The 144,179-nt window shown below is 40.7% G+C and overlaps 1 protein-coding gene across 2 annotated transcripts; it reads right to left on the reverse strand.

Annotated features, from left to right (window-relative positions):
- Positions 1-12,915: 12,915 nt before the first annotated feature.
- On the reverse strand, positions 12,916-104,263 carry LOC115394293 (cadherin-18). 2 transcript variants are annotated; one of them, XM_030099579.1, is made up of 11 exons: positions 103,706-104,263; positions 85,961-86,255; positions 76,309-76,428; positions 58,410-58,577; positions 56,769-56,956; positions 55,347-55,600; positions 45,165-45,301; positions 39,817-39,938; positions 36,591-36,708; positions 22,441-22,692; positions 12,916-13,597 (listed from the first exon to the last, which is right to left on the reverse strand). In XM_030099579.1, exons 1-11 carry the CDS (start codon positions 103,934-103,936, stop codon positions 13,092-13,094), a joined length of 2,391 nt encoding a protein of 796 aa, XP_029955439.1. In that variant the 5' UTR covers positions 103,937-104,263; the 3' UTR covers positions 12,916-13,091. The 2 variants fall into 2 exon arrangements, with proteins under 2 accessions (XP_029955439.1, XP_029955438.1); XM_030099578.1 differs by having other exon boundaries at positions 55,347-55,603.
- Between the last annotated feature and the right edge of the window lie 39,916 nt (positions 104,264-144,179).

Here is a 144,179-nt window from a genome sequence, read left to right on the forward strand (position 1 = left end):
CTGTGTTTGTCCTGTGATGAACTGGTGATCTGTCAGCGGCGTATCTGCCTTCATCTACAGTCAGCTGGGATCAACTCTGACCCTGTGTGTATGGATGAATGCTCTTATTGCCAAGGTATAACAATGCATGGCACAACATGTTTAGTTAGGTCTGGGACTTCTAATCAGATCAGGTTGTAGCCACGATGTGCTTTCAGTGCACCGTCTACCATCCATCATCTATTCACACTGGGCTCACGGGGAGGCGGAGCCTCTCCGAGCTTAAACTGGATGATAGGAGGACCACACTGGACTGATAGTATGTTCATGACAGGGCTGACACAGAAAACCAAGCTGTTACTGCTGTGAGGCAACAGGGGAAACCACTGCAATCTCATGAAATCCACTTTACATCTCCGGGCTTGACCTGCTGGAGCTTTGCACGTGTAAAAACAAGCACAAACACAGACATTTTCCTATGAATGTAGAACATTGAGCACGTTCTGACCAGCCGACCAACAAACTTTACCATTCGGTGGTCACCTTTTGAGTTTGCCTGTTCAGATTTGATTTCACTGTTCTGACTTTTTACATCAATGGAAAAAAAATCCACTTGTTTTTTTGGAGAAAGGAACTGAAACTGTGTTACAGTTTATTTTCATTTCGTGTATTTGAGTGAAGGCAGTCATCTGGCCGAAGACTGAAGCACAAAAACAAACACAGCCGGGAAAGATTGTTCATGTTTCATCCCTGAATTGAGCCACAACAAAATGTTTCCTGACAGCAAGAAGATGACCGGTTTGAGGTTTTACATGCAAACTCTGTGTGGAGTTTGCATGTTCTTTTAGTTTGCACGTGCATAGAGAGCTTTCCTGGATTGATGGGCTTCAGCCCCCTGGAACCATAGGCTGGATGATTCATGGCAATAATCCAGTGTGGTTATCACACAAGCTCCATATGGTGCAATATTAATTGCAATGTTGCGCCATATGGAGCTTGTGTGGTTTGTGAATTTATAATTAGAATATAACTTGCAGGAGAATAAAATTAAATAATTATTCTGTTTACTAGAAAATCACAATTTGACATATAGACCAAATAAGATTCTAGTTCTTTGCCTTATAGACAATATGTTGCCAATGAATACCAGTTTATTGTGATAAATGTTCCTTGACAAGTGTTTACTCCACCACGCATCATTTTCTTTCGAAAATGTTGATTGTTAGTTGTAAGAAAAAACTGATTCTATTTTTTTTTTTTTTAAAGTGCATTTTAGTCTCCAGGAATCAATTTTAACAACCCTTGTTCTTTCAGCTCAGGCACTTTTAATACTGCTCTCTGAGAAAACGTGCCATTGTGCACTGTATTACTTGACAGTTTAGTAGCTGTTATCCCTTTTAATTGTTATCAGAAGTGAAATACTGCAGTGGCCTCCTTTCACAGGCGTCAGACTGAAAAATCTCGCAATTTTGTCTCTTATGAAGGCAAATCAAAGTGGTTTATATATTCTGTCCCTCATTCAGCTGAATGTCAGAAACACTCATCGCCGTCTCCCCAAAGACCTCATTATCCTCTTAATTTCCAATTATTTCAAAGACAAATGAGTACACCTGGCATCCCAAGCAATCCTGTCAATGATGAACACAAGAGACTGCGCCATCCTCGCCTCTCTCACCGGAGTTAAATGGGCTGATGATCAAACCTTTTTTTTTTTTCCTCTTGCCTTTTCTTTTTCCAACTAGGCTAAAATTCACGTCAGACTTCTTATGTACAACCGCGGTTTCCTTTCTTTTACATTCATGGGTGGGGTAATAAGATATCTGTGCCCCGCTGTGCTGTTTTCGGTGCAGTTGATTCAGTTGAAAGAGGATCTCTTCTGTGTTTCCTGACACGATACGGAGGCGTCCTGCGGCTCAGCTTTTTGGGGCTATTATAGAGCTTTTATCTGGGACTTCCCACCATCTACCTTCTCTTTAAACTCCTCACTCAACTCCATAATTTGGATTTATTTGTAACTATGCCAAATCAAAAGCATATTCTGAACCAGTTTACAATATTAAACTTCTGTACAAGAAAAACAAGACTTTTTATTTTTAATATTTATGTATTTACAGTATATAGCACTGTTCAGACACCAAGCACTATCACAGGTTCAGAGTTTTGCTCAATGACACTTTGAGAAAGAGTGATAGGGAATCAAACCTGCATCTTTCTGTGTTATGTTATGTAAAGCAGCATGTCATCTACAAAACGTATAGTCAGACATGTAATGATATCTCATGAGCTTAGCCTGATGAAGGATATATATTTTGAAGAGAATGGATTTCCGCCACATTTTATTTTTACACAGTCACAAGTGTGACACAGAGAAATTCTTGTTTTATAACTAAGATTTAAAGCAATTGAACGCAATGCCAGAAAGTGTCACGGTTTCTTACATCGTCACATCTAAAAATAAACTTGTTTTGGATTTTCTTAAATGTGGCTGGTTGTTGTAGTACCAACGTTCACTCATCCCTCATCTACCACTTGTATGGCAACTGTGCAATCCATTCATCATTCAGGCAAACCCAATTACCCAAAAATGATTAATTAGCTTTCGGAAATGAACATTTTAAGGCCAAACTGTAGCTTTCTCAAAATATGAAGTACGCTCACAGATTACTAACTTTGTCTGATTTCTTTTTTCTTCTTTTTTTAATGATTCATGTTTTGTGTATTAAGAATTAAAAATCTATATAATTAAAGATTTTCTTTGATGGCTGATGCTTTTAAAAGGATTCTAAAGAGCGTGTCAGAGCTGCCTTGTGTACTTGGGATCACAGTTGTTGAAATAACATGTTTAATTAAAGGCTTTGAACTCTGATTGCCTCTCAGTTCTCTCACACTGCTTCTGTCCATTCATCTTTTTGATATGTCTCCTTCAGGTCAGGATCAACGGATGCTCATAATAATCCCCATTGTCTTTTTGAAAAAGGCAGAACAAAAACAGATTGAGTTTGACTGAACCATACAAACACTCTGCTATTGTCTCATAGATTTAACACATCAGCTTTGACCGCCGCGTCAACCTGCACTGAATCACCGTTGACCGTTGGACATACGAGTCAATTGAAGTTGCATAATCAACCAAACAACAACAAAAATATTACTTAGAGGCAAGAAGATTCCTCATCATTACACAAAAATAACATTATCAATGCACGCCGCCATCTAGAGATGAATGAATGAAGCTATCCAACACTTGATCTGGAAATTAGCGATGAGGAGACAGAGATTGAGAAGATGGATTCGGTGAAGTCATCTGAAGCCATCATCATTTTTACTAAAACGCAGAGACAATCATTCATTCGTTGTAATCGAAGTTTCTCACGTTTTCATTTTTTCTGAAGATGGTGTCTTCCTGTGGCTCCAGCACCAGAAGACCATTGCATCTGTCTTCTACTGCTTCTGTATGGGTAGATAAGTTGGTATAGTTACAGATTTTACAGATAGAACAGGGAAACTCCACATTCAAACCTCCAACATGGTTTCAAACTCATGACTTTCAAGCAATGAAGTGAGCATACCGACCACTACTCTCCAAGTTGAAATCATAACATCACACCACCTCATTTTGGCTCATTTGAACAAAGTTTTACCCTGAACCTTATCAGTCGTTCGTGCGTGCAACATGTGTGTCTTGTTTAATACTTGATCATTAAGACTGTTGTGTTTTCAAACTGTGCTAACAATGGGGAGTGCCACAGCGCCATCGGTGAATTGTTAATTCCTGTAACACGTCACAGTAATCACCTGTTTGTTTATGGGGGCTGATGACAGCAGGGAAGACGTTGCCTCACTGTGATTAGTGAGGAGTCGTACAAATTGCTTGCAGCTGCCGTCACTCGTGCGCTCACAGGTTTGATATCCAGTGCGCTCTTGTGGAGCATGATGAACTCAGTGAGTAACTCAACCCTAATATTTCTACTTTAACTACAAGTTCCATTACACCGTAGATTTTCTGGTTAGCATTTTTAGCACCCCCATTTACATAGTAATGAGAAATGCCTCTATGCATGGAGCAGAAATTAAGACTTTGTAAGTTTTATAGCAGGATAAACAACAGGGAGCCGAAGTCTGAGTCTAAAATAAAACTACATTCAGGACGAAGGTGAACAAAGCACATCATATTCCAGCTAATAAAAAGACAATGTAATAGTTTCTCAAACTTCTTTACCGACAACTGAAAAGTGACCGCAGAAGACCCAGAGAGTCTGTTTTTCTGGAGATGAATCGACGTTTTCCTCATAAGCTTCCACTTTCAGCTTATGCAGGGAGACAATCACATCAGGGACTAATTAGTGCATGAAGCCTTAATGTTGAGGAAGAGACTCAGGTATGAGTCTCTTTGTCTGTTCAGTAGGTGCCCGACATTAGCTCCAAGCTCCGGAGAGGATTGTTTGTTGTGCTCGGCAGCAGGGCCACAGTCCCTCGTGGAGCAGAACGACTCATTCTCTATTGAGACAATGTCTGTAAACTTCAGCGAAAGTCATACAAAGTGTGTTAAGAGGCTTAACAGAATAAAAGGTGACTAACTTGTTCAGCTTTTTTCATCTTTGGGAACTTTCAGAAGGAAATGTGTCTAATATTAATGTCCAGGTGACGGAGTTGTAAACACTTCATGGCTTCAGTGATCTGGGTCTCTCTCTGAGTTATGGTCCTTCAGGAACTGGGTGGTGCACAGGTGAAAGTCGGGGCCTGTTTTTTGTTCAGGCCTAAAGGCTTTCGCACATTATTTCCCAAACTGTTATGCTTTCTTTCATCAATCTCATGTCTATAACACCAGAGCACATTTTTCAACTTTAGGGGCTGGTCTGCTGACCAAATGGCTGCAAACGGAGCAAACGTGATATTGGTGGCAGCTGTGGCTGACAGAGTGGTCATCCCTCAACTGGACGGTTGCATGTTTGATATCCCATCTCCACTGTGTCCTTGAGCAAGACGCTGAGCCCGTTGCTTCTCTTTTCTCTGTCAGGTGTCATCATCTGAATGAGCTGGCCTGGATTTATTCTGAACTCTAATTGAGCGTCTGCTGCAGACTTTCACCTCCAGCCGAATGAACAGTTTAAATATGAAAATACTGGATGATATTTTCCACCTCTTTTTATTTGGCGTGTCTAAAAACCTGTGAGAAATATCTCGATTGGCAGCACTCCAGTAAAAATGGAGGGATCGTAACTGAACGGGGTTTTTAGACGTGAACCTCAAGAGAGGCACACAGTGTTCTCCAGCCAAGTTTCACACTGTTATCAACCTGCAGAAATCTGGGAAACGAGTAAATGCCTCATGCACACAGGCTGACGCACAACAGAACAAAACAGGAACTTAACCGATTTTAACTTGAAGGCTTTTTGCATTCGCACTGAGAATAAACATGCAACACTTTTTTTTGGCAGTGCAAATAGATCTGAGTGAAAGATCTGAGAGGAAAGAAACGCTGTTTTTTTTTTCATTATCTTCTCTTTATGAAGCACATATAAAAATATTTGGAGAATGTCATCCCTCAAGTGCCGCTGAAGGGGATTTCAGGGTTGTTGTTTTTTCTCCATTTTCTGTGACTTTTCAAAAGCGTTCAGCACCAATATATGTCATTAACAAACAATGAAAACTGGATGGAAGTGTATGGAATGTTTTTTTTTAGAATTTACAGCTTCACAATGTTTCTAAATGAGGTGAATTTCTCACTAGATTATGTCAGTCTCTTGTGTTTTTCTTGATAACTACTTAGCACACTTTACTGAGGATAATAAATCCCTATAGTGTGTGTGAATACAAAATCAACAAACATGCTCATTTGTCACGATTGCATGCATCCTCTGCGTCCGGATTCTGCTCATGCTTTTGAATGTTCGGCATGCAAGCACCTAATTCAGTGTATAATTTATGTCGTGTGACTATAAAATTTAGGATTAAAGATGATTCATTACGATATAGAGCATAGATAGAAAGAAACATGATTTGTTACATTTTTTTTACATTAATTCCATCAAACTATGGCTCACATTTTAATTATTAATTGAAAAACCCATCCGTGTCTTTAACATGCACTGAAATGAACTGTAATGAAAATCTACTGCTTTGGTGCTTTCCTCTCGGTTTCATTTTCGAACAGTTGTGCATTAAGTGTATTAAGTTACACATATTCATCTTCGTATGAAGAGGTTTCATTTCAGAATTGAATAATAGAATAGAAATACTTTAATAATCCCTTCCCCATGTAACTTTACATTCGTCACAGACTGGTGAAGAGAGTGTGTCCCCGCTCCTTCTCGGCAGAACTTCTTTTTCAGGCTATGTGGGTCAGCTGTCTCAGTGACGGTGCTTTTCTGAACTGCTTTTTTTTTCCCTTTCTTTCTTCACCCTCCTCAGATCTTCATAGTTTATTCCATCATGTCAAAGAGGTGAAGCAGAGGAAGACACTTATTAGCACATTTACATGTTTATTTCCTTGAAAACAGTGAATGCGACGGGATTATCGCTGAGCATTTACTGATTTTTAAAGCTTGAATTCGAAGGTGTTCAGTCTCCCCCATTGTAGTCACTCACTGCCAGACGAAGATGCCACATTGACAAGTCACTTTGCATCTAGAGGTGGAAATCTCTACTTTTATAAAGTACTTAAAAAAAAGAAAAAAAGAAAACAAACCTCTGCCGCACAAACTTTGGGGTAAAACAACTTTAATGAATCATTAGCTTGAATTTGAAAGGATTTTTAGTCTCTTTGATCTTTTATTTCCAGTTCACCTTCACATACTCCAGAGTCATGAACATTTATAATATGCAAAGCCTTCCTCCATTAAACCACACTCGATGTGAAAGCTTCAAACCTTAGAAGCCTCTGACCTCAAACGCTATGAAAAGCAGTGCCAGCTGGCTCGACTGGCCCCGAGGTCTTACTTACACAACCTACTGGAAAAAAAAGATCGAAGTGGGGGAAAAAAAAAAAAAAAAAGAAAAAAAAACCCAACAGATATACACCTTACCTCTCAAACGCTCAGAGATATAAACATAAATCCACATCCATCCTTGACCTGATATGCAAAATGCAATTAAAGCTGCATAAACAAACTGCTGCAGGACGCGCGGCTGCTCATCCCGAAGATATAAGGGTGTTAAGGGTGAAGGAGGCAGTAAAACATCGGGAGAACCATCACTGCTCCAGTATTTTCTTTGATAATCCATTCTGCTGCTTTTGACAAAAGATAAAAACCTGGGGACCCATTTCCCCAACAAATATCCTCATAGGGGCCAGTGAGATATTACCCCCGGCCTTATCTCCCAAACATATGGGCAGAGCTTTGATAGATTGTGGCTCCATAAGAAAGAAATCTTTATTCACGGGTTGACGGTTTAATCCATGTTAACCTCCCTCACTGTCTCACACTTATCTCACCATTCATTTCTTTTTGTCCCTATAAAAGCAAAATTTGGCCCTCTTCTGGAAACTTCACGCCACTTTTTAATTAATCAACATTTGATTTCTTTTCTCTGCCGAGTCCCGCTCTGTAAAGTGTCATGTCTGCCTAATTTCCTATCAAGTAACTAATTGCTCTGAGATTGGTTTTTCCAGTCATGGATGAAAAATTCCTCTTCTCCAAATCCCCCCCTTTTTTTTTTCTTTTTTTCCTCCTCCTCCACAAGATTTATCTTCATCACAAATTGCACGGCTATGGACGCGATAAGAACATGGCGTGCACAATAGAACGACGCCGCATCAGTGGAGGATATCGTGTTGATTTTGTGTCATTAGCCTGGGAAGGAGGAACGGCGGCGCGGTGCACATGAGCGGCGTTATCCATTAGGGGTCAGATCCAGTGCCATCCAATCGAATGGGATCCTTAATTACACATAGGAAAATTGGTTAATTATGCAGCTAAATAATTTAGAGGAAGTGAATAATTTCTTGCCCTCGGGGCTGTTTATTGACTTGGACATCATCAGCTGTGCAAAAGTCTGTTTGTGTTTGTTGCAAACCTGATTATAAAAACACTGGATGTTTGCTGCCCAGCCAATATTTGTGCACTGGGGACTATGTGGGAAGTACAGGGCCTGAAAAAATGTTTCAACCCCCGGTGTTTGGTGGACTCTATTGTTCGTTTATCCATATTTAGCCCAGATATAGATAGCCTCTTTTTATGCAAACTTATTCCCACGGATTCAACCCATAATAGATCAATTATATTTGAGAGTTGTTTCGAAAAACAACAAAAAAAAATTTAATTTCCTCCCAAGAGTGTTTGGATTCATGACGCTAATCTGACTAGATCCATTCAAAACATGTGATGAAATTATCCATTAGGATTGTTTCCCTTCATGAATATGGGATATTGAGTGTCTGTTCTGGATCATGCAAATACTGGTAGAAGTTCATGTTTACTGATTAATGTCCAACATGCGATGTGAATTATTAATTCTGCAGATATTTTTCTTGTTAATGTCTCTGCTGGCGGGCAATCCCTTTTGTTTGTGCCCTTAATTGAATTTACATATTTTTTTTTTTTTGCCTGAACTTCTGACTCTTTGACATCTCCTACATTTCTTTTTTTCCTCTAAATTCAGACTTATTTGCTGTAGCGCTCACCGATACTTGACAACTTCCTCCGTAAGAACTCCACATTGTTTTGTCCTTGTGGGATCATTCTTGTATAAACAGGGTTTAAAGCATGCCGTTTGAATAGTACTGTCTGTGCACCATGTCACTTGTGGCGTTGGTCTGATAAGCGAATTGCTTGTATAAATGCATGCTAAGTGAAATATATGAGTGTGCAATTTAACATTTTTTATGCAGAATCTTTGTTAATCGGACCCTTAGTTTTTCTAAGCGAATCAGTCTTTTTGACACAAATTGATGCTCAATGTTTCCCACAGCGAGCTTTCTTAAAAAAAAAAAAAAAAAAAAAATGTCAAAAACAAGTTGAAAACAGCTTCACAACAAGAAAAAAACTCAGCTTCTTTTGAAGACATTTCAGTGCCCTTTCTTCAAATCCTTCCTGCCTGACAAATCCTAACATGCTTCAAACTTTGTACTTACAGGCAGTTTTACAGTTTCGGGTCATTCGGCTGCCACATGGAGGTAACCACACATCTTTCACAGCAGCTCCGGCTTTATCCACACTAGAAGTCCCACTTCTGACTTGTTTACAGAGACGGCCCTTTCGGGCAGGTGCTGGTTGATTCTGTTGCCTGAGGAAAGCAACGTTGACACTTTGGGAGACCGGGAGTCGTCAGAAAGTTGGAGTTTGTCTGTTTTCTCTTGGCAGCAGCACCAGGAGGGGGAAAGATTTTGTGAAGAATTAAGGGGAAAAGCACAAAACAAATAATAAAGACGGCTTCTGCGTTTGCCCGATAAATAATTTTCGATTCAAATCAAATAAAAATGCATGCAACGCAACCCTTCAAACGGGAACTGAGAGGAGCAGCCAGCCAATGTCGGCTGAAGGGAACCTCTGTGCTAGCTTGTGTGACCTTTGCCGCGGGCCAGCCTCAGGCTCACTCACACATGTTGAAAGGAAATTCCAAGCCCGTCTCCATTTTCCAGTCCGAAATAATAAAAAGAAAAGAAAAAAACCCCACGGTGATTCTGTGAGGAGAGAGAAAATTGGTGATTGTTAACGAAGAGTCGAGACGTTCATCAGCCTCTCCCCTCGTCTTTCTCATGTCTGAGGCAAACGGCGCCGAACGAGAGCGCGACGCTCAGGAGGAGTCGGATAACGGGCGATGACTGGCTTCACGTTGTCGTCACGCTCTGAAGATCTGAAGGGTTTCGCTGCGGACTGAGGAAAAAAATCACCTGTGACAGACTTGGCCCTGCTTTACAAAAAAAACCCTCCATTATCATGCATTCTGGATTCGACCCGGCAGCTTTGACCCCCTGCTGAAATAATGACACCACTTTGAAGTTGAAGTTTCTGAACTCCTCAGTGTTTTAAGCGATACCTGTGAGGTGATTCTTTGTTCTTTAATGGATGGAAAGTTCCTTCTATTTACAGTCGGGGTGACATGAAGATGCAACGTCTGGCAACTGAGGTGAGATTTCTCTCGTTCAGCGTGGCAGGGTGCTTGTTTGATAATGTTGTGTAATTGTTTCGAAACGGAATAAAATGGGCATAGCAGAAAAACAGAATTTTTTTGGTTTGATGGAAAACCGGTTTGAGTGTCTGTGTTCTTGCGACATTTGACATTTGACATGCAGAAGCGGTTCTAAAATAATAGCTGGCTAGAAAGTTCAAAAACTTCCCCCCTCTGTCACAGTTGTCCCTCTTCTGCATCTGTTGCCAGTTCTCCAGCCTTCTGTCTTCCTTCCTCCCTTTCACCCCTCTTCAAAACTCCCTTCCACTCCTTTAACGAGGCCTCTTAAGCGCCAACACCTGCCAGTCCCGTGGTGGCTTCTGGGAGCAGTAGTTTTGGAGGCTGACGGCCATCTTGAGAACTGAAAGCAACTTGCAAACTTACTTTAATACCAGAGTTGCCTTTGTTTTCGTGTTGTTGGAGCTTGAGCGTCACTTTCCGTGCTGCACTTTTTGTGGTTTCATTTAATCTTTTTGCCTCGTGGGATCATAATAAACATCAACAAACACACTTAAGAACTTCAAGTTTAAAGCGCCATTAAAATTTCTTAGTGTTATATAAAGGGCGTGTGCAGGAATTTCCCTAAGCAGCCCCGGCTTTGCAAATAAAGCGTCACGGCTGAACAAATAATGAGCCAACCCAGAAAGAGACGAGCTCCTATAGAGGTTCTCCCAGACACCCAATAAATTGGGAAGTTGGCCATGAAGGGACCCCAGAGAAACGAGCTGCAAGGTTGTAGTGTTTTTAAGGCAAATCTGTGCCTCTGCAGCGATGTGGAGAAACAAAAATATCTTCTACACTGATGCAATAAATGATTCAAGTTTTAGTGACAAGATTTCAGCTCATTAGTTTATTTGTTTTGGATTGCATTAACAACCTCACAACCTCAGAATTCACCTGCTCAGGCTCTGTTAGCACATGGACTAAATGTATTGTTTTTTTGTGACCAGGATAAAGCTGCATTTACGTGATGTTTGAAGTAAAAATTATGTTTGTTTGCATGAAAACAGCAAAAATGCTGAAAATTTTGGCCATCGTGGTTTGCGCTTGTGGAAGCACTCATGAAAAGTTCAACCTTGGGAAACATTTTCAAAAAGTTGTATTTTCATTTGCTCTGAGCATCAGTCATTTAACCAGACACCCACGATACATCAAAAGTCTTCTCTTTTCATTTGGAAATGTGTTTTCAACAGGGCCTCTGCTGTAGGCCCACTCAGTTTGGGAAACATGTCGGGACGCGTGTCAGTATGTGTCTTTGCATGTGATCCAAATAATTGTGTAGTGAATGTACATTTTATTGGAAAAGCGCCAAGTTGTTGATTTCCTCACACACCAGCTGAAACGCTATTGACCGCAAAGACAGTGTGCTTCATTGATCCCTTTGGGGAAATGACTTCTGTGCTTTTAATCCATCCTACGCATGCTTTCACATGTTTAGGAGCAGTGGACGACCGCAGCACAGCACAGAGAGGGTCAGGGGGTGTTGCTCAGGAGTCAGCAGTGGGATTCACACTGGCCAACCAATGATTCCCAAGTCTGCTTCTCAAACCTCCAGACCATGCTCAAGAAGATTTAACCGTTTTGTTTGCATGAAGATGGAGATCAGATAAATATTGTGCACTGTGAAAGCCTTATTGATTCCATCGGAAGTAGACTTCTTCTACTTCTGAAAACACTCACAGATGACCCAGTTTTCACTGCACCTCCTTCCAATGGCAGTTTTTAACACATTTTTTTTTTTTGTCAATTTAACTAAATTGAACCCGATAACTACATGGAAATGGCTAATTGTGTGAATTATGTGACGGCGTCATTGAACTTCTTTTACTGATGAGTTGATAACACTGGTGAGATGAGCAGGTTCCTTGAAATCAAGAGCCTGGATTAGTTAGGATACTTCAATAAATTCCAACATTTCCACATTTAGGACTGCATTTGTCAGAGTGTTATAAAATGGAATTTTTCTTCATATTCTGGCCCTAATTTTGAAGAAGCTATCAGCGCTTCTGGTACAATTCACAACAGCTACCAACACTTAAGCAGATTAAATTCATGTCTTTGTGATTTGTCAGTTGTTCTTCCAATTAAAAGTGCTCTTTCTGTCAGTTGATGACACAATTTTCCTCAATTAATCAAGATTCACCTCAATTTTAAATCGCAGAGCATGAATGCACAGTGCATGGAGACATTATTTATCACGATTCAGCCTTTTCCTCTGTTGCTATGGGGTCATCAAACACTCATTTTACTGCAATAATAACTCCACACATTATTTAGCATGCATATGAAAGCAGCTTGTAAAAAAAATAGTATTTATCTGAAAGAAATCTGATATATTAACAGAAGTGTTTAAAAAAAAAAAAAAAAAGAAAGGCTGAAACAGCCTCCAGGTTCCTCAATGCTCCTTGTCTGTTTTTTTGATTTGTTATAAGCTCCGGGTTGCACTCAGGCGCCTTCCTGAGAAGAAAAAAACATCAAAAAGTTAACAAAAGGGAAAGCGATACGGGGAGAACTGAGCGAGGTGTAGCGGTTGGGTGTGCGGCTGCCTCGGCTCCGTCCTCTGCCTGGTGATTCATAGCGGCTTTGGAGATGCCTCCCACCACCGTCACCACACGCTGCGCTCTGCACTCACTCTGGCAGGAAGCAGAGAAATGTACAGACCGCTCACCAATCCACTCATATGGATTTCAGGACTTTATTGAGCATTAAAAAATATACACCAAGGAAAATACCCATTTTCCTTTTTTCCCCCCCTCCAAATATTTATGTTCCTCCATCACAAAATCAGATTTTTTTAATACTTCCAGACAATCATCCAAAGTGACAAAATGAAAAAAAAAAACAAAATGGGGGAAAAAAAATTAAAAATAAGCAGTTTGTTTTTTAGTTCAACATCAGAAGTTGAAATCCACTGAAACAGTTTGAAAGCATTTCTGTTTGTTCGTGTCGTTTGTCCGCTGTAAAATCTGAGGAAACGAACAGATTTGGTTTTGATTCACAGACTAGGTCGTCACGTCTGACTCCACCTCCCCGTAGAGTTCTGCCAGTTTCTGGAACTCGGGCCCCCAGTCGTCCAGGTAGTTGTAATCCTGCTCCGACTGCGTGCCGGGAGAGTCTAGCGGGCTGATGGAGCCCGTGGGCGAGCCCTGGCCCTCGTACGCGTAGGTCTGCAGGGAGTCGTACGGCGGCACGCTGGTGTCCATGTCGGCCTCCACCAGTCTCTGCTTGATGAACTCGTGCACGTCCACCTCGTCCGGCTCCACCGACGGACTCCGGCGGCTGCGCGGCGGCCCGCAATGTTTCCTGGCCTCCGGCCGAATGTCCCGCCGGAACTTGAGCTCCTCGGCGGCGGCCGGGTTCCGCAGGGCGATGATGTCGAAGGCCTCGGTGTCCTCCTCGCCGCCGCCCTCGTCGTCGTACGTGACCACGTTCTCTCTGATGTCCTCCTCCGAGATGATGAGGGGCTCCTTTTTGCTCCGCCTCAACGTGATGAACAGAACCACGATGGCTGAAAGACAAAATTACTACGGTCACTGCTTATGGAAAAACAAGTACACTGTAGAGAAAAAAAAAAAAAAAACGCAACAACATAAGCAGCAAAAGAAGCTAAAAACACATTAAAAAAACAAACAAACATAAACTGCTAAATTTAAAATCCGTTAGACGGTAATGTGATAATTCATTGAATATGCAATAACTGACATAACTTTAAATAAAAAAAAAAACAATAGCTGAAATACACAAATGGCATATTTTGTACCACAGCATATAAATTATATATGAACAACATACAGAAGGAATAAATAATCTAAATACTTGATAAAGCCACTAATAAAAACTGATCAATTATCTTAAATAAATTAAGCCTGAAGACAATAAAAACTGAGCTATTATAAAAATTTAAAGTCAGTCAAACCAAGATATTAATAAAACAAACAAATTACAAATATTATTCATTAAAATTAACACTTTGCTGCAACTGTTTTGCCAAATATTGCAACTGTGTAATAGTTTGGATTTATAACACAACAGTTTCAAGTATATATTTTGTGTTTTTTTGGGTTTCACAGCACACAATGTTTCCAATTATCCAGTAATTCCCTTTTTCTAGGGGACTGTATTGATCACAACAGCACACTTAGCGAACGTGGAAACAGCTGAACTCAATTAAGGTTTCAATTATATTGAAGCGTTTCTGTGACTGTGGCAATAGTTAATGATTATTATTATTAAGCCTTTTCTCAGAATGTAATTGTGCCGAAGGTCCTCAGGCACTTTTAAAACATCTATGCATGTGCTTCTTAATCCAAAGCCCCTGACTCAGAGCTAAACAACAAAACAAACCAACACAAGGACATTTTATGGGCATATTTCACTCAATTTTCCACGACGACACTAAAACCGGCTGAGCGTCACGCGGTTGCGAGTCGATAACGCACATTAGCCGTCATTAGCATCGAGGAGTCCGACCATTGTGCGAGAGCAAAGCCATCGAGATGATGAGAGCGCAAACAACATAATAGTGTTTGGGAGCTAATTTAACCACACATTCCAGCAAAAAACGCAAAGCATCAAGCATATGGAGGTACGTCTCGTGCAATAATCTGCAGTTTTAGGTGAGCGGGGAGGAAAGCGCCAGCTGTGCCGCGTCGGAGGAGATGTGGGCCGGCGCTGCGAGACGTCTCCGCTGATAAGTGGCTCGGAGTGCTTCACACTGTTAATGAAGTCGTGGAGTCAAGTTGTATTTGATGACACGCTACTGCTCCAAAAACTTGTTCCAACAACTAATGAGAGTTCTGCTTCTTTGGGTTAATGATGACCTCTCACCGAGACGTTAGCGCTAACATCGATTTCATAAAACGGCTGCAGGGAGGATTTTTATATATAGTTTTTTACAGTGGTGAAATATGTTGAAGGAGTTTATTATGTGGCTATCAGCGGAGGTTGGTTATGAACCAGGGTTCATGCCTCGGCAACGTAGTATCATTTGAGTTACGCAAACATTGGGGTAAGCCGCGGTTTTGTCCCACAGCGAATGTGTGAAAAGCTTTTGGTCATCACAACAGTAAGTAACAATCACACACACATGCACCAGTTAGCTTCTATTCCTCGTTCATCACAATAATTTATCTGGCTAATTGGAACACAATGACCCAGAGACTGGAGTTACACCAATCCTTCCCTTAACAATAACCACTGCTGGCTGTTTCCTCACGACCTTCTTTGTGGAAACTTGATTTTTGTCCTCACACGGACAACAAGTCTCCATAAAAAATGTGTGTGAAAAGCTTTCTGTCCCCACAGCATGAAAAACGTGACACAAAGCAGCCTCAAGCGCCTCACGCACACCTTAGCCATCATGTTGAGGCCAAACCCTAGCCTGGCACGCCAGACTGTCTCTCCATGCTCAGGGATACACGGAGATACAGTCTGGTACCGCGCCAATTGAAGCTGACTTCTGCCCGGCAAACTTCTACCGGGCGAATCACAGCCCACGAGAGGCGGGCGTTAGCGATGCGTCATTCATAGTATACCCCCCCCCCCACCCAAAACAATCATGGTGGCGGCCGCAACACAACGAGGCTTTACCACGGCTCTGTTTGAAGTTTTGAACGAACTGAATTTGGCGCTGAAACCACAGCAGGAATCTGCTCTGAAGGCTTTTCTTTGACCCCAAATTCCACCGGACGCCAAAGCGTCGCGTCCCAGAAGTGCTGGTGTTACGACAGATCACCAGAATGGAGGCGCACGCCACGGCGCTGGTGATTCGCTTCAGGTCGCCGCTTCTAAACGGCGCGGCGCGGCGCTGCGCTCCCGGTGTGCATTGACTTCGGGAACAAGACGCCGGCGTGACGCGGCGCTTAAGCGTCCGGTGGAATTTGGGGGTAAAACGGACGTAAAACTCCATGCCATGATCCCATGTTTTGGACTACAAAACTACTACAACGGAGCGCTGTGTACGTCGCATTGTCGTTGCGTCACAGCCTCGTTTCTTGGATTGGTTCTCTCCGCTCAGTAGTCCCGCCTCTCGTCAGCCTGTTTGAAATGAAGCCCCAGTGGCGCGGTACCAGACTGTCTCTGTGTGTGACATATGAGGTCAGTCTGGCATGCCAGGCTAGCCAAACCCATCACTTCAGGTGAGTTCAAAATGTTGATGACTGCCTCATTAGGACTTCCTATATCTGTCCTCCAAACAATATCAGTGTTTGGAGACATTTCAGTTCATACAATGAAAGGTAAACATTAATTCAACGCTCATCTTTAAGCAGGTCAGTGTTAGTGACTGCATAGTCTTCAGACTGGGTGGAGGACAAGAGCTTATACTGGGGGTGTCAAACATAAGACCCTTGGGCCAAAATCGGTCTGCAAGAGGAAACATTTATTTATTAGAAAAAAATAAAAAATAAAAAATAAACATTTCTTAAGAGTAACGGAGACCCAAGCTAAGATACCGGTGATGCTGTGATTGAAATATTTGAAAAGCTGCCAATTAACCTTAACAAAACATGCATAATGCAACAGCAAAAGGAGAAGCTCTGCGGACATTTCACTGCATTTTGCACCAGAGGGTTTAATTACAATTGATTTCATGTTGAGGTTGCAACAATTTCCAGAGGTAATGGTTTGATTTTGTGAAATTTATGGGGGTTATTATCTGCTTCAAATAGGGCTGCATGTGGTCCCTAAACACCCCTGGGTTAAACCATGTCAAACTGGTCTGGTTAGCTAGACAAGGGTTAAACCACTTTAGTGGGTAGAAACTAACTGAAAATGCTCGAGCACTATTGGAATTAGTGTGCAATAAAACACTGCACCACCAACAGAGCATAAAGTTCCCCCTTTATGGTGTAATCATGGTCAGGATGGCCTACCAGGGGGTCTGCAGGGCTGCATGGAGTTCATGCTGGTCAAATAAATACATGCAAAAACCGATCATCAGACAGCTCATTTTATTTCCCAGCTGAGAAGAATACGTTTTGTCCAAATCCTGTTAAAGTCTTGTGTTTTTTGGATTCTGATCACACCTCAGACCTGTGACTCAAACTGACCTTCTGGAGCCAAATTTTATCACCCAAGCAGCTCCAGAGATAAAGTTAGCCCCGGGTATGAGCAGACAGACATCACCGGTGTGTTGTAGCCAGCAGGGATGCTCCCAGCCAAAACTAATAAACAGAATTATTATAGTCCGATTTCATTTTTACTGCTATTTCTTTATGTGCTCTTCTTTATGTTTTAACTGCAGGGCCTCGGATCTTAACGTTTCAATCTGGCAGGATAATGGATCAGTAAAACTGAAATACTCGTCAGGCCACGAGCAGCGATTGAAGTGAACGGTTAAATTCAGCAAACTTTTTCATTATAATCCTGATCTAAAAAAAAAAAAAGTCTGCGCCCAAAGACGGCACCTTATGACCAAAGCAATTACATACAGATCCATCTATTTATTTATATGATTTAGCATTAATGCTCGTGTGTGATTAATTTATGAAAAAAAAAATCACTTTACTACACATGTAGGGTTAGAAAAGGTGAAAAATGCAATTTGTCTGGGATCGTGCTTATCAATCTCAACCAATTAAGCGATGCAGGGATGTGTAAGTGTGCCAGGTGAGTTTAGTGAGTCACCGAGCAGACCGACGAGGAATTTATTTGGTTTTTCTTCAAATCTTGAATTATTAATCTGCTTGCACTTTTGAGTGGGTTTACTTTCCACCTGCAGTTCGCCACTTCGAATAACAAAACGCCAAACACCTTTATTACTTACTGGCATTTCATCCACCGGACTGCACTTTCCAACAGCTCATGATCTACTCGCACTCGCAGTATATCCCCACCCGCTGTACACACCATATAATGTAATACACTCCCCTACATTAATGGTCCATTCAGGCCCTTTCATGTGCCCAGCCAATAGCCGTGGAGCTCTAACTGCTGCTCAGAACACCACTTATGGCACCAGGGAGCATTACGCCAGTCAACGGTTATTTGTTTGTCGGAGCAGAAGTCATTGCGGAAGTCTAATTTATGTAGCACCTATATCCTCGTTGTGGAAGACTATACTCATAAGCTGGGGGGCTGTAATGAGGTGTCTAATCCAAATCAGAGTACGTTCCTTGTAATTCCTTCTGGTTCAAGAGGATGAAATGGAGCATATAGAAAAAGAAAAAAAAAAGATTGTGATCTTTTTACAGTACGACTCAACTTTTGATTATTATGCAATTTAATGTTTTAAAGCGCATTCATTCATCTTCGATCTTCTGGGGCAATAGAGCAAACATACGCATACACTTAGAAGGTGTGAAAGTTAGCTAGAAGGTGATAATTACTATACTTCATTAAAGTACCTGCGAGATGTTGAACTGTTTCAGTGAGATTAAAAGACGTAACAACACATAGGACCTGATCAGACATGAAAAATCTCCTAGAGGAAGGATGTGAAGCATAAGGCTCATGGGGTAACAATCAGCCGGCAAAAGTCTCCAATCCGGCCGGCCAAACAATTCAGACAGAAAGAACTGATTTTATAGAGCAAAGTTCTTAAAAGTAACAGACAATACTGAGACTCAAACTGAAACTACACATTACCCCATGTTCCCTTAATATCATACAGTCCTAGCTAATTCTAATGCTAACAGCTCCAAGCGTCCCTGTTTAAGCAATGTTTCATTCTATGCATCATTGTTGCTTCTACGTTTCATGCTTACACGGCAACTTTTCTGAAAATTTCTATTTGAATGAAAATTGCAAAATCAGTTAAAACAACGCAGTCAGTATGTTGGGCCACTAGTGGGTGCTGTTTGCTGTTGTAATGACAACACATACACATGTGCACAAAAAAATAATTAGACAATAAACACTAAAAATGACCAGCACAGGGACTTTCATATGGACAGACGACCACGCTGGATTGCTATTACGGGTGACTGTTCAACTAAAAAGCTACCAGGGCCTGAGTTCGACGAATAACAGCAGTTTGTCTTAAAAGTCAGTGTAACTTATTGCAGCGACACATGAATACCAATGAGCAGCTTACGAATGTTTTTCAAAAAACATTTTACTTTTTTTTTTCAATGAGTGTTAATACAATTTTGCATCAGTATTTGTTCAGTCTTGATAAACCAGCCAGACATGCTCATCCTGCATTAAATGAAAAAATATAATTACTGCAGTTTATCATGGTTTTAGCTTAATCCATTCCCTCGCTTAAAACAATTAGCAGTTGAATATCGTATCATTTTTATTTGAAACCAAATGAGTATTAGCATATGAAAACAGACCCAAACCCAAATGTAACTTTCAAATGGTTTGAAGTTATTCAAGTCATATGTAGAATGGAATTATTGGCTGAGTGAGCCCAGAGATAGCTTGCATCCCATTCCAGTTTCCCTCAGGCTTAATTAAGATGGCTTATTAGAGGACGCAGAGATAAAGCACGGCCTTTAATCGGACAAACGGGAAACAATCAGGCACAAACAAATTACGCTGACAGGCAACTCAGTGGCAAGAACTGAGTGTGAGCTGCGTTTGTGTAGGTGATACGACTATCTCAAGCAGCGAGTGTCACTCTGCGTCTCGAGAAACAACTTATATGCTATTTTATGTTATTTATTTTCATATCTCAGAGTTGGGATTCGCAGGAAATTTGATTTTAAAGTACATTACCTGAGATAGTTTTTTATTACGTTTTTTTAAAAAGTGAAAACAACAAAAACATGTGATCGTACTATGAGAATTCAACCAAATCATTTCTATCGTTAGTGCCATTTTTATGTACTGCACATGCTTTAACTCTCAATAATGTCAGACAAGCAGCAAAAAGTGCAATTAGTGCATGAAGATGGTCTTGTTGTCAGCGTGTGACATGATCCTCAGCAGGTTTAAACAAAGAAGTATCTTTTGCTCTCTTGAACTTGTGTCCTGCAGTCATGTCTAATTAATAGAGTTTATTCCATGGTTACAGCAATTCATTAAAATATGCTAAAAATATCATCATCAATGCTAGGTGTAAGGAAAGTAAACCGAATGATCAATATATCACCGTGTGATGCTTATATTTGCAGCATGTCAAGGACATCAGAGCATGATAGCAGGTGCAATTTGAGCTTCCGACCATTATGTCACCAGGACACCCACACTCAGCTATTTCTTCATTATACTTGAGAGAAGCACCGCGCAGAGATGGCGGATTATGAAAAATGGAGTGTGCACGACGCATTATGAAAAACGGCACGGGTAAGCCGAATGACGGCATGTTAATTGAACTGGAAGCTGATTTATGTTTTGACTGGGACGAAATCTAATATCTTCTGGGGTCAATTTCCATCTGACTGACATCGGGATGAGGGCAGAACCTGCAGCTGAAAACAACACAACCGGTTTCCCTTTTCTCATTCTCTGTCCATCCCAACTCAGAAGTGCCTTTTGCTGGATATTAGCGATTCAGCATGTGTCTCCCACTCAAGCATTTTGCACCGAGCGCTGGTGACGACGGCCTTTTGTTTGCCTCAGCCAGACGCTCTGGCAAGGAGGACGAAGAAAGCCAGTATGAATATGCATAACCTTCACGCCCTAATATCCACAGACAATCAAGAGTACCAGGAGAGGAAGGAAGAGGAGGAACAGCGAAGCGGTGATGTTTTCTACAGTTTTATCCAATTGTGTCCTACTGCGATTTTGTTGGCAGGGAAAGAAGAAACTGCAGGAAAACACTTCAGAGAGCTGATGGGAGATTGTTTACATCGGAAAATCTAAAAAGCTCCATTTGATCTTTTGCTTTGAATCCACGCCATATTCCACACACACACACACACACACACACACACACACACACACACACACACACACACACACACACACACACACACACACACACACACACACACACACACACACACTTCCAACTTATCTTTCTTTTCTTTTCTTTTTTTTGATGTGACCTATAATGCTGACTATTCACTTAAAGGATTCAGAGTGACGGGCTCACATTTGCAAGTTTATATTATTCGACGTAATGGTAAAGAATGGTTGCCATAGTGACAAGGCATGCATTTTCATTGACGGAGGACACGTTTGCTGTGTAGGAGTTGGTAACATTGAGGAAGCCCAATGCATTTTTATTTTTCCACCCTTACTTTTGTATTCATGCTGTGTGACACATCCTTCACACATGAGATCAACAAGAGTTGTATCTGTGTTGGCTGTCACCACATTTCTCCATGCTTGTGCTATGCTCTTGTAGTCACAACATGCAATGTCAAATATGAACTCGGGAGCGAGGTGATGGGGGAAAAAAAAGAGTACAGTTTTCACCCTTTTGCATATTATCGAGGGTAGTTTGACAATCCAGTATATCTGTATTTTTTTGGACTCAGAGAAGACTCACGACTGTGCACTCTTGTGCGGGACATGCTGGGAGTTTAGGAGGGATCTTTTTGCCAGTTAACCAGTCACTGTGTTTACAGTAAAAGCAATGTCTGTTCATATGACATTGTAACAAGTCAGAAGAGCATCATGTTATGCTTTTTGCAGATGATGCCATGCTTTTATCTCTACTGCAGGGCCTCCAGCATGCATATCAGCACCTCCAAGTCTGAGTCTTGTGTTTTTCTCAGGGTGAAAATGGCATATCCTCTTCGAGTGGGGAGAGAACTTTTACCCAGGCGGAGGAGCCTCGGGCAGAAGGATTGGTCACACATTCAGACAAGTTGAGAAGCAGGAGACAGCTCTCTGTACCAGGCATGTCGGACTCGGGGGGTCCCCGAATGGACTTGGAGACTGGAAGAAGTTGCTACAGAGAGGGACTCCTGACTTGTTTGCTTTCCACACTGCCACAACCCGATGCGGACCGGGCAGGGAAGGGAACAGTTGAGAAATCGTCCCAAATATCCAACGGTCAACTAATGTTATTCAGATTATCTAATTTTAAACTCAAAAAGTTTCCCCCTCAAAGTGCTGCAGGGTTGTCTCGATATTCCTTCAGCTGAATGCACTTTCTTCATGAATTAAATTGACCCTTCATCCACACTCTTTATTCCCTTCATCTGCTTTCTACTCATCTTTCCCCAAGTCTCCTCTCTCTGCCTCCTCCCTCTGCTCTCTCCTTTGTGTTTTCCTCCACACCTTCCCTTCTCCACTTCTCTCTACCCTCATTCCCAATTCCACCTGTGCCCTCACACGTCTATTCATCTCTCTCTCCTCCTCTGCCCTTGTCATAACCCTTTCAGACCCTTCCGCTCTCTCCCACTCCTCTATGGTCCATCTCCTCTGTCCACGGCCTCGGGACATGTGCCCCCAGGCAGCCGTCCGCCCCCTCCCTGTGCTGCATTCCCCACTGCGATTGTCCCAGCTTACCCAACAGGATGATGATGCACAGCAGGATGGCGATGAGAGCGCCCGTGCTGAGGCCCGCCGAGGAGAGGAACGCCTCGCTCTGGCACATGCGGATCCTGCCGTGGCGCTGGCACGGGCACACCCGCAGGGTCAAGGTGCTGGTGCCGCTCAGCGACGGCTCCCCGCCGTCCCACACCACAATGGGCAGCTCGTACAGCTCCTGAGTCAGGTGGTTGAATCGGCGCCGCCTGGCAATGATGCTGGCTGAGCTGTCTGTAACAAAAAAAAAAAAAACCCAAAAAAAACAGCACGTTTCAACAGGAAAACAGATTCTCTTGGCTTCAAAAAACAAACTGGTAAGAAACACTCATTAGCTAAGCGAAAAAAGTGAAGGGAAAAAAAAAAATCTTCACAACATGTGCCATTGTGAATCGGATTTTGAAGGATCTCGAGCCGGTAGATTTCTTCCTGTGCAGTTTCCCTGTGTGCCAAGGCTAATTAATTGCAAAGGTGTTCGTTTACTTTTTAATGTGCTGCAAAAGAGCAGTTCACCCTGGCCTCCATAGAAACTCTCCTGCTAATGGAGCATATACAAACAAGTGAAAAAGGCGGTTTGTAGAGGAATAAACAAGCGTGATGGAGGGAGGCTTTCTGACAAGACTCAACATGGAAAAAACACCATATTGACAGGAACCTTGATGATAATACTTGTCATCAGTTGGATTTCATAGGTCGATTCAGGTTTTCACATGGAAGCATGAGAGAAATATTGGTCCACCTGTTCACCAATCAGCCATGACTTTATGACCACGAGTCTTAAATTGTGCAAGTCCACCTTTTTTCATGCCAAAACAGCTGTGATCCACCAAAGCATGGACTCTCCTGGATATCTAAAACTATCCTGCGGTACCTGGCACAAAGACATTAGCAGAACCCTGGACTTTACAAAAAGGGGCCTCCATGGAGTCATGGGCATCAATAATCTTATCCATCTTGTTACCATTTCATGCTTTCGTGACCATTTTTGAAAGACAGTGACCGGTGCAGACTGGAAACAGCCCACAAGAGTTTTGGGGATTTAAGCAAGTTATTCAAATATCACACATTTGGTTCTTGTCAATCTCATTCAGGTCGTTATACTGGACATCTTTCTTGTTTCTACACCCACCAAGAGGCCCAATCTAGCACATCTAACACACATTTCTTGTGGAAGGAAATCCGGAGAACATGGGTCTGGATGAAAATGTTCTTCTTTTATTGCCTACATGTTGCCTTTTTCATTTTATTGTCCGTATTTCAGTTTGTGCCCATGAGCAGCAAAACTATGTTTTGTTGTTTTTTCGAAGCAATTAAAGTAAATACCCACTACATTATAATCAATTCTTTTCTAATCTATTCTGTGAAATCCACTTAACACTGACATGTATTATGCTGCTGACAGGAGGGTGGATTAGCCATCTGGAACTCAACCATCTCCAAAAAGGGAGAAAACACAAAGCAAAAACAAACCAGAGAATCTGTAACCTAAAATCTCTGCATGTGCATGAGTAACTTCAGAGCATGATGTCCAATATATTATTGGAGCTTGAATGTCATATTCAGAGTGATGTGGATTTTATTGTAGTTTTTATACCTCGACTTTTAGTATTTCCTTGCGTCGGTGCTGAAGATTACTGAGTGAATTTTCTCAATTTTAAATTATTCGAACAGCTTTATCAGAGCAAGCTTTAAAATATAATTTTATGTGGTTAGAAAGTTCGCACAGCTGCCAAATCCACCCATATAACAATGTTCTTGAGTTCACTGGGTCTCTTTCATTCTTAGCAGAACAGCCCCTATCTGCCGTGTGCTTTTTGCAACAGTACACATTGCACATTAAATTAGAAGTGTATGCTAAGAGGCTTACACCGAGACGTATACTTACACGCCACAACCTCACACAGCTTCCCATTAAGAACCTTAACATTAGAAGCCTCCTGATACACGAGAAAGTCTGTATGAATGCAAGAAAAGCCTCTTTATCGGAAGGAGGACAGATATAGAAAGCATAATGCACTGTTTTTCATAAACACACTGCAAGCTTAAATGGTTTTCTGCATTGATGCTTGTGTTGTTTGTACAGTTTGTTTGACTTCATTTTGGTTTTTATTCATCTGTCTTTTAAATTGAGTTGAGGGGTTACACCAAATGCGTCAAACATAAGGCCTGTGGGCCAAAACTGGCCAGCAAAAGACTCCACACCACCCAGTAAGCGGAATTGTAAAAATGTCAAAGGAAACATGGATCTCAGTAAAACAAATTTCTTAGTAGCGGACACAACACAGCTCTGAGATTCGAGACGAGACGTCGGCGATACTGCTGCTATCAAGCTCGCCTCAAAAACATTCTGTGAGGGTGAACTTTTAAGAACATGCATGCAGAAGGCTGCAAAATGCAACACTTAGCAATGATTTTTGGGACATTTCAATGTATTTTGCATGAAGAAAACTGGCTTTATGTTGAGATTGCAGTAATTTTTAGTTGCATTTGTTCAGGTTTGGAAAAAAAAGAGATTTTTTTTTAAAAAACATACACTGTCACCATAACAAAGAAAGACTTTGAAGTGTTATTATCTCTCTGGTCCAGACAAGATAAGAGTGGTCTTTATCTTGCTCATGGAAGGTAATTTTCAGGTCACCAATTTAACTCACTGCTTTTGGACATTGGGAGATTGTATGCATGCACAGGGAGAAAATAAAAACATGTCTGCACCACCATTCAACATCATGAAATGGCATTCTAAACAACAACAACAAAGAAAAAATATGTACTGTGTTTTTTTCAATGGACCCAAGGAACCTCAAATTCAGACTCAAACCTGGGATATGCTTACAATTAGAAGACCAGCATACTGTAATGCTGCTCTAAAGAAGCCAACAGTCTCTCAACTGGAATGTTGTATGTATGCAAATAGAAACGTGTTCTCTTCTCAACAAAAAGACTGCCACACAAAGACTCAAACTCGGGATCGGTACTTGTGTATTTATAATTAGAAGAAATGCATACAGGTTGCTGTTACATATGTGTTTGTGCTTGGCCCGTTTCCATGCTTTTGTTCTGCATTCATAATGCGATTGGCAGCAGCAGAGTTGACCTGAGAGTCTCTCAGTGAGGGAGGACCGTGACCTGCTCCTCAAAGGGGTCCGGGCTGCTTGTTTGTTGGACCACCAGAGTTCACTTGAAGACAACCTCAGAGAACTGACGGTGAAATCCGTAGGTGTATGACGGTTACATAAGTGAAATATCACAATAAATAAACCCAACTCTTCTTATAAAAGCAGCAGCTATTTGATTCTTTAACTGCAACCCGTGTTTCTCATCCTGCCACCTGCGTGAATTACTTTGCTCCTCACATGACTGAGTAGAAACTTGCCGATGACACATTGCGTGCCAGATATATATACTCGCGCGTTATTTTTAAGTTCTGAAAAACGCTGAATCGTGCACAAGGGCAACCTTCTCCCTTCCACCCAGTGAAAACACCTCCGCTGGTGCTGTACTATCGTGCTGCTGCTGTGAGACCTCTCCTCCCACTCCAATCTCTGCTCCATCTATGAATAATTATAATGATCGACAGTTGGAATGACAACACGTACTTCAAGCTTTATTAAGTCAGACTCTCGAACTATCACCGTATCAGCAAGCAGATGGGTGAACGAGCGGGGGGTATGGGGGAATGGAGTGCGAGAGAGATGCAAATAACAAGGAAGAGAGATGGGGGGGAAAGACGAGAGGCAAAGAGAGGGGAGTGGATAGAAGGAGGGGAAGTGTGTTTTTGTGTGTATGTGTGAGGAAGACAGTGCGGGGAGGACGAGTGAGGCGAGACAAACAAGCTCCGTTCGCCATCACGAGCCTCTTTACACTTTGAAGCACGCGGCAGCGCGGGCGTTCGTACACGCCGCGGCGAGGAGGTTCACATTAATTATGTCGTGCTAATTCCGCGTTTACCGTCCTCTCATCAGCAGGTCGGATGAGGGAGGCGGCGGGCTTGTCGGCGAACGACAGCCGCAGTCTGAGCAGCCATCTGCAGCTCCAACGCCCGAGTGAGCACGGCCGCAGGACGACTGTCTGGTGACGTCCAACACTTTGTCACATCTGTAGTTGGATTTCACAGATCACTTCTATTGATGCAAGTAAAGGATTTGCAGTGAAACTTTAAGAATTTTCTTAAAAAATCTTAAAGTTTCGCCTACTAGGTTATTATACCACTATTTTACTGGTCCATTCAACTATATTTTGCAAAAAAAAAACCCAAACAATTCCTGTAAAAAAATTACAACAATTTGAACAAAAAGCCAAGTTTAATGATATTTTCTGAAACACAGTGAAAATGTCCCCAAAAAATTGCATGGATGTTTTTACAAACCGGTGTTGAGGCTAATGATATGTTATTAATGGGGTAGATTTCATGGCAGCATACCCAGCATCTCAGCTCGGGTCTCAGTGAAGTGTTGTGTCTTCTACTCTTAAGAAATTTGTTCAAAAAAAACCAAAACAAAACAATGTCTTCTTTGACATTTTTACCATTTTCTTGCTTGTTTGGCAGATTGGAGCCTAATAATATGCTTGACAGCCCTAATTTAAACAAAGTTCATTGCAGTTTCGAAAAAAAATCAGTACAGTCCAATATAATCTCATAATCTTTACCAATGAATCCATGAATTGTGTCTTTTCTCAGAAATACCCAGCATGCATGTCTTTAAGGTTTGTTAAGTCAGAATCTGAATCACTAACTTGCAAATGGCCTCATTTTCCCCCAGTTTTCCAAAAGCATTAGCATGATGAGTCTCACTTACATAACTGTTGTATCATTTATGCATTCCATTGCCTCTGTTTCAAAATATAAGGCTGGGTTCATTTTCAGAAAGGCTGCATGGTGGTGAAGAGCCTAGAATTCGCTCTGCTCGGTGGGTTTTCAAATAAAAACAGAAAACTGCAATGAAAAATGCAACTTTTTGAAAATGCTCTGACAGGGTCTATATGGAAAAAGCAATTTTGTGAAACGCCTCTCAAGGTGGAACTTTTAAGAAACGCTCCAGTAAAATTGCAATTTTTGAAAATGCTACATCTACATGGAAAAGGGGCTAAAATATTTTTCTGAAACACTGCTACTGTGTGTACGTACCACCACCATCATAAATAACTGCTTTGCACATGCCCCAATAGATGGAGAACAATATTCAACTTTTTCCCCCATGATGGGGAGAATGTACATCGTCACGACAGACAGCGGACGGTAAATACATTAAAGAATAGCAAAAAAAAAAAAAAAAAAACAGTCAGAATTGTGAAAAAATATACAATGTTTACTTCTCCCTTAGTCAGTTTAGATTGATCTCAGGTTCTTGTTACCCTACTTTGGATAACGCAGGGTAGAAGATCATAGCAGTGTCTGGATTGTTGTTGACAGTATTAATCATTTTCTGTGCATTCAGTTTTTTACCAAGTACTCTATCTTCCTCCTTCAATCCACAGGCGAGCCAGTGTGTGGCGTGTGTGTGTGTGTGTGTGCATGTGTGGCTTTCTGTCTCTCTGTATTTGCCCGACGATAGACTGACGGCCTTCCCAGGGTGTACCTCACCTTTCATCCATTGTCAGCTGGTTTTGGCTTGAGCCCTTCGTGACCTTAAATCGGACAAAGCGGGTATTGAAAAAGAAAGGATCCGGGGGGCCTTTGGAGCTCAGCTGTGGTATCCGTGGTTGCTGTGACTCTGGCTAACACTCATCTGCTCATGAAAAATTCAACATCAGCCACAACTTTGCCGTTGAAGTGAATGACACGAATTATGTTTTTGGCAACTGGCACCTATGTGAAACTACGAATAACCATTTATTTGTCCAATCTGGATTGAGATACACCCCCAAGCAAATTGGAAGTTTCAAAGAAAATACTTCGGTCCAGATTTAAAGCTTATGAAGGGACTATTTTAAAGGTCCGGTCCGCTTAAGATGAAACTGGACCCTGAACTGAAATGTGTTTGACGTGCTCGACTTTGGTTGATCAACTTTCCACAGTTCTTAGCATACAGTAGCTTGACTCTGCAGAACAATGGAGCTTGGTCAAAAGAGCAAACCTAAAATAAACCAACAATAGACACATGCGACGCAACCGCATCTCTGCAGACTTCACACTTGCCTACACATGCACTTAGCTGGATTCCTTGTGAACTTTGGTGGGTGTGTGTGTAGGTGCCGCTGATGGGATTCAGCAAGGATCCGCTCTCCAGATGTCACTCTGTATGTAACATACAGTGCTGCGGTGCCAGTACTGTAAGAATACAGTATATATACTGTAAAAGCTATGTAGGGTCTCAAGAGAATCTGGCAGCCAATCGAGGAGCGGACCTAGGCCTTTCTTCTTCAAACTTCCAGATGGAAGTGTTTGTTTGTGAGTGTGGTGAAAATGAGTATTTTTAGCAACCTCTCATCTGTTCTCCAATATCACACAAGGCTTCATACCAGCAGTGTTGAACTCTGATCTCCAAGTAACACCCTCAGATCAAGGATTCACCATCTCAAGCATTCATCTCTAAACATTCTGCTCACATATCAAACATGATCTCGCACAGTTTTTGACAAATCCGGCTTTTATTGAAGCATGTCAGCGATATCAAAAGCACATGTTTGATAAAGGGAATCAAATTCTGAATGAACTCCATGTGCCAGATTTGATCAAACATGTTTGCAGAAGCACGGAATGAATAAACATATGCGGATGCTAAATATGTTTGAGGGCATATGATCAACACTCCAGACGGTGATAATAATTTGGTGAGGAGGTTTGCACAACATCTTGTGCAAACTCGAACACTGCTGTCAATGGAGTTTTTCTTTTTTTCAAAATTTCCCGTTTTTGCATCACTAGTGATTAGAAATGGAAATATATTTGGAGTAATCTCCTATTCATCAAAAATAATCCTCTGAAGACTGCAAATAACATCGCACATTTTTTTTTTCTGAAATATTTGGGAAAGTTAATTGTGTTTATCAATCTCAAATCCTCATCAGGCACAAGATCACATGAAAATTCTTCCAAATTAACAATGAAATGAAATGGTGAAATGACGGCAGTATGAATAGAAGTGCAGAATGACATGAAAAGGATTTTTTTTGGCACGGAAGGAGGCATTTTTTTTCAATGGATATCGTTGTATGGAAATAGCAGAAATGATGACAGGCTGTGCAACTACAAAATACTAATTCACACAAGTAAGAAATAAAATGAATATTCACAATAACAACAATGGCGGCCTCCAGAGTGGAATGAATCCCAGTCCATATTCTCCTGGGACTTGATAGTTCTATAGATGATCACCTGTCATAATAATAAAACTTGGTTTTCTACATTCATGAAGCACATGTAGAACATTTGTATGCTTTGTTCTATGTATCCTCCTTTCTGTTCAATTATTCTTATCACAGATTATCACTCATCACGGATCCTCCCTGCTTTGTGATGAAAGCTACTTTATCAGCACACAGGACCAAAAACATATGTATATTAAAAGATAACTGTAATAACATTAAACCCACAGCAAGTGGTGCATTTAGGTAGAACTGTACATCTTCTGTGTTTTCAAAATAATGTGTGTGTGTGTGTGTGTGTGTGTGTGTGTGTGTGTGTGTGTGTCCTGTAGGTGTGTTTTTGGGTTCTTGTCCCAGGATGCTGGTTTCATTCCATAAACTATTTTTATTATGATGTGTGTCTTGAATGAAATTTAATTGTTTTGGTGAGAGATCACACACCATGGACAGTTCACTGATGACATTATTAATTTTGACAAAAACATAATGCCAATCATGTTTGTGTCAGTTTTCAATTTATTGCTTTAGAAAAAAGTATCTGACATTTCATTTCTTACCTCTCTTCCCAGCATGAGACAATGTCGAAAAATACTACTCCAATGCGTGCAATTGCGAGGCAAAAAGTGGCGCTTAAACCGGTGATCAAATTGCTGTCATGAAAGGCGTGTGTGAAGATCGGACAGTGGAAAGTGAGGACAAGAGGGAGGAGGGTGAGGCAAGGGACATTGCACGCTACAGGGTCAGGAGGCGAGTGCTCGAGGAAGACCCGTGACAAGCCAGTAATGTGGGAAAATGGTTTGATCGCCTTCTAAACTCCAGTGTTAGATTGGTTTTCAGCTGCACATGACCGGCTTCTCTCTTCGCCTAAAACACACGTGCACGCACGCACACGCACAAAAGCTGCTGTTTCAGCAGACAATTGGTGTTTGTGAATCTCGACAGACAACTGCATGTGAAGAGTGTGTGACATAAAAGCTAATTAAACGTCCAACATATCAATGTCTCGATGGTGCTTCTTTCAATGCTGCTGATTAACTAATACTAAAAGGTCCTCTGCATGCACTGTAAGAAGATGCCTTCAGAAATCAATTGATCTATTTAAGTGTGAGGGTTATTTAGAGATCATAGGCTCCATTTAATTGCCTTTTAGAAGAAAATGTCAGCACAATGTGACAGATAACAAGATCAAAAAGGCATTCAATTTTCAGCCATTGTAACGCAGGCATCAGGAAGTTGCTTATATTTAAAAAGGCTTTTAACAGAACAGGTTTGCCGCAAAGTGCTTTCCCCGAGCTGCCGCGCAGAAGCACGCCCCTTGTTTATCAGCTTTAATGGTGCCTAATATGCTGCAGGAGCCTGACCCGCAGTTACTGTAGCTTCTTCTGACACTTCAATGGCGTCAACACGTGCGCGGCAGCTCGGTGCTGAAGACGTCCCGGCTTCATCTGCTCGCTTTGAATCTCAGTCTGTGTTTTTCCCGATTTCTTTTTGACTTGGCTGAAAATCAACAGTCAGCCACTGCAGCCCTGATTTGATTTTTGTGAAGCTGAGCTCCCGCAGTAACAGGTCTAGGCAGAAAAAAAGCACCAAAGGTAAGACAATAATGACTTTTATGACAAGTCTTAAATACTTTAGCACAGAAAATAGCTTAAAAAAAACACAATGCACATAAATCAATGATTCTTTTTCATAAACATCAATTTAATTTTGCACAGTTGGTCTTAATTGAGTATTTTTTTTATCTGTGATTTGTAATCTATTATCTCATGGATCAGTTAGGATTATGTTTCACCAAGGTTTGTTTTTGAGTTTCAAAAACTGGTCCACAGTCTCTTAGATGCAAGATGAAAGGGAGGCCAAACTAAAAAGGGTAGAAAAAGGTCAGTAAACACTCTTGGAAAGGTTTTTGCATTTACGTGGCAACGTTTTGAAAAAAGATGTCCTTTTACATGAAAACAGCAGAAACACTATAACCAGTGTAGTTGGCGTGTCAGGCCAAAAGTTGGCCTTCAAGTTCTGTCCATCTTTTGTGTTGATAATGTATATTTTAGTGTACAGAAGAAAGAAGCTGGTTATGATTCAAGAAATATGACAAAGAAAGGAATTGATAACTAAACAATAGCCCAGTGCTTCAAACTAAATATTTTGCTCAAAAGAGAAACTTGACAAAAAGTCAAAAGTTTCTGGAGGATCCACTGTGAGCAAACTGCAACTGAGAAGGAAAGGAGGTCATGAGAGAGTTAGTCGTGCGAGTGACTGAGAGGGATTTCCGTCACTCGCACAACAACAGAGGGGGGTATTAGGCCTTGGCACAGAGCCGCTACCAACTGTTGGTCTGCTACAACAGCAAAGAAAGAAGCTGCTTTGAGTGTGAAGAGCTTACTTCAATTATCAGACACAGGAGTCAACAGTCTGGCGCATTGTGCTGCATTTTCTATTTCTCTTAGTCACAGATCAGGTTTTAACACACAGTGGAAGTCTGAGGATATATGCTTTTTTACTTGACTGAAGCTACGTGAACTTCAGGTGAAGTGGCTCTTTATTCTGAGAAAATAAAGAATTAGGAGCAAGATTAAATGATGGAAATCTGTGAAGTAGGATCAGAACAGATGAGACATATGTAGAATATAATAGTTATTAGAACTGAATACTGTCTATGAATGCTCTATTGTGTGTTTTTGTGCCACTCGGAGAGGAAAATCTACTTCTTGTCTGAAAGGTGTCTTGACCATTTGCAAGTGAGTCAAATGTTTTAAAAAGATACTCTGACTGAAAACGATGTAGTTAGCATGCCAGACCACCAGTGGGTGCTGTTGGTTGTTATTGCAATGAAACCGCACACACGTGCACACAGAGAACAAACTGCTTTTGTGAAGATGTAACGAGGCCTTCAATGTACTGGAGGAAGCAACCCAGTAATGCCTTTTTTTTTTTTTTTTTGACAAAGCAGTGGCACCCAAGACTACTCTGTTAAGCGAAAATCATTCCATAGAATTTGATCATTGTCACACGATCTTGATATAATTTATTGGTGTTGCCTCACCATGACCTGCCCTACCCTGCATCTGATTGGCTTGTCAGCTCTCATCCCGCATGGTAAACATTGACTTTAACCAATCAAATCAACGAACCCGGTGATTAAGAACCAATTACAGACCGCGGAGACTTCATCATTCTTGGGTTAAAAAAGGTAATCTGGCTTGTAGATGCCGCTGAGTGGTGCATCATGGGGGATTTAGAAGGGAGTGTATGCAATGTTGACCGAACATAGGTGGGTGTATGTTAAACTACATCACTGCATATATGGCCTGCTGAAGTGATGCTGAGCAGAACAGATCAGAGACTGGTAGCAAAAGTTGATTCTTCACCACAATACTGTAAAGTAATAGTTAAACATTCTTGTGCAGTTTTGACAGAAAAGCCTTATTCTGAGGATGCTCTTGTGAAGGCATTAAACTGCTCCAGTGAAGCTGTGGTAAACAGAGCAGCCTGAAGGCTTTGCCGAGCAGCTGCTCCCTCTTTTATCTGGTCAACTAACCGTATACGTTGTTTCAGAAAACAACGCAGAGTCTCGAGCTGGTTGTGTGAAGAACTATAATGGTCCCTGTCATGGGGTTTCCTGAGGTTTCTTGTTCTGCTCTCCAGTTAGAGGCCCAGGGCCATTAAACCAGGCTGATGTATCTGTCCCTCAGTGACAGGGTCACTGAGCGTTCTCTCAGACCTAACAACAGCAGATAATAAAGCAAATGTACCAAAGTGATGGCCACAACTATTTGGGGGACGTGCCAAAGTAAGTTCTTGCAGATACATGACTGGACAAACAGAGCAGTCAAAGAATAGGTTGTGTTGGCTATATTTTCTTCTCTGAACATCGAATTGACTGTTTATCATTTCAGCTCGTCGGTTTTCTTCACAACTGTGTGAATCAAAACACAAACTGTATGTAATGACAATCTGTTTTCTTTCCTTCATATTACTAATTTCTCCCTGAGGAATTTCAGCACATAATGTCTCTTGAATAAAAACCTGTTTTCTCAGGTTCACCCTGACAAATGATTAAAGGACAAATAATTTTCTATTTACATGCCACAACACATAATCGTCCCTTTCCACAAGGGATTATATCACAGAGCAAGTCTGGAAAAAAACAAGAGCCTGTGGGACGAGACGCTGTGGAAGCTGAAGCTCAAACTGAAAAGCATCGTTAGTCAAACAGCAGGAGCCATAATAATACGATCAATCCTTCAAGAAAGAGGGGCTTCCTTCCGTCCTTCTGGGATGGCTCCGGAGATGATTCTGTTATCATGGATCCAACAACTTTACGGACAATGGTTTGAGAAATATTTTCAATTTGTAAGCATTTCTACTGCGGAAGCTATTGTATCAGGGCTTAAATTCCTCTCAAGCACTAAGCCCTCTGTCCCCGGTGGGGATGCTCATCCCCCCCTGAGGCAGATGTCCTCTCAGGACTGGCTCCAGGAGGACGCCCTGGAACGCTCTGACAGGAGCTTTCACTCCATTTAAAAAAAAAAAAAGATTACAGGGTTTCCTGATTGTCTGGTTGGCAATTTGTAAAGAAACCAAAAGGGGGTATTCACAGCATGACACCAGAAGTCATGATTAAAAACACAAAACAAAACAAAAAAAATAATTTTATTAAAAACACTACTTAAGAATGAAATGCCAATTCAATGAACAAATGACAGCTGCAGGAAGGAATCTGCAGAAACCTTTTTCCCAGTCATACCTTCATACCACAACATATCATTCTATAGTGGGATGCTACTAGTTTAATGTGTCTTGTTTGAGTTTTCTTTCATGTCCATGTTGTCATTGCTTCAAAACAGCATATGGCGAATATGCATGAGATGAAGGTGAAGAAATACCTCGTTTATTTCTCAATAATACCCCATGGGAACAATGTGACACTTACATTTAGCAAGTGTTTTTATTCACAATGTATACAGCATATTCACACCTATGGCAGCTTTGTCAGCTTATCAGGCGTCAGGGAGATGGTTAACTTCACGGGAACATCGGCAGCCTTGGACTTATCCGAGTTTCCTGCATTCTTTCTGACACAGGCAATGATGATGGTTTCATATTCATCAAGCTGATGTAACTCACTGCACACATATACGTTACCATACTGCACAAACACTTCTTTTTTTTTTTTCCTTTCAGATATTTTTTCGTCTTGATTTTGGAGGAGTCGCTTCTTGTTTGATGCATGACGTCCTTGGTGAGTGGGGCTGTGCAGGAGTTGAAGGATGATTCTGAGTGCCACTTACTCGACTGCAATACAACTTGCCTCTGTGCCTCCATGTAGCTGAAGCAGGAAAAGGGGAGGCTTGTGGTGAGAAGCAACTGGACCAAGGGCTAAACAGACTTACCTTCTATTTCCACATTGATTTTTATGATCTCTCCGGTGCTACCTTGCTGTCTTGTTTTTTTTTTTTTTTTTTTCTTTTTTACTGCTCTCTGGCTCCGAGATCTGTCTGAAGAGCCTGTGAACTCCTCTTCTCAGTGGGCAAACTGTGAGATCTTCTGGCTGAGAGCCTTTTAAAAAGCCCTGTGATTTCAGCCCAACCTAGAGCTGGGGGATTCACCTGGGGACAAAGTGGTTGCCACGGCAACCCGCTGTTGGCGCTGGGCCGGTGTCAAATAATGCACAGACGGGAGGCGGGAACGGGGAGCGCGCCGTGTTAATCTGTTTGACGTGTTGCGTAAACACGCCAAAACCTCTGTGACTCTTAAGTTTGATGCAGATCACACTCCACGCCACAGTGTGGATCTCAGCGTCGTCCGAGTCCTCAGATGTTTACCGTGCACAGCTGATCGGCAGTCCACACCAATCAGGCATAACACTGTGACCACTGACAGGTGATGTAAACAACACTGATTTCTATCTTTACCTGCAAGCGGGTAGGATATATCAGATGACAAGTGAATATTTTGAAATGAGATTTAGTTCGAAGCAGAGAAATAGGCGACTGACAAAACCCTCTAAAAGCAGAGCTCATGGGATGATCTCCAGTGGTCAGTGTCTATCAAAACCGGTGCAAGGAAGGAAAAGTAGTGAACCGCTGACAGGTCAACCCTCACTGATGGATGTGGAGAGTACACAGGCAGGCCAGGATAAACCGTGTGTCATATTGAGTTCCAGACTACTCAGGTGAACAACCCACAGCAGCAACAACACACAGAACATCATCTGCATGGCCAAGTGTACAAGGAAACATTTTGACAAGAAATCAAGTTGAGGAAAGGCAGGGGACAAAAACTTTGGGTTCTGTCATCCATGTCAATGTTTCCTAGACACTTAAGATCGACTAAAGCATTGTTGCTCACCAAAAACGAACATCCCTTCATGGAAACTGTATTCCCTGATGTCAGTGAGTTTTTACACCCTGAATTGAAGCAAAACTGGCTTAGTACTGCTGTGAAACACGCAAGAATGCGAGCTGCTGAGAGAACTGTCCAGATCTCAGTACAACTGAGCATTTGTGGGATGTATTGCACAAATAAATCCCTTTCATAGAGGCCCCGTATTTTATCTTAAATTGCTTTTAACACAGTCTGATGGGTACAATTAAGCCCATGTCTTAATGGTTTGAGAAGCACAATGGAGTGAGAATCTACACAATATTACATAGGTGATTATGATTTTATGGTAGATGGGTGTATTTTCATTACATCTCCACGGGTTGAAGAAATCAGAAAATCTTATTGGATCCTGGAATGTGTCGAATGAGAATATTTCTGCAGGCAAGGGGCAAAAAAACCTCATAAGAAACGCAAACAAACATATCGATCGCTTTAATTACCTTCATTGTCCTTCAGGGTGAAGTTGGGATTAACTGGTAGCTGGCTCGGCAATGCAAACGAAAACCGCTGTCCATTGGCAAAGTCATCCTTATCCACTGCGGTGACAGTCTGGATCAACTGTGGTCAACAAGACAAGGGATAAATTACTTTCCAGAGGCAACGCCTGCAACATCTGATTAGCGGTACAACATCCACAACGGCTCGCTTGTATCCCGGGCAGGACAAGAGGCTGATTTAGTTTCTGTTGCATGTCTCAGAGTTTGATCATGAAAGGTCAACAGTGTTTCACAGCTACAGCCACTGGCGAGGTAACAACCGCCTCTCCCCTCGTGTTCGGCGCCTGAAGGAGAGTGTCTTTTTCGTGACGAGTTCTTGGCTTGTGCCAAGGGGGGGAGGAAAATGGCATCTAACAATTACAGAGTGCTCTCAGGGCAACCTCACTGCCACAGTTTGTCAGATTGCAACCTTTAATTGGGAAAAGACACAGTGAGAGAGCAGGCCTTGAGAGAAAACATGTCCAGATCATCGATGTCACTGAGAAAAGTTCTTATCTTCGGAGTGAGACTTGGAGCGTCGTCACGCTCCTGGGTGTACTTCTTCAAAGCCTCCGTCTTTAAACGGGCAGCATTATTGCGTATACGCTCCATGTGACTGGGTTTCTCACTGAATTTGGATGCAACTGCTGAGACAATCAGGATTCTCTTTTTTTCTAAGGATTCCAAAGTCAATTTATAACCTTGTGTCAAGAAACCAAATGCCATTTGCTGGTTCTTAAAAGCCAGGATAATGGGATGTTTAGAGACCACAGGAAGGAAGATAATTTGCTGTTAGCTTGGAAATGTCTTTCTGCGGAAGCACCTTTTCAGACTGCGGTTGCAGTCTGAATGTGTTGAGGCCTGAATTGATTCAGTGATCTGTGAGCTTGTCAACAGAAAGTTGTTGATTCCAATGCTGCAAAACTTATTAAGCACAAAAAAAAAATAAAAAAAAAATCAATCTCCGACAAACATGAAATGATTTACTTTTAAAATCATAAACCAGTAGAGCATTGTGGCTATTGACTCTCACTACTGTAACACTGGAGTTCCTGCTTTATGAAAAATCCTTAATCAAGTCATTTTCTATTTATTGGGTGATATATTGAACAATTTCTAAGACTTGTTAAATGATTTAAGATTAATTAGCGCTGAAAGTGGTTCTTTCCGAATTCAGTCATTACTTCCCTAATAGACTGCAGCTTGATGTAGACCCACATTAGACCTCTGGGCTTTCAGAGGTTTTGTGTGGAGTTTTTTTAAAAATTTTTTGGTGACATGTTCTTCCAAGATCCAAAGACATGCGAGTGACATTAACTGTGACTCTAAACATGTGGTAATGCATTTGCCTATCTCTTTGCAAGCTCCATAACATGCTGCCTGCCTTGCTCCTGGACTGAGTTGGGATCAGTTTCACCTGTTCATAACCACTTTGTTACATTTCTGGTGTCCATTTACACAACAAGGGTACTCGAAGCCACTGAAAATGCCACTTTTTCAAAACGGCCTCCAAGTTAGAACCCTTTGAAAACGTTAACGCTCTGTGTAAATACTGCTACTGCACATGTGCACCAGGGCCAGAGTAAATAGTTCTTTTAAACATGCATGAATAGATCAACAACAATGGCGGCCTCCAGGGAGGCATGACTCCCACTTCTTATTCTCCAGGGATTTGGTCATTTTGAAGCTCAGAGTCTCTGCAACACTCTCTGTATACTCTCACTGTTAATGTTTGTAGTTGATAGTTCTCCACATGCATGTGTGCAGCACCTGCTATTGGCCCTACATTAAAGGACATTTTTTTCAGTGTTCCTGCCATCATTTTCAAAACATTGTCATGTAAACATCAAATTTTTCTGAAGCAAAAAATGCAAAAATGAAGCAGTTTTACCTGAATCGTAAACGGGGTCGAATCTAAATCCTAATTCTAAATCACACATTTGCAAAAGTAAATAACACTTTGAATGTGAACACATTAGTTTTGTCCCAATGAGACATATTTTTGAATAACTTAAATTCAATACATTCCAACACAATAATTGACACCAAATGTTGAAGAAGCACGTGAAACGCTGGCTTTTGTGTCCTCGTTCCACCTTAGTCTTTAGAGAATGGTGCCAAATTCTCAGCAATCTTTAACAATCTTTAGCAATCTTTTTTGATATTAGATCGATTTCTTTAGCACATTTAAAAACTGAGTGGGTCAGGACAAATGCTGTCATATTGTTTTTTGCCAAAGCATTACCAACTATCCATCCATGCATTTATCCATCCATCCATTCACGGGAGGAAACAGGAGAACACCGAAGGTCTGACCGGTATTTGAACCCATGACATTCTTGCTGTGAGGCATGAGCAATCCCCAGCACACCGTGAGAATAAGAACAAGAATAATGGTTAATTCCCAAGCTCAACTTTTTGCCTTTGGCACAAAAGGCAAAATGAAACAATATTAAAATGTTATTTTGTGTCTATTTTACCTTTGGTCATAATTTTAAAATGCTAGGTCAGAACTGGAAGAGTTATTGTAATCCGAATACACGCATTCTCAGCCAATTAGAAAATGTTCCTTCCCTCTTGAGTAAAAAGTGAAATGCAAACAGATTTTAATACATCAGAGAGCTGCTCGGCTCCCTCCCATACATTGTCTTATGAACGGTTGGCGCGCCACTGTCTCATTCGGAGCATTATCATTCTTCCCACTTAATCCCCACGGGCCAAGAACCTCCAGGCTAAAATAAAACCTTAATTCAAATTTAATACAAACTTTAATTCAAACTTTTCCTCATCCAGCTCTAAAGTATTAAAAAATGTATTTAGTTGTGTCTTCCCAGGTCTTACTGCATCACCGTTTGCCGAACCACCCCTTTCAGCCATTTCCATGCCGCTGATTGCTCTATAACTCAAAACCCTTCTTAATTCGAATGAATCAAAGACTACTGAGAGCAAATTGGGATGAGCTTCGATTTAGAGCTGTCATGGTTTGCTGCTGAGATACTGGCTCTGAATGGGCCGGGATGATTAAGCAGCTCTCGCGGTGCCGTCGCAGCCTCTCAGCCAGCAGGCCAAACTGCTGAGGGAAACAATCCTTCAGAGCAGTGGAGGGAATGAACGCGACTAATGGGCGCTTTCCTTCCGAGGCTTGTTGGAGGTGAGCGGGGGTCTCGAACCGGTGAAGACGGAGGCTCACCTGTCCCGGCCTGGAGCTCTCGCACACGATGACATCCTCTTCGGTGGATATTTCTGGAGGGTTGTCGTTGACGTCCAGGACCTGGACGGTGACGGGAACATGGTTGAGGAGGGTGGGATTGTCTGTGACAGAGAAAAAGGAGTGGGAGAGAATAAGTAACAAGAAGATGAAAGCCAAATGTGAGCCGTAATAGCGGAGTAAAACATTCAACACTGCAATTTCAAACTGGGACACACTGTGCTCTTTTGTTCAACTGTTTATGGGCTTTGTCTTGGGCTGTACCACGATAAAAGCACTGAGGGATTGCAGGAGGCAATTTTGTTTATTAAAGCTCATCTAAACATCTGTGTGTGGCTTTTTGTAGTCTCACTCGTGGCTGTGATGCATTATTTGCCCCTTGCACTGTGTGGAGAACCCAATAACAGTAGAAATGGCACCTTTATCATGTGAAATACACAGCAGCAACCTTTGGTTCAATGGGTGGGATTATAAGACTCCTCATTGTTCTTCGAATGTACAAAACACATGACTTAGCTCTCATTTACATGTTGTCAAATGAAAAATGAAAACTTTCATGTTTTGGGAGTTCATCTACTCGACAACAGTGCTCAGAGTTACTGAATGTTTTTGAAAACGGCTCCAAAGGTGGAAGTTTTTGAAAATGCTCTACAAGTGTACAGCACATGCACACCACGGCCGTAGTAAATAGTTTGTCTGTGCGTGTGCGAGTAGGTGGACAAAGCAACAATGACAGTCTTCAGAGCGTCCTGACTCCCTTTCCTTTTTTTCCCCGGGGATTTGGTAATTTATAGCTTAGCCTCACCGTAATAGCAATTCAAATTAGTCGTCTTCCATACAAATTACTTTATATTTAGCATCGTTAATGTTTGAAGAGTGTTATTTTCTGCCTCCGTGTGTGGTTTCATTCCAAAAACAACCAGCAGTGCCCAATGGTGGCCTGGCATGCTAACTACATCGTTTTCTGTGTTTTCGCTGCCTCTGTGCAAATGGATGCAATTTTCAAAATGTTGAAAATGTAAAGCTTTCCTCTACTAAAAACACACAAATGATGTGTTTGCACTTGAAACAGTGTTCAAACAGGGACTTTGTCATGTTGGATGCACTACTAGGTAGTTCAATGTATAATTGAAAAAAGGCTTAACATCGAGTTGTGCATATCTCTTGCTCCGCAACTGAACTGGACAGTTGAGCCTGTATCACTGAGGTAATCCCAGGGATTTTTGCCCAGGAAGCTTGCCCAGCAAAATCCTCTGCAAATAGAGCATCACCCCCCGCCAACTGATGTAACTTCAACTGAACTTAATGAGTGAATCAGCCAGTAATCTGACCCACACGGTGCCGATAGCACAGTCAGTCAGAAACTAAATCCACCTCTTCATAAAGAGGCTTCTCTTAACTGCAATGAACAAATAGGCATCCTTCAAAAGGTAGTGTCCGTCAGCTAAACTGGAACCCAGCAGGTGGTATGTCTATTGAAGTAATATCAATAACAATAATCAGCTCAAAAACCGACTCAAAAGCTGATTTAGTTTATGTTTTGATGCAGGGCACGGATGGATTAAGCTCGTCTCACAGAAACATTTAGGACGATGAACAATGCACGTGATGCTTCTGTAGCTGTACGACACAAAGTGCCCTTGAACCTGAAATTTAACTCGGTATCCCTGCAGTGACTATATAAGAAGCAGGAGAGTGGTTTCACCTGGTGCTATACAGGGGATATACATTTGAAGCAAAGCAGTTTTCCTGGCACAACTCCCAGGAGAGAAATAAGGCACTCAGGTGCACTCCACTTTCTGCTAAATTAATGCTTGTGGATTTTTCACTTTTTCATGTGCGCAAAGGATTCTGTAGACAATGTTCATCCTCATACATAGGGTGTGTTGTTGTGCGTGTTTGTCAGATGCGATCATCACTGCGTTCTTGCAATATATTAGCTTCCACTTGTGCAGTGTCACGTTTGTGTCCGTTTTTTTATATGTGCAAATCTTTAGCAGCTCAGTCACTGAGTGTCTTATTAGACAAATCGTCAAGCTTTTCGACGGGACACACCACGGCGAATCAAAACACATTGGAATTCAATCAAACACCTATTTTCTCTTGGATTGGACTGCTGCGAATGGTCTTGCAGCAAATATTAGGCTGCAGCCTAAAATCTCTGCAGGACGGTTCTGCTGCAAACTGCGTGTCGGGTGCTTTGTCTCTCCCTCCGACACTGTGTGTCCTTGCCCATTCAAAGAGGTAAAAATTTATCATTCTGCCTTTTGACAGTGTCTTGGCATGTATCTGTATCCTTGAATACTAAGGAGAGGTGGGGAGATAAAGAAACATTAGCATGCAGCCTCCCTGTCCTCTGGCAGGAGATTTGTAGAATTGTGATTACAAATTGCACACGTTACCTGATAGCAATTCTCCAAGTTAGCGGGGTCCTTTATTGATTTAATTAATTTGCAGTGCAGGAAAGGACAATGAAAAAAAATTGGGCCTAATTTGATTTTGTGGTTAATTAACAGGAAAAAAAAATATACTGCAGCCTATTTGAATATATTCCAATCAGTATGCTAATGATACAGTTCACCCTTGTTTTCTCCAGACTTTAATTGCTAATATCACAATTTAGTCAGAGAGCATGGCTCTATGCTCGAATGCAGCGAGGAATGGGTTTGAAGCATCATATGGTCAGAAATACAAGATGTAAAGGAAGTGAAGGTGAGGAGGTGTTTGGAGAAGATTACCATTTCTGAAGTTTTTACACCGTTTGGAATGAATGCAGTCAAAGAAATGAAGAAGAATTTTTCATTTATGCTCCCTGAATGCTATCAAGTGAGCTAAGACAAAACCAAACATCAGTTATGTGGTTGATCAGATATATGTCTCACAGTTTGCATCATCCAAATGGCTAAAGATAAGGAATGAAAGGTATTCCAAGACCTAAAACCAAGTCTAGTTAACCTAGTAATCACTTTGAGATGACGACAATGAGAACAAATGCACACACGTTCCTTTCCTGGACAACAACTCACAATTTTTTCTTGTTACCTGGCTCTCTCTGTGACTTATGTTAAGAACATACTTGAATGCCACAGTATACTAGTACTTACTATGTGGTACCACTGGATGCTCCAGCACCATTAAAAATAAGTCCTACAAGTCCATATTTGACTGACAGCAGTGTAAACAACACAGGGAAGTGACAGAATACAAAGGGTCGGGATCAGTTCAGCCCATTGCAGTGCTCAGTTGGGCAGAGTAGTATTGTATAAATTGCTGGATTGATTGTGACAATCACCCAATAGCGAGATCTGCATGCGCATTACCTAAAAACAAAGTTACAGTTCAAATTATAATTGCAAGACAACCAGTATGTACGTTTACTCAAACAAGAAGCCTAACATCTCCATGAAAGTGGCCAAAATGTGCCACTGAATTCATTCTGTGAGAGAGAAAAAGGACTGCAGTGCAGTTTCATGTACTTATTCCCTTTTCATGGAACTTTGCTTTAGTGGATATTGATTTTGACTCCAATTTTGCCCCTCTAAAAATTTGAACCTGGTCTGCTGTCAGACAATGTAATCTCCTCGGGTTGTCTTGTTATTTGTCGGGAGATCACCAAAAGGGGCGGAAAAAAGAAGGAGAAATGGAGCTATAGTTCGCAGTTTTCCCCCCATAATCTCTGTATTTTAAATCGTTCTTGTGTGACACAGGAGTCACCCATAATTCAAATGCAATTTAGATTTATAAGGCCTCCTGTTAGCTGGAGGCTGAGGCAAGTGGGTTACAAAAAAAAAAAAAAAAAAGTATTTTCTGAACCGTTTCTTTCAGGCAAATGGGTTTAATCTGTTTTTAACAGTTCAGTTCCGTATTGTGAGGTAGGGTCGAGTTTACATGTGGGTGTTGTCATCATCATACATCTGCGACTTATTAATGACTTTAGACTGTGTAAATGTCTGTCCGTGGAGTAAACTGCCTTCGCTCAAAGTCATCTAGCATTGCCTCTGGCCATCCACACAACCTTTAGTCCCGTAAAGAGTTGTAGAAGAAGGATGGATCGTTCAATATGAGCCGTGCATGCCTGTGCCTCTCTGTTTATCCAGCCATAAAAAAGCACCTCAGTCAATATTCATGGAAAAGGTTGTAACTGCTGAACTACACATAAAATCCAATTTCATTGTGGGGTTTCCACCTTTTTTTTTTATATCATTGTGAGACAAAATCATTTGATTCATTTGATGTTTTCCAGAGCTGTTACTTTTCTCACGAAAAACTCGATACATCACAACAGTTTTTACCATTTTATGTTGATGAACTTCATCTTAACCCCTTACAGCTCAATCAATGAAATATTAAACTGAGTGCTGTTCCCTTTCAATTTTCTTTTCAAAACTTAGCTCTGTAACATTTTGAATTCAGTGCAACCCAACACCAATACATGCAATTTATATATTCTGTCGGGAAGTGTGAAAGTGGATCAATTGATCAAATATTTCACAATTTACAGCGAAAGCCTCAAAAAATATGATTAAGTCATGAGAAATATCTGAAGGAAGCTCACCTGTATTGAACTGAATTAAATAAAATATATTACTGTTCTAAATACAAGGGGATTTCCAAGTGTCATTTGATCTGCGGGACATGCATAAAATCCACTAAAAGCACAGCAAAATGCACTAAAAGCACTGTAAAATCCACTAAAAGCACTATAAAATCTACGTAAGGACTATAAAAACCACTAAAGGCACTATGAGATCCACTAAAAACCCTAAACAAAAATAGGAAAAACACAAGCAGACACCCATCACTCACATACTAATGTCCTGCAGAAAAGAGCAATTTTCAGAAAAGAAAAAAAAGTTTTCAAGCTAATAAGGCCCAGTTAACGCTTCAAGGTTTCACCTGAAAGTGCACAACTTTTTCTATTTTTTGTGGCAGAATAGTTTGGCGTCTGTTTTCTACTGTTTGCTTCTGTAATGAAATCACACACTTGCGCACACAGAGAACAACACTCTATAAACAACACCGATGGTGAGTATACAGACAGCGAGCTGTGCATTGAAACAAAAGTCCCACCAGAGGGAATCCTCCTTTTACTTCCTGCGAAGCTGTTTTATAGGTCAGGTGACTCATTCGGCACTCAGCGGTGTTTCCTCATTCTGAATCCAACGGCTCTGTTGAGTTCCGAAGCTCCGACCCGATCACTGTGAACCGCGTACTGTTTCCATCCAGTATTAACTGGCAGCCCTTCTTCGGCGAAGTGCTTTTTCAGGCAATACAGACAATAAAGAGGATTCAAACATAACATGAGGAAGAATAAAACCATGGGTACCTACCAACCTCCGAGGCCATCACAGTGATGTTGTGCCAGGGCATGTCTTCCCTGTCCAGGGGCTGCGTTGTACGTATGACGCCGCTGCTGTCATCGATTTTGAAGTACCGCACTCCGTCTTCTTTACTGTCCATGAAATATCTGTTTGGACAGAGAGTCAGGATTTTATCAACACATCATCTTGTCATTTAGCAAACAGCCTGTTCAATATTAGCATGATTTATTAGTATGTGATAAAAGTGTCGGGCGGGTTGCGGACCATAAATAAAAGGCTCAACAGAAGGGCCATGGATTGCAACAGTTGGACGATATACAAAAAAAGACATGAGATGGGTGCTGGTTAAAATACACTGTGCTTCGATATGCATAATCAACCATCATGAGTGTTGAGACAAGAGTTTTCTGGAAGTGCTATTCTTTCCATGTTTCTGCTGAGTCAACACAAGCACAAACAAATGTGATACCATGGAGTTGGACCTTTTGGTGGAAGAAGGAAGATGTTGTCAAACATGTCAAAGTCTCAAAAAAAAAAAAAAAAAAATCTAAATACTGAAGATGATCTGTCACAAAAGGTTACCAAGAAAAATGAAGCAACAGTTGGGATTCAGACTTAAGAAGAGCAGAAACATCTTTAAATTCATGGGGGGCAGCTGAGGGAACACCATAACCACCAGAACAAGCATCTCTGCTTCAGTCTGAGACAGTCTGAACCAACATAGTCTTTATTAGAATACACATATCCAAGTATTGATCACAAACTCTGACAGATGCTTGATTTTCTATATTCAATAATGCAAAAGTGCTAAATGGATGCTTTGGGTTGTATCAAACCCAATCCTCCAATTGTCTGTTGCTGTAAATATAATTCACCATTTTAATTGCAATATGTCAATTATTTATGATTCACGTATCCTGTTGGCTTGGTTCTATCAGCTTCAGCGCCAGAGTGTCTCAGTTGGACAAAAAGAAGCCAACAGGCCTTCAAACATTCAAATATTATACTTCAAGAGTCAGAGGACGAATAAATGAAAGTATTTGAGCATAAATTGTTGGAAAGCTTGAAACTCAGAAGTTAAAAATAACTTCGCAGACGGGATGATACCTGGCTCGATACCGTGCTCAAACCCTGGCAAACGGCGCTCTGGACAACCATCACACACTGGTAAAAATGTCTGAAGACCAGAAAACACAACTGACTCATATTAATGAGACACGGTCGACCCAAGCCATGCAGAAGCAGCAGCACTTTAAAGAGGCTGGAGGCGCGACGAGCAGCATGAGCCAACGGGGACGTATTCATGCCTCTGTGATTCTCAAAGCCCGGCCCCACCTCTGAGGCAGAATAATCCCCGCTGCTTCTAAATGGACTGCAGGTCTTGACAGAACGTCCTTAAAATACATATTTCTAAGGGCAATTATCTTCAATATTTAATAATGACAAAAGGCGATGTTCTGCTGGCAGTGTTTACACTCTTGTAATGGCTCGCCAGCAACGCGGCGTTATCAAACTGGAAGGGGAGCAGTCTGAGGAATACAAAACACAAACGGGCTCAGCTGCTTCTCTCATGAGCACGAAATGAGCATTGACTGTGTGTTCCCTAATTTATCTCCTAATGACCTATTTACACCTTTAATCCCACATCCATTCTCCTGTGTAATATACCCAAAGTCGACAATTTCCAATTGACATGAGAAATTGGAATGGCACAGGAATATTAATGCCAGGGCTGCATCCATTAGCAATCATGAACTATTTTTTAAATTTTTTCTCTTGCTCAGTTTTTTTTTTTTTTTTTTGCCTTAACTGCTGGAGTACCCAGCACTCGCCTCGCCCACCCCCCCACCCTGCAATAGAAACGCTGTCATGATTTATTGAATGTTCAGGCTCAGACGAGCATGAAGGCTTTTCAGCTTTAAAAAAGTGAGTCTTTGTCAGCAGAAGAAAAGCATATTATTTTCTGGCTTGTAGGGAGAAATCCGCTGAAAAACACTTCAAACCTGTTAATTATGGCTCCTGGTGATAAATCGAGTGTGTTTTGCTGTTTTGGTGGTTGCGCTCTCATTTATGCAGATAATCGGTCACAAGTAAAAGCAGTTACGGCATGTAATGATTATTTGACAGGACATTTTGAAAGGAGAAAATCTTTTCTACAGTGACAATCCAGAGCTTGAATTATCATCTGGGGAGCAGGAATATTTGTGTTTGAATGCAAATTGCAAATTTTAAAAGGAATAATTTGCTTTATCCCTCTTCGGGGTACTTCTTGAAACACTTGCATATTAAGAATGTCGACTTTTGGGTGTCGTTGAACTATATATTCAAAATTTCGTATTTTTAAAATTCTGTTACTATTTGAAGAGGAAATTAACATTGTATATTTGGTGCAACAGAGTAGGATAAAGTTTCTGACCACTAGAAGTGGGGGATGTCTACTAGTATTTTCTAAATGAGTAATCCCTTCCTGAGGAACCATTTACATGATGTTTACAAAGGAATCTTGGAAGTTTCCTTTTTTCAACGAATGCTCTTAAAGAGAAATTCTTTGAAAACGCTCAGATTCTGTCTCTGTGGAAACGGAGGAAAAACACTCCGCAGAAAACACTCAAGAGTCCGTGGAAACAGGAGAAATGCTGTCATTAAATGGGGCCTCAGAATAACTCTAAGCATGAAAATCTGATATGTATTTAATGGAAACACTTTCCTTCATTGTAATGCAAACTAATCAAAATGCTTGAGAATAAGTTTGGGTGCAATAGGCCCATATTTAAGAACCAGTGTAGCTGACATTCACTCTAAAAAAAAAAAAACCTTTAACATGCAGGTAATTTTCTCAACGGACAGTACAATAGTATTAACAGGTTCTATTACACTGGGGATATTCAACCTGTTCATAAAAGAGGTAAATTATGTGAACCCTTTAAAAAGTACCCTAACAAAAGGAAAAAAAAAAAATCCTTCAATCACACTTTCCATTTTAGTATCCATTCTTTTGTTCTTCTGTGTGTGTTACATTCCTTGTTTTGTGCCATATAATCAGTTGGGAAGTGTTAAAGTGATTGAATCCTTACACCTTTCACTATTCATGGTTTGAAAAACATTCTCTAAGCAGAATAAATTTCTCACTGGACTTCTGTGAAACAGCCTTCAATTCTTCAGAGTGCTGAAAGGTACTATTCAACAATATCAGGACTGAATGCAATGCACATAGTGTCGTTCATGATGCACATGAAAAAGCAAGGCATCATGGTTTTTCGTATGTGTTTTCAGGTTGAAAACATCAATTAGTCACAGTCATAACAAATGCTTTGGGAAAATAAAACGTTACAACAATATACAAAAGGTGAATGCAACAGAATCGAATGTTAACTTTGCCAAATGTGGTCATTTAGGATGTTTTGGATCTGAACAAATTCTATGATCTTCTGCATGAATGGACTTTAAGACATTCACTCTGATATATTCTGCAACCCTAAAATATTATAGTCTATACCTTATGCACAACCTGGAACCTTGATGATGACAGAACTATGAAAAATTCTCAAAACCTGAAAAAGTCAGAACTGTGACATGTTCTGGGACTCTTACTGATTCAATAACAGAATAATTCAATGACTGTGAAATGTTCTAGAACTCTGATGAGTTCTTGAACTCTGTAATATTCAACTTTGACACCCTGTGGAACTGTGCCACTTTACAAAAATGTGGCACATTGAAATACTTAAATATATTCTAAAAATGTGGCACATTGAAATACTTAAATATATTCTATAAATCTGACACATTCAATGACTTATATGTTCTAGAATTCGAACAAGTTCTGTGACTGAAACATTCCAGAACAAAGATACATTCTTGAACCTGGACAAACTAAGTCTCTCTGGACCTCTCAGACATTCTGCAACACGGACACGTTCTAAAACTCTGATATTCTAGAATTATCAAATGTTCTCCAATTGAAAGATTCAATAACCCTGACCATGTTGCAATCTTTTTTTATGTAGAGCTCTGGCACTTTTATGAACTTTGACTATTTATAGCAATTTGAAACACTGTAAAATTCTGACAAGATCAACAGTTGTAACCATTCAGAGCTAAAAAAAAATTCTATTCCTCACATGCCCTCAAATTAAGGCTTATTTTGGAATGCTCACATATTTTAGAACATTTTATATATGCTGGAAAGCTGATGCTTTGAAGTGCATGAGTCCACTCATCAAGGCTTACAATTGAAATATAACCGTTCTTGGTTCTGTGTGCAGAGTGAATGTAATCAAATACGTTCTTGAACTCTTGACTGCAAGTGCAAGCTGATTGAACACAGAAAGAAACAGAACTGTAAAGGTTAAATATAAAGCACAACGAACAACAACATTAACATAATTTTGACAGCAGTAAGATTAAATCGTTGAATCTATTCATTCCATGTAGGTTTTGACAGTAAATCTTGACAAACACTTTTTGCCTGTTGTGACAGAGTTTCAACTGCTGAAAGCCCCAAAACACATCATCTACGAATACTGACTGAAGCCACGCCACGATGTAACCCGGCTGAGAAATTTCCCTCACTGTAATTATGATAATGTACAAGAGCAACCAGAGGGTAATGAATCACGAAAACCCTGTATGGTTATTTAGATGTCAATTTCACGCCATTTCTCACCATTTAAAATGTCACTTCAATGGTATGTTGATTTCATAGCACGCATGGGCAGACTTTTGATGATCAAAGAGCACCAAATTACAGATCCCTGCTGCATTTTATATTTACATTCTGACGCAACAGTGGCACAATTGTTTAGCTTTCTGGGTTCAAGAGGATGTCATTGAAAGACGCCCCGCTGCTTCTCTCCTGCACACGGGTGAACATTGGGAGGGATGTGGTGTAGGAACAGACCAGGTATCCCACAAGAAGACAAGGGAAAGTCTTTGATATGTAGATTTGCCTTCTTGTTTATGATAAAACCTTCACAATGTGTTAACATACTGACGTGAATCAGAAAATCAATCTTCACCCCACGTCTGTCTCACAATTCAAGCTCCACATCATTAATGACGAAGTGGAGAACGACTTCTCAAACTTCCAGCATGGGGTATGTGTGTCTCTGTAGAGACACTCATCTCAATCCTGGAATTAAACGGACTCGCTCCCTTTCGCGCTGCATGCACTCGTTACTCTCGGTGCGAGAAAGTAGCATGTTTGGACTGTTTTGAAAGGGGAACGTTGTACATACCAGTTGGGGTTAATTATATGCGAAGAAAGTGGCATAACCAGCGCACGGCCACATCGGTGTCTCTTTGTTTGAAACTACAGTGTTTTTGAAATGTGCCTCGGTCCAGCCAGAATATCTTTGTGCATCAAAGAGAGGGCACAGTGGCGGGAACAGTAGTGACATGTGTTCGTTATACTGCTCAACATTTCACTAATGAGGCCCAATTAGAATTCATCTCATTCATTCTGAACATGTTGTGAGTAGACTTCGTTCCACATGACACAAATCAAAAAGTAGCATCCTAACACTGACAGTCAGTTTTACCTGATTTTTAGTTAACATTGAGTTCTCTTTTGGTGTCAGTCATGAATGTTTTATCGACAAAAATCTTGTGTGTGTATTTATTTCATGCTTTATGTTAAAGCCATGAGCTGTAACATGAACCGGGTTATGAAAACTGCTGCCGGTGTTAGGTTGCTGTTTTGGGCCCAGTTTACATGTTTGTGAAACTGGAAACTTTTTGTTCTGGTGATCAGAGTCACTAACCTTTTTGAAAACAGCTTCTGAGGTGGAACTCTTCTGAAAATCTTTTGTTTCCATGTAAATGGAGAAAAAATGTGCTTTTCTGAAATGCTGCCATTGCACATGTGCTCTTAGTAAACTCTTGAATTTAACATGGATTTGCCAACAAAGTTTACATTTAGTTTCATTACAAAAACAACCAACCGCACCCACTAGTGGCCTTATGTAAGAACTACACTTTTTCATTGTTTTTGTTTCTGCTGTTTTCGTCTTTACACCATTTTCAAAATGTAGCTGTCTGATCGCAAAATTGTGTAAATGTGGTTTTGATGGCAAATTATCTAACATTGACACTTTTTTAAATGCTTTTTTACAGCTTTTTTCCTTTCTTTAAATCTGTGCCTCTAGCAAGATGATCCTAATCCTTCAAAAAAATCTTTTGCTTTGGGTTTCACTAACAACTTTATCTTTAGGGGAAACAGAGACCAGAAAAAGTTGTTAACATGGGTTAGTTAAAATGCTTCCAATTGCTTCAATGAGGAGTGACTCAGAATTCACTCTGAACAGTCCTTATTCCACATGTCAGAAAGCAGCATGCTGGGATTGAAACAGTTTTACAGGTAAAAGCCTTTTTCTGTCAGATTTATCGTGATGTTTTCAATCTGGACCTCCAGAGCAAAGCACACACCATTTGCTTTTAAACATTGCTGCAACCATCTACTTAGAAATACATTGGAAACGTATATTAGCAGCACAGCAGGTAAAATATACACCACTGTCTCCACTGACCCGACTGTATCCACAAACAGCTGCTTCAGGCACAATAGTAAACTCCAAATAAACAGCTTTTAAACACTCAGAAAACACAGGAACTGCAGCCAATAAAAACACATTTATAGGAGGAATACAGTGCTAATAATCCACGCTTGGTTACCCTGCCAGTGTCAACAGATAAGAGTAAATGCATACAGCTGGAACGCTCAGAGCGGAGACACGACTTCGCCACGATAAAGGAATCAATAATTTAAGCTGAGGTAAGATTTAGGGGAAACATAACTGCTGAATTGGAAGCTGAAAACTGAAAGCTAGTTCACGCAGCAACTGCAGAGGGTTAAAATGAGATTTCTGCCAGTTTATTTTATGGACTAGCTTTATTTCTTCTTATCGTTGTATTTCCTATTTGTTGGTCGAGTTTACGTGCTACCTCCAAGAAAGAGCCATACGCGGGGCTTAACGCTCGCATGCCTGCAGTCTGAAGTGACACTAAATTCAGGCTCCAGTAAATTCAATGCTGAACATCCAGCAGGATGACATTAGAAGACAGAGTTGGGATCCACACAAAGGACTTGACATGATGAAGGCTATTTGGAGGTGGGTGAAAGAGGGAGTGAGAGATCTCACTGATGTCTGAACGCCAAGACTTATTGCTTCCTTTAAATCTAACATATGTGATTTCAACAGTTAAAAACCAAACCAAAATCACCCATATTTCACTCTTCCTAGTTAGAAAATCCCAAATGTATACTGGGATTCAAAGTCATTTGAAACCTTTAATCACAATCTTCAGGAGTCTGACTCACGTTGTTCCGTGCAGCACTCTGGAGGTTAGGATTTAACATCCCCACACACTGCATTCAGAATATTCAATGAACTTCCTGCAGCCTTCAAACCTTCGGTGGAGCAACGTGGAGGAAGATAACTGTGGTGACGAGTCGTCTTTTTGTTCATGTTTACACGCTAGAATTCCAAGTGAAAACGCATAATTTCTGTTTTCCTTTCAGAAAAGTTTTGTGTTTACACAGCAACATGTTGAAAATTATTACGTTCACACAGAAATGGCAGACATGAAAAGGGAATGTGTCTCAACTTTGCTTTGAGTCTTTTCCACCTTCTCTGCAACCCTAGAGTCATAACATCGTCTTGTACGTCACTGCATGTGCCCTCAATACCATCAAGAAGCACGTCTAAAATGCCATTTTATTGGATCGTATGCAGTTGAAGCTGATGCGAAATCTCTGAAAATGTCAGTAAACTCGGGCTGTCGATGGACACGGGTGTCCTCAAACTCTCACCGAGGATCACAAACTTCACCCACAACCAGAGATATCACTACAGTTGTCCTTTTGCCGTAAACATGAACAAGATCACAGTGTGTTGCTGCTGCCAGGCCATCTTACTGACTCAACACCATTACATTTTTAGGAATGTCTCATGCAGAAAACTAGAAAAATATCAAAGAGCTCCCTTCTTATTCCTTGCTATACCCTCAGAAAAGTGTATTATATACCCCAAATACATATGAGTGTGGTGTAAGAAATGTATTGCCTCAGACGTGTGGGAGGTGTCTGACTGATCCATGTTTTTCCTTTCAGGGCTTATCGGAGCTGTTTTCTGCTCATTGCTCACTTCAGTTACACAAACTCGGACAAACTCGTATGGTTGATTCGACGCGGCTGACGCTCTTACCAGCTGTCACACATGAAAAGACTTCTGGGCAGCTTTAGGGTCCGACTCATTCACGTTACCACAGTCGGAGCCGACTCTTGCGCCTGTTAGCCTGTTAGCTTGCGCACACTGATGCTCGCTCCCGGCTCATTTGGAACAAGCATCTTGTTTGGTTAAGTGAAACGACTTCTTGAGTCTGTAGTCAAACAATGACTCAGTAGCTTAAGTTTGTTTGTTTTCCACATGTAAGTAATATTTCATCTCATGATTAGCGTTGTGTTTACAGCTACTCCATCACTTGCGCGGAGGCCAGAAGACAGAATTCACATTATTACAAGCAGTGCAGTTGCTTGGCTGTAATGTCATGAAACGAGGTACCTGTTCAGAACGAAAAACCCAGAGATTAGTCCACTGCCTCGGGCCAATATCAATCTTTTTTCAACGGTACACAAGCGCGTGTTTAGACTGCATACTAATGTGCTAAGCAGTTGTATCGCCTCGGGTTATTTCACAAGCTTGCAGACAAAGTAACCAGCTATTTGATGATGCCAAAAAATCTGAGTGATTCACGATGCGTCCTGCTGCTTTTTCTGAGGAGATGTGGAAGAGTCTGGAGCATGTGAAGTTTCAGAACAAACAAGTGGCTACTGAGCATATTACCCAGCATCTGCTGAACAATATGCTCTTTACACTGGTGGGACACAAGAGCAGGGGTGGCAAAAACACTCAAATTCACTCAAAAGCAGAGGTTCTGATCTAAACAGGGTGTAAGTATTGGCGGAGGGTCAAGGCTACATATTCGCATGAACGTACACATTTAATGTTACTGAAATACTAAATTGAATTGAAATAAATTAACCATGTAGCAACCTGGCTGGACTTAATACAAAACACTGCGAATTTCAGAATGGAAACAAGACCCCTGTCAGCATCCTTCAAGTCTCAGATATATGCCACTGTTCATCAGCGTCCAGCTCAGGCTGCTCCTCATTTTCCTTAATGGTTGCAAAACAAACCCGGCAATACTGTAGGTGTGCCGGTGATCAGCAGAGCGCAGTGGTCCTATCGGAATCACACCAAAATGAAGTTGCTACAAATATCTATCAGTGCTTATGAAATGTTAAAATTATGACGAAAAAACGGACTACATTTTAAAAACAAGATAAAACTGACCCCACAATACTGACCTGAAGTGATCGCCGATGTTCATCTCAGCAGAGAAACTAATGCTTGTCGACAATGCAAGTTCAGGTAAACTATATGAGCCTTATGAAACTATAACAAATGTTAAGCTGTGCTAGGGAAATATAGGAAGCCATAAGAAAACTGAGTGTAGAAAGGAAACTGTCAATCCACAAGAAGCCGGAGGACATTTATGTAAACCTTATCAAAACACCGGGGGGCCTCACACTGCCCCTGTTCGCAGTCTTTTAAGCATGAAAACACATTTCCAAGAATCAACAAAACATTGTTTTCTCAGTTTCTGCAAAGGTGTTGAATTATACCACATTTTAATAAGATATATGTGGAAATTACTCTATTTCTGAAAGCATTTCAAGGTGATACTGCCTTAAAATGCATGTCAATTTCATAAACGAGCTTTCTATAAACTTACTTCAAATTGGGAACCCTAATCCTAATGCCATGGTGGACAGGTTTAGTCACAACGATCAGGGAGAAACAGACACAAAACTGCTTTAGTGACTCTATCTGGCAAAGGCTGACATATTTCTAAGAAAATGCATTTTTGGGAACAGATTAGTAAACAATGTGGCGGAGATGCAATGGCTGACAGTAAAATGAATGCAAATCCTCTAAATAAACATAACATCGGCAACCTCCTCTTACTCCTTTCTTTGCTTTTGCATCACACATCTCATTTCATAACCCAACTGTATGCAATAATGCACAACTAATGAGTGTCTGCAGGGCTGCGCTTCCTTTCTGTAAATGTAATGACTTCTGGAGATTGCATTTTTATAGGTTTTAATGCAAAAGCGCATCTTACCTAACGGGACTGTTCCTGCTGTCGGGGTCTCGAGCTGTAACTGAGCCCACCTCAGTGCCACCTGGTGAGTTCTCATAAACATCCAAGATATAATAATCCATAGAAAAGACAGGCGCCTCGTCCACGTCCCCCACTGTGATCTTAAGGGTGGCGGTGTCTTTGAAAGAGCCGAGATAGGAGAAGCGGGGATCCACATGAGTGTTCACTCCCTCGATGTGGAGAGTGTAGGTCTTCTTCCTCTCGTAGTTCAAAGGCTGGTGGGAAAAGAGGAGACACCACAGGGCCATGAGATTACCATACTCCCAGCAGCACGCAGTCCCCCCCCCCCCCCCCCCCCCCCCCCCCCCCCCCCCCGATGAAAGGAGGGCTTAAGGAAGTGCACAAGGAGTGAATGTCAGTTAGACAAATAAGTAAAAGATTGAGGCCCTTTAAAGTATAATACCACCCTCTGCAGCGTCATGGGACCCCAGTGGAGTTATTTACAATTTGAGGGGGTAAAGTTTGGGAAAATTTCTACAGTGTTCATGTAAAAAATTGCAAACTTCTTTCTGAGTGAACATCTTTGTGAAAGATCGACCCTGAGCCAGAATCAAGAACTCATTCAATCTATGGAATCATTCCTGACCGAGTTCCTACAATCAGCACAAGTCTGTGATTGTCCCAGACTTCTTGCATTTCGGTAATATGATTGCAAATGGTCAAGTTGAGGAATCAGAGGCAGAGCAGGGTGAAAACAGCTGGTACTATAGCGGCAGCGACAGAGAGAGGAAAATATAAAAGGGCGAGAAAGCAGGCTATAATTGTGAGTTCATGTGTTTTTGTTTTTTTTTTTCAAGATAGCCAGATTTCACATAAAGGAAAACATCAGCTCTACATTTTATTTTAACATTGTGAATATGAAATGGGACTTTCCTAAGATATTTTACCAGGCAGTCTTAAAGTGTCACATTTACCTATTTATTCACAATCTCACACACCACAGGTGGCAGCTGCCATGCAAGGTGCTCACTAACACCAAGGACTCTTTAACACATGGTCAGGAGGAGATGGGGGATTGAACCACCTCCTCTGGGATTAGAAAATGATCCACTTCACCAACTGAGCCACATCCACTCCAAAGGGCCTGATTCACTAAGATCCTTCATCGAGCTAAAATATATTCACAGTCAGATAACACTGGGCTTGTGTGCATTTTGCAATCAACTAAGGCCCTGTTTACACAACGTTGTTGGGAGCCGTTTTCAGTGGCTTCAGGTATAGCTGTCACATAAACAACCAAAATCACAAGTTTTCTGCTGTCACTTGGAAACACTGTGGTTTAAACGTGGACTCAGTTTTGCTCTGAATGCACCCAACAGGGATCTGAACATTTTCTAGCCCAGCGTCTTCCCTGAACCCATCACGGAGTGGAAATGTGCCCACCTTCTTCAGGCTGATGATCCCCTCCCTCGTGTCTCTGTCTGTGGATATGGAGAACATGTTGGCCCCCTCCGAGTTAATGATGCTGTACTTGATGTCTGCGTTGACGCCGAGGTCCTCGTCGTTGGCTTTGATCTTCCCCACCGGCTTCCCGACTTGGGCTGATTCGGGGACGTAGAGCTGGTAATTTTCTGTGGATGAACACGGCCATGTACGCATAGAATAAAGAAGCCATTTGAAACACATTGCCAACCTCCTCCTTTGCCCTTCTCATTGTCTGGAGGAAAGAAAAAAAAAAGGGCTTAGCTCGGCATTTTGATTCTGCCACCATTTTGTTCCTGAGGGAATGTCATTAAAAATACTCTGCAGTGCTTCAATTGACATTAAATGCTAAACTGGGGTTGATAGCACTGCAATGAAGCGGATCAAACTCCGAGGCTGATGATTATTCACAAAATTCTCGATGGTTTTGAAGCAGTTTTTTTCGCTGCGGCACAAATGAAAAACTAAGAGCCCTGAGGGGATTATACTTGATGAGGCACTTTCAAAGACAAAGAGTCATAACTTTATCGTTACTTAAATTTATCATTAAAACGGAGAAAACTCAGACGGGCAAACAGAGCGACTTGATGAATGCGCGACTAATTTAACTAATAATGGAGATGATATATCACAGCATCACATGAGTGCATCAGTTCACAAAGACAACACATCACGGAGAGAGCAGCTTCCACACAGGGGGTGTTGAACATATGGCCAAGGGGCCCAAACAATAAAACTAATTACCATGAATAGTTTGTCCAGCGTGAGCCGCATTATCAAAGTGGAATTCACAGACACAAGATAACACCAAAGGCAGAAATCTCTGTGGGTGTTGGAGACACCAATATGAACGAAACGTCAAACATAATGGATGGATGGATGAATTAATGGATGGATGCAACAAAAGCGGTTCAAGAAAATAATATAAAAATAGTTCCAGTGCATGCATCATACGCCTCAATGTTTATTTTATAATTACTTCTTGACCTCTCATAGGTTGATAACAGACAGCAGAAAATGAGACAGCAAGATGCTTCAGTGAGGAAAAAAGATAGCCACGTTTTGCAAGAAATAGATGAATGTTGGCAATAAATTAAAAAAAAAAAGGCTGCCTTTCATGAAGATTGTGACAAAACCGATTTAAGTTAGTATATTCTTTCAAACAAATTCAATTGGTTTTGTTACAAAAAGCTTAAAAATGTGAATTTTTAAGAATACATTCATACTCTTTTGACCTTAAACAAAGTGTTGAGAGCAGGTTATTTATAGTTTATTATGTTGTAATGTTAATGGCCTGGTTTAAAATGAATCAAACTGGGCAGTATGAAGCATGAAGTGAGTGAAAAATACATCAAATATTGATCAATTATTCCGTGAATGTTATTTTTTTGTTTTCAGCGCTTAGATAATCAGTGAATGATATGTAATTGTTGGAAATCCATCACTCTACCTTGTAGTTACCTAAATACTTAACTCCAACACAAAAACGATTATAAGTTAATAAAGTATTTTTTACCCTTTTTTTAAGTTCAATCCTTTGTAAAATAATAAAAGAGATAAGACTGTCTGCATGTTATCAGGCCGCCTGAACTCTGTACGTACTTTGTGGAAACTTGGGCGGGTTGTCGTTGACGTCTGTCAGAGTGATGTTGATGGTGGTGGAACCGGAGAGGCCTCCAACCTGGCCTGCCATGTCTTTGGCTTGGATGACGACGGTGTAGTGTTCCCTGGCTTCCCGGTCCATGTTAGATAAGGCAGTCCTGATGATTCCTGCAGGGACGGGAGAAGAGAAACACAGAAGAAACATAAGAAATGTGACAATATATTTTCATTTTTTCCCAAAACACCATTTTACTTTCACTATATGACAACGGTAGTATCAATAATACCATTTTCCAAATAGCATATAATACAACAGATACAATATCACCAAATATATTACTTTGCACAGTAGAGCACTGACCATAACAATCAAGTGTACCTTAATGCACAGAGTTTCAGGGTACTGTCTAAAATACCAAGATCTTCCCACACAGCATCATCTGAGGTATTGTTTTTCAGCGCTAAAGCAGTTCCAAAAGAATTTAACACCGATAATCACATTCAGCCATTCACACACGCCCTCTCACAGCAATGGAGGCAAGCTGCCATGCAAGGTGCTCCATCTGTCGACTGGGAGAAGTTTGGTGTCACTGTCTTGCTTGAGGGCACTTCTGCATGGACGGGGTGAGTTGGGAAATCAAACTTGCAACCTTCACACTGAGAAATAAGCACTCTACTGAGTCACAGCCGCCCCCTTTTATACTATTGTTAACCACTAATGTGAAACACAGCATAATGAGCATATGATAATATATTATATATAACTGCACAAGATATTAAGATATTTTAGAGATTACACAGAAAAGCAAAACCACAACACTGCTTTTGTTGTTTTACTGTTGCTCTGGTATTTGCTCCTCGCCGTAACCTCCCTCAGTTATGGACAAACTGACGAATCACCGTATCAATCCTCCCTTGAAAGATTAACAGTGTGCCTCTTTCATCGTTGATTCTCCCGTTCTCTCATTGTCAAGGTTAGCCTTTCCTCACTTTTCATTGTACTGAAAATGACTATGCAACCTTGGATCAGGGCTGAATACAACTTTCTGTAGCAACCACTCTGTCACATTTATTACTCCAATAACACAGCAAATACAACCATGAACTTTCACAATGCAAACTCAGTGATATATGGCCACATCTTTGCACCACAGGGAAACTGTGCTCAGGTAAACTGCTACACGGTACCATCGGAAAAGACCCAATGAGCATTTTGTTTCCCGAGCTGCTGGGAAGGAGCTGATTTATCGACTGTAATAGGTTCATATTTTGCACATATATTATCTGTGTGTGGTCATAAGATGTCTGTTGGCCCATATTAGTTTTGGTGCGTGTCACCGCCGGAGGGCTAATTCCCCATTTTAGCTCCCGAAACCACATCTCCACATGGATCCTGATTTAATATGTCCGACCTGAAACATCACTGTTCGTTGTAAATTGTGCTTTTCCCCAGAGTCAAGACCCTCCGGCAGCCATTGAACTTGTGTTCTCCTGAACTTGTGAACCCGGCAATAATACAGAATGGCTTGTCCAGGAGCGCTGAGACCTGCGAGTAGATGCTGATCTTGAGGTAAAATGGACTTTTACCGCTGTTGACTCCTGTTGTGACCGGAAATCACGACAAGCAATGTTTGCAGAGATGACTTTGGCGAATGAATGAGAACGGATCTTTTTCTGAGGTGTTCTTTACGATCACTCCAGAAGGTGCTTATCACGTGTTTTTGGACGATACATATTTAAATCCCATTATTTTACCGTTTGTCTACATTTCAAGGTTTTCCGGGAAGATGCCTTGAACACCCGGGCTTACGGCGCATTAGCCCACTCCTACTGCCTGTATTGTGTGAAATGAATCCCATCAACTGCATTCACAAAACTAACTGATGCACATATGTCTGTATGTTTGCTTTGTGTGGTTAGCAGGAGATTATGGCCTCTGTTATTAATGTTGCATAGTGTAAAGTGTTTCTGTGTACTGTCATAAAATTGTGTGCAGGCCTGGGGGGTAAAAAGGAGCACCCTTGCATTGCATGTACAGCAGAGTTATAAACACAAACAGAAAACCTTATATAGGATTACTGGCCAAGTAAAACACATTTGTGGTTTGGAACAGGGATAGAAATCTGTGAATTGATTAATAATGTCAACACTCTGCCTACTTGGTGTGGAGTTACAGAGCCTCCGATTCCTTGATATGCACATCTCAGCTGACCTCATCTCAGCTGTCCCCGTCCTGGACTCCCTCAGGAAGTGAAAATAAACATGCCACACTTTACCAATGCTGATTGATTTCTACTGGTCAGCCTCCAGACGCTACACTGTACGGAAAAAAAACCGGAAAAAAACCCTCCACTGCACTCCCTTCAGACATACTAGTACCAAATGTATATAATGAAGGATTCCCTCTGAAACCTGGACATCAACTTTTCTTATTGCTACTCTGTAGGATTCTGGCACAGACTTTAACAACAACAGATGTTCTAAAAAAAAAAAAAAAAAAAAAAAACAGCCAAGAGGTCAACGTCTTCTCATCGGACAGGTTGAGGAGGTGGGGTTTTGTGTTAGGGTTGCTAATCTTTCGCAGCGATGGACATTGTTTGATGGATTTTTGAGATGGATGGATGGATGGACGGATGGACAGACGGACGGATGGATTCATGAGTGGATTATGAATGGATGGCCTACCCACTCCCAACCTGTCCACTGTATCAGACACTACATTAAGCACATTAAATGTGGTGTGCCACAAGGATGCATCTTATGGCCCCTTTCTCTTTTTATTTTTTTTGCAGACATCAGTTTTGTCTCATCAAACTCTTGACTATGCTTCTCTTAGAAACACCAACAACGCTAAAATGGATTCAGATGAACACACTGACTTTGAATCAGTAAATCTATCAATATAATATTCAAACACGAGAACAGAGAATTTCTGAAAATGGACCCAAAATTACTAATGAATTATGTTGAACAGGTTTCTTGCATAAAATGTAAAACAGAGCTCATTAATTCTTCTGAGATAGATTCTGAATCCTTTGGAAAAAAAAAAAAAAATCCCAAACATGGTCTGTTTTAACTTATTCCTTTTTTAGCCACATCAAACATGCTTTTCACAAAAAAAAAAAAAAAAAAAAGAAAAAAAAATCTGTCCTTCCCAAACATTTGACTGATTTTAGCTTACAGCGAAAAAAGGTTTTCTGAGTGAGAGCAAAAACAGTGCAGAAACAACAACAACAACGGTTTGCTGAAGTGAGCATACACCATGGGACCAAAACACCACTACAAATGTAACCTTTTCTGGATGCGCTAAATAAATAGTTAAAACTAAATGGTGAAAATATGCCCGCTTTGTATTTACAGCTTGGTTTTTATGTTTTCCTCCCCATGGAAATAAACAAACAAACAAACAAACAAATGTGATTGTGTGTTTACAAGTGGTGCTATTTTAAATACAGCATTAAACTTTAATTTCTATAAGAGACTTAGAAATCCTTAGATACATCCAGCTGCTTGTTTCTGCATACAAGTTTAAAATAAAAAAACAAACAAAACGAAAAACACTTCCTCATCTGGAATGAATGAGAAAAAAATTGAATGATTAAATAGAGGAAACAATAAATAAGAAGATAACTGAAGATGTGATCAAAAACACACTGACGTTTCGATTCAAGGTTTATGTGGCAGTTTGCTGATGTTGTGCAGATGTTTCGTCCCACGTTATGTTGCTTCACTGCTGCACAATTCTGGCTCCGTTCCTGGAGGAACTGATCTTAAATAGTTTAATTTATCAAAGATTTGTGCACATGCTGTGGTGTAGCCCCGGGTATACACGGTTATACGGTGTACATCCACTTCTTTTCTCAGTCCGCACTGTGTTCACGCATCATCGATATCTTGGATCAGGTCTTAGTTCAGACCAGTTTTGGTCCACAGACCCTATCTTTGACAAACCTGCTCCACAGTATTTTATTGATCAAATGATATCTTTTATGTCAACACAGTGTCTGCAGATGCTAGCATAAAGAATCTAAGGAGAAAAAAGAATAAATGTTTACTTCTGAACAAAGGGAGTAAAAATTCTTTAAAAAATACTCTAGTAAAATAACCGACACCTATTCTCTTTTGTCCAGTAAAAGGCTTCTCACTGCAAAGTGAATCAGATCAACTAACCAAAAGTACACTCACAAAGAGCACTTTTTTCAATAACATTTTTTAAAACATTGTTTTCCATGCAAACTGACCCTAAATTTCAGAAATTTTTTGTCAATTGTTGAGTATCGATCCAGTCCTGATCGAGTCAATTATTCTGAAAGCACTCGCAGAATTCACCAGCTTCTATTTCACAAAACTTAATTTTGGAGTTAATTAATGCAGCTTAATGATTTCTCTGAAAAATTCACAAAAGAGGCAGCCGGGGCTCGTGTTATGGAGCGGGTCATTTTTTTTTTTTTTTTTTCCCTCTCGTCTTTTGTCCGGGACTTTATAGACAGAAACTAATCCACTCGCCTCGGGCTGAATAATCATTAAAAGTGGGTCAAGGAGCAGGGCAGCCAACAGTATTGAGATCCAGGGGATCTTAGGTTACACATCATCTGTCACACGCAGCAGCGGCTCGTGTCCAGCAGGCTCCTCGTGCAAACAGATTTATCAGTGGTGAATCAACAACAACAACAAAAAGGCTAAATCTACTAAAAATGGCATGGAAGAGCACCATAGTAGCAGCTGAAAGTCGCAGAGAATAGCTACAACTTTTAATAAGGAACATTTTTTTGCATAGATTTTTTTTTTTTATTCAGTAATGACTGATAGCTGCATTCAATGTGTGACTCAATGTCAGATGTCAGTGTATCTTTAAAAAAAAAAAAAATCAAATGTAAGGTCGTTTTCACAAAGGGAACAAAAAAAGAAAAGAAATCTAAAGCTGTATTCACTGTGGTTTAAATGAACTGTAACCCATTGATTTCTCTTGTTCACGTTCCTCTCATGGCTTGCACTTGTGCACTCCCTTCATAAAAAAAAGGCCGTGATCTCTTAACTGGAGAGTAAAACAAAAGATTTCCGATATGAAATGTCACCTGCAAGCACACGAAAATCCAACTTTAAAGGGGGGAAAAATGATGCCTGATTTCACCGTTTTTTTTTTTTTTTACAGAGTGGTTTGAACCGTGCTGTTGTGGTCGAGTCTGTTTTGGGTCTGATAGTGTCTTCTGCTGCTATCATGTCTCTCTTTTGTCTATTAGTTCTGCTCGCAAAGGAACAACCGTTAAGTGGGGCAGCGAGCGGAGCGGGCTTTATTTCAAGGGATATCAAAGCAAATAAATTTACTTTGGCTCCCAGGTAAGTTCCTCACTGGCAGCGTATAAAAAGACTGTGAGGAAAAAAAAGACATTTGCTCTGTGTTCTGCAGAGGCCCATTTTATTGAATTGTTCAACATAAGGAACACGCCTCGATTAAAAAGTAATAATACTGGTTCTATCTTTTAACGGTCGATTCAGATGAATAATTAAATCCAAATTAAAGCCAGAGCCAACTGGCTTCACACTTGGCAGTGAGTCATGCTCGGGTACATTTTGTCTTCGAAATGCCAAGAAATCGATGACACACTGAGCTTTGTTTGAACTCGGGCTGAAATGACAGGACATAATAACTTCATGCTGCTCATATTATTAAGTCATACCAGAGCTGTGAAGGGGGCAAAAAACACTTCGTACCTTTTTTTTTTTTTTTTTTTAGGATGATTCATGTGGTAGAAAGCGAGCTTAACTGTGCAAACAGTTGAGTTAAATCAACAAGCACAAATTGAAATGTGATCACATGAGTAATCAAGCATGCTTAAATAAAAAAATAAAAAATTAAATTAAACAGTATTTGCATTGGTCACATAGAACATGAACCACAACACAGAAATTGATGAAGTTCATTAATAAAAGTCATGGGGGTCCAGCTGAAGAATGGCAACAGCTTTTCGAATGAAAATCTTTTTATCTTTTTCATTTCAGAAACTGACTGTCAACTATCAAACTACCAAGTCCTTGGTGAACATGGACACTCTGGAGGCAGCCATTGTTGTTACTGCCCATCGACTGATCCATGCAGATCATTTGTTGACTACAGCAGTTCAGCAAAGTTGTGCTTTCCTCTGTCTATATGATAACCCCACCCTTAAAAAAAGAGAAAAAAAAATCAAATAATGCTAAACACAATAACTCTTCTAGAAAGAAAATACAAATCTGTCTATAATGGACATAATACACCTTGCTGCTCCATCCAGTTAAATGAAATACATGAATAAAAGCTCCTCAAGAAAAAAATAAAACTTGAACGGTTTCATCAATTTATTAAGCCCTGAAAGTCACATGATTTCCTAAGATTTGATGCTTTTCTTTGCATGACTACATGAGTTCCAAGATATTCTGTGTTTTATTCATCTCAGTGATAACACAGAAATCCAAACAGGTCACTGCAATCACATGCATTCAACCATGTCAAGATATTCAACCAATCAGTTAAAGAGTTAGAGATTCTGTTGAGTAGGAATTGTCACACTATTATTTTAATCATACTTGTTGACAACAGGCTAGAAATCAGAAATATTAAGCTCAAGAAAGAAGAGAAAAAAAACCCATCTCCTACTCTTCAATAACTTTTCCAGTAAAAACCAACAACAAAAACAACAAAGTAGATTAATGTTCCCATGAGGACAGGATGTGAAAATACTGTTAGGCGCTGCATTAGTTAAAATTAAAGAATGTGTAATTGCCAAATGTTTGGTAATGGCACACAAAGTCAAGTCTTGACGTTGAGAGTGGGGCACCTGGATGTGAATCCTGTAGTGCTGTCAGTTTTAATCGCATTGATCGCAATTTAATCGCATTGATCGCAATTAATCGTGGTTAATTCATGGAGAACTGTCAACAATTAACTTTTTTAAAGTTGAGATTAATTGCAATGAAGAATCTAATCCTCATAAATCAGTCCCAATGTCAGGAAAAAACACTATTATCCTCTAGTTCTTTTCTTTGACCCAATTGGCAGACCTCAATGGATTAATCGCGATTAAAATTGACAGCACTAGAATCCTGATGACTAGCTGTGGCCACACCTGTGACACAGCGAGCAGCCGGACGAATGAACAGACGTGGGTTTTACATAAAAGACATTTTAGTGACTCATGAAGATTATGACCACTTTACTTCAAAGAAGCTTTTCGGAGTCAGAGGAAGAAAGTGCATTAGAAGGAAGTTCAGGGAAGTATTTCCGAAAATCACAGCGGGTCTTTTTTATTTTTTGTCACTGTGTTCTTCTCAAATGCCAGGTCTCAGCATGGATCTGCAGCTTTTCTTGGTTTCAGGACGAATCAAAGTGCTCGCTGCCATTTTGCGGCAATGATGAGAGAGCGGCAAACTCAATCCGAGGCTCTTTGTTATTAACTGGAGTCTTAGCATTACTTAACCTGGGGTCCTTGAGACACACAGACCTTGGCAAGTGGCCACACTTTCCATTAAAACCACACCAAGACAGACGATCTGACCTTTCAAGTCTCTTATTACCCCTTTACTCATGGCGGCGCATCGCTCCTGAGCAATATTTCACAGCAGTGGGTTCGCAACAATGAACACACTCGGAAAGTATGTTTTCTTTTTTTGGGCTATGGGAATTCAACTACGGCCCAGAACGGATCCGGTGAACGTCCGGCAGAACAAATGAGGAATGAATGGGGACGATCACCGAGCTGTGAATAAAATCCCGCGACAACACAGAGGAAAGGCCACGGCGTATTCTTTGGAAAGTGCAACCAGCTGAAAGGTATGTCAGCACTCGGACACCAAGATCACACCTCTGAACTTCCTTTCCTGACCGCTTCTCGGCTCTAACACCTTGGATAGTCTCCGCTAAATCTCCACGGAGCTCGTCAGTTAATTTAGAAAATAATTGAGAAAGAGCCGACTTCCCTGAACCTGGGCCCATTTGACACAGCGAGGTGGTTAGCCTTTTCCTCAACCTCCCCAGTCTATTAGAGTTGATACCATCACACTATCCACCTCTTTGTCTGGCTGGAAACTTCTAAAGGAGGACAATCTCCTGGGTGAACAAAAAGGATTAAAGGAGATTACTAAAGCGCTCTTCAATCTCCAGCTTCAGGAATCTTGGTTTCTGGCCCCTCCAGTACGATGTTATCCTTGTGTGTGCACTGTTACGGCTACTTCTTTGGATAAAGGTTGATAACATCAGGAAAAGCAGCCCAAAAGTGATCAAAATCATAACAGCACTCCTTAAAAGTCCTTCTATGTAATATATTATGAAAATCAAACACATTTAAGTTCAGGGGCCACATTCACCCAATTTAAAACCAAGTGCGCAAAACCAGTAAAATAATGGCACATTTGTTTCTACTTGTCTTACTGTAAAGTATATTCTTAGAATGTCTTCTTTAGATAATGGAAAAAACACTTTTCCATTTTCATAACCAATAATCTGTCACTCAAGCAACATTAATATCCAAGTTAATTTGAAAGAAAAACATCACAGAAATATTTTGCTAATATTTTTTTCCATTCAACTCAACAACAGAAGGTGCTTCGAAACACAATTAGAGGATTAAATACAACAAATGCTCAGAGAGGGGCCATATTTATGTGGATCTTGTCTGAATGTTAAAGCCAAGAAAGCTGTCTGATCAAAAATGCAGGTGACTTTATGAATGCATATATTTCCACAAAGTAATAGATAAATATTATTTCCACATAGTAAATGCCTCATAAGCAGGAGCTTTAATCGCTTCATGTAACAAAAAAACAGAGAGGCAAAAGCAACCGAAAATGGTCCACCGGTCCAGTGTGCAATTCTGTGACCTGCTGTGTCCTGCTGTCACCGAAAAATCTGTGTGAAAGTCTCCTAAGACAGATCTGAGAATATATACAATAAATACTTGTTTGAAACAATTCATATCTTTTCTGGCCAATTGGGAAATAGTCTCAAGTGTCACAGGGACTGAGTCTTGACATAAAACTGACGTTGTACTTGTTTCAAAGCTCCCATATTATGCTATTTTTCAGTCACGTCATATAGGTCACAGAAGCCTAAAAACATAGTATATAAGTTTGTTTGCCCCAAATTCATCCTATGTTCAGAGTTTGAGCGGTCTAAAAAGTGGCTCTGAGGAGCCCTCGTCAGAACAGGCTGTTTTTCACAGCCTACTTTCCGGGATGCACTTGAACGCATCTGGCCACGCCCACTCTCTCACACACGGTGGGGGCACAGTCAGAGGCATGTCCCCTCCACCGTTTCAGCGTAAGTTTCAGTTTCATTTTCAAAAATGTGGTGTAACGAGACAAGGAGGAAAAAGACAGTTTTCAAATTTGAACGTCTTAATGAGGCTACAACATATACTAGAAATTGGCACTCAGAGAGCGCAGACCTCCGCCACGGCTCAAATCAGTCACCAACAACAGTAAGAACACCATATATAATAAAACAACATTGTGATGGGGGGGGATGATCAGAGCAGAGCGCTTCGGCGGTGCCTCTCTCTCTCGCCCTCTCTCCCTGTGTGTGTGTGTGTGTTTATCTGAAAAAGAAAACCGAAAAGCAACATAATTAATGTTATTTTACTTCATTTTAATTGGAAAATTGACCAGATTCTCTCGTATTTTCCGTTCCAGACTTCCTGTGTGGTGCGATCTGCTCTGTCCAGCTTTTCAACTGGCGGTACACAGCGTGCGCGGCTCGCGGAGAAAATAGAGAGGAGCGGAGCGGCCGCAGTCCACGATGCGAGCCGCTACGCACGCGGCGCTGTCCCGCGCCTCCTGTATGAACCGTCAGATAGGGTAACAGGGGCGCCGATCTGAAACTCGGTGCGCGGCGCTTCTACTTCTGCGTTGGAAGCGGCGCGTCTTGTGTGAACCAGGCGTTTGTCCCCCCCTGTCGGCGGGCCTGCCCAACTATGTGAAAGACTGCCCTATCTCTCAATGATAAAGAATTCTTTTAAAAAATTCCTGGATCCAGACAGTGATCCGGATCATCACCAAAATTTAATGGACTGTAAGTTAGCCCAAGACCCACCTTTCCACAAAGTTTCACTGCAATCCGTCCATTACTTTTTCCGTAATCTTGCTAACAGACCAACCAACCAACCAACAAACCAACAGACGGACGTGATTACGTAACCTCCTGGCGGAGGTAATAAGAAACTCCTCACAAAGTGAAAAAGGCATCATATGTCCCTTAATCAGAGCAGCGTTTGCAAGCAGAAACACACACGGCATAAAATGAATTTTCCTGGGGCTGTGTGTCACTTGTCTGGGGCGGTGTCACTAAAGTGGAGGAGGCGCGATTTGGGTTATTGACGTCACAAACCAGAGAATTTCAAAACCGAGCGTTTGAGCACACGTTTGCTGAAAGGTGGAGCAAGCAAGAGAAGGAGAGAATAGACTTTTCCCATTTTTGGGGGGTTTGTGGACAGGCTCAGGACGCATATTTTTGTTACAAAACCATTGTAAAGTGAATTTTGCATAATATGGGACCTTCAAGGTCTACAATCTCCAGTAACCACATGCAAAATGAAAGTTACTTTTAATATTCTCACAGAGTATGTCTTTTCCTACACTTTGAAAAGTCAACCAGCAGGATGCGAACAGTCCGACGGGCTGTTCTGACCATATGTGTGACATTTATGCTCCACAGTCAAGTTCCCCAACCTTTATTCCCCCACTGACTGCCTCTGTGAAAGGTTGCTGTCCCCCTCTTTTATGTCTGATCAAAACATTACCGGGAACCCAACATACAAAAGCAGGAGCCTATAATAAAAGCATTTTATCACGTATTCTCTTGATGCTGGAAAGTCTCTTATTACGGTTTTCTTTGAAGCGTCGAAATATAACTATAATATAATGACCTTAGAGGAACCCTGTGATCTTTAATACCCCCACTTCGGGGGGGATCTGACACCTCTGATTGGGAACTGCTGTGCTTCATCACACGAGTGGCAAATTGACAGATTTTACTATTGATTAAACATGAGGTAACACCTCATCCATTCACGGCAACAAACGCCTCAGTGTGTGCCAGCCCTTTCAATAAACTCAGAAATCCCAGATCAGCAGAGAAATTAGCCTATTTAGTGTGCAAAGGGGGTCTGAAGTGTGTGTGCGTGTGTGTGTGTGTGCAAAAAGGTTTGAGGGGAGCACTCGGGTATGAGTCTCTGGGGGAACAGCCTTGATGTCTCGGTGGATCAGTGACAGATGCACAGCGGTGATGGGAAAGACAGGAATTATGACCCATATGTCAAAGGGATGAACGCAGCCGTAATCTCAGACGAAATTTAGCTAAGATCCAGAAATATCCCCTTAAATTTACTGACTTGCAGTTTTGAAATCCGAAAACCCTCCAATCGACTAAATCCATTTGCAGCGAGTGTTCTTGCACTAATGAGCACATCACGCTAGTTAAAGGTCCGGACCGCAACCTGACACAGTCTTCTCGGAAAAAAAAAAAAAAAAAAACACACAACATGTCATATCAACAAACTTGTCCACCAATTTGAAACATTTTCCAAAGAGTGACTTAAAATTCACAGAGCGGACTGTCTGTCTGTCGAAGGCTCTCTTGCCCTTGTGCTTCTGGTTTTGTTTTTGATGAAAAAAATCCCCAGACAGGTCACAACATACGCAGCAGGTAGAGCTTTCAAGGTCCTTGTGGAAGAACAGCTTGCGAGGATTTATGGCTGTTACACAAAACTCTGGACGAGCCCACTTCTGAGCGAGCCACCAAGAAACATTAAGGGCAGCGTGTATGTGTGTGTGTGTGTGTCTTTCAGCTCGGGGTAGCACCAAAGCCATTAGCGCGTTAGCTCAATTTAGCGTAATGGCTGGATATGGGGGGTAAAAAAATCTGAAGTCCCACTATAGGTCTCTCTGAAGTTTAATAATCTGAGTGTCTTGAAGAAGTGACTGTTTGCACAACAACATTCTCAACTTGAAAACATATGACCTACAACCTGTATTTTGTGGATCCATTTACTCAAAAACGGTGCTCGGAAATGTCAACTTTTTGACAACAGCTCCCAGGGAGGAACTTTATGAAAATGCTCCGACTCCATCTCCATGGAAACAGAGGAACCACCAGTTTAGAGTGTATTGTTTTCTGCACACATATGTGTATGGCTTTTTTCCAAAAACAAACTTCCACCTCTGGCCTGGCTTGCTAACTGCATTGTTTTCAGTGGATATCAATTTTAAAAACATTGCCATGTAAACACAAAACGTTTCTGAAACAAAAATGCAGAGGCGATGTGTTTTCACTTGAAACGCCGGGCAAACTGGGCCTAAAACTACCATTGTTCTGATGGGACTCCAGGCAACAAGTTCGACAGCACAAAATATAGTCATTGACGTAAAGATATTGTGACTTTAGTTTTCACTTAATAGTTTTTTCTTCAAAAAAATGAAGTCACACACTTCACCAATAAAATGTTCCACATCTTGTGGATAAATTGAGAAAATATCTTTAATACATTTCCACATCAGTCAGGGTTGAGACTGATGTTCTAATAGCTTGGAACAAAATGACAGCGTTCATACTGCTTAACTGAATAATTGACACAGAGGATGACATTAAGGGAGTTGCTTGCCTTCACTGGAAAAAAAAAAAGGAAAAAAAAAGGAAAAAAAAGGTTGGTTTAAAACTGGAGCTGGCATGTCTGCAATAGTTTTATACGTCACAGAAAAAAAAGATAAGAAGTTGGATTCGATTTACTCCGTTGAAGGAATTAGCAGACATACATTTATCTGATACAACTGATAATGATGGAAGGTCTGGAGGGAGAAATGTGTGGAAATTAAATTAAATTAAAAAAAAAAAGCAGATGTGGCAGCTTTCTGCACTGCATCTTGATCAGTTTTTAAAATATGTTCTGAAGCTGGGCAATTCTGTTTCATTTGTTCATTTTTCCCAGATCATATAATGATTAAGCCCATTGTATAACGGCCAACATCTGGATATGTTTTGGCTGAAGAGATTTCCAGTCTTGATTCTACAATTAGCCAAAATGTATTCCTGAACTGACGTGACTGTCACTGAGTGTAAGGAAAGTGAGATTATTCTCTTAGAGAACTAAATTATGGCACAACGGTCATATTTAATCACTTTACGGAGGTACTACAAAATCTATTTGATTTTATTGAATTTGACACATTTTGTTTGAACAGACGGTTCAAATAAAACAAAAGGTTAAAAGCATCTAATTCTCTATTTACACAATGCTTTCAAGTGAAACCAGTCAACTTTAATTGTATTTGTGGCGTCCTTTTACACACCAGTGGTGCTGAGAGTAACTGGAAAGGCAACTGTTTGACGATGCTCCATCTCTATGGAAATAGGAGGAAATGCAACCGTTGCTGTTGTGTCAACACAACATTTTTCAGAAATGAAAATGCAAAAAAATGTAATGTAAATGGGATAGGTGTCCTACTTGAAAATGGTTCTTATGTTAAAGGACTACTATGGCTGTTTGTTTGTTTGTTGTTTTTCTTAAAGGGGATAGTAAAAACGAGAAGCCAAGTGTGGCATTTAGATCAATTAACAGTATACTCCGTAATGATTTAATGAATGTTTACGAAGACACTGAGTCTTTGGAAGAAATGTCGCAGCTTGAAGGGAGAAATAATCACATTTAATTTGTTAAAACAAATGAGTCATTAAAAAACACGAGTCATAAATCGTACAAGTTATGCATAACCCTAAAGAAAATTAGACTTCAGCACCGCACTTCATTATCACTCGACTAAATCATGGAAATACAATCATTTAAATGTTTAAAAATGGGTACATTTGTAACACGTTTGTTGATTATTAACTTGAAATGTGTAAAAGAACAGATGAAAGAGGTATTTTTATATGATGGATCTCTGTCATTCATCATTTATAATGCACAATCAAACACACACACTGGAAATTGTGAGAAAAATAACGTGGACTTTCGAATAAAAAAAACAAAAACTGCTGGCAGAAATTAAAATATTTGGACTGTCTTACTGATATCATTCAATGGACAAAGTCGTATCTTTAAATTTAGTCGCAAAATGCATCTGCAAATACATAAACAAAAACACACCTGTATATTTAGAGTTCCAATCACGTTGCTGTAATTTAGCATACAGATTAGCAACACGGTCATTTTAAACTACAGGGAGATGTAAACTTAAACACGACATAGAAGCACATCAGCAGGTGCTCTTTGCTTTGATTAGGGACATTACTGTACTGTAATTTAATTAACCGCCTCGAAACAATAAAGAACCTAATGGGCTAAATAAGACAAACCACATTTCATGATTGCTTTGCTGAAGCGACCTGCTATATCCGAAGGTGGAATCACGCATTTATGCTAAGCATGATTCCATCTAAAGAAAGCCAGCCAGACAGGAGACGCAGGTAAAACTGCTCTCTTTGTGTCTTGCAGAGGATTTGGGTCAAGTCTGAGACAATCCTTCGGGTATTCCCTCAATGCCATATGTGCCGGCCAAATGCTATCATTACCCTCCTGTCCTGAAGTGATCTCTCCCTCTACCTCATGGGCCTTGTAAAATCTGTCACTGCTGCATCGGGGCACCTCACCAAGGTCAGGTGGGAGGAGGTGCGTGTGTGTGTGTGTGTGTGTGTGTGTGTGTGTGTGTGTGTGTGTGTGTGTGTGTGTGTATTCCCCCTGCGAGGAGCGTGTGCTCTTTTAATCCTGCTACTAATATGTCGATTTCCCATGACGGTGCCTCTGCAGTCGGGGCGGAGAGGGAAAACAGGTACACGTGGATATGAGGAGGTGGAAGCACACTAATACACTGGGAGGCAGATGCAGGAGAGGCTTCATCTCCCCGGTGCCGTGCTCAATTTGTGGCAGCGTGCCAACGCCACTGCTTTAAGATGTGGGCTTAGCATATCAAAGATCGCATGCGACTCCCTCCATGCGCACGCTTCCTCGCTGACCGCTGTCCTTGTCCTAATTTGTTGGGAGGGAGGGAGGGTGGAACACAACAGTCGACTTGTACAAAATGAAAACGGTTGGGGGGGGGGGGGGGGGGGGGGGGGGTTGGGGTGGAGGACTGCTGGGTGGAGAGTGTAACTGGATAGGCCTTCGATCAAACCGCGGCTCCTCTGCAAACCCAACGCTGAACAACAATGCAGACAAAAAGCCGAGTCAGCTCGAGCAAAGCAAAGCATCTGATGTGACACTGCAAATGCCAAAAACGGTTTAGAAAAACAGAGTGATACTGTATTGATCCCAACAAGAGATGTTTTCTTTTCCTGTGAGCAGGCCTGAAACGGTGGGGGTGTCTCAGGCCCCTTTTATATGAGCGAAAACGCCAGTTTTTCATTGAGTTTCGGGTGTCTGCTTACATGACAATGGTGTTCGGAGACACTGAACTTCTCTGGGAGATTCAGGTTCTGATATTCTCCTTTAGTGTTGGAACTCATCCGCAGACACTCGATTAAAAGTCAAGTATCTAATATGTGTCATCAGTGGTGGCTTCATGATTTTTCATGTGAATGACAAGCCAGATACCAGTGTATGGCATTATTGTATTCTGAAATGCGAACCAGTGGAAGGTTTGTCTCCTTGTAGGGTCACAAATGCCTGAGAGGTCAAAGGGTATGCGTCCTGACGAAGTACGGTACCTGGTCCTCCAGGTTGGTGGTTGGACACAGGACTAACAATCCAATTGCTTTAAAGATTCCTGTTGCAGAATCAGCAACAGAGGAAACTGACAATACGAAGCAACCATGGCGACTCAACCATTTGATCAGGCAGATTCCATGTTGCTGGTTTAAGTGAATTTAATTCTTCTAAAAGTTCATGTTCAAAGAAATTCACATTATTTAGAGTGTCTGGGCCAAAAAGTCCAGGTCTGGCTTACAGAATTTAATTGCGGAGGTCTGGGTTCAGTTTCAAGAGTTTAAACCTCCTTTAAAGAGCTCCGGTGCGGTTTAAAGAGGTCAAGTCATGTTCAAAGAGAACAGGTCTGTTTTCAAAGTTGTAGGTGATGTTTTATGAATTCAGGTAGTTTAAATGGTTCTTGTTGAAATAATCTGTGTCCATTTTTAAACAAAGCAGGTTAGACACTGGATGCTGTTCAGTTCATTAGAAATAATCTTTGTCTCTTTAAATGATGGCTTTGATACTCCAGGTGTTTATATTTTGAAGTGTAGTGTTGAAGTGTACAAAATCCAAGTGCAGATTACAGATTCAAAGTACATTTTAAACAGATGACATGTTGTTTAAAAGGTCTGAGACTCACTGCGTAGGTCCAGCTTGAGTCTGTGGTTACATTAGGAGAAACAAATTGAGGCTTAAAGACTAAAAAGACAATTTTGTGGCTCAGCTGAAGTTGAAGGTTTCAGTCACAAGGTTGCAAGTCTGATGTGTCAACTCTCCCTGTCCACATGCTGTAGTCGCCTTTAGGGAGACTATGAAGTGCAAACTGATTGAAATTAACATTCCATTTGTTTCCTTTGTCTGACATTATTTTAAAGGGGTTTAAAATAGAATTAGACTACTGTAGAAACATATGGTCATCCAAATGCAATATTCAATACCGCACGAGAACAACTAGTTTTCATTCAGAAATTGCCAACGCTTCTGCCTCAACACACCACTGCGAAATTGCTCCATCAATCCCCATTGCATTCCCCCCGCGAGGTGAAGCCAAAATATTCAGCAATTCATTTGTGTTGCTCATTCAGCAAAGAATTCATGTTTTACATGGGCGGTATAGTCTCAAAGGGACCAATAGTTGTTGCAGACAGCAATGAATCAATTCATACAAGTGGATTGTTGTTCATGTTAACTGACAGCAGCAGCAGCAGAGGAGGCGAGCCTGAAAAACTTATGCACGCACACACACTCACACACTCCTTTGTGAGGCAAAATGAAGAGCCCTAAATAAACAGATGTGCACACACCGACAACAACACATTTTTCACGTCATATAAAAGGTATATGTCGTGCACTTTAGAAGGTTTATTAACATTTTATGGACTCTCGTAGTGGCCCTCTCTCAGACAAAAGATGGAATCTGAAAGCGGTGAGTATCTCTCTGCCGTGGCTATCCATCCCTCTTACACAAGGTAGAAAACAATGGCTTTCTGAAGGCTTCTCCACAAACGTCTTCTTTGACCCCCGAGGAGTTAGTTATAGCTCACAAAGAGTGGATCGCGTGCTCGCAAAATATAGCAGCTGAATGAGTGGTCCATAACTCTACTGTGACTGCTGTAGCGTTTATGATGTCAGACGTGGTGCAATAAGAAAACACCGTGTTCCCAGCCAGAAAAGAAAGAAAGAAAGAAAAAAAAACATATTTCCACTAGAATTAATCAGTTCAGAACAGAGTGATCGCACGCACTTATAATTAGTTACTGTGCTTTTGCATGTGCACAAGTCCTCATATTGCCAAGTAAGTATCTGTATAAGGCCATTTTACTAATTATCCTGACATTTTTTGCATCCATCCATCCATCCATCCAAACCAGGAACATCCCAGCATAAAGGCTAGAAAGCTCTACCAGACTCTATCAGTCTGCAAAAGTAATGTTGGAATATTCATGTCTAACAGCATATGGGATAAAACACATCTGTGTAATCTCACTTGTCACTTTTAATATTATGACATTTGCTGAATAAAAATATGAAAATAAATGTTTAAACAGAACTTCTGCAAAAGCCTGTGCAGTTAAATATATAAATCAAGTGAGGCATGGATCCTCCTTCAATAAGATTAAAAAAAAAAAAGTAGGATTCTGGTCGGATGCATTTATACTGCAAACAGAAATAAAGTGTGAGATGTCCTTCAGGGACAGAATATTGTCGAAATGTGTGAAATCACATGTGTTTGGAAAAAGGTTATACAACACCTGTTTTGGGGTCAACAGAAAAATATGGCTGTCCTTGTAGAATGCTGTAGACTATCCTGGCACTGTTTCCATAGGTGGGGTCGTCGGCATCAGTCGCTGTGACTTGCAACACAGATGTGCCTGAAAACGAACACAGAGAAAACAAATTAGTCCAGATAGCCAGCGAGCCTTTAAAAGCTTGTCAAATGTGCATGCAAGTGTGCCGCATATTGAATCCAATCGAAACATTTCCTAGCAACCGTGTCTGGTGCCTTCGGATCCGGGGAGACTTAATGTGCACAAATACTCGATGTATGATAGAAGGCAAAGAGAGTCGTGCTTAAAATGCAGGACACAGACATGCAGCTTTATAAAGAGTCACTTTGTTTAATTCAAAGCAAGTCACACGTCCAAAAAAAACAACAAAAAAAAAAAAACGCCCAAATGAACTCTTGGCCATCGCACAGAAAATATCTTTAATGAATCAAAGAATGTTACTCACATAATACTGTGAGAATGAATAATAACCACACAATTAAACTGGAGCAGTTACAAAAGCACAGTCACACATGCAGGTCCTGTTGCACATTATGCATAAATGACACGGTACGTTACAAAGGTTTTGTATTATGTTAGTGTAACTGAATTGATGTTTTTCAGATACCTGTTTGTGTTTCATTCACTTTGCTTTCATTTCCTACAGCTGAATGCAAATATCTGCACTTTCTATTACACTCATATAATACTAATTTCTTACATTTGTTAATGTTCTCATATTCTCTTTATGTTAACGATGCTAAATCAATGACACACACACATTAACCACAGAGTTATATATAGTTTAGAAACTACTGAACAAGGTTAAAACTGGCTCTTTCACAGTAGAAGCAGCTGATAGTAGTGGTCGTCTTTCATGACGCTCTGGAAGGTAATCACATGAGGGCTCATGTTACATGAATCACGGTCGAGTCCCGAGATTTCCTGTTTTGTTTAAAAATGAAAGATTTAAAAGGGATTCCAATCCAGTTAGGTTTCAGTATAGTCTGGAATGCACAACATTAGTTCTTTTAGTATTTGACACCAGGAATAGTAGGCCTCATTTACATGACCGGTCCCAGCAGAACATGGACGGGAAATCGTGCCACTCTGGAGGCCGCCATTTTTGTCATCGTCCATCTAATCGCACATTCACAGAAGTACTCACTATGACAGTGGGGCGCATGTGCAGTTGCAGCGTCTTAAGAGTTACATTAGGTCTGTTTCAATGGAGTTGGACCATTTTCAAAAAGTCTCATCTTGGGAGTCATTTTCAAAAAGTTGCACAGTCGTCGTCTAAGCAGACACCAAAAGAGAAACGTGACTTTGTTTTGATTCACAGACCTGGCAGGTTAACTGTTGTGCAGCCACCGGCCCTAGTCAGGGCATGAGACCCATCACACAGAAGGCAGAAAGCAGCACAATTTGTTTGTAATTTAAATGAGAAATGGAAGCAAAGGCATGTAGGCAAAGTTAAAAAAAACAAAACAAAAAACCTTAACGCATCTTTTCTTTTTATCGATTAATTTACTTTTTACATGCTCAATGATGATCTGTGTCATTGCTAATAATGAAGCCGTATATTGTCACCGACACTACCAAAAGATACATTGAAAAAAGGCTCATATACCAAAGTTTCTGTACTTCTTCTTCTAAAAAAAAAAAAGTTAGAACTTTTGCGAACTCAGATGATTTTCCTCATGTTTGCACTCTCATGGTGGAGCATGTTCGACTTCCTTCATTGCAGTCGATGACAAAAACAAAGACAGACGACTTGAAAACTTTAAGTGAAGCTTGAAATTCAGTGGAAAAGCCTTTGTTGTTTAATTTAACACTTCACGTGTTGCTCAAACTGCATTACAGGCTTCATTAAACCACTGTAATTGCGTGATAAGTGCATTGTAATTGCACTACATGCTTGTATGATGCATTAGTATATGTAAGGACCAATGCATTAGAAGACACAGAGCAGCCTTGTGCATCTTTGGACACCCATTTTATTGTTTTCTTTGAAGAATTAAACTAAATCAAACAAGGAAAACTGACTCCACTGTGTCCTGTGGGGTATATGATTCTTTTAAATATATATTTTTTTCAAAGGAAATGTACAGAACGGGAGTGAAATGTCAGCCGTAATGAACCCTATACCTCTTGGTATGCCTGTGCTCTCTGAATCTCTGTCAGCCTCTGCGAGGAAAATTGCAGTGGGAATTATTTGGTTTTCATCATGTCTGAGATTGCTTTGGAAGGTGAGCTGGCTCCACATCATCTGTCCAATGAAATCTATTCAGGATTAAACTGAATTAACCTGTACAGTCCAGAGGTGTCTGTCTCCGATATATTAATAAATTATGTTTCTTTACAGTATCTGTATGTAAATCTGACAGTAAGTAAGTAAATTTGAAACATTTCATTGGATATTCTGACGAGTAATGATGTGCCCATTATGCATTCTAGGCTTTGCTCACAAAGCCCTTCAGTTCAAGTGCTTGAGTTAGCATATATGAACCATACATTTAGTCCTATCGAAGCGATAAGTGCAGGATTGAATGGGTTTGATGATACTTTTACAATCGGCAGTCAGCATGCATGCATTTGCTAAAGATTAGCATCAGATACCATTTCCACATGTGAAAACTACTTTTTTGAGAGCTTAATGTAGAATAATGACACTTATGAAGCCAGCAGGACACATCTGAACATTGATGGAGGTTGAAAACATTGCTGAACTTCTAACAGATGAATCTATTGAACTAGAAAACACATAATTCGTAATTTGAAGTAGACCTGAATAAAATTATATTTGCAGTCTATGTAAAGCAGCTTTTTCCACATATTTCAGTTTTCAATTCTTTTTACATAGCCACATGTGTGTTACTGTCAGTCTCTGTGAGATCCGTGTGATGGACGAACAAATACAGTCACGATCAGCTCCGGCTCCAAAGAGAGCCTGACCTGGATAAAGCGGTTTAAGGGGAAGGACAGATGGATGAATTTTTATTTGGGTGGGTCTGAGACAAAGAGAGGACGACAGTGTGGGGAAATCCGGCCATTAATCAGCTCGTCTAGCTTCCCTGTGGAATCGATGATGGCCGTTTGTGCCCCTTTTCACCCACATACAAACACTACGACAATGAAATGAGTTAATTTCTTGTGATCCATCACTGGCTGACTGAGCAGCCTCATAGAAATGTTTAAGCTGTTAATCTGGTGCCGTTAGGTCCTATTTTATGCGCAGTAGCAGCATTTTCAGAAAAGTTGCATTCACCCTTGTTTCCACAGAGACAGATTTAATGCATTTAAAAAAAGTTACACTTTGGGGGCTGTTTTCAACAAGTTGCATCATGGACGGAAAGCATAATGGTCTGTGCATTCATTGATCAGAGGTACATGGTGTATTAGTAAGACAAGGTACTTGTCAGGAAAACTATACTGTATATGGAGGAACGTTTCTTTGTTTGACCATTCGCCCAGAGTTTTGTCTGGAGTATAAATGCAACAGCAAAGTTCTCATTGAACTGCAATTTGGAGAGTTTAATCCCTTTGTTTGATGCAATGCATAACTCAACATTCAATGTTTTAAAGTACAGTGAAATCGTTCCAGGAACACCTGATGACACACCTGGTCTTCAGGCCCCATTTAATATCAGAGATCAACAGGAAAAGGCATCGACTGTGTGTTTTTGTTTCAGAAATGTTCAGTCAATAGGGTTTTCATCATGATCATCGTACACATCCCGTCCCCACACACACCAAGAGGGGATATGTTGAATCACAGTTTCCCAGATGAATATGTAGCATCAATAATAAATAACTGTTAGAACTGCACAGTGGTGTCGGTTTCAGCACTCTCTCATGGCGAGAATGTCCCCGGTTTGACTCCAAAGTGGGCTTGGGGGCTTTTCCTCCCACAATGCATCAGCAAGCATTTGACTAACTGATCACTGTAAGGGTGCTTTCACTTGAGGTCCAAGTTATAAATGAGCCTCAGTAGTTTGTTCAGGCTGCTACCACATTCTCAGACTTTTCATGCAAAACCAAACGCTGCGCTAACAAGGCGGAGTGACTTGTCCCCATAACTAGTGTTGTAGTCAAGACCACCTGAGACCAAGTCAAGACGAAAAACAGAGCATCACAAGACCAACTCGGGATGAGTGGAGACCAAAACCAAAGTATCCCAAAATCAAGACAACAGCAAGACATTAAAGGGCTGACACTGAGTCAAGTCCAAGCCGAGGGCATCTCAAGACCAAGACCTGAAGGTGGTCAGACTATGTCAAGACCAAGACCTTGGAAATATGGTCTTAGGACTGGTCTCCTACACATTATTGGAAAAGACGAGTTTCATAGTCATTTAGTGATGAGAAAATTCTGTGCCTTCATGTGGCACGATTCTACATAACAATTAAACACCTCCTACCTGAGGCATTAACTGTTCTTGAGTGCTGTGGACAGTCTTGCATTTATAATGTCATTGCTTATCAGTGTATGGGAGCTGTTTTAGCTCAAAGTGCAGCATATGAGGGGTAATGGGTCTGTGGTCTCCTGAGATTTCCTTCACACTGCATGCAGGGTGTACCAGAGCACCTGACCACCTACTAGCCTCAGGGTGTCTGCTTTCACACTGTCCAGAGTCTGTTTTTCTTCTCATACCGGCACAACTGTACTTCACTTGGGACCAAAAACTCAACCACGTCGACCTAAATCACCTATAGGAGGAAATGTGAACGTGTGTCTTGGTCTTTCTTGTGTGTTTTCCATACTCCAACCCCCTGAATCCTCAATTTGGATGAACCAAATAGGGACGGATGGAAATATGGTAGGTCCTTCATCTGCACTAATAACGGATGAAACATGTCAACAACTCAACGCCGTCGTCAGTGGAATTAATTTCATCTTAACTGATCATCTAAACAAGCCACAGCCTCCGCCTCCGGAAGCTTCCGCTAAACGCTAATTTTCCCCAGAAGTGAAGTGGCTGCTCGCCCATTTAGAGGCTCATCAGCCGGGGTACGTACAGTAGGAAATTGACATTGCAGTCAAAAATATGATTGCATCTTTGAATGGGAGGTACTAAAACTACCTGGCATGTGCCCAGCTAATCAATTTAGACAGGAAAAAGAACATCACAACCAATTAGCTGCCACACTCCAAGACAGCCCTTTCCTACACTTGGGAGCCCCAGTATTGACGAATGCATGGGGATTAAGGCTCTGGAGTGTGAGGACAGCTGATTGTTACAGCCGATTTGACGAAGCAGACGCCGAACCGAGGAGGAATTACTTTAATGGACATGAGCAAAAGAGTGGGCGGCAAAAAAAGGCTAATTATTTTCCCCTTCACAGTCCTCGAATCCTTCCCGTGGGTCATCAATTGTGATTGATTCTTTTTTTTTCCCCCCTTCCTCTTCGTGCAACCGATGATGAAGTTTGCAGGGAAACTTTGAAACAAGCACTCTTGTTAGATATGAACAAAAGACACCAATGTATAGATGAACACTGCAAATATGCAGTTGCTATGCATAATACGGTCGCACAAATGAATGCGACTGATATGATCCTGGACGGCACCTTTCCAGCTTGAACTACACTTAACTCTAAACATATTCATGGTCAACAGGTATTATTTAACAAAGAGTATCACTAACAAAGTCGATCCTTAGAATACAATAGAAATACATTATTAACACCAGATAGAAATGCTTATCCAGTAAAGTTAAATGTCAATTATTAGGCTATTCTAGGGTTTTAATAAACATATTACAAGAAAAATGCATTGTTTTCTAAATAAGATTATGCCTACACATAGTAAAGAAGAAAGTGTTATTCAACAAAGAACAGCTCCAAAAGGCATCTTACACATCAATTCAGCACAATATAGGTTTAAAGCTTCTTGCATGTGCTGCAGCTGCCGGCACTCTGGAACTCCATGGTGTTTAATTTTTGTGATGTGGCGCAGACTTAGAGACAGAGACAACAAATAGCACAAGCATGAAATGATGGCTCTCAATTTGAAATTGGGTTTAGGCAATGAGTTCCCCGAGTAAATAAAAATACATCCTCAGAACCAGCTTAATTTACATGACTCCGATTGGCTCTGGTGCTTGCCTAGAGTGATGTGACCAAACCAATATGGCGGCAACGCTGGATTACGCTCCAGCACGTAATGAGGCGCCTACGTACATTATGTCTATGGCCGTAAGCAGCGTTAGCAATCCAGCGGCTAACATGTCAGTGGTCTGGAAGAATGTGGATTTTCAAAATAAAATTTTTTTCTATACTTTTTTTCCCCATGATATTTTTACAGTAAAGGAATAATAATGTAAATGTCGGATTGAGAAAATATTGGGCCTACATTCAAAACTGTGACTGAGCCATCCCTAATGACAATATTTATGTCAAAATCGACTTTTTCTACTTTGAGCCACACATGGTTAAGACCATGATCCAATACATTTAAGATCTCTTATTTACTATAGGTTTTTCTAAGCAAAATGTCATATTACAACTGTAATGTAAAATTTTCTGGAATAAAATGACACATAAATCTAAACATATTAAATGAAAAAAACATTTAAAAACACATTATGAAGCAATGCATCAATTCAAGGGAATAAGGTGTTGCAATGGCTGCTGTTTCCAATATTAATACATGTTAACTTATTTATTTGAGAATTTATTATATATATACTGTTAATGTGGAAGTTGATACTTTTCCTACCTCGAGCTACACATAAGTCTAAAAATATTCATAATAAATGAGTATTATTCGAGCACTCAGAACATAATATCAAACCCTCTTATGCATGCATTCAAGACTGCCGTTTCTAATATTCATAAATGGTACAATATTTATTAGAGGGCTTATTATGAATATCTTTACACTACAATAAGAATCATACCTCTTTCTACCTGAGAATGAACCGAAATCTGAAATATTCATTTGAAATGCGTAACATTGGGCAATAAGACTGACAATTAATGGTGTTCCCAACAATAAAGCAGCATTTGTGGGATTTCATATAGTTTAACTGTGTCTACAAAAGTGAAATGGAACCCTCATCTACCTTAAGCTTCACGTAAATCCAAAAACATTCCTTATAAATGAGTATTACTTCACAAAAGAGCACCAAAAACAGAAAGCGCACTCCTCTTAGGGGAGATCAGGACGTGTACTTGACACACCCGAGCTAGAAACAAATATCCCAACAAGCAAAGTTGAGAGTGTGTGTGTGTGTGTGTGCGTGTGAGTGTGTATGTGTCAGTGTGTTCATGAATATTCACGAACGCAACCGGGGAGATATTGACTGTTTATAAAGAGGGCGCCTACAGGTCTATTGAGGTTTGCATATTTAAACGGTTTTTCACATTTCCATCTTCTTCCTGCACAGAGCTGATGAAGCTATTCATTTTCAGCTTCAGTTGTGTGTGTGTGTGTGTGTGTGTGTGTGTGTGTGTGTGTGTGTGTGTGTGTGTGCGTGCGTGTTTTCTTCTCTAAAAAAAAAATCTTTCGAGAATATTTTAGACCCTTCAACGCTGTGCAGTGTGTCAAACATCGCTCGGTGGAGCCAAAGACGGCCCAGCAGGAAGGGACAATTCAAAGTGTAGAAAGACATTAACTGTAATTTTCAACTAAAAGAAATTAGCAGTTCCTTTTTTTCCTAAATCAAGGACATAAACACATTAGAAAGACTCAAGTAAAGGGATCAGCAATGATAATAACTACTGAATTGAAAACCACAGCACCCTTCTTGTGAGGTGTGCTTGTTTAACCCCCTACACCCCTGAAAAACACTGTTAGAGGAATCTCTCCGAAAGTTGAGAGAGATTCTTGAACATTATGCTCCTACTACCCAAATCTTCAAGAAATCTGGGATTCAGCCTATTTTTGACATGACTTATCAGTGGAACATTGCTGTTATAAAGAATACGTATTTTTAACTTGTGATCAGCTGACTGTAATCTAACATGGTGAGACTCGCAGTTCTAGCCTCATCCAGGAGTGTCTGAACACAGGCAACATGTCAGCTTCATGCCATGACTTTGAAGTAAAAACAGAAAACTTGTTGCCATTTGGGTGTTCGTTCATCAGACAACTGTGCTACTGAAAACTTTTTGAGTACAGCTTCAAAAGACATTGTTTTCAAAATTATTGAAATGCAAATGCAAAACGGCCCTGAAAATTGTGGGTTTTTGCTTGAAACGTTGACGTGCTAAGGGCTCAGTTTAATTGTGATATGACATTTGCAGAAGGAGACCCTGTTAAAAAAAAGGCATGCTATTAAAATAGCACTGCTTTTGCTTTAAAAAAAATAAAAAAGCTTGTGAAAATATTGCACATCTAAGTCTTTGCAGTGACAGCAAATTTCTTTGAAGCTTTCATTATGTTCCAATGAGTGTGCAGTCTATCTAATCTATGATCAAATTGTGACCACTGGACTCCCAGTTTATCGTTTGTTTTAGCCCCTACCTCACTATCTTATAATTCATTAAAGAGGAAATCACACTGAAAGCATGTAACAACTATTGTACCAATGTATTAATGGCCTGTATGTTAATTATTCCTTGACAATGACAATAGCAATAGCAATGACTTGCCAATAATATCAATAATTCAGAACACACACACGCACACTTTAAAATCATATTTGAGAGAGAGCTGCACAGGATGTATCACAGTATGAATAAATGGGAAAACTAACTACTTTCGACACGCAAACTGCCCAAAAACTCATGAAAAAAAATGAAATAAAGATTTGATTTTTAGTCTTATTTATGCAATGTTGCATTACTGACTGCAGTAATGACAAAATAAAAATCTCTGAAATGGGCTTGATGGTTTCACAGGCGTGATGAGAGCCTCTTTGGCCCGCGTGCCGCATGTTTGACACTCTTTGCTTAGGCAGTGTTTGTACAGCCCACATATTTTTCGAGTGCTGCGAAATGCCACAGCATCATGTGTTGGAGCCATATAATGCACTGGACTGAGAGACGAGTGGCTTTTGTTGGAGCAGAAAAAAGGGACGGGAGAGTGAAAAGAGAAAAGCGGACATGTTTGCCACGGGACGCCCGGGAGAGCGAGGAGCGGCCGTCTCGGCGGAGGTGGATGGAGGCTTTGCTTTCGCCCCTCATGTGGAGGACTCGGCGGCCTGGATGGCGGGGATTGCTGCGGAGGCACTATTGAGTGCTTTATAAAGACTTTCCCACCCGGGAGGGAAACCATCACGGCTACAAGAAAACAAAGATGAAAAAGAGGACTCGACTGGCTTACAGAAGATCAAACATTGTGGAGAATGTTATCACAGGGAGGACAAACTAGGATGCTGCACAGTAATAGCATGTTTGATCACGGCTCTTCATACTAATACTGTCTTTTAGATCCATCTTACAGCGGAGTTCGTCCGTCTTGAAACGTACGCATGGTGTCACAGGTCTTTTTTTTTTTTTTTTTTTGTTCCCCCCCTTCGCTGCAGGGATAAAAAGGATTATACCCATGAAGAGTATCTAAAAAGCAGCAAATATAACACTCAAGTTCACACACTTTTTTCATCTCTCGAGCCATTCAAATGAAGGCTCAGTGCTGTTGACAGTAGCGGGCGATCATTTGAACGCTGGCTTTATTTGGCAGCACTACTCACCCACTTCAGACATCTCAGGCACCGTAGCTACAAAGGGTCCATCTGGAAATTTGGGTGCATTGTCATTGATGTCTTGTACTTTGATGATGAATTCCGACTTTGGTTCCAGGGCCTCCTCTGTGTTGCGGTCCAAGGCTTGTGCATGCAGGACGTAATGCGTTTTCCTCTCCCGATCCAGGCTCTTCGTGGCATGAATATCTCCCGTCACTTCATCGATGATAAATATAGTCCCGGCTCCTTCCCCGCTCAGAATGTACCTGACAGATCCGTCGCCTTTATCTGAGTTTGAGTGAAGCTGCAAAGCAGAGCAGACAGAAGGAGGTGTGTGAGTACAGAGGCACACAACAAGGACGCAATCACTTCTTAGGGTTGACTGAACTCTTTATGGGGCGGTCACTCAAGTACTTTGAAAGCATGTCGGGGATTTTTAATGACGGTACAAACACTTTCATAGCATTTTGAGATAATGAAGGTTTAGAATCACCATCCTCGAGTCTATCATTCCAAACACCGCTCAGTCGGGACATTTACACCTTCGCCACATCAACCGCCTTTATTCTTCCCTCACACCCAACAGCACCACATTCAGGAGTAAAACCAGCACGACACGTTACTGTAGAATAAACTGAACAGTTTGATTCAAGTAACCAGAGCAACAAGGAAACAGTCAACAGGCTTCTTAGAAAGAAAAACATGGTTAACCAGAAACAAAACAACAACGGGCTTGACACATTACTGGAGAACAAAATATGAGATATACTTTTTCATCACTGTAAATTTTACATGCTAAATGTTGTTTTGATCGATGTCCTCTGCAGTGGAAAAAAAATCCAACAATGATCACATATTTCAGAGATTTTTCTAAGTGTGCAAGACCTTCATAATTATGCTGAAATTGGTTTTAACCAATTTGTCGATTAAATTAAGACGTCAGCACGACCGGTAAATTGTTAAACGGCATCAACATAAACAACATGGTTCATGGTCAAACTAACAGTGGAAATGGCCCAACACTGTAGACTAAGCAGCAAAAGAAAATGTCAATTTTTTTTGTCACTGTGGTACTGATGATTGGACTGTAATTGGCTGTAATTGATTCCTTTGTTGGAACAAATCATCAGGACCACCATGGTTTTCTCATAGTTTAACAATGGTCATGGTGGATGAATTTCGAGTAAGAAAGAAGAGGAAATAACAGACTTTTATCATGTGACCTTTATAATTGTGCTAAAATTGCTTTTGACTGATACGTTGGTTTGAATAAGGACTACAAGAAAACAAAATGTTCCCATTGTCACTGTTGCGCTCAAACATAATTATATTGTCATTGGTTTTATTTGATTATTTGGTTGGTAAGAGTCATCAGAGGTCTGCACTACAGGCGCAGCATACCCGGGATATAACTCTGTTACCTGGGTCAACTTACCCAGACGTTCAGTTACCAACCACGAAAGAATGGCACACCAAATACCAACAAGAAAATGGAGATGGCTTAGACACACGCTGAGGAAAACCCAGGACTGTGTGACAAGACAAGTGCCATCTTGGAACCTGCAGTTGGCGGATTTCAAAACGGACATAAAAAAAAATCAGTAAAGATGTATTAATTTAATACAGAAAAAGGAACTATATAATTCTGATTATACTTTCAAAGCTGTGAGCTTCATAATTGTGCTGATACTGGTTTTCATTGATGTTGCTTGCAGCTTGCATCTTGCCAAGAAAACGGTTGACCACAAGACAACAAAAACAAACAAACAGAGATGAAAACTTGCGATATTGGAAACTGAAGGCTATTTAAATTTTACGAAGTACATATCCAAATACTGATAATGCAACGGATCAATATGGTTTCCATATGAAGGCATGGGTATTGCCATGTAGTTACCATGAATGGATGCCATCCTCCACAAAGACTATTAAAAACATTTGTCTTCTGTATATCTTTAAATAACCCCTTAGCAGTCTCGCAAAAAAACCCACTGTCGAACAAAGACATTACATTATTCAACATTCCTCTTTCAGGCTTGACTGTATCCGAGCATCGCTGAAGAAATGCATCTTCAGAGATTAAAGTTTCGGAGGAGGAGAATCCTTACAAGACTGAGAGAGATGGCAAAGCGCTGCCTCTTTCCCTCACCAGGAGACGGAGGAATGAGGGAGAGCCGAGCTACTTGTTCAGCCATAATTGATACCAAGAGGATTAAGACTTTCATGCCAATAGCTCAGCTGGGTTGCAGAGTTAAACTTTATAAATATATTTTACAATGCAACTGAACTTCAAAAGCGTGGTGTCACAGTAACGTCATCATTCAAGCCATTTTATTTTCAACTATGAATAAAACATGTCGAGAAATGCATATATATATATGAGAGAGACAGAGAGCGAGAGAGCGATCGTTGTGTTTGTAGATAAAGATGTGAGCTCTGAACAACTTTCTAATAGCAATGTGTCATCTCAATAAGATTCATATGAACCTTTAGAGAACCGCACATACATATTGTGCACGTTTCATACAGTGACTGAAGATACAAAATAAGTCCTCCCATATGGGCGTACCAACCTACCTACTGAGCAATCCCTCTATCCATACTTCGTTACTACAGAATGAGGTGAAAATTTAATACAGAGTTACCTAATGTGCCATTATTACATAGTACTAAAACAATTGAAAGACATTGCAGAAACATTAATTTATATCTGATATTTCTCCCAATCTGGTTTCACCACCCAATAACGTATTCATGGCTAATGACATAATAATTTCCAACAACAGAATAACTTCACCTATTTTGAATGCTATCAAGTCAATAACGTATTAACTTGCTGACAGTGTAATGAAATAGTACTTTTTTTTATTTTTTTTATACAAACCACAATTGCGAGTCCTACAACTCAATGAAAGAATATGACAACTATTCCATCCAGTGTACCTATTTCAGATAAGCAAAACATGCAACACAAAATCAAATTTCCGGCATATGAAAAGTCTTCATTATGTATTATTGAATTATTGGCTGAAGCTAAGAAGTGTGTAAATGAGTTTTTTTAAGCTACTTTGATGATGATCACTTAAGATTATTGGCAAAACGTCTTTCAATAATGGGTCACACAGTTGGTAAGCTATTATGCTGTAGGCTTCATTACACAGAAAAAGGCAAAAATAATTACATTATTGGCAGATATATCATTGACCATTATTATAGGATGTTACAATGCACTACATTATTGACATTTGTCAGCTGCTTAGCAGCAGGAACACTACTAGCTCTATTGCATTTGAAATGATTCAAATGAATACATTATCGGTTGCTCTACTGCATGTATGTACTTATACATCATATACTTTCAGAAATATGGAGATCCAAGTTTGAAATAAAAAAAATTACATGATTTCACTTGAAGCTTTAAGACACACTGCTGCAACAATGCTTATACTACAATAAAACTCTCCACGCTGTTCCTTTTGTTGAGGAAAAAAGCATAAATAATTGCAACTATAATTGTTGCCAGATAACAGCTTCCAGGCAGACATAGTCAAAGGGGTTCAGACCAGAAACCAACATCTATGACTCCCTCTGTAAACACTTTTAATAGATGCAGGCTCTGAATTGAGGGCACAGCTCCAGTGTTTCATGGAGGTGAAGACAAGACGGTCGACGTTCACAGCCGCCTAAATATAGACGCACTTTCTGCTTATACTGTTCAATTTATGGAGAGCATTAAAGCCTGCAACCCAGTATTGACTGAGGTTCATTAGAATATATGTATGTATTTTTTTTCCCCCCCGTCATTGTGTTATGTAATTAATTACTGTGTCGGCACCGTTAATCCTCCACCTCACCTCCAACAGACGGCTCAGCTGGGAGACATGACAAGGCCAGAAAGGCTTTGCACCTGCATCAGAAGAGCATTTGTCCAAATGCATGGTGGTGAAGCGGGAACATGAACTGTAGCTCAGATGAATATAGCATAGCTACGACAATCACCACGGTATGGTGAGTCCATCCATCTGCTGTTAAATTATGCTTGATAACAGTCTATGACTGGTTACACAAACTTATAATGTACTTTCATCTTGATGAGGCTAGACAGGTAAAATTGTGCCATATTATTCTAAAAATTCAAACTTCCCACATATATGACGGCAATCTCAATGTAAAGTCACTTTCAATGTTAAATTATTGAGCAAAACACAGTAAAATGTCTGAAAAACCTAGCTTAGAGCTGTTGCATTCTGCATGTTTTTACCAACTCATCCCAGCAGCATGGCTTTGAGGCGAGTTCAATAGCAACAAGGTAACTAGTTTTCATGGCAGCATCACAGGTATGTCAGCTTGGGGCTCAGAGTTGTTCTGTGTCCACTATTTTTGAGAAGTTGACTTCAAATAAGTTGATGTTTTCTCTGATTTTTGTACAATTTGCTTGTGGTTTGGTGGGCTAGTTTAGATTTTTTGCAGGCCCGTTCTGACCCATGGGCCTCACGCTTGACACCCTCGGCATAATCAATTTCATAAATTTGTATTCAAAATCCTCACAACTCACAGCCATTCAGTTAGCACTTTCTGTTAAACTTGCTCACCCATGATTTACAGCACAGAGTTGATCAACCATTCAACTGCTGCCGCTAGAAAGAACCTTCATGGGGATTATGAGGAGGACAAATATAGGTTTTTGATATTTACCAGTGTACAGCAGCTGAGAGACTTCCAATGGCTGCTCTACGAAGTGCTTGCACACCAATTGGACAAACCTGAGGTTCAGGGAACACTCCCATGCACATTCTGTCCCTAACGTGCACGAAAGGCAAATACTCGACGACCACTCGCCAAATTCAGGACAAAGTATTTAACATGTTGAGCAGAGAAGGTCCTCAGGCTGTGTCTAATCAAAACCTGGACTAGCAAACAAATTACTAATTACAAAGCAACAGTTGATTGCAGTCTGGGCTCTTGATGAGGGCCGACTGTCCTTTCCGTGGTAAATATCAAGCCTGTAATTACACAAAGAGTCAAAGATCCTGTTGAATCAGGTAGTTAATCAGTTGCTAGATTGTATTAATATGAAAGACAGCCTCTAAAGGGGGAGAAAAAAAATCGAGAAGTCAGACTGTGTTTACACATTAATCGTAGGGTTCATGAGGCCAATTACTTTGTTGACATGGTTTGTCCCATTTCGGTGTACTCTCCTCTAATTTAATGCCAGATAATTTAGAAAGAACAAAGCTTTCAGAACTCGACGCAGTTGGGTAATCAATTCCTTCCAATAAATTCCACCTTTTATTAGCAGGAAATTGGAGTTATTACTTGGCAATGATCCATTTCCACGTCTACAAGTCTATATCCAGCAGCACTCAACTTGAGTTCACGAAAGTAATTTTTGCTTGCAGTCAGACTGCTAATTTACCCATTGACTTCCTTCGCGGGAGTCAATAAATCATGCTCAGCAAAGTGTGAGCCAATGATGCATATGGTGACTATTACCTTCTGAAATCTATGGGTGATAAAAGTGTCAACAGGTTGCGGACCATTACACAAACATCGCAGGGTGAAAGTACAGCAGAGTTGAGCCAGCTGGGAGGGATACAATAAAAGACCCACAATCACTGGATCGGAAACAGCATTCGGACTATATATATTCGGTTGTCTTACCCTTATTATACCAATTTGTTAGAAATGAATAATAAAAAGGTATAATAACATTCATTATTATTATGGAACAGAGCTAGTCATTTCTGCAAAGAATTTGGCAAAAAAAAAAAAAAAAAAAAAGCTTTTAAAAGCACTCAAACTTCCTTTGTTGACCCTCATAGCTGCATCCTTTGCTTTTGAGCTCATAAAGCCAGAAAACGTGATTTCACAGCGGTGTAGTGGTAAACACTCTTGCCTCACAGTAAAACATTTAGTTTAATTCTTGGCTTGGTTGGTAAAGTGATCATCGGTAAAGGCTTGACTCCACATTTCCTACAGTTCACATGTCGAGGTGTCCTTGAGGAAGGCAGTGAACTCCAAACTGCTCCCATTGGAAGGATAGAGCGCCGTTGCATAGCAGCTATATCCATTGCTTTGGAGAGGTAGAGAGGAAAACTTTCACCTTCATGATCTGGGAACTTTCAGAAAGGAATCATGAAGCTTATGCCAAAAGTTCAGCTGGGAAAATGTGTTCCCTGCTGGGGGATTGCTCATTCCCACTTCACATTTATAGGTACAGTTGATTTTATTGAAATTTCTTCAACTACTCTTCTTCCTGATCATGTTTAACAAACCATGTAAGTCAGAGGTGGGCACACACCTGCATGTTTTCCATGTATTTCTGATCCAACACAGCTGAATTAATGTGGCATTGACTTCGGTAGAAATCACGTCGATTGAAGGAAACACATGCATGACTCCAGGAACAGGAGGACCCACCTCTGGTGCAAGAGATATAATGGATGACTAAACCATTGCATCGCTAATGTGAGTTACATCCCGCGATGGTGCAAAGCTCCTCTGACAGAAATTAGGTTGTCTATACAGGCAATCTAACACATTCAAACATCATTGCAGCTGCTGCCATCTTGATAAAAAGTCATGATGTGATCCACCTTGATTAATTCAGCTATAATTCATCAGATGATTAAATATTGAAATTCTCACTTGTTAGAGTTAACTCGTACGAGAAGGCATGATAACCAGTTTAACCCTAACGAGTACCTTGCCTGATCTGAGTTGCCCTGACTGTTGTCGTTCCTGTTACCCTGCTGTTACAGGAGCCTGGTTCATATTTCACATATTTTCCTCTGTGATTGTATAAAAACAGGCTTGAGGCCATTTCCTATCATGTCAAAAACAGAGCTCCATTTCTCGGCAGAGGGTGCCACGGTTGCGTTCGCTTCCACGGTGGAATATTTTATTTATACTTCATTAATTTTGATCAGAGGGAAACTTTCATGACGACCCGCCTTAACGCAATTAGTGTCAATTTTGTTAAACCACAGAGCGAGCATGATAGGAGCTCGACATACATCGGGACTATGTGTGGCAATGGAGAAGCGGGGGAGGAGGAAAACGACTGCGATGTCCAAGCCGTGCCATAAATAATGAATGGTAATGCACAGGAATCGTTCACCCATGCTGATCAGAGTTGCCCGAGGAGCTATGAGGAAGGTGAAATATGACCTCTGCGGTCCTGTTGTTTTGTCATCTACCCACAAAGACTTTGAGGAATCCTTTTCATCCACAGGGCATCAAAACAAGGGATTGTGTTTATCTCTCTGTCTCTACGGGCGACTTTATTAAAGACTAGTGGAATAGATGACTGGCATGCGGCTGGCAGCTGGCAGCTGGCAATGCATTTCTGAGGAGTTTAAAGAGATCAACAGAGTCTGGGGCTGGAAAGCTGCGTGTCAAAAAAAACAAAACAAAACAAAAAACACTGCAATCTCAAAAGACAAGCACATTTATAATTTCATCTTATACCCACCAGATAAAGTGTATCTTCACTTTCCTTTTGTCAACAAAGCTATGTGTTTTCAGTGTTTGGGCTCTGAGCTCGCAGCTGAGAATAGCCTTAAACTGTTTGTGTTCACAAGCTAATTGGTACTCACAGCCAAACAGTTTACCTTTGGTTCAGTCGAGCCACATGTCAGGTGTCTGAGTCAATTACACCAGAGGGAAGGAGAGGGTTGGAAGAAGGAAGCAATTTGCCACTCCCAACGTTTATTTCTGCAATATTAAACAATAATATTTACACCCTGTTGTAATGCACGGATAATGCATGGGAGATAATGGGTGAGACGTGATCAATCTGAAGCTGTGTGTCGTTATTACAGATGCAAAAAAAGTCATTACATCTGTCAGAATCACTGATAAATGGAGAAGTCGGGTTCCATTTGCAAAAAGTGTGAACTTTCCAACAATATTCAAGATTATTCATGACAATAAATATTCATGGAAACAGGGGGAAATACAACTTTTTAAAAACTACTAATATACATGCGCATCACAGCTGAGGTAAAGAGTTCTCCTACACATGTACGAGTAGATGGAAAATAAGAATGGTGACTTCCCGAATGTCATGCCTCCATATTCTCCTGGACTTGGATTTATATAGCCGAGCGTCACCCAAAATAGCAATCTAACTTGATTGTCTGTCCATATGTCTGTGTACTTTCCATGATAAATTTAAATTCATATCAGAAATATAAATTCATATTGTTGTCAAAACCAACCTACAGAGCCAACTAGAGAGGAAAAGTAGTGGGAAACTACATTGTTTTCAGCATTTTTGCCATTTCTGCAGAAACGGATATCATTTTTGAAACTTTACGGTGCCGGTGCAAAACTACCCATAAATGAAAAAACGCAAAAACGATCCATTTTTGATCCTTTGTGCAATGAAGCTGCTTCCAGTGTCAGTCCAAGAAAAAAGTCCATACTTTTATAATGACACTCAAGACTTTCTTCTTTGCTAAAATATACAGTCCTGGCTGACTCAGATCACAGTGAATGGTTTTATAGCTGAGCTGCTGCAGGTTTAGACCAGTGGTTTTACCTTTTGACTTGATTAAAAGAAGTTTACTGCCTTGTATCCATTTTCAGGTCCTGCAATCTTCTATTATGTTACTTTTTTCCCTCACAGCTCTGACTGTATGACAGATAATCTCCCAGATCATGTTTCTTTTTTTTTTTTTTTCCTTGTCAGATTTATTTGTTTGATCCAACTGGATGGTGGCCATGTTGCTCTTGTGGGAATGTAGCACTCCATTCAATCATTCCATGAAAAACACAAACAATATTCCAAAGGAAAAAAAAAGATCACTCGAAAACTCCCATTTGCACATGATATCAGCTCACAGTATTATTCTCCCTTGATCGTCAGCAAAACACAAGCAAACTGAAAGTGCAACCCGTTTGCATGAGCTTGCATTCCATGCTGGATCTTGGTAATTCACACCCCTATCTCTGCACGCATCCACTGAACTACACCAATTACTCTAATCCTGCCATGTTTTCCCTTCCTGCTGAACAACTACGGAGCAGAAGAGCTGCCCGGATCTGTGGTTATCGGTTAAAAAAAAAGCTTCCAAGTGGCTGCAGTTCAAACAGACATACCTCATGTCACATTCAGGTAGAGTCGAAGGGGGAAAATTACTTAAAGCCTGCCTGTAAACTTTAATGGAGCATGGGAAACATCAACTTTCCGGAGAAGAGGTACATGACATGTAACACGAGCTTTGCAATTACATAACACTAGGCGAGGATCCGCTCTGCTGAGTGCCATCCCGATACGTTATTAGTTGCTACGCAGCTTGACCTTCATCTATTTTGCCCCTCTGCTTTGTCTCTCTTCCTTTCCTTTGTCCCTTTTCACTGTACAGATCCTTATAATGTATGTGCTAGGTCGGATTGCATTATTGCTGAACGCCCTTTGTAATGGCTCGGTTGCATTCATCGTACAGATCCATATAATGTATGTGCCGTGCGCTCTTGTTTCCTCTCCTCTCTGCAAAGGGATGTTGCTTTTCTGCTGATAACGTCCTCTCATTATAAGCTGAGTGGAACTCGAAGCAAAAAGGCCATGCTCGAAAATACATCTTTTGTTCCAGGCAGTGGTAAATAAGTCATTAAATATATGGATATCACAATTAAAAAAAAAAAAAAAAAAATACTTTTTCAGAGAAAAATACAACATTGTTAGCAACATTTCTGCTCATTATTTTGGTTTGAGCTAAAACGTGACATGGTGGAGTGGTGAGCACCGTTTCTTCACAATGAGGAAACCCAAGCTTGATTCTGAGGCCTTTCGATGTGATGTTTACACGGTCTCCAATGGGGGCTGTTATGTCGCCAGTGTGGGAGCCTCAGGACACAGCACGATTCTCCCTCAACTTCCAAAACAAAAACATACAAGGAAACAGAAAGACCGTTATCTAACCTAAACTTCCTACCAGGAAAACAGAAGACAAGTGTGGCAGTGCTAGATAAAAAACAGGCCTTCACACTCGAATTTGCTGACAATGATCAAAAGGAAACAAAACTACTCCAAACTGAATGTTCTTTTTTTTCTCTCTCTCTCTAATTGAGACATTTAGCTACACCTATTACTTTCTGCAGGCAATCAGACACGGGAACCTTCTCTCTCTCTCACATACACACGCTGAACAGACACCGGCATTGTTGGCAGTGGTAAAGTGGAAGTGAGCAGGGAGACTGGCAGCTGACGGCCTTAAATCCCTCAGTCGTCCATGAACAACCAATCAGATGTCTCCTGCCAGCTCAAAGATCACTCCCCACCTGCCCTGCATCAGTTAATCAATCAATTAATCAATATTTCTATCTATTCACACTCAGGAAGACAGAATGCACCTTAGAAGACTGCAAGTTCATAACAATCATGGTCTGCTTATGCTTATAGTACATCCATAGTTGATTTTGTGATCCTGTGTTTCTCTACGATGGGCTCTTCAAAGACGCCCGACTCTTTACACAGCACTCATTAAAATCCCTGGAAATATCAACCCCACAGTCTGATTGAAGGCGATTTCAAGATTTACAGCCTCCAGTCAGTGTAGATAAATGCCCTAATGAGTAACTTTTATACAATGAAATCTATCAAACAGAAAGAAGCTGAACAAAAATTTAACTTTCAAAGGATTTCACAGAAGACCGGATGCACATTTTTGATTACTGCTATTTATTCTGACTCAATAGCAACGTTGGCACTTAAACTATTTCTATGTGCAACGTGCTTTTACAAGCACATTTTTAAACAGATTTTTTTTTTAAAGATAGCTATTAATCAAGTGATCTGACTTAAAGGATGAGACACTTTGCCAAAGCTAAGAAAGAAACAGTCCCTATGAGTTTAGCAGGACTCGTTAATTAACAGTTTTATGAGCCGTATTCATTTGTAAGAAATGCGGAGGTTATCAAAGACGGTCACTGTGAAAGGTTAATACAGTGAGGAGAAATAGACTGGAAAGGAATGAATGGTTGGATTGTAACGCTATACTTGAAGTGAAAAATACATCCACACACAGATACAAACGTGAACTGAGGGTACTTGGCGCAATATGTGAGTGGATAGATTCACTAATACCGTATGCAACCAATACAGTATATAAATCATACCTAAATTGATATGGCACATTTTCTGGATGATAAAACACACTTTTTTAGTTGTTAGGCTGGTCATGTGACTTCTATTAAGAAGCAACACTATTTTTTTTTTGTCTTACCTACCTAGGTTGTAAACTCCCCACTTTAGTTCTGTGTTTAAAACTGTAAAAAAAAAAAAAAAAAAAAATGACAAGGAGAATTGCAATTGTGATGTCCCCAAAAAAAAAAAAAAGAGTGAAAAGGTTTCTTTTTATTTCCTTTTGTGTATAATGTTGTTCTTTCCAAATAAAAAATTAAAAAAAGAAGCAACTTATATTTTACGTTGGCATGTAAATATGTTTTTTTTGGTTTGTTTTTATTTAGGAGTGCAGCTCCTTTTTTCCTTTTTAACACATATTTTATATAAATGATTTTTAGTTCTGAAAAAAATGACAATTTATGAATTTGTCATCTGACTGCAGACAAAAACACAATGAACAAAAATATTTTTTTTCTTATGAAACTGAAAATAAAGCCAACCAGTGCGGCCATGTTTGACCTTGTGGTATGTTAAACTCTTCCCTGACTACTCAGTCAGGAACAGACCAAACAATGGTGAATACTTGAATTCGCTTTCTATCTTAATGTACCTTGTCCTGGGTGAGCAACTCGTCCAATTTCTATGCAGCAAAAGACTGTCAAAGAAACCAAACTGCGACAGTTGATCAACTTGTTTTCCTAAATATCAACTTCCAGGCTGCAGAGTTCCTAAAATGTTTATACTGTATACTCTTTGACGCCATCCCGGCCCTAATTTGGATTTGCACTACAACAAAAGATGCAAGGGTGCATTGTGTTGTTGTATAAGCTAACTTCAGATCACATCTCTCTCTGGCCTTTGGGGCTTTTCTCAGACACATTTGCAGCAGCTTCACAAATAGCTTTGCATGCATCACTGCTGGCTCCACACCTTTTCTTTGCCTGTGTGTGTGTGTGTGTGTGTGTGTGTGTGTATGCTTTGTCGTGATTCCACACCTCTTGTAGTCAGAAGAAGTCCAGACAAACAGTAGTGACATTTACTGGCTGTTGTTTCAGCAAGATTTCATTAAAAAAGCTTTGATGCCGAGGCGTAAACGGGAGCTGAAGGTGAGCGTTTCGGGGGGGGGGGGGAGGAGGCTTTAACCCCCCCCCCCCCACCCCCACCCCAGCTCATGATCAGTGTCTTGGCTTCATATTTGCAATTAGTGAAGGGGGGTGGGTTGCTTTTTTGATTAAATCTCAGCGCTTCTACTTCACTGGAGAAGACTTAATCACTTTTTATGTGGGTGTGCTTGATTGTCTGATTATCACCGCATTTCGGCCACGCTCCCTCCCAATCAACTCCGCCCCTTCTTCTGCTTCCCACCCCCCCCCCCCCCCCCCCCCCCACGATTGATTCGCCACACTCACAGTAAACTCTGATGATGGAGCGCCCGCCTAATGACCATACATCAGGAGGAAGCGGTGAGGGGCGTGCTGCAGACGTGCACATCACACAGCACCGCCCTCGTCGTCGTCCTCTATTTTGACATCTGCGGGGGGAAACACAACGGGCCGTTGTCTTCCCAGCAGGTTGGTTGACTTCTTGATGTACAGTAATGAGATTATTAGAGTCCCCCGGAAGCAACTCTGACACTAATTTAATGGCTCGGCCTCTAACTGCTGCTAAAATGCGATATTTGAGCGAATGAAACTGTCAGCGAATCGGCTGTTGCAAAACTCAAGAGTTTGTGCTTCACGCCTGAGAAGGGAACGGGGTTTTAATCTCGAGTGTCTAAATGGTGCTAATATTTCCGAATGTTTCAGCCAAAGAACAGAGGAATGCACTTTGGAGATTATGCATGCCTGCACAGACGGCGCCGAGGTTATTTTCTGCAGCTGTTAAAATCAGTGACAGTTAAATGGAAAATTCGCCCGGCTTGGCCGATGTGGGTCTGTCATCCAAAAAAATATATGGAGAGAACACTTTTGAAACAGTTCAGATACACTGTTTGATCTCTTTTTGTCCTACGAGACAATCTCTGTAGCTTCATAAATTTAATTAGCTGTGACTATCATTAATTAATAAATATTCTGAAATATATTGTCATAATGGAATTAAACATTATATTTGGCAAATCACACATAATACCCAAAACTAAAATAAAACTCAGCATTCCATCTATCTATTAAGCAGTTTAAGACCTATTGAGATCATTTATGTGCACACCTCAAAGATTTTTGTTTATTCAATGTCTATATTGAATAATATGTAATATTTATGATAGTATACCCAACAATGTGGATTATTGCCCTTTTTTTAATGTAATAAGCTAAAAAATGAACAGCATTGAAAATAAAAGACAAAAAAAAAAAACCATGTGAAACAAAATAAATCTACTTCTGGAGTGAAGAGGAGAGAAATGAAATGGGAAAAGGAATAAAGACCCTCAACACAGGTAACACGTTCGATCCAATTCTCTTGGGGATGTTAATTCTCTGTATTCCCTCATTAACACATGCTGTTACACACTGCAGCTGCAACAGCATGTGTTGGCGATGAATAGTGTTAAATACTGCCAGTAATGTAAGAATGTTGGCCTTTTTTCAATGTAACAAAGCTGATAATATAACTATTTGCGGGGTGCTGAAGCCGATCCCAACTGACAACGGGTGAGCATTTGTTCAATATCATATGATAATATGACTGAAAAATCTCGCTGGTTTAATGCCGATTAAATATAGCAACCAACGACAATTAAGAAATGGACTCATGTGATGTCTGTTAACACTGACGAAAGCCCGCTCCAAGCTTTTCTCACGCAGGCACAAACGTTCACACTGGTGTTCTCGTCCGCCAGCGATTGACCTGCCATGTGTGTCTTTACATTAGCCTAAACACTAATGAAAAAAGTCCCATAATAATGAAATTTCAATGAGTGTTTCTCTTTCCAACAATGCAGATTAATAATGTAATGCTTGCTGTAAATGTTTTTTTTTTTTTCCCCCCCTGTTATTTCATTTAACACCTCAACGGCTCGACGCTGAAAACATTCCCATTTGCATAGTGATTTCGTGCTTTACAGAAATGTGGCTGAAAAAGCCATTTTTATGTAGCAACTTTTATTCTCATCCCACACTTGAGTTGTTACTATACATACAACAAGACAGTTGCCTGATTCTGTCACTGCATAATCTATTTTTAGACACATGAATAATACATTTAACCACCTTTTCTTAGAGGGTGCCATGTTGCTCCACAAATGAAGACAAGGGGTATTCCTCCTCGTGTGGACTGAAGCACCCATTCTGTCAAATATCACGTTTTCTTGGCGGCAGTGATCGTTCAAGTCAGGGTTTACTAAACCGAGAATCTAGCTCTGTACCGCAACCCTGCAACAAACTTCCAGCAGGCAGTTCATCGCAGTTCAAACTCATCCAGGGTTTTGGGGATTTGCAACGTCTCCCAAAAAAAAAAAAAAAAAAAATTACCATCCAATCTGTAACCTGCCGGAGTACTTCAAAGCGCCACGCTGAGCTGACTGACACCGAGACATTCACACCTCCCATCGGGAGGATGGGTTGTCTCCTGTCGAGCATCTGGACAAGCCCTGTCCCCCTACCGAGCATTTGCCTCTCACTCATGCACGAAGCTGTCATTTCCCAAATGCATCAGCCCCCAAGAAAGGTGTCACTGGGGATTATGGGATACCTCAGGGGGATTAAAATGTTCTTGACAGACTGGCCGCTTCACTTATTTTCAGAAGTCACTCTGTGTTGTCCTTTATGGGTGGAGGAGTGGCAAAACATTTCCAACTGCAGAAAACAAGTCCCGAGTTGCCGTGCTCGATTCTTTTCTGCTTCGCTATGTTACGTTATGGTATGTTATAGCATGTTATGTTAAATCAGTTTAACTCTGCTGAATCTATGTAGCACCAAATACAACACAGTTAGGCTACACTAAGGTACATTAAGCTTTGTTATTTTATGTGGCGTTAGGCTATGTGACGATATGATTTGTTTTCTCACTTTGTGCTGCGTTATGGTATGCAATGGTACGTCTCAGTATATTAGGATTTGTAAATTATTCAGTTACATGATGTTATGTTACACTAAGTTATGTTGTGGAAATGATAAAGTCTACTTTGCTATGTTATAAGATCGTACACAATGGAGTACATGTTATATGTTATGGTGTGATTTTCTAAGTTATGCAACACTTGCTTACAAAATAAAATGTATTCTTTATTTATTCTATTACAAAATTACTAAATGGTACATTAAATTATGTCACATTATTTCGCATCATTTCAAGTTATGTAATTATACTATGTTACGATGGTGTATTTTGTTCTGCAATGATTACAGTAGCTTCTTTTTTTTTTGTGCCTGTCGTGGCATCATTAATCTTTCTGCGTAATGTGTGTTTCCGCATCTTCTGATGCAGAATTTATCGGCAGCAGAGAAGCTCATTCACAGCTCACTAATGTCCAGAGTTTTTAATCAAGCAAAGGGAGCACAGGGAAAAAAAAAAACAACAACAAAAAAACAAAAACGACACAAAGCAATGCAGCATTAATCCCCCTCCTCCACCTCCTCGTCTTCCTCTCCTGTCTCCGTCTAATTAAGGGTCATTCTGTCTCCTGGCCACATTAGGACACTGCACACTGGTCCCAGCCCACATAATTAAATGTTTTTTTTTCCTGCTTACCATCTGGAGACCTCATCTCTTTAAACATGCATGTCAAATTGATTCCTTAATAATGTTTATGTTTCTTCTCAGTGCTTTATCATCATCCAGGATTAGCTGTTTATGTTTATTTTGTTTTCATCAGCAACGCCCGCCAACGACAACAACAACACACACGTGCGCAAACACACACACCAACACAACAGCACCCTTAAGGTAGCAACAGCGGCAGCCAGTGACAACCCAACAGTGGTGAACTTGAGAGCAGATTGGATGTAAAAGTAATGGCAGCTTTGAATACGCTGCAGACATCAGGCTCTGAACACAATCCCTCATCAATTCCAGGGATTGTTTTGTGGAACTGTGGGATTTTATGCTTCATTCATGCATCAAATGATATTACCAGAAAAACAAGTCTCACCAATAAATAACCTTTCTCTGCCGGCCTCTGGAGAGAACCGGCGATTAAAGCAGCAGGTGGATTCAAAAATACTACTTTTTTTTTTTTTCCCAGAATGGAACTGAACTTTTTAGAGGATTTATTTGAAGTTGGGGTCAGAGACATTTGACAAAAAATTAATCATGTTAACGGTTGCAACATCACAGGAGGTGGGCTGCCAGCTTTTTCATGTAGGATAATCACAGCAGACACTGCTGAGAGTGAATCATTTATTTATTAATTCTGGGTTATTGTAATTACTCAAATGAAAGGAATATTTCCCCAACAGAACCTCAGAAAGTTGTCACCTCTGACTCTGCTTCTCCGGATTTCTCCACTTCCAAGACTGGCTCTGCAGAAAGTCTGCAGTGTGATTTTTTTGATATGACGTAATTAACATTTAGCACACTCTGTTTTCATCCAGCCGGTGATCAATGTCCAGCTGGGCACCAATGAATGACTGGGCTTGCCCTGCTCCACATGCAGATTAACCACGTTCACACTAACCCCTTTAGGATTAACATGTTAAAACTGCTTCGGAGCAGGAAAAGTGATCCCTGAGCTGTTTATTCCTTTCTTTTCTCGCCCTTTTGTCCGAGCATGTCATCCCTCTTTGGCCGCTCTTTTCTTCCTCCCTCTTCAAACGGCGCCGTTGCTGAAATGCAGACATATGTGCAGTCGGAGAGGCGTTCTGTTTCCCTCATTCTCTTTCTCTCAGAGTGCAGTTGAGGATTAGTCTGTGCCTGAGTGCCTGGAATAATGATCACTGCAGCGGAGAAACACATTTTCACATTTCAGGAGATAAGGGCAGGCAATCTGCAAGCAGAGGACTTAACCAGCTCCCTAACAGAAAAGTCGCCGGTGCCCGGGCTGCACCGGAGCCGGCGCCGGCACAGAGAACACCCACCGCTATCTCCTCCCACCGCCGGGAAGCATCAGTCACTCCCAAATGGCGCTGGAATTGCATTCACCAAAATTTCCCAACCACGAGTTCGCCCGGGCTTACACCGTCCTTACAGCGCTGGTGTCCAATTTCTTCTGACGGCGGTTCATTTCCCACCCAGAGATCAAATCTGGGCCGATTCCCCACAGAAAGACCGAATCTAATATTTCAGTTCAAAGATAGCTGGATGTGGAAGGGCTAGTCTCACTTACACACTTAATCTACTCTCGCACAGAGTGGCAGGCATCCCGAGAGGCACTTCTTAATTACAGGGAATAAAACATTTTTTTTTGGGACATTATAATGAGGGGAATGGTCAAAATGTGAGGTGGAGGGAATGAGAAAAAAAAAGCACACACACCTTCACAAATGAGACTTGAATTTCCACATCAGAGGAAGAAGGGAAAAAAAGCATGCATAATGCAAACATGGCAATCTACCTCAGAAGAACAGCTTGCTCTTTTTTGTAACCCATTTCTCAATAAACAGGAGGCGAGAAGGAAAAACGCCACGTAAGCTGTTCAAAAGCAACTTCCCCAGGATCAAAAGAGATTTCAGAAAATAAACTCCTACCTTTCCCACATACTGCGCGTCTGGTCCCATGTGTTCTTCTAAAACAAAGAATTGGTTCCAGATCCAGCCGCGCTTGGGCCGGTGGTGCACCTCCGTCTCCCCGTTGGCGAGCCTGGTCTGGTTCTTGGAGGGCACTTTGGTGGGGACGTGGTGGGCGCCCCCGCAGCACCTCTGGACGAAGCAGAGGCAGACCAGGACGGGACAGAGACGAGAGGCGGCGGATATCCTCATGGCGGCGCCTGGTTTTGTAAAGTTATCCCCGTGTTCCCGGGTGGAGAGGTCCTCCCACCGCCGCCGCCGCTGCGCCCGCCACCAACAGCCACCGCTGCAGACCCGGGACAGGAGTCCAAGAAGGGAGCCTAAATCCAAAGCACGGGAATGCTGGTCCTGGGAGATCCTCTAAGGCTCATGGCCCAAAGCCTGGGGTTTCTCAAAAAAAAAGCGGCGAGATGCATTTACATTATGGAGTTTCCTCGGCTGTGATCGGCTCTGCAAACGGACGCAGACGGGTGTGTAGGTCTACCAAGAGAGGAAGTTAATCCTGGAGGCCATCGTGGATTTCCTAGAGGAGAGAGAAACAAAGAGATAAATGTCTCGTTTCACGTTTGCATGGCAAAGTTTTGAAAACGACGTCCGTTTCAACAGAAACACTGGAAACAATGTCGTTAGCATGTCATGTTAAATTGCACTGCTATCGCAGGTGACTGTTGCTCACCTGCAATCTCATCTGACATAAATAGCTCAAAAAGTCACAATATCATTTAAAAGTTAAATTCTATTTTTCACTTCTTCCATAAAAAAACTCTACATATTCAAGCATTTAAAACATTTTCATAGTGTTAATTTGGCTTTGCGTGGATAATCTAAGGAAAGTGTAAAAGCTTTTTTTTTATTGTACTGCATAAGTTTTAATGGATGCATAAAAATACTTCACATAAGCATTAAATACTTGTTTATTGAATTGAGCAAACTAGATGTCTTGAAATTAAGTTTAAGTTAAATCAATAGGAACACACTGAGTGATTTTCACTTTGAAACATATTCAGCGATAAAGAAGTTACAGAGGATTTACAACTGATATGACTAAATGGTAAAACTGAATGTGGCTTAATTGACATTTCTTTGCCTATTAGCAGCAAAAGCAATAATTTATTGAGCTTTTTAAAAAAGCTGGAGGGCCACGCAGAATATCAATAGGTGCAGCTAATAGCCCTGTCTCATTCCAGTGCTGATGTACATCTTTTTTTAGCTTCCTGGCTGAATGTTTTACACCTTAATTTTTGAACTTTTTATTACTTTTTTTTTTCTATTGTTTCTCTTAACTTCCGACAATTTCAGGGGCTGATCGAGCCAGCCTTCACTTCACACCTGCATCAATGAGACAAACTGCGTTTTGTTTTGACAGGAGCCAGATTGTCTCTTTGACGCATGAATGCAGGTCTAACACATCAAGTCGCAGCCTCATATCTCCCAACCAACTAATAATAAGACCAGGAAAATAAGTGGAGATGCAAAATTAAAAGCAAATTTGTCATCAGTGTGATAACGTCTAATACCCAGTGCATGCTGCAAAAGACTGACTGAACTATGACATCCTGAATGCATCCATGTCGGCATGTCTGGCCAATCAGTTCGGACCTACTGCTCTAACTGTCTGAAGTGAAGAACTTGTACGAAGCCCCAGTGGCCATCTTGTAAAAATAGCACATCACGTGAAATTTGAGGTGTGATTTCATTGGCATAAAATCCAACATAAATTTTTGGTGCTTGTGTATAAAATGCGTATGAAGTTTCTCATCTGTTGCGGCTCTGGCCGAGAGGCGGTGAGGAAGCCAGCATTCGTATTCCAGTCATCTGCGTCATTATTTGAGTGATAAAAATAAGTTTCGACTGGACGAGCTGCGTTGATATCAGAAAGGTCGGCCATGCCTGTGAGGTCGGAGCCCGGTGGACGATACCGCCCCGCGAGGTCTCAGTCATGTCTCTCCCCTCATGACACGACGCATGACTAGGCTTTATTAAAAAAATAACAAAAAGGTTTGATTTGGCTGTTTTAACAGAAGCGAGGCACACCGCGGGGCTCGGAGCGCGCTCTGACACACTGTGAATAATAAGCGTGGCACGGAGAAATACATTTAGCGCGATAAGGACGGGGCATCAAGCCACTCAGACGTAGAGCAGAAGGTGATTTTCAGAAGGCAGTGGAATGGAAAAGACAGAAGGAATGTGTTCTTCCTACGTCGAGAATTATGTATAGTATCAAAGTTAAAATTAATGTTGTAAAAAAATATCTGCAGGCGCTGTATGTGTGAGCTGCAGCACAATGTGCTGAACCTGTTCTGTGTCTACAGAGGCAGGATCACTAAGAATTTAAAGGTGTTTGTGTATAAAAAGAGGAAATTACACCTTTTGGTCATGTTGATTTGAAATGCCCTTCATTTTAATGCCACAAACCGGAGATTTTCTAAACATACATTTAATGGATCTTGAAGGATACAAGATTTGTGTTTGAAGCAAAACTGCCTGAATCACAAGTGGGAAAAAAAGCTTGAACAATTATCCTGAAATCCAACTTTATAAATGCCCAGCAACATATTTTTTCCAGAATTTCCCAGTTTGAGATTATTAAAGTAACTCTTTACTCTACTCTTACCTGGTGGGGCAAAGTTATTTCTTCTCTGTGTTTATCAGACACATTTATATTACACCATTCAGTCACAAAGGACTCTTAAATACAATGAATTAGAATGAGGAAGCAACGCTAAAATTATCTTTGAAATCATTAAAGCAAGGAATTTGCTAATCAGTATTACAGAAATCAAATATATTAAGCAAAATGATATAAAACTAAAGTTAACAATAAATAACTGCTACAATCATTCTTCTATGTGTCTCTCTGTTTATATTTGTTCCTAATTATGTGTTTATATGTGGTACTTCTATGTACTGCTGCTATTTTGTCTGTCTAGAATATGCATGAACATACAGGAACAATCCAACTATATATGACACAAAACAGGTGAAAATCTATAATATCATAAAATATTGCTCTGAGAAAACAACACACTGTTCTAAAAAAAAAAGAACCATAGAAATACAGAAATATAACAATAGCATGAATATTTTTGGGCATAAACCAAGATCAAATAAAGACCAATACCAGATCATCCCAAAACCACGACAAGACCAAGACTTTACAGGGCAGACACCAAGTCAAGACCAAGATCTTGAAAATGTGATCTGGAGACCAGTCTTGCTTATTATTACGAGCATTTGGAAAAATAAAATCTTATTTTCAGGTCATTGCCTCTTTCAAGCATAAAAAAAGTCATCTTCTTAAGACCATGTTTTTGGAGTATTTTGTCCACTAGGTGGTGATGTTGTGATCTGTCCTTGAACATTTTCTCCAATGAAGAAGCATGACAAGAAGTTAAGTAAGGCTTAGAAAGCTAAATCAGCCATCAGGCTGACCAGCAACCGGTGGTGAAGAATACTCAGCTATGAAGAAGAATCTATCTCTAAGAAAGAACATTTGTAACTGTTTTCAAGTAATTGGTACACTATTGTGAAAAAAACAACACTGTAATAATTTGATTTTTGTTCTTCGAGGCTTTGTGTCAAGACAAAGAAAAGCTAATAGACTTTTGTGAAACAATTTTTTTTCGCAATACATCAACTGTCTTTAAGTCAATATACAATGGATTCTTCTTTTTTGCTGACAATTATTTTATTTTTTATTTTTCTTTAGAAATTAAATAATAAAACTCATCTTCCTCACAGGGGAATTATTACCTCTTACATCGAATATCCGGTGGAAAACATTGAAGATTCAAGGATTCAAAAGTTCAAAATCATGTCAGTTCCTAATCTAGAGAAAATTATTAATGTCTAAAGCAGATAAATGCGATAAAGTACTTATGTGTGATGTTTGAATTTTATTCAATTATATTCCAAAGTTCAAAAGATCTGTCTCAAAGTTTTTTTGCCTTTAGATATTATGATAAAGTTGCTTTTCTAATGGGATGACTCTTCTTTGTGTTTTTCATTTTATTTCAACTGCACTTCAATAGCGCCTTTGTATAATATTTGTGTCATTTAATTGGTTTTGGCTGAAGATTTTGGATTTACTTGAAAATAAAAGCTTTAAAAAAAATAAGTCAACTGAGCCAAAGTGCAAAAAAAATATATAATAATAACAAATAAATAAATAAATAAATAAATAAATTGACTAAAGTTTCTGGTTACTTTACTTTCTAATGCCAAATATAGTTCACTTTACATTGAGGGATGGGGGCTCAAACCACCAATTCTGGGATTGAGCAACAGTGGCAACTGGTCATTATAATAAGATGAATAAGAAAAGGAATAAGGTCATCTAAACACTTCAGAAACAAATATCAAATTCCTACATATCGGGAAATAAGGTCTTGTTCTGCAACATTTCAGGGGAAAACAAATCATTTTTATCGTTTCGTTTCAGACAAGTGCTGCATTCACACAGCAAGTCTGTTTACACAGAAATGCCAGAAACACTCGAAACTACGTAGTTTTTCTATAAGGCCACGTGCAGGTTTGTTTTTTAGCCTGTCATGTAAACCGACACCCAAAACGCAACAAAAGTTCTGCATTTTCACTTGAAAATGTTGCGCATACAGGGCCCCAAAGTATTTGAAGGTGAAAGTTATAAAATTCTTGCACTTTGATGCAATGGACTTATTTCACAGCCATTCAGTTAGTTCTAACTCTCATACATTGTGAAATAATCTATTAAAGTTTTGCCTTCTGGAAGAGCGAATTACATTTTTTTTGTGGCCCTCGCCATGATCAAAGTTGCCCATCCCAGGCTTACAGCTCAGAGTTGGTCTACCGTTGAAGCTCTGCAGCTTTGTGTGGATTATGAGGCGGACAAATGCCTGTATTTGATATTTAACAGGATATATAAGAGCTGAGAGACTTCAAAGCCTTGCTGCTCTCTATCTCCCACAATGCATGTGACAACATGAGAGAGGAAACGCAACGCTAATACAACTTACGGCTGCCACATACTTTGAAGCGTAATCACTGGAGTTTTTTTTTTTTTTTTCATAAATATAAATATTTTCACCATATATACGGATTAAGACATGCTTAGACGCCCCTGACTAATCCCCGTGTTTCAGATATCTCCACATGCAAATGATGCCGCTCACACACATTTGTTGGTCATGTTTGCTTAAGTGCAGTGGTTGCAGTGGGTAAATCACACTGAAGGAAAAGTGTTGCTCCACATCGCCTCGGATTAAAGCGCTGTGGGATAAACACTCAGACGCACACTAAACATGTGTAATCTGGGAAGAGATGCTCATCTGCATAGGTAGAGCGACGCCCAAATCCAGCTTTCACAGGGGGGAGGAGTGAGAACTGAAGCCCTGCAGAGAATACTGACGGACTTCTCTAATAAGCTCTTTCATAGATTTTATGCTTCTAGCTTTATTTCTACACTACAGAGAAAATAGCTGAAGTTACAAGGTCAACTTTTCTTTTTGGACAGTCTGGTTGTAGAATCAGATTAACCAGTTTCCATGAACTCTAAATGAAGTGATCGGATTGACCTGTTAAATTACAAAGGTGCATTTTCATATGGTTGAAAACCTGTTCGTGTTTCAGGTTATTTCCATCACTCTCAGAGAAGATGGATAGATATGTTGAAGGAGGACATAGAGAAGGCCGGAGTTACGGTAGATAAAGACGGAATGAATTTCCAATTTCTGCACTCTGTTATGTAGACACATTGGTCCATGTCCTTCAGAAGCTGTCCCTTAGGTTGGAGCGGTTGTTAATTATTGCATCCATCAATTTAGCGTAATATCAGATCCTACTAACTGATTCTGCAACAGTTTTTTTCAAGATTCTTTCTCCCAATGTTGAGGTAGTGTCGTAGGTCTGCTCGTATCCACACACACATTTGAACATTTCCTGGAAGACATCTTGCATTATCTCCACATTTTTTGTTTTGTTTTGTTTTGTTTTCGTTGTCACTTTGATTGCACAGGCTCCAGTCCGGCCTGCCAAACCACCAAGCAAATTGTAAAAAAATTCTCAGGAAACAGACTTTTTAAAGACATTTCTTAAGAGGAGCAGCCGCAGCACAACACTGAGACCCGAGCTGAGATATCAATGATGATTTCAGGAAAGGGAGCTGGCTCACTGCTATCAAACTAACCTCAAAGCCTTGCTGTCAGGGTGAGTGTTTAAAAACATGCATAATGCTATAGAATTCTTGTTTTTACAATTCACTCTATTTTACAACAGGATGTTTCATTAAAATTGACTTCATGTTGGGATTTTAGCCATTTTGGGTAGACGTTTGGTTTTTACCAGTACAGAGACATTTTTATCACAAACTCTCTGAACCACTTTAAAGTATACATTCTAGATATTTTATTAATCCCAAGAGAAATTCAAGTTTTCAAATGGAGGCAAATGAATCACTTTGGCAACTCCTGAACAGAATATCAAAATACAAAGCATTTGAGGCAGTGAAGGTACATGAATGAGTCAGACTTTGTCAGAGTCAGAATATCATTTTTTCCCCCAGTGGCTTCACTCATAGCTGCCTCCCGTGGCTCTCTGAAATCAGTTCCTTAATTGTCTGATTATCATGCCGATTCCAGGCAGAAATGCATTTCAGGGGAGCCATGAAATCAACAGCATCTGGCTCCGTCAACGAAAATAATTTCCCCATTTTTATGATGATGATATTGTTTGGGAGCTGAATTCTCCTGCCCGTGGCCTGTTTGTTGTCTATGAGCAGCGTTTAACAGGATGGGTCATGCACAGCGTCAGCCTCCCAGATTCTGGCAGGAGGTGCACAGGAAAGGCTGCATTTCCATACACATGCAGGTCTGACATGGATTTGTTACTACTGTACTTTGATTGCAATGTCCTGGTTAAATACACAGTTTAATTATCAAAGGCTTAATTGTCCCAAGCTGAAATGATTTTATTTAGACATCAAACAAGCCAATAATAACGGAAGTAAATGTGTGGTTCATATAAAACAAGCCTTTTCAAATTTACATCTTACTAACATAACCTTCAGGTTTATTACATGACTCATGCAATATGAATTTTCATAAGTTTGGGTCCAGCAATAGCCTTAACTTGATGATAGAGTAGGAAACTTTAATCATTCAGAGGGCTGAACGAATTTCATACTTAGCGAGGTCAAATTGCAACCCAACACTTCCACTACTAAAGTTTATGAGAAATATGACATCATTTTCTAAAAAAGACTGATTACATGTTTCTAAATTTAAATCCAAACCTTTTTATTCAGAGAATTAAACCTTTTTATTCAGAGAATTAAATTTTTCCCATTGTAACTTCGGTGACAATTAGAAAAAAGGAGTTGATGGAACCACATAAATACACTTAAAGTGAAATACAATGTTTTTGCTCTACTAAATAATGATGACGTCCTCTTGTCTGAGGAGGAAATTTTTGGGTTTATGCAGCGTCTTGGGGTGTTTGGTGGACTGGTGCCATTTCAATTTACACAGTTTCAGAATTTCCCACACCAGTTTTTCACCAAGATGAAATCTTTCTCATCTTTAAATGTGTTCATTGCTTCTGAAGCCACATTCTATGGAACTCTGTTGGTGCACAGTTTTTTTTTTTTTTTTCCTTTTTGACGCGGTGCCATTTTGTTCTCATTGCTTACTTTGCAAGCTTACCTTTGTGCAAATTGTTTTATATATTTAAATAAATTCTGTACTTTTAATGCTTGAACTGAGTAGTTTTGTGACATAAGTGAAATAATGCTGAAGATTGCCCTACTTGGAAATTACTGCATTAGATAGTTTTGACCTTGAAAGAAACTCAGTGTTTTTGTGATTTGGAATAATTTCACTTTTGTATTATGATAATATAACCCTATTCCTACTATCATCAGATTTTATTCAGCAGCTTTAGTTTGGAGCATCAGTTGCATTATATGATGTCGCGAGAAGATGTTTATGAAATCTGAGAGGCGGTCGAGAGTAACTTTATAAACTCCACACCCAAAACTAAATAAATGAACGAATAAAGTCAAATAATACCTACAACCCAGAGAGAAGGGCCACATTTTGAGTTGTGTGATGTGAGTGGGAAGTTAGCTTTCTATTGACAATGCTACTGCCTGCAGCATGCATTTGTCTGCCGTTTGCCTCTGGAGTTCAGCACCATGGACAGTTCTAAAGACACTGTGATGCACTGTTTGCTAATATCAAAGTGTTCAGCACCACGGACAGTGACACCAACACTGGAGGAAGCTGTCATCTTCAGACAGAGTTGCTCTTGCTGTATGACATCAGGATAAATATTTCAAATTGAAAATAAACCAGTACCAGTACAATCAAAGATGGCCAAAATCACACAAGAGTGAACTTCACCTCCCACCCTTTAAGAATTGGATGGTTGGCTGGCTGGCTGGCTGGATGGATGGATCGATGGATCGATGGATCGATGAAAAAACAAGAAAAGCTTTCAATTATTTCATTTACCATGAAAAAAATAATCAAAAAATAATTTTAATAGGGGAAAAAAACAAACATCCTTTTTATTCTAATACTCTGAGAGGCACTTCTGCAAATAATATACAAGAAAAAAAATGATGCATTTGTAAATCTGTTTATTGCCCCCACTCAGCGATGCCATTGGATTTCCATCCCTTGCTTTTCCAACTTAATATGAGGTTCATTCATATCATTTCTTTATTTACTATTCATCTAACCAACTGGTGGCCACATCTCCATAGGCGCCAGGGCAAAAAAAAAAACGCCTCAATCTCTTGTTTTATTCATGGGAACTGGGAAACTCAATCGTGGAGACACAACTGGTCAAATAAACAACTTAAATTTAATAAGACCTCAGCCGGAGCAGAGCCGACGGTTCTCGCGCCGTAATCACAGCGGCTGATGACACCGCGGGAGCCTGAAACGATTTGAAAAGTTGAAGAAATAAAGGCAGATGACAGGCACGAGGAGGTGGAGATGCACCTGGAGTCGGACGGAGGGAGCAGCCGGCTCCCGTCGCCAGCCGCTAATGGCTAATGTTTTGGCCTCCCGCGGAGAGCTCACCCGCTGCATTCGATTTCACAGCATCAGCTCTCTGCCGATGTCAAACAGCAGACGGCAGAAGACCGGGACCGGGTCAAAACACATATCGCTGAACCGCTGTTCTGTCCTCCAGAACGGAGAGGCGGGAGACGCTTGACTCTCTGCCCTCCGCCAAAGGAGAAACAAACACAAACGTTTTTCCACCCGTTTATGTCGTCTGTTGTCTCGGGCGATGTTGAGCAAACAAGTAAGAACAGCGAACAAGTGGAGGAAGAAAAATTAAGGACACAGCGATGAGTGTTTGTGTGGATTCACACTGCCGTGAATTGTTCCTGAGGCCTGGACATGAATGCATTTTCTGTTCCTGCTGAATCAGATGACACTCTGTGTTAAATAATTGTATAGATGCTGGAATAGCAGGCTGCTTTAAAGCCACATTAAGGACAAACAGATGCTGTGTGCTCGAGCTGCAAGTCTAGAACGAATGAAAAGAGACAGACTGGAAGAGTAATGGGGGTTTAAGACAGAGTGCACATACCTGTAGTGTTTTAAAAAAAGAGAAATGAGAAAACAACATGTTTTCGAAACACAAATGTATAATTCATGCTACACTGACATTATGACACAGCCTTTCAGTGGAATCATCTAATGGTGATTTCCTCATCTAAACAAAAAAAAAAAAAATGCAGCTTTTCCAAAGCACTGCTACTGTACATGTGCACCACAGCCAAAGTAAATAGTTATTCTCCACATGTGTGGAGTGATGGACAATCACACCAATAGTGGCCTCCACCCAGTCCAGATTCTCCTGGGACTTGGTAGCTTTATCACTGAAAGGCATCAGTGACAGCAATCCAACTTGGCCGGAAATGATAAATGGATTTCAAGAATGTTTGTAGCGTTCTCTCCATGTACCCATGTGTGGTTTCACTGCAAAAACAAACAGCAGCACCCACTACTGGCCCATAATACTAACTACATTGTTTTCAGCATTTCTGTTTATGTTTTCAAGATGTTGCCATGTAAATGCAAAAATGATGCATTTTCACTTATAGTGTAAATAAGGCATTAATCTAACGTCTATTAAGTTAAAATACACATTTTTGAAGTACAAAAAGGCAAATTGCTCCCTGATTACAAGATTAAAGCATTTAGGGTTGTTTTTGAACAAACTGCATCTTGGTTTGGTTCTTTTCAATTAAACAATAAACATGATGCCCAGCTGTTTGGAATTTGCTCCATTTAATGTGATAATGTTAATCTTCTCAATCTTAATGAGCTGCAGCCAATCATTAGAATACTTTGCAGATAAATGCTGTATAACACCCAAATTGCCCCACTCACCAACAAATGATGACAATCACTTTTATCAGAAGTGAAAAACACACTGATGATTAAACTGTACCTGCTCTAAAAATACTCTCCGTGCCGCCCGGTGTCTACTGGGTGATCTGAACCGGCTTATTGTTGGTGAAAGAAAGCAGATTAGTCTGATCAGCTTCACAAGCGGGGCAATCCTCTAAATGTGTGGTTCACCCTCGAGGTTCCACAAAATTGGAGGAGACAAATAGGTTTCCAGAGCGATGCCAGCAATTCAGGGGGTTTATCCAGGCAGTCTCGTGTTCCTACAATGCCATCTTACTAGAAATCACAAGGAATCACGGCTGGGTGGACTGTTTCGGTGGTTAGCTCTTACACTGTCAATCCATTTCCGCTGTGGCCTAACTTAAGCGTTGTGAGGTACATCATCTGATTTGGTAAATCGGAATCATCCAGTCTTGAAGCATTTTGTCCGCAGAGCTGACATGAAAATGTTTCCGTGGATGAAAGCTGCATTGCTTTCCTCAAAGGCACCTTGAGAGATGCTGCTGAGCTCGAAAAGCTGCAACTACCAAAACAAATGCGCTAAAAATCCAAAGAAAATATGCACAAAATAAAAAAAAAAAAACCCAAAACAATGACTCTTTCCATCCATTCATCTTTTATACCGCTTTATCCAACTGAGGATGATGGGGCTTGAAGCCCATTGTATGTATGGGTCTATGGGTCACACTATGACCTTTATTATTATTATTATTTTGTTTCTTTGCATGTGTTAGAACCTCCTCACACGGAAACACCATCAACTTCATGTTGACTTGCTTGAGGTCACTCTGGAGTCACTGAAAGTGTGAACTGAATGGAGCCGAGTTTATCACAACATACCTTCCTTTAACTCTGCTGTACGTTTTCGTCACATCCGCTCCCGCCATGTGTACACAACAAACTCAGACAAAACAGAAATATGTAGTTGAAAAATGTCATTTAAGAGACACACTTTCACGTCTGCTTATACAGTTAAAGAATTGGAGGAATTTTCTTTTTTTCCCCCATAATAATCTAAGCTATGCAGACAACCATAAGTGTAACTAATATAATTGGAGCCTTTATATAAGAAAAGGCACCGCATGGTGGTGTGGTGGTGTTCTTTTTGAATCTGTGAACTTTTCCAAAGGCGGATGATGGACATTTTCTTCACCAACTTAACTGGAGCACATATTCCACCTCCTGCAAGAATATGACTTTGATCACGTTACGCAACCTCGAGGATGGTCGGCAGAAAACAACCTCAAGATCATCTAATAATCATGAGTCGGCTCTATAGAAAACACTTTCCCCCACTCTTGTCAAATCAAAGATCTGAAGATCTGAGAATCGGCTCTGTCTTGCCTAAAACGATGAGAGTAAGTCAGCTTTCTGGAAGCAGACAGTAGAGATCTGCTCAAATGACGGCGTAACCTGGGAAAGAGAGGGAAAGAAAATACTTTCCTGTCAAACACACTCGTGCTGTGGAGTGTGAGGACAGTCAGAGTCCTTTGTGTAAACTATCCTGCAAACAGACAGCCGTGGTGAAGCTACAATTAGGCATCTGAAGTTTGAAATTTGGCACGTTGTAAACATGCCTGCGAGTGTTACCCCCCCCTCCTTCTCCAAATGTAGAAAAACAACCAACAGAACGCTTCACCTTTGTATTTCAATCTTTTTCCCCCAACACTTGTGCGTAATTAAAAGCAATAAGCAGCAGGTTTTTAAACACAGATTAGCCCTGGAGGTAATTAGGCTCATTGCAGTAATGACTCCCACGGAGTCATGTGGGGAGGACCGTGTGTCAGTCACCTCCCCCTCCCACCATTTCTCCCAAAGTCAACAGCAACTTGTCCTTCCAGTACGCTACCCTCCAAACACCATCTGTCCTGACTCTCAGCTTTGATTACCTCCGACCCAGAAAGCAGCACTCCCCACATGGCTTGACAAGGCAAGGGTTGGTGTTGGGCTGGGCGATAAAAGGATAACGACATAGATCATGGAACAACTTTATCTCGATGGGCATACAGAAACATGGTCGATGGACTTCTCTATAGAATACATCCTTAACTGACAGACTTTTTTTGTCAATTTGAAGCAGTTGTACAGTGTTATATGTTATGTTCAACACTAATAAAAAATATTTACATAAAAATTAAAGGTCTAATACACGATTTTCTCGAAAAGATGAAGCCCCACGTCTGTTACTCACTTTTTGAACAACGCGCATGCGCCAGACCATCCGCCCGGCTCTCCTGCTTCTCCCAGGAAACACGGAAGTGTACGAGCGCGATCTCCTCTTCTCCGGCGTGCACGGCTCTGTTTACAGTTTCTGCGATCCGCCTCGCTCATAAATAAAGCTTTTTTTCCGAAACAGTTACAGTTTCATTATGTCAGACTCGCCATCGGTAAGTACTAGCTCAGAAGCTCACCGGCTACATAAACACTCTGAATGCGCATGCGCAAAAGGGAGAAGCTGATTGGGCGCAAGCACGTAGAACCGCCTTACGAAAGCAGCTCGTCAGAATGATTGACAAACAGACCAACCAATTATTTAGGTGATCCACCCGGAAATTAAAATGTTGTATTACACCTTTAACTCTTTGATTGCTTCAAATCTCACCTGAGAGTAACAAATGAAATTGATGAAAATAGTGATTTGTTTGAAATTGTTACATACATCGAAACTGAATGACTTCAAAAACTATCATGAGAGGACTTTTTCTCATTTCGTCCAGTCCCATGTGGCCGTTTCAAAATGCGTGACAGTTTGAGATTATCTGACGTTTGAGAATGTGTGACAGCCTCCGATGGTTTACATGCCGAGTTAAACTGACTCAATTACGTCTGTAAAGTAAGAGCTCTCCCCCTTTACTTTTTCATTCTCCTCCCGTCTTGGCGTGTCAAATTAGAAAGCATGCCTGCACTCGTCAACCCCGCTATATGTTGTTTGGCTGCTTAATGAGTGCTGGGTGGAAGATGGAAAATGCCCCATCTGTTGTGTGTTTAATGGTTGGATTCTTGAGCTCTCATCATACAGCGGGAGTGCCAGGATGGAGCAGACAGCACCCATCTGCTGGCCACTGCAGGGAGAAAAAAAAAACATAGTTTTTCAACTCGTATCATCATCATCCCTCCCTCCGCTCGGACTGCGGAGCTGCCGTGTGATATTCACTCGAGGGTCTGTCAAAATCACATGAGGAAGGCTGGCGAAAGCCAGGACGTTCGGCTATAAGGTAAATTACATTTACTGTCATCAATCAAGCCGGTCACGATTTCCTAAATGAGCCTATAATTGGCCAGAAGAAACATGTTTATCTAAAAAATGTCATCATCAATACAAAGAATTTAATTTATGGGAAAAAGCAACAAGTCGCGTTTGAGAGAGACATTTTGCTTCTGCTGAAGAATTTACTAATAATCAATAAAGAATGTTTTTTTATGTCTATTGAATCATCATTTCAATATGCCAGATTTTAATTGCATGGATATTTGAACAGTTTTGATAGTCTGCACCCTCGACAAACTCTAAAAATATACTTTCAGCTCCTGGCACCATGAGCTAGATCGCATGGAGATTTTCACAAAGAAAAATGCAAACGGGATACCGAGGAAGCTGATACACTAAAATCATTCAATTGTATTAACAATGTAATGTGGTATACTAGCAGTAATTGCAGAATAAATATACCTAGTTAAGTAGTAGGAAGATGTTGTTGAAGGGGTGTTAACATGCTAATAATGAAGTAGACGAGTGAAAAGGGTTTTCAGCTAAGAAAGATGCCGAATAATGTTGTGTTGTAGTAATAATATGGGTCAAGATTTGGTAATAAAATGTCTAATATTGTAGGATACGTGTTGCAGCAGTTATAATAATATTGCACTTTTCTGAACACCTCAAAGTCGCGTTACAATTGCATTATTCATACTAGTTTCAGAATTCTGTGAGTCCAACAATAGTAGTGTAGTAACAACATGTATCATAATGTAGCAGAAACATACGCCGCAATGAAGTAATAGCACGTCTGATGATGTAGTAGCAGTAGTGTGCACAAATAATAAAGTAGTAGAAGTCATTGAGGTACATGTCAGGTAAAAAAAAAATCCCATCCTAGTCAAGAAGCCGTGTGAAGGAATTATTTGCATAGCGAATTGACAAATGACTGTCTGATTCATCATCTGCAGACAACACTTCTCATCCATTGACTAATCAGTGGATGGACTCCTTCTCCCAGCGCTTCCCGAATGAGCGCCGCGCTGCTGCGAGTCAAGTCATCCAGCACCAAACAGAACACGAGACACGACTTCGGGATGGAAATGTATTCATATCACCTACAGCACTTCTGCATGTTGCGGGAATTCAGGCTGAGGCCGCTGCGGCTTGGCAGCCTTCGCAGCTTCACACATGCTTAAGCACACACAGACCAGGTGGGTTCTACAACACAGACAGGGGCCCGGGCTATTCGCATTAGCATTTCATACACAGATAACGCTGGCTCTCTGGCTGCCAGGTAGATTCCCTCATGAGTGGATGAAATGTGAGAGATTTTTTTCTTTTTTTTTTTTTTTTTTACTTTTTTGGTTGTGGGGGGGGGGGGGGTGAGTTCGGAGTTTGCAGATGCTCACCACGCTGCTTTTGAAGTGCCCCACGGAGACTCGCGGTTAGGTGGGTGGGCGGCTGGTAAGAGACAAATATGCCACCTCATCGTCCAAATAAAGAAAAAGCTGGTGATGCAGACGGGGGAGAACAGACTGGGTGAAGAATGGGGAGGTGTGCTGTGTGCGGCGTGTGGGCCAAACTGTTGTCACTTTCTCTCTCTCTCTCTCTCTCTCTCTCTCTCGCTCTCTTTTTTTTTTAACATATTTTACAGTGCTCCTAAAAGCTGCTGCAGCACCATGAAAAACAAAAAGACGATCATTTTCCTCCCCTAAATTACCAACGGGGCTTCCTTGACTCTGACTCATCGGTTTTTCCCTTTTTTGTTGTTGTTCCTCCAAGGATTCTTCTTTGGCTCTGTTATGTTGAGAGGATAAATTTGAAAGATATGTTTCATTTCCGTGTGTGTGTGTGTGTGTGTGTGTGTGTGTGTGTGTGTGTGTGTGTGTGTGTGTGTGTGTGTGTGTGTGTGTGTGTGTGTGTGTGTGTACGGAATATGGAGCAGTTTTTCATTTGCTGAAGGAACTTATCGATCTCCAGCAGTGGAAATCGAGTTTTTAGCCTGCTTACAGATCCTGCTAGTGTCTTCTTAACCATTTTAATCCTATCTTGTCACCGCCGAGGGGATTTGGCATGCACACTTCACGAAACAATAACTCCCGGACCGTTCTTGATATCTGAAATGTTCAAAAACCAGCAGAAAGCAGAGACATTCAGCTGTATTACGGTAGTGCAAAGGACATCTGCATTTTGTCCATCCAGTCATGTCCAAGTCACCACGGTGGAGTCATACAGTAGGAACTGCCTGAATCTGAAGTGGAAAAACATGAAGAAGGATGAATTTATGTTACATTTTTTTATAATAACGCCAATGTGGAAGAGCAAAACCACAGAATGGTTTCACTTTTGCCTCATGAACGCAAAATCAAACAACTCCAGGGCAATCGTGACATATTTTATGGAAAAGACTGTCAATTACGATTATCTTTCATACCCCCTGCTTCCAAGCCGACCCAGTTGGGTTTTTTGACGTTATACGATGCAGCAGGATGAGTCTGACGTCTCGGTATGTTTAACACGACCACTCCGGGGTGGCAAACGACTACCTTGAGTGCTCCATAAGTTTTAGCAGTAAAGACGCCCACAGTCAGATCTGTGGGTTGTTCATTAATCCGTAAGCTGCCTAAAACAAAAAAAACTGTATGGAATATACTGAAGTACAGTCAACTTCTGTCAGAAATCCCCCTTTTCCACTAATGACAATAAAAACTGAGGTATATCTTAACAGGGTTACTCCCATAACCATATTTAGAACAAAGTTTTATTCTCTATTTCAAAATTAAAGAAAATTTGCGAGTAAAACTTTTCTGTGTTCACTGTGATATACATGAGTAAAGTCTGATGTTAGCTTAAAACATCCCGTCACTGTTATCCATCTAATTTCAATAAAATTAAATAATGTTTTGCCTGATGATGATCTGCTGTGTTACATTTAGTCCTGTTTACAGGTACATTTTTTTCTCATGACACATTTTACATGTATAATTGTGATTTAATTAACTGAATCAGAGAATTTTGATTGAAAGTACAGTTTTTTTTAGAAGAAGCAATGTCTTTTTTTCATGTTTGTTATTGTCAGTCAGCATTTTCCACTTTAAATGTCTTGAAATCAAGATGTTTTCCGATGTAGAAAGTTGACATTTATTAAAGTAGTGTTTGTTTATGAATATTTTTAAAGGGCAAAACATGGGACATTTCAACTCAGAGGAAATAGAAATAGTGAAAAACCATCTTTAAACACTTACTAATAACAGGATGGGTAATTGGTCCAAATCTCCTTCAAATTAAAAGCTTAAAATCTTTCAATTTTTCGATTATGTTAATACAAATTTACATTGAGTAAAATTCAACCACTCAGGGTTAATCTGGAGTGATTTTACATCTATTTTCTTGAATATGTTTTAAACTTTTCCCTCCCGTGCAGAAGATGTTACACTAAGGGTTGTCAAACATAAGGCTTGTGGGCCAAAACAGCCCAACAAACCACCTCTGTAGGACTTCTTTGCTTCTCATTGGTTAGATTTCACAAATATTGCGACTTAATGTTGCATCACACACTATAAAAGTGCATATCTGTGAAGATATCTGACCTGAAAAACAACATCTGGATTGAACGCTTGATGATGTGCAGATTTGGAGTTTAATGGCAACTCCGATGGAAGTTGTGGAGAAATTAACGGCACCTGGTGGCATGCAACAGCACAATAGCTTAGCTTCAGCACGCTGATGGATCTAAAATAAATGCTGAGCTTTAAATTCTGGCTCCTGGCAGCGGCTCGTCGGCTCGCTGGGCACATCGAGCTTCATTCCCATACACGGGGAGCTGTTTGACACTTTGGCACGCGGTTCGACAGCCTTGGCGAAGAGCGGGCGGGCTCACGACCGCGGCGCTCGCTGTGAGGAAGCAGCTTGATGTTGTTAAAACGTGAACGGTCCAATCATGATTCCACGGACAGTCCGCAGGCCGATGATGTGATTTTCCCCAAAAACTTCTATTTTCCATTTCTGCCTCAGCCCATAGATATCCAAAACAATCAATTCACATTGAGAAATAGAGGAGATAAAAATAGAGTAATTTCACTTCTTGCAAGGTCGTCCTGCATCCTGGATGGAACCCTCTGGTGGGCTGCTGTTTGGCCTGTGGGCCTCAGGTTTGGCGCCCCTGCTTTAACCACTTTTTAATCACACTCTGGAGATGCAGATTTTAATTTAGCGTGATTTCAAACAGTTCTCATTTAAAATGGAGCTCCACTATTCTTTCCGAAACGATAAAATACAAAAGGTTTCAAGGTTTATTTGAATCCATTTGCACTGGAAGCTCATGCTGTTCTTTCGCAGGCCATCGAAGATTTTTCCTATTCATACGTTTATTGCACAGCATTAAGAGTGTTTCAAACCAAACCTTGGATTTTGACTCATTCTGTCTGCATGAATCTCAGTGCACATGAACCCAACCATGGGTGAGGTGAACGCTTACAATCATCAACTATCATGAAAACTATTAAAACAAGCACTTAAACAAACATTTTTTTATTTTTAATGATGAGAGTTGCAATCAGTACTAAAACATTAATGATATTAATGTATTTGTACTTTGAGATTTGTTCTAAAGTATTATTTGTGTATTTTTTTTTCTATAACCTCAGTTAAATCTGTGTTTGACACTCTAGGCTAAAAGTAAGGAAGACAGTCGAGAAACAAATTCACAGAAGGTTCTGGAAGAGCAGCTGCTAGATCAGGATTATCAATACTGCGGTTACATCTGGACATGGAAAAACAAGGCTCAGTCTACACAACAAAGCTGGAAGGGAAAATGGATCAGTTTTGCATTTCTGTTTCAGAAAACGTTTATGTTGACACGGAAATGTTTTGAAAATGACATCTGTTTACACAGAGAAAGCAGAAATTCGGAAAATGATGCCATTCTCATGTTTGACTCACTATGGGGTGAAGTTCATTGCTTTTCATAAAACAGAACACACACACACACACACACACACACACACACACACACACACACACACACACACACACTTACACAAAGACAACAGAGGGTAGCAAGGATCATTCAAGCTCTCATTGGTTAAAAAAGACTTAACAGCTGGAGAGCCCATTAAAAAACCATGGATGCAGAGAAAGAGCAACAAAAGAACATAACCACTGTGCAACTTCTCAACAGCATATTTGAACACAAGTTCAATTTCTGAAAATCTTCATCAGCTTTGACTTCAGTCTGAACTCAGCAGTACACCAAATGTTTTCCAGAGTGATTCAAATAATATTAAAATTCCATTTTCCATCTGGACTCTAGTGGACACTCAGATCTCTGAATCAGTATGGATGCCCTGTCCATCCTCTGCTTCTTCCTCTCCCTCCCGTGAAGCTCTGGCACGGTCCAATTAACATCTCTCTCACATCCCCGGTGATGCACGTGAAGGGTGAGCGGGTCTGACAGGCGCCGAGCACACTAATGTTTTATCAGTGCCACACATCAGGGTTTCTCTTTGCACTGTGACACCGACAACTAACTGACGTGACTCGCCTTTCCACTCTGTCGGGATACGACACGGCTTTTCAGTTAACAGCCCATATTCCACTGGAGGTAATATTGTGAAGGCTGGCTCAGCTAAAGTTTCCCAGCGAGAAGAGCAATTCCTCTCCGAGACTGAGAATTTTTATTTGTGGAAAAAATAAAAACTGGTGAAATTTTGAATTACACTCCAGTGGTGTATTCGTGAGTAAATAAAAAGTACTACTTTAAGTGAGGAAAAGTTCAAGTTAGTAGTGTGATATTGGGAAGTTCATTATTGCATCCACTTTTTTTTAGCTTATATGATTAATAATGAGTCTTTTAATGATTTATCTGTGAAAATCACCAGCTGCAAACTGGAAAACTTATAAGTTCTTTAAAAGAAATGTTTAAAAAGTGACTTTTTTTCAATGAGAAGAGTTCCCATCATTGGAAGTTCAATGTTAATATCGTCTACCGACACACTCACTCACACACACACACACACACACACACACACACACACACACACACACACACACACACACACAGTTGAACTCTGCTGAATGTGTATCACTTTATCCTGTTCAAGTACAAAACTGTAAGTGGAACGCCTCGAGCGTGGAATGTAAATCTAGAGGGGGATGAGTGCGATAAAGAACAAGCGTTGGCGAATCCTGAATATGACCGAAAGGCAAACCCCCCCCCCCAACAGGTTGGTATTTTTAAAAGCAGAGAACAAAATAAAATACTTGGAGGCAGCCCCAAGGAATCGCAGACAGGAAGACGCAGTGATTACATAACCATAGTTCATCTTTAAGAGCTATTTAAAAAAGGGGGGAAAGTCTGTGAGCAAACACTCACCAATGTGAGAGTGAAATCCAAAGCTCTCTAATAGTACATTAACTATTCATGCGGCATCTTGGCAATCAAATGGCTGCTTTCCTGGTTTGCAGAGTCATTCTTCAAACACTGACATGCATCCGACTGCCGCTTCATTTTTCACATTCACGTCACACTTTGAAGCCTTGAAAACATCGAAAAAAAAAGAAAAAAAAACATTTCAGGTGCTAATATTTTCACTATTTTCATCATTTTTCAATTTGTCTAGCCATGCTCAGGTGGCGCTGTTGGGATTTGGAGCTTGTTTTAGTATTTGTAGAGTTTTTAGCTCAACAGCATCTCTCAAGGTGCCTTTGAGCAAAGCAACAGTCGGGATGTTTTAGTTCAGCTTCCATTCAGTTAAAAAAGTTTATTTATTTATACTTTTTTTTAATGCGGCTGTGTGGACAAGATGTTCAAAAATGGATGGTTCTTATTTGCAGAAAATGTTTTCCACAAAGCTCCAGTTGGACAAGAGCAGCAAAAAGGACTGAAAAGCTGATGCATTCTGGGTAGAAAAACAGCTCAACAGTGCTGCACCCTTGAACAGGTCATATTAATATCCATCAATAAAACTTTATTTCAGGCAATTCGAGAAAAAAAAAAATAACACAGACACACATTAACACATGTGTTTGTGTGTAAGAGTGTACAAACCTAAATGCATGTGTAAAGAGCCAATCAAATGTGTATGTAGACAGACTGATACGAGGTCAACTCAGTGACTGAAACAAGTCAATTAATTTTGGTAACACAATTTATGGATGGCAAAAAAAAATCAATGGAAAACTAGAATAGATCGAGGAATAAAGTGAACAACAGAAAATAGATGGTAAAACATGACTAAATAAATGAAGAAAGAAAGAAATCATGCAAAGTTGAGTCTTCAGTAAAAAAAGTTACAAGATATGATACAATAATACGATACGGCAAGATGCAAAACTGTACGAAAGGATGTAAAATGATACAATAATATGATACAGAACATGATAATACAGTGTGGCATATTGCAATACATCATGGTGCAATACAGAAAGATAGAATATTCATGTGACACAGTGGCATATCGCATGATTCGGAGGAATAAATACAGTGTGTATGATATGATGCAATAAGATTCATACAATACAGTCAGACAAAATATCATATCCAAAGTATGATATGATTTGATATGATATGCTCTGACAGATGATTATGCTAAATAATATATGAAATTAGGCGCTATGTTATAAATTCACTATGTTACTGTACTATAACTGCTTGTTTCAAGTCAACATGTAAAAATATCAATTGCATCAGCCTGTCTCAGATACGTGTGAAGAGCGTCTGATTACAGTGAAGGTTTTTTGTTTTTGTATTTAATATGTTGCATGTGATTGGTGCAAAAATATAATCCTCAGCACTGAGCATAATCACAGATTGTATTCCGATTTTAACCAATTACTAGCCCAGTTTTAACATCGGCAGTGTGTTCCAGAGGTCAGAATCACAATGCGGCGATGCCATGGCCTAGATTCTTGCCCACAGTCTCACTACCTTTTTATAGAGCTGAGAGCTCTTTAAGGAAATGCTTTGCTGCCTATTCGTCACTGACAGTGAGAGAAGGAGATGAATCATTCCAACGTCGCTCTCATCCACACTGGAGAAACCCATAGTGCGATAATGCCAGCGTGCTCCAGACTGTAAACCACTGAACCTCTGAATCAAGAATAAAATACAATACAAAAACAGAGGCCAGACATGGTGAGCTTTACATAAAAGACCTGCCATTATTTAATGGTATCGATGAGTGTGCTTTTGTTTGGTTGATTGGCCTTGCTTCTCTTATAGGAGTCTAACTGCTCTGGGGTGTAATCATTCCTGCACTGATTACCATGTTTCCCTCCTCATCACCATGTAGCGCAGTTGATGAGGGAAACGAGGGGCACCTTGTATCACCTGAAAGGTCTTTACTGCTGCTATCACAGTCCACTTAAAGTCTGGAACGTGTTATTTGCAACAGAAAGCAATATTCTTGAGTTTTTAGTGTTGAGTGAAAAGCAAACCGAGCAAGAAAAAAAAGAGTTATTGTTTGGTATTTTAAGAGGTTCTTTGTAAAATGTATTTCATGACACTGTTCTATATTGGATTGTCTCACTGGCTTACACTTGAAATCTGTAGCCTTCAACAGTGACTCAACACACCACCTTGTGGTGCAAATCTGTATTGCAGGACACTACAGGTTGAATAACTTATTGAAACCGGAAGGTAAACCAGCAGAGCATCGCAAAACTGTTGCAGAGATTATCTGGGCTCATTTGGCTGACTGTTTTTGATTATCCATCCATGCGTCTGATACATCGCCTTTTCAGACTTACAGGGCACGTAAGCCACTCCCAGCTGTCTACAGGCAAAGACAATGTACGCCCTTCACATTTCGTCACTGTCACACTAATACTGACAGAAAAGGGCAATTTTAGAGTCACTAAACAACTGTGAACTAAAGGAATGCAACATTGCACAAGAAAACGTCATCAAGAAGCCTCTTGATAAACAAAAGTAATTTCTGTCAACAAAAACATAACTGAGACGAGTTACTTCAGTAATAATTGCAATAGAATGGTGATCAATGCCATTGGATCCTGAAGTCTTGATGGCGAGTCTTGGCAGTCCTCGCCTGTTTAAAGCATTCTATCAGAAAGCTGAATAATGTAACGGGTGAATAATATCTAATTCAGGACCACAGTGTTGGCTGCGTGTTACTGTGTGAAGCTGCTCAATTGGGAAGCAAACAAGGCTTTATAAACAATGAGTCCTCCATCCATCCATCCATCCATCCATCCATCCATCCATCCATCCATCAGCTATACAGCTATATCCACAGGGTTCTTGATCTCATCCCTGTCGACAGTGGGAAAAAGGCAAGGTACACTTTGGACAGGTCACCAGCTCAACACGGGACAAGAGCAGCTGCATTCACACCCATTTAGAATCACCAATTAACCTTTCTTTCTTTTGCAAATGTAGCAAGATTGTTCCTTTTGAAAAATGTATGACTTGACGTTCACGAGGTGAGGCCCTTGTTTTTCCCCTCCCCGTTCAGCTGTACTATCGGTTTCCTCTAATTCCAAATGAATTACTGCTGCTCCTGCCAAGAATTTACAGTGCATTGTTTAGTCGTGCACATTCACGGCTCAATAAGAGGACTCTTTTTTTGCTTGTTTTTTTCTTTCTTTCTTTCTTTGAGTGCATCCATATATCGGTGGAGCCACGTCTACACAATCTAAATGACGAACCGCCACACATCATTTGTCTCTGTGAGCTGCACAATAACATCACAGTGCTGCATTAGAAGCAGAGGATTATTTTACATTGTCGCATCTTGGATTTAGAAGGCGGTGGCAGCCCTGACAGGTCTCATCAACACTTCTTACTTGAATAAAACCCCCCATATTGTACGCTCCAGTGGGCAGATAGAGCCCTTTTTGTTTGGTATCTGGAAGGAGATTGTTAATGATTAGAGGAGAGCATAATTCATCTTTTAAACTGCGTTTTTATTGTGCTATTGGACCAGTAATCCACTATCCTTACCTCTGTCAAAGCCACTAGCGACATAAACTAAAATATTATGGGCCGAACTGTAGCCATCTGGGATGAGCCTATTCTGTATGGATCATGAATTCATGATACTTGCTTTTGGCCTGATCTACAAAGTTTACAAGCAAGATCTTTATGGATATTAATCTCAATGAAGGCAGAGTAGCCTTAATGCAAAAAGTAAGAACACTTGTGCTTGGCTGATTATTTACTGATTACAGTGTCTTCTGGGAATAACGTTCTTTCGGGAGGCTTGTCTATTTCTCTGTTTTATGGATTATGCATATGTGGCATGAGCACCGCAGTTTACATTTGGGATTAAAACAAAGGCTGAGACACTTTTTTTTTTTTTTTTTTTTTTTAACTTTCCTTCTCATTTCTCAAATTGATGTTCCTTAGATATGTGGAACAATTAAAAAGGGAAATATTCACAATTTCACTCAATTCCTAAAGGAGTTGTTTCAACTAAGAAATAACGTAATAAACCTGACATCTGATCGCAGGTTATTTAAACTTGCACATGAGACCCGGAACCTGGGTCCTGAGTAAAATCGCACAAAACAATAATAACAAACTCAAATTACCTACATTAATGTTTTGATATTCCACTGATCCATTCATTCCTTTCTATTCAACGTATGCTTGGAGAGAACATGCAAACGCTACACAGGGAGGTCCTGAAGCTGGGACGCCAAACTTGGGGTGATTTCCTTGATGGCTGAGTGTTTCAGCTTACTGTGGGATGACAAAAAGAAGCCGTGCTCCCCACAGAGCCACAGACAAAAACACACATTTCGGTTCATGTTAACTTGCATTATTGATGAACTGATGACTGACCCTTTTTTAAGCTGGTGGACTGCTGTGAAAAGCAGGTGGTCAAATTTGTCAACTATTGACAAGAACATCTTTCCATTTTTTTGGGCTCTGTTTTATTTTTGCTTTATTATTATTTTTTTTTTTTTTACAGTGTGATTGAATACCGCGCACAGTTTGATGCAATTAATGTTCTGGTGTTGCTACTTGCACAACATCACGAACGGCTTGTAAAACGGCGTCTGCCCCGCTGCGAGCGTGCTACAGCGAGTGACTTATACTTGCACAATTGTTCACACTTGAGTTGACGTGACACTTCCTTGGGCTAATGTTTGTGTAACTGGTGTCAAACAGGGATTCCAGTGATTAACATAGTTTGGCCTTTACACAGTCATCAGAGAGTCTACATTGCACTTGATGTGATATTCAAGCACTGCGGTTGGCTCATATTAAACACTGAAACGCTGGCTTATGTGACACGAACAGTGCTGCAGTCAGTTCTGGGTCTCGACCAGACACGCCTGAGCTGATTTTAAATTACTTCAGGTTGGTCATAACCTGAGTTTTCGGTTGAGAAAACTGACAAGTGAGCAATACAAGATGCAAATCCAAATTTCTTCTTTTCCATAAGCCTGATCTGGCTAAGTTTATTTATTTTATTTTTTTTTGAAAGGGAGGAGGTTGAACGGCACAGAAGTGGTTGACACTGTGAGCTAAGAGTGAGATAACACTGGTTCGAGTCCCCAGCATTTAAAGATTACATGTTCTCCTTGTTCAATCATGGGTTTTCTCCATCTGCTCCCACAAGTCATAACACATTCATTTTAGAATAATTTTTGACTCTAAATTTGACCATAGCTGTTCAGAATGCACCCTGTCTTCATCTGCAGTCAGCTGAGATTGGCTCCAACCGCCTCACTGTGTGAGGTTGGATAAAGCAGTACAGAGACCACATGTCCATCTTCAAGTTCTTCCAGGTGAGGGGTAATCTGTGTGTTATTGTCCTTTTATTAAATATCTGGAGCCTAAATTCCTGTGATAAATGAGCCTGGCGTGGTCATTTTTAGAGGTGAACTTGATAAAGTGCAGCAGGGGTGACACCTGATACCAGATATCTCATTGGTTTGATTTCAGGCCTTTGGGGTCTTTCTCGGTGGAGTCTGCACGGGTTCCCTTTTTCATGCTCTGATGACCCAAAGACATGCATGTTAGATTAATTAGTGACACTAAAATTGTCCGGTCTCCAGTTTCCACCTTAACTTAGACCGAGGGTGTCAAACACAAGGCCTGCGAGCCAAAACTGGCCCACAAAGGGCTCCGAGTTTAAATTTGAAGGTTACCATGGCACTACTTTACAGGTCTGGCACACTCGAGATAAAATTAGGCTGAACTAAAATGTGATTGACGCTCCGGTATAACCAGTTTGATTCCAGGTCTTTGGGGCTTTCTGTGCGGAGTTTGCAAGGGTTCTCTCTTTCATGCTCCAACGATCCAAAGACAAGCATGTTAGGTTAATTGGCAACTGTAAAATTGACCAGTCTCCAATTTCACTCCACCTTGGGTTAGACAGTATCACAGACAGATGTATGGACGGTCACGAGCCACCGCCATTTGCATCCCTTCAGGATTAAAGATGAAAATGAGAGAAAAAGCTAATTTTCCAACACATTCCAAACCATGATCACCGTTTACTTCCTTGCAGGAATAGCTTCTCATGAATATGACGTAAAAAAAAAAAAATAGGATGAATCTCAAAAAATTATTACATACTCCACAAGTTAAGCGTTTTTCAGTGATTTCTACAATAGCGTTCAAAATTAAAGATGTTTGAAGCACTGTCTAACTGTCTTCACTGCAATTTTATTAAATACTTTTTGAGATCGTGGGGATTTGGGCTCCTGACATGAAATGTTTCAGCTGATGTACTGTGCATGATAGTTTCTCCTCACATCTCCTAATTTATTGACTTGCCCATGTAAATGTGTATTTGTTGTTTGTGTGAGTGTGTACGTGTTGAAATTCATTGTAAAGCTTAAGCTCTAATGCAATTAACTGATTAATCTGAGAAAGAAATGAATCAACTGCTTTTCTTCGAGTGTAATCTGTTCAGCTTTACTATCAAACCAAATCAATTTGGAATTTCACACTTTGCAATGCATCATTGTGAAGTTAATACATTTGTATTTTGATATGTTTTCGTCCCAAGGGATGAAGCAACTTCAAGGCCTCTGTATTGCGTTTACAAGAACAATTGATGGGAGCATGTAATCAAAAAACAGATTAGATATGACAGCTTTTTGCAGTCCCTGCTCGGCCTTTTTTTCTCCTTTAATCACAGTGAGAGTGTTGTGTGTTTCTAATGTCTCTGTGCTTTCCAGACTGCTCCACTTGCCCAATTAAACAGAACAGTTGCCCAGTACATGTGAAACTCAAGCACCAACTCCTCAGGCTACTTCAGAACTCAGTCAGCTGCCTCATTCGGCTTTAACAACGTCCATGGGAGAGATGATAGCCGGGCCCCTGCTTTCAAAGCTAACACATACTGTGCTTTGGATTCCAATTTAACAATTTAGCAACCACTCCTGCAATGCTTTTGGGTGGCCGCGATGGTTAAATTCAAAGTTCAGGTCAGTAAAAAGGTGTTCTTGTGACGTCTTTGGACAGAAGTGGGCGATTGAGTGGTAAATGGCGAGAAAGAGGCGAGACTGACACAATGGACAGGTTGATGGTTTCAACGTGTGTCATTCGAGCCCACACTCTGCCACAAGGTGCTTTCCCACATTACTGAAGGTCAGTGTTCGTAATTACCATATTCCTTCATCAGGTAAGTCAAATGCTGAGGAAAAATGTCAAATAAAAGGCTTGAGGATGTAAAATAAATGGTCATTTTTTCCAATTGCACAGAATTATAAGCCATTTGTGATACCAATAATTGTTCCCCGAGTCCAGTTCACACCACTTCATGAGGTCATGGCTGTAATCCACTGGTTGAAGACTACAACAAATGCCCCCAGGCTGCAGTTCAGAGCTTCTCCTTCAAACCGCCGTTCTCTCAGACACACATGTAAACAAGTCTTGTTATCTACGTCAGTGTCAGTACCTTCAGCCGCCAAACAGTCCTGTAATAAAGCTTTTCACTTAGCTAGCAGAGGACATATCTTATTCGTTTTGTCTTCTTCTGTGCACCATGCAGGTGCATTTAATGATAACTTGAGAGACCTCTAAAAGATGCAATGCACAGGATTGGCAGCCGTGCAGTTCTCTCCCCTTTGCTCAGCAGAAGCCAATCAATGCAACATTAATAGGGACGGCTAAGCAACTGGCACTCCACTCACGCATCTCCACTGTCAGAGCATTTCGTGTGAGGGGGGGTTCGGATGACTGAGGCATTCACTCAACAAACGTGCCATTTATTCCATCCCCTCTTCTCCCCTGCTCTCTCTCTCTCTCTCTCTCTCTCTCTCTCTTTCCTTTCTTTCTACAGGGTTAGATTGGGTCCAGTGCGGAGAGAGGAATCTCTGATAGAAAAGCCTGCAGTCAATGAGTGGACTCCTGTTTCCTGCAGTGCGCGTAAATTCCAGCCTGGCTACACTAGTGCGACACACGCATCGGTGGAATCGGATAGCCTCCAACTCCCACTCTGTTACAGCAGTCTGTCTATCATTCACAACTCCAGCGAGGCTCCGTGCGCAACGACAGCCCGGGAGGAAAAGACTGAGGAGCCAAATTAACCTATTATAGCGAAAAGAGGGGCAAAGAAGAGGGAAAACACGACTGGTGCGCACTCTTCCGCTCTTTCCCTGCCACCTTGCGCGTTTCTTTGGCTTTAACTACCCGATTTTGTCTACAAATCCCAGGCGCAAGTGCAAATGCGCGCACGGTCCAACTCCTATTTATCAAACACGCAGCGTGCGCGCAGACAATCACGCCCGCCGCGCACGGCCAGACGCACAAACTTCACAGCACGAGAAGCAATTCTGCTTCTTCTTTTTTTTTCTTTTAAAGGAATTAAACTTATAAGTCGGTCTTACCTGTGCGCGTACACAAGCTCCAACACGCATGGCAGCTGATCGACGCGCGGATCGGAGTTTGTGCCACATTATTCCCCCTCCGCTTTCTCTCCAATTCCGTCTCTTTCAGTTTCTTCCAGCAGAGCGTGTCATCATCTCCGGGGCAAAGCTCCTCCACTGCGCGGAGAGCCCACACTCTCTCTCGCCGTGCATGTGTGTGCGTGTCGTGTGTGTGTGTGCGCGCAGGAGACTGGACGAGCGGGCAGAGCCTGTGCGTGTGTGCGCATCTCTCCGGCGCGCCGTCCTCCAATCGTGCCCGGTAACTGCGGCGGCTCTGGACGCAGACGGAGCCCGATTGGTGGGATTTCAGATCAATCTGCAGGCTCTCCGGCTCGGACCGGCCTCTCTCTCTCTCTCTCTCTCTCTCTCTCTCTCTCTCTCTCTCTCTCTCTCTCTCTCTCTCTCTCTCTCTCTCTCTAATTCCCTCCCCTCCACCTCTCCATTATCTCCCTCTCCTCCACTTCCTCCTGTCTTTCTCTGTTAACACGTGATTATATAAGATAGTGATCAGGAAGCGATACGTTATCCCATTCTCATTTTCTTACACACACACACACACACACACACACACACACACACACACAGTATCAGACAGAGTTACCAGCGGTGTCCCAGCAGAATATAGAGAAACAAGGTTAAAAAAAAAAAAAAAAAAAAAGAGCTTGCACAGTAAGAAAAAGAAAGATGTGCTTAGAAGCAGAAACACAGGGGAGTTTGACAATTTAATGGCTTAAAAAGAAGAAAAAAAAACTTTTTAAGGTAATTCATTTTCTGGATTTTCTTATTTCCTGCTGGAAATTGTTAAAAAAAAAAAAAAAAGGTTTCTCCTTGAACACAAATGACACATCAGACCAAAATGTATTTTTTTTTGTCTTGATTTGAGTTAATCTTCTGAAGGGTGAGATAATGCCCTGCTTATTTTTTCAGATTTTAAATGCATCAAAAGCAGTTTTGTAGCACGGTGAATCAGGGGTTTGCTCGCTAGCCACACAGTGATCTCATTTTCAAGTCCAGAACTCGGTGTGCAGAGTTTGCACGTTTTTCCTGTGAAATGCCTTGATTTTTTTAATTTATTTGGTTTTTTTTTACCCTAATTTACTCCAGTTTTCTCCCACAATTCTGTCTAAAACCATGTATTTGAGGCTATCTGGGTGTGAGACTATCCATGGTGTGTCCTGTGCAGAAAACGGATGGGTGTATGGAAATTGTATAATAAAGTGGATAAAGTGACTCATTCCACTAAAAGGCTGCATTTGAGGGTGCTGTTGAATTGAGCACGAAAGAGTATGGATCTCACTCTGATGCGGAGGTACAGACTGAATGCTGCACTTAGGTCTTCTGTTTTAAGGCATTTAATGAAGGGCTACCAAACTGAGAAGAGCTAAGAAACCACCGACATGCAGACTAGCAGTAGACATCTCTTCACATCACACCGCCAATGCTGAAGCTAACAGATGAGAGCAGGATGGATTGAGACAGCAGCTCTGCAACCTTTGTCTGATGCACCAATATGAAAATCTGAACCGAGACCGATATCCGATGGGAACAGTTATGACTGACTGCTGATATTGGTACAAAAACAAGTTTCTGTGATGATTTTGTAAACTGAAAACCATGTGAACACTGAATATAAAAAAAGTAATTCATTACTTTATTTTCCTAAACTTCAAATACAAAATACAATAACAGTGTTGGTGCTGATATCCTTCGCCCTCCTATAATACAGCTGACTAGGCCTTGTTTATACAATGTTGAAACCACCACTTGGTAGTTTAGCGGGTCGGATTGGAGCCTTTTGCAAATTGGTTTGGGTCCCCAGGCCTTATGTTTGACACCACTGATGTAGAGGCAGCCTTGCGCTCTTCGAATATATAGATGAAGTAATCAATAAGATGCACTGATAACTAAAGCATCTAACACTTGTAAGAACGTAAAAATGCAAATACAGTGGAAATGTATAAGTGTCACAAATAGGAGTTGATCAGACTCATGACCTCATATACTTTTTTACTTGTCGTTTCTGTGAAAACTGGAGCAAACAAAGCCGCCGTCTATACCCTGCACGGTATCTCGGAGGTCTGCGGTGTCTGGTGGGGCTCAGTGAAAACCCAGATCCTTGACAAGGTGCAGAAAAAAGGAACAGCATGGATAACAGGAGAATTTTTATGCTCCACAGTTGCAGTCTTCGGCTTTTGAGATCAAGGATGGCATGATGTTCTGTTTTTTTTTCCACCCTCAAAATAAATTCAAACTGGTAAGCACTTCTGAGGACTTCAAACCCCTGCTGCCATACCTGTGTCCACTGGTTAGCTTGCTTGAGATATCCCGGACCTGCCTGTTGACTGAGCTGACACAGAGGGCTGAGCAGAGCTGGGCGCAAGTTTGAAATCTTCAGGAAAAAAAAAAACAGAAACTTTTGCTTGCATTGGAGACAAAGCAAGTGCCAAAACTAATTTTAAAGTCACTCAAACACATCAGAAACCTCTGAAGAAATTCAAGAGAGATTGTGGATCTCATTTTAATCCCTGATCTGTCTTAGATCCTGCAATAAAACCTGCAAAATAGCAAGTTTATGTAAATAACTTTATGTGCTTTCAGGTATTTTGTGGGTGACAAAAGCAATTAACAGCACACACACACGCACAGAGAACAATACACTATAAACATAAACAAGAGCAGAAATTTGTACATTCGGACGACAAATTTGGATTGTTTTTATGAGTGACTCTCAGCTCTGAAAGTAGCAAGTCCCAAGAGAATATGGACTAGGAGTCATGGCACTCAGGAGGCAATCGTTGCTGTTTCTGTCCTTCGACTTGCACAAGGGAAAAAAATATGTATTTTCGAACCAGGGCATTTTCAAAACAATTCCTTTTTGGGGGCTCCAAAAACCACTGTCATGCCAATGAACTTACAAAACGCTGCGGGAGTTATGTGTTTTCACTTGAAAATGGGGCTTCAGTTCCTTTCAAATACAGTGACGACCATCAGCTTTGAATGATTGACATCACTTAGAATGGATGACAATTGACCGGAGGGGGGCTAATCCAATTACAAAGCCCCCCGAGTAACCACTGTGAAGGCTACAGCCCTTGGTATTTTAATGGACAGAAGAATTTCATTAAACACACGCTGGTGATTGTCGGGTTAGGTCTTAACCTTGACTGTGGGGAACCCAGTTTGAGTCCCAGTTGTGACAGGGCGGGAATGTCAAGCTGTATCTTTGTTTACGCTGAGAGAAAATCATTCTCTAGTAATTAAAATCTGCACTCAAAGAGTATAATAGTCACTTTCTAATCGGTTGAAGCCCCTCCATCTTCCAAAGTCCCACACCTGTGCGGTTGCTGCAGAGTCATGTGCACTCTAGATTTACTTGGGTTTATTTTTCTAAAGAATTAAAAGTTTCCCACTCAGACACAAAGAGTCTAATAATAAAGCATTTCTTTAAAAAAAAAAAAAAAACATCAGTGTCTTTTAGCTTCTCTGGTTCAGAATTTTGACTGGCTCGGAGCTGAGTGTTACTTTCATCGCCCAGAATCTTAATAGCGCCATCAGCAAAGCACGGATACCAATTACTCCAGTGAGTTCAGAGCAGCAGGGAGAAGGAGGTCAACTTCTAAAGCAGAGGGATCCAGGAAAAAGAAAATAAAAAAAAATATTCTGCACATTCACAGAGTTTCATTTGCTTAGCTGGCCTTGTCCTGGAAGAAAATAAGAAGTTTTCATTCGTTAGGACGACAATTCTGGTTATTGTCTTTTTTTTCTTTGGTGAATTTTACAACAAGGAAACAGGCGTGCGCTTGGGAACGACTTCATTAGACATGTTTGAGCGCTCTTCTGATGTCAGACCGAGAGCTGAAATGCGACTGGAACACAGCTGACATGTCTGGCTTTTACAGCATAATATAAAATTCTCCATCCATGATTTCATCAATGTAAGCATCCGTTTTTCCATCCATTCCGTCAGTCCAAAACTCATCCGTCAAGACTAAATATACAAACTCAAATTAATTAGCTAATGTCAATAAGTACTAATTCATCCATTCCTTCATCTCCTCTACACAGCCAAAAACGACCAAGCCCACAATCAATTTTAGAAAATGTCTTGTGAGGCGAGTGTGTTCACCATGACCCCACTGCGCAGCCCTGTTTCACTTTTCATTTTCCTCTCATCGGCCGTGTTTATTTCACACACACAAAAAAAAAGCAATATTAGCAGAAGAGTTGGTGAGTAAACATGAGCTGGCTCCAGCCGTCCTGTCCCCGAATCTGTCTACGTGGATCCAGGACATGGAGTCTGCTTCCACACAACATCTTGCATCAATCAGCAGAGGCTCCGACGCGCATAAGCAATGCAGCCGCGCATTCGTCAAAAGGGTGACGCTTGATTCTGAATCATGTTTTTTCTTTTTTTTTTTTTATTGCTTTGTAGTGCTCGGTGAAATTCAACGCTACGGCTGCTGCTGCATCTATAATCACACTTTCCTTCTCAAGTGTCTCCACCTCTCATGTCAATGGCAGTCTGTCACTGGGTCGTTTCTATCCCCCCCACGGGGCTTTTAAGACGGTGTTTGGCCGCAGTCTGACCAGGGATTGAATGTACATATATCCACTTGTGGCACGACATAAAACAGGATTTCAGAGTCTAAATCCTAAACTAACACGTTCAGCAGCTCCCCTCACTGGAACGCACGTCCCTGCTTTTGTTGTGCCACCTCTTCAATAAATTAGTTAACCCCTCTCAGATCCTATATATTGCTCTGAAATTCATAAAGGTGGGAGAACAATAACAGGGGACGGACATAGAATAGAGATTAGCCACTGCGTTTCATTATTATTCCACATCTGAGTCCGTCTGCTTCGCCGCGTGTCCGACACTTCGCTGTGTGTGTCAGTTATCCAGTTGTTGATAATTAACATTGATTCACAGTCTTGGATCGATGTACACTGTATATTAAAACTGCAGGTAGCCATAACACAGGTTTGCTTTGCTTTTGCAGTCATTCACACATAAGGCCCTACCGCAGAATATCGACACTACTGTTTTAAACATGTTAAATTTAACAAATAAAACATGAAGTGATGATTCAGGTGTGAGGCCGTAGCCGAGAGTGATGTGAAACTAATGTTTCCCAATGTAGATGAGAATCATCTACTTGTAGCTATTACAGGATATCTATGATGAATAATTGAATGGAAAATCACACCCACCCTCAGCTTTAGTATTGGATTTTCTTTTATTATTTTATTTGATGGCTGCAGGATTGTTAAGAAATGTCTAATGAGTGGGCAAAGCTGACATTTCTCCAAGACAATTTTATGTTTCTCATTGAATATGTTTCTTAATATTACTGTGTTTTTAGTGGTGCCAAGAGTTTTTACCTATAGCGCTTCTTTGTTTTATCTTACGTTCTATTTTATTGCTGGCAGATGAAACATGTTTTTCTGATGTGCATATGACAACAAACTTATGCCGAATGTTGGAGACGAGGCACCATGAGGACCGTTTACACATGGGCACCCATCTTCATTTCCATACCTTCAAGTTGTGTTGGAAAGTTTGGGTCCAGAAAAGTGATGACCAACTTGAGTGATTATGAGAGATATGAAATATTCATACTCGCTCCAAGAAGGCCAGATGGGACTGAGCATGTTTCCCACAAGGATGTACATACGTATAAGAGGATCATGAACATCATCACGATCATTACATTACAATACACAAAATAATGGGAGGAGTTTCTGCTAATTGACTAATGTACAAAATTTAGTATGATTAGCTGCCTCTGAAAATGCTTTTATTGTCAACTACGTATGTGTAAACATTGCTGGCTCTATATGACTTTTATTGACACTTTTTGATCTGATATTTTTTGTGTTGCACCTCAAGAGGCTCTGATCGATTGATAAATTTCAAAACTTCACTCACCGACACGTTCGCTTCCACATTGTTGTACTTGTGGGGTCTCAGTGCACCATTCAAACACTCCATTGTACAACTGTTGTGTAAACATGATATATAACGTGCAAAACCTCTATTTAAATATGCTTAATGCATGATGGCAGTCACTGAGTTATTCCTGTACAACGCAAGCAGAGAGAAAGTGCAGTCTTTTTGCATTAATAAACTATATCCTGCGTGTCTGCTTCAGGTTTTGCATTTATACAGGTGAATCCACAGCAAGTCAATGCAACATTAGAACTGGCTGGGAATATTACAAAGCAACCAAAACACCAAAGGATCAACATAGCAATATGGGACATGGATTTCACATATTTACTTCTTTTCCATTGCTTGAGCAGCCTCCAAATCACTTTACACAGTTCATTATATTTATCCACTGACACACACATTCACACAGCAATAGAGGCAGCTGCCATGCAAGCTGCTCCATTCATCCATTGGGAGCAGTTTGGGGTTCAGTGTCTTGCTCAAGGACACTTTGACAAATGGACAGAGGGATGTGGGGAACTGAACCAGTGACTGAGAGATGACCATTGCTCCAAGCCAACGCGCCCCGCAAAATAAATACACAAAGAAATACAAAAACACAACCTGAAAGACCCAAAAGGTACAGGAAAACAACAGTTTTCATCTGAAAGGGATTCAAACCCCAGCAGTCAGATCCAAGATTTAACCTGACATAACAAAAACCGTTATGTAGTTACAGATCAGGTCAAAACGTAGCTAAATTAGCTTAATTGGTCCCTTTATCTGTGAAACTAGTTATGCATTGCTTTTAGAAAGTGGCTCATGAGCTAGAGAAATTAGGACTATGAGTCTTTAAGCAGTTCTAAGAGTTATGGGAACATGCTGCACCAACTGTGATATAAATGGATCAAACATTTAAACTTTGACTATTCTTATCTCAGTATTGTGATCATAACAACAAACGATCAGCAGCAAACAACAGTTTTTCCACCCCAAAACCTTCAAGAAAAGTCTTCTTCGCACCCTGTACGCCACTTTATCCAACATTTCCAGTCCCAGTTGATTATGGGGGAAAGCAGGGTACATTCTGGACAGGTGGTGGTCAGTCCATCACAGAAGGTATGTTTTAAGCTGAAATCTAGTCGGAGTTCCAGCATTCAGCTGAGGCTCAAACACAGTACATTCTAGACAGGTCGTCCATCAGAATCAGTCAGTCTGTTTTTAGCCACATACAACTCGGTCCTACAGCCTTTTGGGAAGTTTCTAAACAAAAACCACCTTCCATACCCGACACTTCTTAGCTTTGCTTTCAACCTCAAAAGCTGAATTACACTGTTTTCCAGCTCTTATTCCCCGAACGTGCCACTCGGCAATTTTTGACTTTCACTCTTTTTTTTTTTTTTTTTTTTTTATCCTGTTTTTGTTTCTGATCTATCAATCAGTCTCTCTCTTTCTACCACTCCGTCCCTCCATTTCTGTCTCCCCCCTACACACACACACACACACACACACACATCACTCAGGTACCCTTGGGCCAGCTGTTGAGTCTGCCTATGAATTCAGCCATGCTTTTGCTCTCTCTGGATCCAAAGGGAAACTTAATGAATAATGAACAGAGCAGTGAAATGGGCAAGTGAGGGTGGGAGGATGAGCTCAGGAGTGAGAAAGAGAGGGAGAGAAAGGCCCTTCAGGACCAGGACACGATGGAGAGACTGAGGGAGGGCAACTTGTTAGTGTTCACCCATCAATTAGGCCACGGAGGAGGCATGGAGAGAATGCAGGCTGATGCATCACGGACACGGGGATAAGTTGGAGGAGCGCAGGAGGGGCAGGGGTCTACAAACTAAAGAGCGTCTGCTTGCTGAGGAGGCAGATTAGGCATCGGAGATGAGGAGGCCAGTGGCGAGATGAGAGTCAGAAGGAAGTGGACACGGTAGAGACAGGAGGTCTCAAAGGCTCCTCAACGCGATGCCTCCAGCTTCATCTATCATCCAAGCCTAGTTCTCGCTGCCAGCACAACTGTGTCTCTGGTCCGCATCCAGAGCTGGCGCGCAGCTTCAGAAACACTCCTAAAGAGGATGTGCTCAGTATATTAAACAAAGTAATGACTCTCCTTGAAACTGGAGACAGGTGTTTTCATTTGAAGCACAAAAAGAGAGAGAGAGAGAGAGCGAGAGACAGCGAAATGGTTCTCACTTTAGGGGATTCAAGTTTTTATCTTTTTTTTTTTTTTTTTTAACATTTCTACCAGATGTTACGAATGATTTTGAAACTTTGTCAGGAAAATATATTATATGAGTAACTGGTTTAAATCATGATTCCGGTGCCTGTTCTAGCTTATAATTTAGCTTGCCTGTGTCTCTGAAAGGATAAATCATTTCAAGGAATTTCCTCAGGTTCATTTCAGGACTTGGTAGAAGGGAGGAAAAGAAAAACAGCTCAATTCCTCAAATGTGGAGAAAACTACAGTGAATTTAAGCCAATATTCCCCTGGGCTTCAACAAATCGAAAACAGAATTCAGAAATCAGTTTTACTAAAATATCACAAAACATTCAGGAGAGTTGCAATTTCCTTGCATGAGACGCAGGGATTCAGAAAACTTCACGACTCAGTGTTTTCACAAGATGGCTCAATGTTGCCAACTCCTCAGACAGGAAAAAAATTGTTTCTGGTCCTAAAGGTCAAGAGAAGCCATCTAATGTTGTCGTCACATAATTAGTATAATTGTACATGCAAAGGCCAATTTTAGTTCAACACTAAAGAGCAGGAATGAACCGTCGTCGATACCAATGTTGTGTATTGGGTCAGACACGGTACTGAGTAGTTGTAAAAGCTCCCCAGTACAACCCAGTGAGCTTTCAGCGACATCATCCGTGAGCAACAGCAGCAGCAGGTAGAAAAGGGAGGAGTGTTGTCCGCCGTTTGGAGATTCTTTAATAATAATGAATGAATAAAATGAAAAAAAGCAGGTGTGCCCCCTCACAGACTGCGCCCTGGGCATTTGCCCACATTGCCCATAGCAACAAAACACCCCTGCATACAACACCGGCAACCAAATCACCAGAGACATTCGCACCAGCAGAGTTAGCCCAAAAAGTCGCTCATTAGTTCAGCTGCTCCATGGATCCAGGAGGGTTTTTCTCCAAGTTGTGCTACAAGCTAGACGCTAAAGTTTCAGAGTTCACACACCAGCAATGGCACATGATACACCTCATTACATGTGTGACTGATACACTCATTAAGAAACCTCAGTCAACAGTCTACTGTACTCAGTAAGCTTGGAGATGCATGTTGAATTGTCACAGAGACTATGTGGAGATAATTTAGGACTGTGCATAGCAAGTCATTTGCATATGGACCAAGTTTTGGCTTAATGGCATTAAATAAGAACTTGTATCGGTACTCTGCAACGGCAAGTAGCTAAAGAGTCAGCACTCATACTTGTAGTCGTCTTTCAAAAAGAAGTGTTAGTGCATTAGTGCATAGATCAAACAGAATTCCCACTGATGACCTGTCGGGTCACTTAAAGGTGCTGTAGGCAGGATTCCGCATCTCCGCCATCTTGCTTCGGGTAACCCTAAGCAAGATGGCGATTTGACCCATCTAAGATGGCGATTTGAAACCCAGCACAGCCAATCCTGTCTTGTTTTCTCTGACATCACGCCCTTACGCAAGTTAAGCCCCTCCCACAAGGACGTGTGATGACCAATCACGGTTAGAGCCTCAGGGGCTCTTCTGATTGGTCAAAGATACCGGGAGCGGTCGAGATTCCTTTTCAGCTCAGAACTGAGACTGATGGAAACGCTGCGCCCTCACGGTAGTGCAATATGCTACACTCCTAAAGGATTATCAATGGATACTCTAACATTTAATCCAAAGAAAACACAGAAAAATTAGCATTGACTAGCAAAATCCTGCCTACAGTACCTTTAATTTGTACAGTTTTTTTTTAAAAAAAGACTGTACAAATTAAGTTGATACACGAAAAACCAATGACATTACCTCACATGGGCATCGGGACAAACAATTGTTAATGAACCATAAATTGCACTGCCCTCTTCTGGATGACTCGCTGCACAGACAAACCAATATAATGGATGAATGACACCGTTTGACGCACACGTAAAGAGAGGATGAATGAGCTCAATGAGCGTTGCGGGAGGGACAAAAAGTGAGCTAAAAACCCCCTGAAGATGTTTACAAGTAAAAATCTCTGTCCTGACTGTCAGCTGTTGCAGAATCAGCCAGTGGCGGCGTCGCACATGCACAAACTATTTGCATTCAAGACAAAGAGAGGTGAAAATTTTCTACTTCGCAGCTGGGAGGGACTGCTGCACGAGGACTGGGACATCTGTGGCTGTTGTGGAGAGAGGCTACAGGCTCTTCTTGAGGAGAAGTGGGGCTGATACGTGTCTCTGCCAGTGTTTTTGTACTGGTACTAATTAGGTCTACATAGATGAAATTTTGATTGGAGTGCCGAGCAGCTTATGTGAAAGTAAAACTCTGAGCTGCACTAAAGTAACTCGAAGGAGTGAGTCTCAGAATCTTAGAGAGATTGTATAACGTTTCAAAGGTGTACATGGAGATGAAGTTGGAGCATTTTCAATAAGTTGGAAGCTGTTTTCAAAAACTTCATTGTCATGCGGCCCGAAACCCAAAATGCAAAGGAAGTTGAGCGTTTTCACTTCAAAGCATTGTCATGTGAACAGCACTGTGGTTTATTTTGATTTTCTTTTCTTTTAACAGTTTATCTTTAATTGAAAAAAAAAAAAATTCATGAGGTACTGAAAAATGTAGTTTTTGCACTTGTGTATTGTTTGTATTTCCGTCTACAGACTCCCTTCTGGTTGATGTCTTGTGACAAAATGTCTTTTCTAAAGAGTAAATCCTAGGTCTTCGTGGTAGAGAAACCTTTTATGTCTTGTATAACTGTTTCAAGGAATTCATGCATTGCAAGAGTCAAAGATTTGCAATTCATGGGGAATTTTCTTCAATATTATACAGTACCATTTCATTGTGATTCAAACTGAAAAAAAAAGTTACTGATTTGCATCATTTGTGCAGTTTGATGCATTCAGTTTGTCATGAGAAAGTGGCTTTGTGTTCTTCTGCAAAACTTAATGACAATACAGGAAGAGGACTCTTGTTTTTGACACATTTATTTTAGCAGCAGAAAGAAAAAAAAAACCTTTTGTTTGTGCTTCTTTGAAGGTGTACCTCACATTTTTTGTCGCATTCCCTTTCAATCTGTGTTCCAAATTTGGCAAAAGCCTCAGTATGAAACTTTTCTGTGGCTTTGTTGCGGTTCTCTTATGAAAGATTCTGTGGTACCAAGTAACAATGTTTTCCTCAAAAGTTTAATTTGTTTCTGAGCTGGAAAAACAGACTTCAGACAAACTCATCAGGAAGTTATGCAAAACTACAGCTCTTAATAAGACTAATGTAAGTACAATGGCAATAAAAAGATGTAAGTTGTTTGAAATGTCTCCGTTTTCTACATACATTGGAAATAATGTAATCTGATTTGCATTTATGACACAAATATAGACAAAAACCATCAGCTTATGCAAACAAAACAAGAAGAATAGCTTGTGTTTTTAGAACAGAGCCTATATAACTTGAAGTGAGTGGGTTCTTAAGCTAATTATTCCAAAACAGAGCTAATTAAACACAACTAATTAGAGTTTTTGCACATTTATAAACTATATCCACTCTTATAGAGTCTTTATTTACATGAATTACTTTCCATTAAGAATGTATGAGGAGCTTAAGAATTGAAGGAGTTTAAAAGTAATCTGAAGGATAGAGACAACACATACAGCTACTCTTCTACAGAACAAAAATGACTCCAGCAGGAGAAAGAGGAAAGCTTACTGAGGTAAAGAAAAAAAAGAAAAAGCTTAGCGTAACATCCAAAGACATGAAGGAATCCTCCAAACTGGTAAAAATTACAGCTCACATCCACCATCAATAAATGAATGGGAGACAGGACTACTCTTATATACAGAGTGACGTCTATAATTGTATAAGATGGCGCATACCGTCATAAG

This window comes from Salarias fasciatus, chromosome 9, assembly GCF_902148845.1.
Source record: "Salarias fasciatus chromosome 9, fSalaFa1.1, whole genome shotgun sequence".
In the NCBI taxonomy this organism is placed as follows: Eukaryota; Metazoa; Chordata; class Actinopteri; order Blenniiformes; family Blenniidae; genus Salarias; species Salarias fasciatus.

Bases quoted from the DNA above. Each gene is read 5' to 3' on its own strand.
- LOC115394293 (XM_030099578.1), bottom strand. From the start codon at position 103,936: ATGAGGATATCCGCCGCCTCTCGTCTCTGTCCCGTCCTGGTCTGCCTC. The intron at 39,939-45,164 runs GTAGGTACCCAT...TCTCTGTCACAG, and splicing joins TGTGATGGCCTCGGAGGTTG to ACAATCCCACCCTCCTCAAC. The intron at 13,598-22,440 runs GTAAGCTGGGAC...TTTGTCTTTCAG, and splicing joins GTGCATCATCATCCTGTTGG to CCATCGTGGTTCTGTTCATC.